Here is a 144179-nt window from a genome sequence, read left to right on the forward strand (position 1 = left end):
GGCTGAGCAGATCATTTCATTACTTTCAGCACATCAATACTTCTTACAAAGAGCAGCACTGATGCAGTCACTGTCACCCACCCAGAGCCAGCTCCCCTCTGGAATACACCTCTATATGTTTAACATCAGAAGCTTCCATTAAAGAACTGTCTATCCATGATATGGCAGATATGTTTTTTTCAATAACATGATGGTCAATATCAAAGGCTGCACTGAAATCTAACAGTACAGCTCCCACAATCTTGTTATTATCAATTTCTTTCAGACAATCATCAGTAATTTGTGTCAGTGCAGAACATGTTGTCCTTCCCTATAAAGTCAGTTATAATGCTATTTCTCTGAACAATTTATCTGGTAAAAAAAAAAATCCATAAGTTTGCTAAGAACTGGCAGCAAGCTGATTGGTCGGCTGTTAGAACCAGCAAAGGGAGCTTTACCATTTTTGGGTAGCAGAATGACTTTTGCTTCCCTGTGGAAAAACACTCTCCAGACTTAGATTATAGAAGTGGCAATATACAGTAGTCTGCTACCATCCTCTGTCGCTTTAATGTAGGTTGTCAATGTAGCCCCAGTTGTTTGGCAGCTCTGTTTGTCTGGTTCTGGCTACTTGTGTTCTGATGCGGTCCACCAGACACTGCTGACTGATACACACTGAGTCACTGAGGCTAGGTTGGAGTATAATAACATTATCAATCATATTCACTAGTGATTAATATTTGGCTTGGTGGACGATTGCCATAAAACAACTGTCTAAACTCAGTTTATTCACATCAACTCAAAGGGGTGAGCTGGAGGTTACCTGTGACAAATTAAACTAATGTGTTTTTTAAGCTATTTCAAAAAGGGACTATGTGCCCAAAATGACCTCTACACCCATTCCACACAGTCTTGGATGTCATCTAGAATCAGAGCTGAGCTTTTCTAACGTTCCCTTTACATTTAGGAGAGAGGAGACTGCACGCACGCACGCACGCACACACACACACACACAGGTAGAGTTGTTGTCTGGCAACAAGCAAGACAGCTTGACTGTTTCCTTAGTTTATACCCCTTCTACCACCATTCTCCCTCTCTTCTCTCGCGTCTTCCCTCTATCCTCATCATTAGTTTGTGATTAGCAAAAATGACAGGGGCTGAGGCCTCAGTTCAATGTGTCCTCATTCATATCTAACTGGGTCAGAGTCAAGGGAATCAAGGATGGATATGGTACCTTATTTTATGGCATAATTACTACTGTATTAACTACAGTAAAGATTGGACTTAGTCTTTCAGTATTAAGATTCTGTCCTATAGTCTTTCACTATTAAGATTCCTGTCACGTCCTGACCAAATAGGGATTTTTTGTTATTGTAGTTTGGTCAGGACGTGGCAGAGGGTATTTGTTTTATGTGGTTCGGGGGTTATGTGTATGTAGAGGGGTGTTGTATTTATGTGTTCCGGGGTTTTTGGTGTATGTTCTTGTTTTGGTATTCTAGGTTTTTCTAGTTTGTGTATTTCTTTGTTGGTCTGTGTGGCTCTCGATCAGGAACAGCTGTACATCGTTGTTCCTGATTGAGAGTCATATTTAGGGAGCTTGTTTTCACCTGGTTGATTGTAGGTAGTTGTATTTGCACTGCTGTTGTTTAGCCTGCAAATCTGTTAGCGGTCGTTCTTTGTTTATTGTTTTTTCCGTGTTCGCTATAATAAATATAATTATGAGCACGCAACCCGCTGCGCCTTGGTCCCCTTCTCTCTTCAACAACGGCCGTTACAATTCCATCCTATAGTCTTTCACTATTAAGATTCCATCCTATAGTCTTTCACTATTAAGATTCCATCCTATAGTCTTTCACTATTAAGATTCCATCCTATAGTCTTTCACTATTAAGATTCCATCCTATAGTCTTTCACTATTAAGATTCCATCCTATAGTCTTTCACTATTAAGATTCCATCCTATAGTCTTTCACTATTAAGATTCCATCCTATAGTCTTTCACTAAGATTCTGTCCTATAGAGTCTTTCACTATTAAGATTCCGTCCTATAGTTTTTCACTATTAAGATTCCATCTTATAGTTTTTCACTATTAAGATTCCATCTTATAGAGTCTTTCACCATTAAGATTCTGTCCTATAGAATTGTGCTCCAGAGCAATCAATATTTTGAGAGGAAACTAGTCAATGGAGAGCTAAATGCAATCTATTGAACAGATCAATGACTAGCTAATGAAATGTCATGGTAATATCATACGGCTGTAACTGGAACTCTGTGTGCCCTTGCATGTAAAATAGATACCCTATACCATGAAGACATTATAAGAATATGCCCATCCATCAGAATGGAAAAAGTCAAGGACACCAAGACTACCTGTTCTGTTATACAGCCTACATGTCAGAGACAAAATTGTGCCTGAAGCCAACCCTCCTGATCACAAGAGATCCCTCAGCCTGTCCTCCTGCCCCCCAAAAACACCCATCCAACCCCACTCCCACCGAGAACACTGAGGGGCATGCCAACAGAGCTGATCAATTCACAAGGACATGTGTCTCGTCATGACTGCGGCGAGGCACAGCAAGAAATGTTATGGCCTACAGGACTAGGGCCCTGTGTGGATTAGACGGTCGTCTGATCAATGAGCCAGTCAGCTCAGAGCAGACAGACAGCAGTGGAGCATTCAGAGGAGAAAATGAGATCTCTCATAATACAATCAAAATCACACCCTGCAGGCAAATTCATCTGTAGAGCTTTGAAATAAACCTGTGTCATCTCAGAGGATACTGTGACATTGATTCTAGTTGAGTTAATAAAGTTATTGTAATGAAACGTTAAGGTAAAGGTTATTATAAACTGGGTGGTTCGAGCACTGAATGCTGATTGGCTGACAGCCGTGGTATATCAGACCGTATACCACGGGTATGACAAAACATGTATTGCTCTAATTACATTGGCAACTAGTTTATAATAGCAATAAGGCACCTTGGGGGTTTGTGGTATATGGCCAATATACAATGTCTAAGGGCTGTGTCCAGGCACTCCACGATGCGTCGTGCGTAAGAACAGCCCTTAGCCGTGGTATATTGGCCATATACCACACCTCCTCGTGTCTTATTGCTTAATTATACCATACTGCTGACTGTAGTGTGATGAAGGAAATGGACAAAACTACAACACGTTTTAATTTCCCATCACAAAGGCCTTTATTGCCGTTGTTTTAATAAAATATAGGCTACATTACAAACTCACCATAAAAATAACAGGGGTACTTCCGCCGTGCATGCAAACAGCCAGAATACAGTGATAAACATTAGCTCCAAACAATACGTCAGACACCAAGACACATCAACACAGACAGATGATGGATTGCAGTAGTAAGGTTTGTATAGATTCAAAAGAAGAATACTGATAACCTTACAGGTCAAACCAAGGGAAATTCACTTCCTCCACTCCACATATGAGTAAAGTGAACTTGATTTTAACTATTTCAGATGTATAACATTTCACAGTGAGAGAGAAAGCTGTGTATGAAACATGGAGAACATCTTGGTTAGTAGCAATTCACAGGAATACGTGTAAAGTCGGAAGAGGCATACCAAACCAAACCATGCCTCTTTTCCTAGCTTTTCTACTTTCCTACTCAAAGTGCGCTATGAACTTTGAGTAGCTCAATATTACAATCATTAGTCTCTCCTTTCAGATGTTTCAGATACACAAAAGTGTATGTCGTCTTTAGTGGCATGCATGCAACTCTTTAGCCTAAAGACCCCCTCAGCTTAGCCCCAGTACATACTATCCAGTATGATTTGACTGCTCGAGACTATTATCACATGTTGATCAACCTACCATAACAGCCCTTCACAGTTTAGACCTCTTATGTGTTCATTTCAGTATGATCTCTAAACATAAGGCAATGGAACCATCTTTAGTTACACCTTATATAATAACCCTACCCTTCCTGGGACCCCGCCCACATTTTGGCATAAGGTTCAGAGGCGTAGCGCAGTTTTAAAGGACATTTCCTGAAATTCTATTTTGTTCAGATAGTTTTTAGATTTGATTGCTATTGTACATGTATATTTGGAGTTACTTTGTAGTTCTGAGTTGGGTATGCATCCACCGCTTGCAATCCTGTTTTTGAAATGCTATTACACTACATAATATGGTAGCAGAAAGACATTCAATATGCGACACATAAAAACAGATAAACATCAGCTAGTGATCATAAAATGTGGTTACATTGTGTTGACAAACCCTATACTGTCTGTTTCTGGAATCCTTTCATCCTTCCCCTATAAAACATCTTTACCTCCATGACATATTCACAAAGTGAAAGGTTATGATTGAAACAATTCATGAGTGAAATCATACTGTACTACATGTACACTTATTGAGATAATATTTACAGTCAACAGAAATCATAAGCAAAAGCTACAAGAGGAAAAATAACCATTATATTTCATCAGACTTAAGAACATAAAACAATCTCTGACAAGGCGTGACATCTTGTTACCCACAGTAGTCTTTGTGGAGATACAGCTGTCGTGTGTGGAACTCACTGACTGCACAGACTAGCATGCCTCTGAAGAGAGTGAGGCCAACCAGCTGTCAACCAATGGTCATGTCTCAACTCATGAGTGGCCTGCACAATTAATCTAATTCACATCAAAATCACATATTGACATGTGCAATATCAATATCGCAAGAGATCCATGTCATTTGCAATATTTTTGAAACTCATCTCAGCCTTGAGTAACTTTAGGTTTTACAGTTAACTCCGTTTTGTTCTCCTCTTGCGGCTGCTTCCCACACACATTAAGCCTCGCCCCCTGTCACTCAAGCAGCGCAGTTCCTCCCCCTCGCTGTTAGATGATTGACTATAAATGTGCACGTTGTTCCGTCAGGTCAATGCAGTCAACAAATTGTTCCAAACAAGAACGATGCTGCTTTCCACTTTGCTTCATAATATAATTCAATATATTTCTATAATTCCAACAGTTCACCCAAATATTTTGATCTCCATCGCACGTCAAATCGCAATAGGCATATTTGTTAAAAATAAAAATTGCTGTTAGATGTTTTTGCCCATATCGTGCAGCCCTAGAGGTCGATTAATGTCATGGTGGACGTGAGACCATGAGTGAGGTTATTTTGGTCCAACCAGGCTCTACGGATTTCCCATGGAGATATTAGAAAGAGCCAACCGATGGACTTTGGAAACCAAACAAATATGATAAGCCAAACAACTCTGCTAAATCGTTTGAGTCATTTGGACATGCTCAGTGGTCACATGAGTAGTCTATTTTCCATTTTCAATCTCAAGGATTGAATAGTCTGGCCAAGCTCCCTCCAAGTCCTGGATCATGTAAACACAGGCTTTTCTTACTGACCACCATAGCCAGACAACAGTAACTAACTATATTATATCATCTGTTAGTCTCAGAGATGCATTCCATTTTCTAAACAGATACATCTCCAAGTTGCTGATCTCTCAGAGGCGTCCTAATAAAATCTAAATATTGATTTATTCCAAGCATTCATGTCATAGAAAACTCCCATAAATTATAACAACCCAAATAAATACAAACTCGAATTTAAACATGGTGTACATCCAGTACACATGTAGACAAACCGTCTGTGTAATGTGGGCTGTTGAGTTACATAACCTAAGGTTAGTTTGCCATCCATCCATAATGAGGTCCCTCACCTCATGTCAGGGGTGTCAAAGACAACCAGGTGAGAGGAGTTCCTTATTAGTTATTGACCTTAATTCATCAATCAAGTACAAGGGGTGGAGCAAAAACCCGCCGACACTCGGCCCTCAGTGGAATGAGTTTGACACATGCATTGTGTAATGCCAATGTGCCAACAAATGAGTTCAGCTTGAAGCACCAGTGCAATAGCATCAACTGTACAATATGTAGTCCTACCAAACAAACACTGCTCTTTTCTATATCATCAGCCAAGTCTAACATTACAACTTTGAAATCAGTAAAAGTAGTTCAGATGCTGTCATCACCATAGTCGTACTGTAAAATACAACATTACACAGTGGAAGTTATTTACAAAATACTGACAATGAAATGCTACTGTTTTACTGGACTGGGTGTGTTTTAAAAATGGCATGACTTTGACTATTTTGGTTCTACTGTATTTCATAAAAAAATAATGTTTTGTTTTGTTCAACCTGAATAAAAGGAGAAAAACCTGGATTTTTTGGAAGATCGTCAGGTCCGCACTCTAGAAACGATCTGAGGTAAATTTATAATTTTCAACAGCAACAGTTGCATTTCAAGTCCAACAAGGAACAGAAACAAAAGTCCAACAGTATCTGTCTCTGTAAGTTATCATTGTGTAATAACAGTTATAAAATGGAGTAATATCCATGTGGATTTTGTCATTAAAGCTCAACCTTGAAGAAGGTAGAGATACTGTATGGGTGAGGCAGTGGTGACTGATTCTGCAGTGGACCTTAAGGTTAGAGCTATCCTCAACTACTGTTTACAACAATACACCTGGTGAATTATTGTGACTGGTTGAGATCAAGTGTCACAACAGGAATGTTGTAAAATATCACCTGTCAGACACATGCAGACTGACTGCACTGCAGAGAAAAATCTACTATAAGATCCTGAACAAAACGTTCTGTACAATAGTTTTTTAGTCAAATATACATGTCCTCTAGTTTAAAATAATGCATATAGCATATGCATTATTTGGCATTTGAGAGTGGTAAAGATCCACATATTATTATGTTACATGTTTGGGGTCATACCAGAGCATCCTAATAGGCTAGCCTACTGCTAGACTGTAGGGCTCCACTCTGACCCACACTCTACTCTCCTGCTACTGGTTACCATCCTCTGGAAAATCGTTTTCTGGTGCATTTATAACCAGCGAACAAGGCTCGTGGGATGATTTCCTTTTTCTAACATCATCTCGTTGAGCAGTGCTATAGAGAGGGTTTAATCATTTCCCCAACATTGAAATATTCATGCTCAAATAGTTATAAAACTGAATACACCCAATATTGATCAGGATAAAAGCGCAGCAGCGTTCCCCGTTAGTTCTAAGGGGTATTATAAGGCATATCCAAGAAGATGAAAAGATGAGGAATTGGTAAGACAAATTACAATTTGATATTTCCCTTGTTGGTCCAGTGCGAATATTGTTGTGACTGGGCCTCGGCCTGCCCCATACACTGGAGTTTTCAGATGAGAGAGAATCGGATTGAAATCCGGCACACGTACACAGGGGGATGCACGTGAGCACAGTCCCATGCTATCGGAAATAAACAGAGAGAAGACGTGCTGGAAACTGTCTTAGTATTTTTCATAACCATTTTCCTCCGTTTTTTTATAAGCAGTCGTTGACAGTTAAGACATCACACAAGATGTTTAATAAAATAGTCAAAGGTGGGGATTGAATCGAGCATCGCTGCGTTTTAGAGAGGGATAGTGATGCTTAAATGGGGTATATTCCTGGCACGTTTTCAACGGCACGTGTCATTACATAAGAGTATAGTTGTGCCACACCAAAGGGCACAGGACTACAAAGCTCCCAACACCAAGGCTAATTATCATACAGCAGATTTACCTCCCGCGCCGGATACGTAATGAAGGGCTTGTCTTTCAATCCTGTCAAATCTGTCAAACATAATGACATGAAACAAAACCATTGTGACGGTGGTGAGAAAAAAAACATAACCCAAACAATGTAAAAAATGACTGCGTGTACAGCTGGACACGGCGGTTGGATCATTAACACAATGTGTAGAGGCTATAGCCTATGGTAGCCCTATTTTTCATTACGGTAAAGCGGTGCCCGTGGAGAGATCGCTTGCTTTACACACACAGTGCGCCGGTGAGAACGCCAAGGGCGCATGCAGGTTAGATGAAGTGAATCCAGCCATCCTCCCACTCACGGGGTGGGGAAATCTTAAACCTGTGGCGTCGCACTTTGTAGTTGACCCCGTCATTATTGTCCCAATACTCATCTCCACCAACGCAGTATTTTATGGCAAACTGGAACGTGCCTCCACTCTCCAGAAACGTTGTTGGGGTGATTATCTTAAAGGAGAATTTGTCTGTCACACCGTCGCTTGATTCTGGGACATATGATGCCAGACTGTCCATGAAGGTTATCCAGTTGTTGATTGAGAACCTCAAATAGACACTTTTCTCGAAAGCCATGTTCAAAACCCGCACGACGCCGGACAGACTGAACTCGTCGGCTTCAGCACACTCCAACAACACTTTCACTTCTTTCACTTTCTCAGTAAAGCCTGGTAGGGTGCCGGGGTTCTTGAATTGCAGCTCCATAAAAATTGACTGGGTGGTCGGTGCCCTGGGGAATTTATCAAAGGGGTTCAGATGGAGGGCACCCCTGTCGAATCTGGCCATTATGCGCTCCGGCACATCGGGCATGTCTGTGTCATTGAAGTGCTTCACAGAGGTGAGCTCCAGACCCAGAGAGTCGGCGAAACGGACCTTTTTCTGGCTGCAGGGACTCCGGCTGCGGGAGATCTCAAGCTTCGCTCTCTCTATGGGGGTCGGCAGAGACTTGCACCTCCGGCGCAGGTTCGGACTCTGCGGGGGTTTGAGGAAGGATTCCCGGCCTCTAGGTCTCTCATCCACCACATGGTGCATCTCGATGGGCTCGCTTGTTCCGTTCAGCTCCATCCCCTCCACGTCTTCTACTCTCGGGTCTGCTGCCAAGCTCCCGAACAACCCAGCTATGCAGCTGTAGTTCCTCGGGAGGCAGTTCTTGGGAGGCAGCATAACCACAACAGAACGCACAGCCTCGGTTTCCATAAAGCGGGAGAGTCGCTGGTCTGTAGTCGAAGGGGTAGTGATCAGAGCCACTGAGAAAGGAACACGCCGTCAGGTGTCAGAGATAAACACACGGATAGGCGCCGTAGTACCACGTCAGACTGTGACACTGCGCATTTCTGAACGAATAAACCAAGCTTCTACAAGTGCAGCTAGAACAACGCATCACAAATACCAGACATACCTCCCTAACGTCACTTTAAATTTCATTCACAGGCATACAAATTCGTTCATTATGAAAGAATATGAAATATGGGATTCCCGTATCACTGTGGACATTTCCAGCAGCATGCCCCAGTCAATGTGTGTGTGGCTGAGCTTACAGTGCACATAAAACTTGGGGACCCAGTGAGAGACATGACATTACAGTCATAAGGTTTGTGCCTGGCTGGACCACGATGTTCCGAATAGCACGTCCCATTTCTTGCCTGACGACTCATCCTGAATTTAATTCCGCTGCTATGTCGATTGCTTCACGGAGAAGAAACGTTAGTGGGCGTGGCTTTGGCCGGAGCGATGTGGATGGGCAGCGAGGCAATCTCATTTCGGCCATGAGTCAAAAACGCATAACTTCCTTTCTCCTTTTTTTTTTCTCCGTTAAAAAAAAAAAACGAAACAGAGGTGGGTGGCCACTTTGTTATTGTTTCAATCAAGGACTCTAGCTTTGAGAGTATATTCTAGATACCTGTAAATAATTTATATCATGTAAATGAGTAGGCCTATGTAAAGGACGTCACACTGCTTGCGAGTACCACGGCCGTCAAGAAGCGTCAGAAGTCGGTGCCACGCGACAAGCTAACTATTCGCTGGCGCAAGTGGGGACAGTTCAGGTTGAGGAGTTTCACACATCCCCATGTGCTACAGCTACTGTAGCCATACTATGAAGCATTGGCCAATCTGAATCAGTGCTTGACTTGGGCAGGAGCTCACCGTAGCTCAGTACCAGCACCTCAAATGTTCTACTGCTTGAGCTCCTGTTCCTCTTATAGAATATTAGCTCAAAAGTATTGTGGAGCTCCTGCACCTAAATATAAACAGCACTGCCACCTAAAATGAATATCGGAACCTATTTCAATCAAGCACTGATCTGAATCAAATTCACTTAGGCCCATATCCACTATTTTATAGCCTTACGTTATACAATGTATATTACAATACTGTTATAATGGGCTATTTTGGATCATATTGTATAGGACAGTTTACTATAGATTACAGAAATGTTAGGGTTAGTCTTAATTATAGATATTGAATGAAATAGTCAGCAACATAGTGGACACCATGCTGTAAATCACGAATTGTAACAAGCAGCAAATCCAGGTCTAGAAAGTGTTACATTTTCTTAGATAACATGGAAATGAGCAATAACGTGTCAACTGTTTTTTTCCAACTTGTTTTTGTCACGCCCCCTCCCATTTCCCCTCTTCTTTTCCACCACGTCACTTCTGAGCGCCCTGTTGTAGTGGAGTTGTCATGGCAACGGCGTTCTATCTCTGCTCCGAACACTTCGTGGGCCTAGCACATCTTTGACTTTGTTTGAGGTCGTCTCCTGATAGCTGCAAAACTGTAATAAATATTTGATGACTATGTTACTGCCTATTAAGTTGAATGTAAAAACCTCAAGGAGCAAATGCTTGTATGGTATTGCTGAGGATAGTGTCGAAGTCGACCCCCTTTAATGGTAAGTTGTCTCTTTTACAGTCTTGTTTGTGGCTTCAGGTAACAGAACACGCTTCCTACTTAAGTTGCTAACGTTAGTTTACCTAACGTTAACGTTAGTAGCTACGCAGAAATGTGAGGTTCTCTTGCTAGCTAGCTAGAATGTTTATGAATCCATTTAATGGACAGGTTTTGTAAACAGGGTCAACACGTTTGTTAACACTTGAGTTAACATGTCATAAAGTTGACGTTAAAGGCTACATGTCTTCAGATATCTTACAAATAGTTTTGCTTACAATTAATTATAGGTTGCTTGCTGTTTGTGTACATTTATCTCCACTCTTACCAGCGAGCCTACAAGATGAGTGCCTAATTAGAGATGTTTTTTCACTCTCAACAGATTTCACCCTGAAAGGCTCATCTTAGAATGGACAAATTCAAGGAATGGGATCAGGCGCCCGTAGAAGTGGCTGAAGACAGAAGTGTGGCAGTTGAGTACACAGGATGGAACCAGAGCTGCCAACTACCCAACAGAGGCCATGTTGATGCCCTTTTGGATATCAGCGATGATACCTCATCCAAAGAGCAGGAGCCATTTGAGTTTCTCTGTCTCTCCGGATGGGAGGAAGCTGTAAGTAATCCCTGTGGTTAACCTTTTATTTTTTGGCTAGATTGTGAATGATATTCAGCCAGTGTCACGTTATTGCGTAGGCACCAGATACACACTTCAATTTCATGTGAGTTAAGAAAAAGCGAAACGGTGTCAGTATGTTTATTCACTGTTTATAACTACATTCAATCTCAGAAATCATCTTAAAAGGTAAAACCAAATTTTCTCTAAGTTGCTCGTGTTTGTTGTTGAGACAGATCCGGGGCTGGGACAGAACTACTCCACTTGGCTGCCTGGTTCAGACCCAGAGGAGAGGAAAGAGAGTCGTCAAGACTGGAGACACAGACCACCACTGCCACCTGTGTGTGGACCTCGTGAAGTTCTAGGATCCCCTTGACTCTGAGTCCAGCGTAACCCACTCCCCTGATTCCTCCCTGGACTCCTGATTCCCGGGACTCCTCTCTTCAGAGGAGTCCCCACCAGAGTCCTTCAGGGACCTTCAGAAAGCCACACAGCAACTGACACTCCGAGACAAGATGGTGGAGGACAAAGCTGAGGTGTGTGAGATCAGTGACTCACTGCTGGGCTCTGCCCCCTCACCACCACTCAGCCTCAGAGTGTCCCATGACGCTGATCATCAACAGCTTCGCCGTCCTACCACCCGTGAAGGCCCACCAGCCCAGACACCCTAGGGTCAGCAGCCAGCTCCGGAGGGAGGCCGGCCCGGGGCTCGGTGCCTCAGACGGGGAGACCGCAACAGCAGGGTCATGCGGTGTGATGCCTGCCTGGGAGAGCGGAGCTGGTGTGGAGAGCCAGCAGAGCCCCCACCTGTTGTCTGCTTTCAGCATCCCCATCCCCAAGAGATGTGACATGCCCCTCAGCACACTGTCAGATCCTCTACCCTACGCCACCTACCCTCTGGACAGACACCTCAGACAGGATCCCCGGACCAGCAGTGCTCACAGACTCTACTTTGGACTGAAGACCAATAACCTGAAGCGTGCAGAGCCCCAACTGCCCATTCTGTTTGGTACCAGGGTGCCCATCCCAGCCTCTGCACAGAGACTACTCTGAACAGAGACTGTTACTTTGCACTCCATACTCTCTCCCAACCCAAAAGCTCAGTCTTTGTGGGTTTGTGATTAAAAATAAGCTTTCTGTGAAATATCTTCGTATCTTTCAAATGACACTGATGATGAATTCAACTTGGTCGTTTTAAACTACATGGAACTGACATGAGTTTACAGATTGCTGTTAGTTCTATTTGATTTATAGGCTATACCACCTCAGCCTCATCGTATAACCAGTTTATTCATGCGTTACATGCGTATCAAAAAGTAGCATTTGGTCCATCATCACATATGCCATCAATCTAACATCAGCAATGCAAAGTAGTCCAGATTGCTAGAATACATTGTGCAAACATGTTATGGTAATTTGTTACCACTGATTATTCAGAGTGAAATCATTTAACTGTTACATGAGCCTTCCTTAATTACAAACCCTCCACGCACCTGGACATATGGAGTGAATCATTTTAAAAATGGAGTGATACATTCATTTGTGTGATTTCGGTTCTAGATTTTGTATGTGCTTTTATTGTGGTGCTCACACTTACCCAGCAACTGTGCTAGGTACTCTATGATGCTGAGCTCTAGGTCAGTTTCTTGGATTCCTGAATGTTAAACAGCAGACATTATTCTTATGTCAGAACCCCCCGGTGCTCCTCAGTATGGTAAAACATGATCTGAGCCATTGCCTAAGCATGCTAGTGCTATTGCACTCTAATGGAATGAGCAGTCAGTGATTGTAGTGTTCCAACCCATGTGAAGATGTCTGTGGTAGCCTATTGAATTACATGCTAGATGTGAACCACACTGTGATTGTGAAGGGCTGTGACAGCATAAGTGTGTGGGCGGGGGGGATTAGTATCATATTCCAAATTACTTACACAATTACAATACTGTATTCAAACGGACTGAGCATAATACACGTACATAGTAAACTAACTTGTACTGCCACACAACCCAGGTCAAAACTGACTGACATTTAACGAAAAATAGCACGTTGAGTGTGTACAATATTGATTATTGTGTTAAGTCAAAAGTAGTATGTGCTTTAACCAGTAATAAAATATACTGCTCAAAAAAATAAAGGGAACACTTAAACAACACATCCTAGATCTGAATGAAAGAAATAATCTTATTAAATACTTTTTTCTTTACATAGTTGAATGTGCTGACAACAAAATCACACAAAAATAATCAATGGAAATCCAATTTATCAACCCATGGAGGTCTGGATTTGGAGTCACACTCAAAATTAAAGTGGAAAACTACACTACAGGCTGATCCAACTTTGATGTAATGTCCTTAAAACAAGTCAAAATGAGGCTCAGTAGTGTGTGTGGCCTCCACGTGCCTGTATGACCTCCCTACAATGCCTGGGCATGCTCCTGATGAGGTGGCGGATGGTCTCCTGAGGGATCTCCCAGACCTGGACTAAAGCATCCGCCAACTGCTGGACAGTCTGTGGTGCAACGTGGCGTTGGTGGATGGTGCGAGACATGATGTCCCAGATGTGCTCAATTGGATTCAGGTCTGGGGAACGGGCGGGCCAGTCCATAGCATCAATGCCTTCCTCTTGCAGGAACTGCTGACACACTCCAGCCACATGAGGTCTAGCATTGTCTTGCATTAGGAGGAACCCAGGGCCAACCGCACCAGCACATGGTCTCACAAGGGGTCTGAGAATCTTATCTCGGTACCTAATGGCAGTCAGGCTACCTCTGGCGAGCACATGGAGGGCTGTGCGGCCCCCCAAAGAAATGCCACCCCACACCATGACTGACCCACCGCCAAACCGGTCATGCTGGAGGATGTTTGCGGCAGCAGAACGTTCTCCACGGCGTCTCCAGACTCTGTCACGTCTGCCACGTGCTCAGAGTTGAACCTGCTTTCATCTGTGAAGAGCACAGGGCGCCAGTGGCGAATTTGCCAATCTTGGTGTTCTCTGGCAAATGCCAAACGTCCTGCACGGTGTTGGGCTGTAAGCACAACCCCCACCTGTGGACGTCGGGCCCTCATACCACCCTCATGGAGTCTGTTTCGTGACCGTTTGAGGAGACACATGCACATTTGTGGCCTGCTGGAGGTCATTTTGCAGGGCTCTGGCAGTGCTTCTCCTGCTCCTCCTTGCACAAGGGCGGAGGTAGCGGTCCTGCTGCTGGGTTGTTGCCCTCCTACGGCCTCCTCCACGTCTCCTGATGTACTGGCCTGTCTCCTGGTAGCGCCTCCATGCTCTGGACACTACGCTCACAGACACAGCAAACCTTCTTTCAACAGCTCGCATTGGATGTGCCATCCTGGATGAGCTGCACTACCTGAGCCACTTGTGTGGGTTGTAGACTCTGGCTCATGCTACCACTAGAGTGAAAGCACCGCCAGCATTCAAAAGTGACCAAAACATCAGCCAGGAAGCATAGGAACTGAGAAGTTGTCTGTGGTCCCCACCTGCAGAACCACTCCTTTATTGGGGGTGTCTTGCTAATTGCCTATAATTTCCACCTGTTGTCTATTCCATTTGCATAACAGCATGTGAAATGTATTGTCAATCAGTGTTGCTTCCTAAGTGGACAGTTTGATTTCACAGAAGTGTGATTGACTTGGAGTTACATTGTGTTGTTTAAGTGTTCCCTTTATTTTTTTGAGCAGTGTATTTGATTTGGCTTTATACAGCACTGTATTCCTGTCCTTTGACAACCAGCTACTACATCAACTCAAACAATCAACCCTTTTTGAAGAGTTTATTATGAGCGTCTGCTGAATAGCACCAACAAAACAAACAGCGAGAGGCAACCTTTATCGACCCTCTACACATTCAGGCAACTGAAATACAAAAGATAAGGCTGCAAACAGAAATGCAACTTAAATAAATTACATTGGCACCAAAGACTGCATGCACTCCCTACTGAGAAAAACATGGTTAGGATCAATTCCATTTCAAATTCAAATTTTCTTCAAAATTAGGCAAATGTGGAATTGGCTTTACTTTCTCAATTGCCTGGAATTAAAATGAAATTGACTTCAACCCTGCCATGTAGTCTACTGTACATGTTTTTTTAAGCAAGGCAGTTTCTCCCCTCAGCGCTATTATAATAAAGTTCAAGAACGATAAATTAAAATAGAAGTAGTGTTTTCAGTACAGCACAAAACATTGTTACGAAATGTAATGGTTGAGTATGAAAGTCTGTTATAAACTGGAATGAAACAGTCCTGTTTCAATTACTTTAAGATGCAGTGCAAAAACTAAGCCATGTTGTGCAGTATGTGCAGTGTGACGTAGGCTACATTCTGCAGTTTCTGGGTACAATTCTATACATATTGATAGTGTACCACAGTAGGGCAAATGCTGCCTTGGAAAAAAATACTGCATTGCATTCTTAGAACCTAGATGTGTAACACAAAACAGGCATTCTAACATATTTTGCAACAAAATGTTTTTTAAAGTAGAGGTACAGAAAACATACTCAACATGCAAATTAAAAGATACTTGAGTATTTGAAGTATTCTTCCAATACACCCTCCACAAATAAATATAATGTAAATGTTATTTTGATCCTGAACTTCTTCCTACCTCTTAAAGCTGCTTAGTGCATCACTGACCAATGGAAACATTACAAAATACATCATGAAAAATACTTGGCTTAAGGCACCAACATAACAATATCCAACATGGAGAAATACTCAAAACTTGGAGAGCTCATGTAAAGTTCACATTCAATAAAAATGTCTCAACAAATGTCTGTTTCTTGAAATTTGAATGGGGTGCATGTGCAAATGAGGTAAAATATTGTAATGATACCAACAGCTAGCTTTGACCAATATGGTAGGCGTTAGAGTATAGTTCAAGAAAATGTTGATAGAAATTGTAATATTGTCAGTTTATGTTCAGTAACATTTAGTGGGGTTGTTATACAGTACAATCAGAAAGTATTCACACCCATTGCCTTTCCCCCCCCCCCCAAAAATGGTGTTACAGCCTGAATTTAAACTTGATTAAATTGAGACTTTTGTCACTGGCCTTATCACAATACCCTATAATGTCAAAGTGGAATTATGTTTTAGGAAATTTGTACAAATTAATATATGAAATGAAAAGCTGAAATATCTTGTGCCAGTAAGTATTCAACCCCTTTGTTATGGCAAGCCTAAATAAATTGAGTAAAACTGTGCTTAACAAGTCACATAAGTTGCATGGACTCACACTGTGTACAATAAGTGTTTAACATGATTTGTTTTTTAAATGACTACCTTATCTCTGTATCCTCCACACACAATTATCTGTAAGGTCCCTCAGTCAAGCAGTGAATTTCAAACACAGATTCAACCACAAAGACCAGGGAGGTTTTCCAGTGCCTCACAAAGAAGGGCACCTATTGGTAGACGGGTAAAAATAAAGAAATCAGACATTGAATATCCCTTTGTGCATGGTGAAGTTATTAATTACACTTTGGATGGTGTATTCCTAACTCAGTTGCAGGAGAGGAAGGAAACCGCACAGGTACTTCAACATGAGGCCAATGGTGACTTTAAAACAGTTAAGAGTTTAATGGCTGTGATAGGAGAAACAGAGAATGGCTCAACAACATTGTAGTTACTCCACAATACAAAAAATGTGGCAAAGCAATTCACTTTTTATTCTGAATACAAAGTGTTATGTTTGGGGTACCACTCTACATATTTTCAAGCATAGTGGTGGCTGCATCAAGTCATGGGTATGCTTGTAATCATTAAGGACTGGGGAGTTTTTGAGGATAAAAAAGAAACGTAATGGAGCTAAGCACAGGCAAAATCCTAGAGGAAAACCTGGTTCAATCTGCTTTCTACCAGATACTGGGAGATTAATTCACCTTTCAGCAGGACAAGAACCTACAACATGAGGCCAAATCTACACTGGAGTTGCTTACCAAGAAGACAGTGAATGTTCCCGAATGTCCGAGTTACAGTTTTGACTTAAATCTATTTGAAAAGCTATGGCAAGACCTAAAAAAGGTTGTCTAGTAATGATCAACAACTAATTTGACGGAGTTCGAAAAATTCAGAAAATAATAAATGGGCAAATGTTGCACAATCCAGGTATGGAAATCTCTTAACGACTTACCCAGAAAGACTCACAGTTGTAATCAAAAGGTGATTCTAACATGTATTTACGCAGGGGGTTGAATACTTATTTAATGAAGATATATTCGTTATATTTTCCATAAATGTTCCATTTTTTGTTCCACTTAATCCCACTGTAACAACAAAATGTGCAAAAAGTCAAGGGGTGTGAATACTTTCTGAAGGCACTGTATATGGTGGTGGTGGACATACACAATCACAATGTAATCACAGTGACTAGAGAGTAGCTAGATCCTCATAGTGTTTCTCTACAGTGTTGTATCACTTCAGCACACAGTGCTGCTATACACTTACAGCCAGCTAATGAATAAGTCAAAGACCATGACAGGCTAGTCTGCTAACGCGGTGACCCAACTTATAGGTGGGTGGCCCTGTAACAATAGGGCAATTCTACAAGACTGCACTTCACAATCACATGTCAACAATGAGAGTGCGGCAACTATTTTAGAGTTTCGCTAGTATATTTGTGCCACATCAAATCTGCCGGAAGCCATTCAATAGCAGTATGATTAAGGAAAGGCTCAACAGGCATTACATACTCTCTTACAGCAAACATTAGTGCTCAAACTTTTAAAACGCTGTAAACGGACTAAAAACTGGCTTTTCAGACAAAATATATATTTAAGTAGTAAGACGTGCAAATAAACATGTAAACAAGGATGGGAAATCATATCCATGAACTATAATAAAGTGCTTTTGAGCTAGCATGAGGGAGATGTCTGGACATGTTATCCTAGACATGCTACCCCCCTGTAGAATGTCCTAAGACTTCAAGAAGGCTCACTTCTACACCTAAACCTCCATTAGTAGAGGGACATAGACTGTAGAGGATGATGAGTAGGAACCCAGGACCTCCTGGACAGAAACCAGAAACCCATTGCGTGGACTGAGGAGGTGTGTGGGGGTGGTAATTCAGCTGTTGGGTTTCTCAGAGTGCTGAAAGAGAGCAAACAGCTCCTCACACGTCTGCGTCTCCACCGAGCTGAAGTGGGACTCCATGTTCCAGGCCATGTCAGCTGACAGGAAGTCATCCATGACTGTCTGGGTCTCGTTGCTGGTCAGGAAGAGGTTTCCGAGGCCCTCAGAAGACGCGTCGGTCACCGTCTGAGTCTCCGTACTGCTCAAGAGCCTGGCCTGGTCACCCTGGGACATGGAGAGAAGGGTGTTGGAGTTTGGTGTTGGTGTCAGCGGTTGGTGGAGGTCGGTCTGCGTCTCAGTGTCAGAGGACTCTGTGCTCATGGAGAAGCTGGACTGGCGCAGAATGTTGCCGAGGGGCATGTGGCCCAGTGGCATGTGGCCTCCAGCTTTCAGCAGGAAGTTGAGGTCCGTCTGGGTCTGGGTGTCAAACATCTCCAGTTCCAGGTCGCTGGCCTGGCTCCGGCCCGGCCCCTCACTGTTTCCCAGGCCCTCCAGGAGGAGGAAGTCTGTCTGGGTTTGGATGTCCAGGACCTCCAGGGGTGTGTCGGCCCCCAGACCGCTCAGCTCGCTCTCCTCCGTCTGGGTCTGTATGTGGGCAGCGTTCAGGAATTCCTCAAAGTCAAAGTCGATGCCCGTGTGCTGTTCCTGAACAGAGCCCAGACCTGACCCACAGCCTGTTGAAGAATCCATCTGCGTCTGGGGACCGGACAGAGAGTGACCTGACAAGATGTTCTCCAGGTCGTTGAACAGAGCCAAGGTGGTCTGGGTTTGGTTGTCCGCCACGCTGCCCGACTGGAGATCGTCTGTCTGCACGCCAAAGCACATGCCTCCTGCTGACTTGTCGTCGTCATAGAGACCGTTACCGGCGCTGGAAAGGGGGTCGTCTACACCGTGGGTTCTGAAGTGTCCGTCTGTCAGTGCCGTCTGTGTTGAGACGCTGAGGGAGTAACTGTCGAAGAGGTCTGAGCACATGATGGCCTGGTCTATCTGAGCCCTCTCTTCTGACCCAGCCAGGGCGAGTCTGGTCTGGGTCTGTTTGGTAATGTAGGGGGACTGGGATGGGGAGGAATAGGGGTAGGGTAGCTGGTTGAGGGTGTGGGTGTCTGTCTGAGCCCCGATGGTGGTGGTGGCTTTGGCCTTAGAGGGGAACGTCTGGGTCTCTACACTGACCGGCAGCAGGACCTGAGCACTCACACTAATATCTGTCTGAGAACACGATGAGACCGACAACTCACCAACGGGGCACACCTCAGTCCCCACCCCGACCCCCATAGGCATCCTGGACAAGTATGAGATGTCTGTCTGGATGTTGGTGGAGATATTGCTCCCCCTGGTTCCTCCTGAGTCATTGCCAGATCCCACTGACTCCAGACTTACCTGCACCCCCATGCTGACAGGCCCCAGACTGGGGCGGGAGACAGGCATGCTGCCCCTGAAGCCCAGGGTCTTAGGGTCCAGGTGAGGCACCACAGCCCCCATGGACTGGGGCATGAGGTGGAGGGTGCTGAAGGAGCCCTGGCTGTCCATGGCCAGCACCACAGACCTCAGAACACCGCTCTCTGTGGAGGGGAGGAGGACGGGGAGATGGGCCAGCTGCATCACAGGGAAATTCACCAGAGCCACTTTGGGCTTGGGTAGGAGGAGTTTCTGGAGGTGTTTAGGGGGGTTGTTGTGGCAGACCCTGTCTGAAGGGAGGGAGTCCTCTGAAAGTTCTCTGTCCGTTTTTATGATCTGACACATGAATTCACTGGGTTTGACTTTTCCTTCTCCACTTATCTGTCTCTCCATCTTCCGCTTTTTCACTGGTGGATACCTGCAAACACAGGGCAGAGGAGAAAATACGTCAAGCAGACAAAACAGCAGTAGGTAGTTATAAAGCTTTGACAAACACTAATAAAAGCAAGGTGCAGTGGCGGCATTCTCATTTAGTCGTTGTGCAGTCATATTCAGTCTGTTCTCAAGGCACATTGTGCATGCAGGTGTTTGTCCCAACATGAATGAATGTCATGTGTAGACTAATGCCTTTAGGAGCACCCACTGCCGATTCAATGGCACCACATGGAAGTGACTGCAATATGCAAGGAGGAAGGAATGCCTACCAAGTGGACATTGGCTCCTTGCACAATGCATGTCTCAATTTGTCCATCTGGCTTGTCAAAATCCTCTGTTTCAGCATCTATTTATTTGTCCACTTGTCTGTACCTCCACCCTTGGTACAGTAGCTAGTTAGTCAAGCATTTTGGAGCCAACTACTGAAACAGGCAGTAGATTAGAGGAAGAGTAGGGAAGCACGATTATTTCATCTCTTATATTCCTCCTTGGTGGACATTACCGTAAATTCTATTTTAGGGAGATTCATTTAGCATAAAATCATCATTCTCCCCTGAGTCATGTGCATGCAGCTGTGTGTGTCAGACTGGCATGTGAACATTTTGTGGGCCAGTTCCAGTTATACAATGCTAATCTGCTAGTGAGAGCATGAGCTCAAAACAGACAGGCAGGCAGTTAAACAGGCAAAGTAGAGAGATCATTGAAAGACGACGTGAACCAACCTCCATGCGTAGCTAATGTGATTTATGGAGGATTTTTCTGGACAATGTCTTGGCAATGCTTATATTTGTCGGCTTTTGTGTATTTTTTATTTTAATTGACCAAAACCCATCAACAACCGGTTAATGGAAACACTGCCCTCCAGTATGATATCCAGTACACACTGAGTGAACAAAACATTAAGAACACCTTACACCTTTGCCCTCAGAACAGCATCATTTCGCAGGACAAGGTGTCGAAAGCATTCCACAGGGATGTTGGCCCATGTTCACTACAATGCTACCCACATTTGTGTCACGTTGGCTGAATGTCCTTTGGGTGGTAAACCATTCTTGATACACACAGGAAACTGTTGAGCGTGAAAAACCCAGCAACATTGCAGTTCTTGGCACAAACCGGTGCCCTGTTCAAAACCACGTCAGTATTTTGTCTTGCCCATTCACCCTCTGAATGGCACACATACACAGTCCATGTCTCAATTGTCTCAAGGCTTAAAAATATACTTTTTAACCTGTCTCCCCCCCTTCATCTTCATTGATTGAAGCGGATTTAAAAAGTGACATCAATAAGGGATCATAGACTGACCAGGTGAAAGCTGTGTCATGGAAAGAGTACATGTTCCTAATGTTTTGTACACTCTGTGTCTACCTGTGTTCTGTGGGGACCTCATGGCCGGTCCTGTAGCTATGTGACAGTAGCGCTGCTCTGCTGGCGTAGGGGCAGCCACACGTGCAGCGGTAGGTCCTCCCACAGTCCTCTATGTGGCGCCTCAGGTCCCACTCTGTGCTGTAGCCGTTGTTGCACTTGGAACACTTGTGCTTCTTCTCTGCATGCATTTTCATAAAGTGCTGGATAGAGCAGAATATACATAGGGCTATGAGAGGAGGTTACTTGTTACATGAACTGGGAAAATGCAATAAAGGAATGTATTACTCCCTTCTTATTCACTAATTCCAATTTCCTAGTTATACTTCAAAAGCCTCTCTATTGAGACAATTATTAGACACACTTTCCAATCATTTACAATTCCCATCCACCATCAGGATCTCAAGGGAGATCCAAAGCAGGACTGGAAAGTGATTAGGGGAAAACCCAGAAGGAAATGTCTGTCTCAGTCTTTTCATTCATTAGACAATCCGCATGAGTCTGACTCAGGTGGTTTCAGCCAGGCTATCTCTGGCAATATACAGATCTTAGACTGACTGTAGGGATGTGGTACCTGTTTAACCAGGGAAAACTGGGAGAAGGGTCTGTTGGGGCCTCGTGGACAGCCCTCTATGGGACAACAGTAGACCTTCTGGGAGCCCTTCATGTCCTTCCTGATGGTGGGGTTGACAAGACCGTCCTATGGAGAGAGAGAGGATGAATGATTAGATTGTGATACTATAGGCTTAAGATTTAGTGTCATCTATCAGCAGTGAAATAATGTAGCCTAACCAACCACATTTAGAAAGGTAGGCCATCAGCACAACTCTTAAGACCGCTGAGCTAAAGGCTAGGCATTAGTTATACTTTAGTTAGAGAGAGACTAAAATCCTATCTCTCGAAAACATCCAGCCGATGGACACGGCAATTATCCTTTGTAGAAAACCATGCGAATGGCAAATAAACAGACAAAGGTGGTCCAGATGGAGGGTTCACATCTATGACTTTAAAGAGGTTCAGATGAAAGTTATTAGTTTAACAGCACATCGATTTTGTGCTTTCCAGTGTGCTACGTCACTCCACACTCCTGGCAGTCTCCAGATAGCCGTGCCGAAGCAGCTGTCAGCAGCACATTGTATTAACTCAATGAACAACAGCATGATGCTTATGTAAGAGTACAGCAGACACAGAGCTTGGTATGACTCACAGGCCACAGATAGACCTCAGCATCGACCCATGTGTACAGCCTAACCATCATTACTAGCACTGCAGTATTTCACTGGCAAAGGTCACTGGCCAAGGTCACCTAGCAGGCTACATCTACTGTGTCATTGGTACAGTACTAATAAAATAGACCTTTTGATATAAGTTAGGCTAATATACATAACATACTGCATAGTTCTAAAATGATCTGTCTTCACAGTAAACAGACAGTGTATCTTATATTATTGTAAAGGTTACGTCAGAGGCATACAGTTCTGCATAGGCTACTTGCAGCAGCAGATGGACTCACTGGTGTCTTGCAGCAGCAGATGAGCAGGTTAACATTCAGACGGTCTGTTCTAGGCCAGAGCACAGTCCCTGAGCTGCTCTCCATGACACTATTATGTCCCTTCCCAGCAGACAGACCAGGCACAGTGCATTGCCAGACGGTGATACAGGCAGGCAGGGCAGAGATAGTTTTGTTTCTGTCTGCTACAAGACAGCTTGGGTAGGGTCTGCTGAGCAGCATCGCAGCAAGGAAATGCAAACTGAAAATATGTCAGTATGCTACATCAAGGAGTCAGGTCATCAAAATGTTTAACATTCGAGTTAAACCTGCTAAGTGACTCACTGACACCTTCCATACAGCCATTTCACAGGAAGTGTCACTAGTCTAACACTACAGCCTGCCTAGTACAGTAGGCTATTATTTGAGTACGATTTGTGATGTTCGGAAGTGTGTGAAATTAAATTGATTGCCGTGTTACACACACATCCAGCAGTTGGCCAGCAAATGTGATATGGCAGTTCAGCCGAGCTAAGGCATAGTGAGTGTCCAGCAACAACCGTGTTATAACCCAAATCATCTCTCTTTCTGCATCAATGAATAAAACAGAACAAGCCTGGCCAGTGCGTAACAGCGGAGGCACAGTAAGCAGCCTGTGCTTTCCTGGCCTGATGACTCCGGTTGGGTAGCGTGAGCCCATAACTACCTTTAGTGTATATTTATGAAGGTATCGTCTGGCCGGGGGAGTTCTGTTAAGAGCTCTGATGCTAATTCTGAATGTTAATACACATTGCTTGCGATACGATTTTGGAAACATAAGTAACAGTTTCATATCAGATCATTTAAAAAAACGAAAAGGTTAAATTACTACACACCTGGTTAGTGTTCCCACGCGGGCATAGCCCCATGTTACAGCGCTTGAATACGGAAGACAGATGCGACCACCTGTGCTAACTAGCTATCTAGCCTGCTCAAACATCTGTGTGTAAGCGTAACTGAGGAGGAAGTGTAGTTTGTGGACGTATGGATCTGTGAAAACCTGCTACAGTAAATGCATTTTATTGAAAGTTTATTTCTAATTGAAATGAAAGATAAGTTCCATATGTTTTGAAAACCGTATCGCAAGCGATAACTGACGTTTCTAAACATTAAAACAGAGCGTTGGGATTGTAGTCACATGGTCCCACCGGTAAGCGGTGCTTATAGCGGGAACCTTTGTGATAAGGCAGAATGCCTTGGGTTCTCGAAAGCAAGGGTATAGTTGCCTCTACTGTCAGCCCTGTCACAGTCATACACATCTAAGACTATGCTCACTTGACACCATTTTGTTCAGATTGACATTATGTTTCCTTCATGAATTGCTGCACAATGTATTTTCTCCTCCATCTCTCATTCTCCTGCATTAGGCCCAGTTGAATTAGTTCAATATTGAGAACAGTTAGTACTTGAGGAGCATGAAGTGCTTTTCAGACCTTATTCAAATTCAAACATTCACCTTTTCTTTTTTTCCCAAAGAGCTCAGTCTGTAGCAAGACAAAAGACAGCTAGATCCCAGCAGAGAACAGCATTCATTTGGGGGAAACTGGAATCACTAAGACTCCCACAGGGCAGCAAGACCAGGCGGGGACACTGCATACATTTCAGTTAAAGAGGAGGACCATTGTCTCCAAGACCTTTACTGTAGCCTGTATTGATATTTAAGCTAAAGACAGTGTGACATTAGTCAGACTGATTTGGTTGCACATCTTGGGCTTAGCCCATCTTCTTCAGCCATATAAACATTCATTCACTGAGAGTTATTATAATTGCTCGAATTTCCATAAACTTCTAGAAAACCAAATGACTCTCAATAATATTACAAAGTTAGGCTATGTGGGCATCGAGACAAGTATATTTACATGCACACTAATAATTCGATATTAAACTGAGTATGGCATTAGTCATTTAAACACCTTACTCTGCTTATCTTAAATCGGCGTACGGTCATAATCGAAGTAAACCGATTAAAATACCTGGTTTTCGGAGCAACCTTCGAATTAAGGCACGTAAACAGTTTAATCGGCGGTCCAGCGGTGTATTTGATCTGCGCATATGCCAGCATCCGTGCGCAAGCCTCCCTCAAGCTAGAGTTCGGGAAAACTGAAAGTATGCATCTTTTCACATACAAACATTATATGTCCTAACTCAATATCAAATCGTATTCTCAAATATAACATGGTCACTGTGGTTGAACGTTTATTTTTATTGGCGATTTTATGCATTTATCAAAAGTCCCATCATTACCCTAACTTCAGATGTGTTTATGTGAACAGGATTATTACTGAAATCGTTGTTCTTGCAAAGCATGTAAACGTTTTAAACGAACTATTATATTAATCTGAATATCCACAATGTTCGTATTATTGTGCGGTTCTAACCGTGTGGGTTTGAACAGATAATACATTTGTATGGCTGACATGTAAAAGCAGTACAAGAAAGCTAGTTAACTTAACATTAGCCAGGATAATCAGTCTCATACAGCTATGACCCTAGCCTAGGATGATAGTTACAATGCTTTACGCAATGTTTCACAATAGTAACAAAATAACGTTATCGGCAGTATACAGTTGTAGCTAGCCAACTTCAAAGAACTGGCCTCAAACAGTGCACGATGACTTGCCGTTTTCCCAATAAGCATGCCTCTAACTAGCTAGCGTAACTAGTTAGCGATAGATACTAGCATCATGAATTGAAAAATAGAAAGATGTGTTGGAATATGTCAGTAGCCCCTTTGGTTAGCTTGCAGAGGCTAACAAACTAGCTACCTTTACTCTGTGGGACTTCACGAGATGCATGTTCAGGGCTGGCGTGTTCGGTAGAATCTTGCCACATCCTTCCACCGTACATAGGATATTGGTTCGCACTTCTTTGGTGAGCTCCATGATAGACGGTTTGATAATCTCCCGCGTCTGTGCGGGGGGCTCTTCGATGCATTTTTGACTTCCCATAGAAGCGTTATCGTTTCGATATGCTTTCCCCGACGCAGAGGCAGCCATGTTTCTGTTGACAAGTTACCAACCCAACCGCTCCTCAAGCAGCAGAAACAGTGCTGCAAACAAGCCAGGAAAATATGGTCCGGAAAATACGAGGACGCGTCCACTTCCGGGAGACCTTTCTTAGCAACAGACAGCCACTCCCACACAAGCGTCCTGGCAACATCAGAGGGATGGCAAGTGGCAATATTGTAGCTACTTCTATGATATATTACATATTTGCTGTACACTACTCAAGTAACACAAAGTAAAAAAAAAAATATCCATCCAATAACATTTATTAGAGTACAGATTGTAGTATATTGGAACCCTGACCTGTTCACCGGACGTGCTTGTTGCACCCTCGACAACTACTATGATTATTATTATTTGACCATGCTGGTCATTTATGAACATTTTAACATCTTGACCATGTTCTGTTATAATATCCACCCTGCACAGCCAGAAGAGGACTGGCCACCCCTCATAGCCTGGTTCCTCTCTAGGTTTCTTCCTAGGTTTTTGGCCTTTCTAGGGAGTTTTTCCTAGGAAGTTTTTCCTAGCCACCGTGCTTCTTTCACATGCTTTGCTTGCTGTTTGGGGTTTTAGGCTGGGTTTCTGTACAGCACTTTGAGAATATCAGCTGATGTACGAAGGGCTATATAAAAATAAATTTTATTTGATATATTAATTAATTGAGAAACAATAACAAAGATTATTCTTATCAACACTTGGGTTAAGGACTCAGCATACATCTGAAAAATGCACAACTGCACTAAATTCATCAACATAATTGCAGAAATGTTTATTTGTTCATACAAAATAAGTGAAACAAATTACATGAAATAAAACAAAACAGATTATATATGTCAATTTATTTATTCTGAAACAGAGTGAATGGGTAAACAATGTGTTCTAAAAAATATATGTTAAACCCCATAAAATTTTAACACATTCAATACAAATATACACTACTTGTTCTGGTAGATCTTATAGTTAAACTTGATTTAAACTCCTTTGTCTGTGATAACAAAATAGTTTCTCCCTTTCTGTGTGATAGATGAGAGAAGAGGGGTGACTGGAGTTGACGACATACCTGTAAAACACAAGCAATTACTGAGGGGATTCGTTTTTGCCCACCCTGTTCACGGGGTAGGCCGAGTTTACACAGGGTTAAAAGTGATTGCATTAGTTTTTTTAAAGAACTGGGCCGCTTATCTGGCATGAGCCGGGTGCCCTGCACGAAACAAAAGTGACATAACACATGGAGTAATGAGTTAGGATTTCATGTTCACCTGCACAAGTGTTTGCTCTTGATAAATCACTATCTACCATCCCAAAGAAAGCTAGTTTGAAAATTTGAACATACAACATGTCTTTTCCATAAAAGTGTATGTTTCTGAATGATCCATCATGCTGCCATGTTGACAATATGACCAGGTTGCGCATATTACTGTTCAATTTGAGCAGGGTACTCTGCCCTCACCGGTTTTAGCCGGTCATGTGACTGGCCATAGCCTGGTTCACCCCGGTTCAGTCTAATCAAATCCACTCACTCAATAGCAGACCCTCTGAAAAGCATCAAACAACTCAGCACATCTGTCTGGAGAATGAGATGGACACAATGAAAGTCTGTCATGGTTCCTCTGCCCCCTTGTGGCCATGGACAGAATTGAATAAAGAAGTGGAGCCATATATGAGCAGTTAAATAACTAAAACCACATCAAATAAAACGTTTTAATGCTGAGCATTCACCTGGAAGACTTGACTTCTCAACCTGAGGGTATGGAACAAAATGCAGCGAGAGAGAGCTATTGTTCATAATTTGGTGTCTCTGCAGCTCTAACAGGGCTCCCGAGTGGCTTAACGGTCTAAGGCACTGCATCTCAGTGCTAGAGGAGTCACTACAGACCCTGGTTCCATTCCAGGCTGTATCACAACCGGCTGTGATTGGGAGTCCCATAGGGAGGCGCACAATTGGCCCAGCGTCGTTAGGGTTTGGCTGGGGTAGGCCGTCATTGTAAATAAGACTTTGTTCTTAACTGACTTGCCTAGTTAAATAAAGGTAAAAAAAAAACCTAGAAGATGTGGCTCTTCCCATTGACAGAGATTAAAGGGGATATTAAACAAAGCCCAGCCCCAGACATATAGATAGTGTACCTGAGGACACACAGTGCCTGAGTGACTCTAGGAGGTTGGTGCTGGCAAACTCCACCACTCCTCTGAAGGGCTCTTCTCTGCCTGTCAACTTCTTGTTGGAGTCATCCCGGAACTTGGTCTCCAGCTGAGAAGAGAGCAAAATACATTGTCACACACAGCACAGCAGGCACATGAGAAAGCTTTTTGTAAACAATCATAGTTCAACTTCTTGCACCTTGTAGACAGCTTTTTGCAGTTGAGGTAGTGTCCCATCACCGAAGGCCTCACAGGCCATCTGAAGTCGGTTCTCTGTATTCTCAGCCTGTTCTTTCTCTATATTGGGGTCTAAAATGAGAAAATAGTTTGTGTTTCACTGACATTCTAAGTCAATATTCTATTGATATCTAATTTGTTGTGGTTGTCACCATGATTCTGTTCATGTATACATTACAATTGTATTTTATAAGCAGACAACAAAACATACTTCTAGGGACAGGATTCTTTTCCTGAAGAGGTTTTGGATGTTTGTTGGGGAACACCTATGAAAGAAGGAAAAGGTGCAGAACACAGAATCTCTATAGTTAGTTCTATAGGCTTTCTTTGTTAGCAGTAAGCAGTGGGATGGTCATGATAAAGGCTTTTATATGGCCCGTGTCCTGTCATTGGGGACAGGGCACAGGGCCAAGGCCTACCTGTTGGTACTGCCTCATCAGTAGGTCTCTGATGGCGGTGAGGTTCCGTCCACTGAGGTGAGCGTCCTTCATAGAGCCATATCTTGTGGCCAGAACCAAGGCCTGTATGACAGAACTCAGTCTGTTATACAGGCGATACAGACCATAGAAACAGAATTCAAAGCATTGCAATATGACGTTATGAATCCCCTCAGGGGCAATTTAGAAAGCATCCTTGCCTGGTTTAAAAGAGGCTTATGCTTTGAAGTCAAGCCGGTCACAAAGACATAAGGGGTCTGAAGATGGTGGACAACATATGTGGGTTTAAGGTGGTTAGGCTTTGTGAAGTTGTCCCCCCAGGCAATACGTATCCATATGGCCTCATCTGTATGTTTCTTTATTTTAATAGACACCTTGGAAGGAAAGACAAACACAGGCATTGACTGAGATGGCACATGCAAGCACAGCAATTGAGGGACATTACAAGCCATTTTAATGAATGTTAGTTCTGTCTTTTCTACCAAGCATATAAAAGCTGGAAGTCATACATACATGGCTGATGAGCTCTGTGAGGTTGGCCTTGAACTGTTCCTTGAACTGTGTCAGCTCAATAGATGGTGCATCCTCTGTGAAGAAAAATATAATTGAAATTAACAAAAATGCTGATTAGGCTACCTCTAATACCTTGGAACTCTAATATTGATTAGGGTCCATTTTCAAATGGGAAATGTGTGAGTGTCAGTGAAAGCACTTAGATAATAAATGTACAGCAAGGTATTAGAGACTTTCATTTACCCTCTGCATCAAGGAGCTGGAAGCCATGCCACATTCCCTGGTTCGGATTCTCAATGATATCTGGAAAGCATTGGTGAAATGTATTATCTATTACTGACAACTAAGTTGACCATTAGCTACTGAGGGGGAAATTAGTTAATTCACACGGTCAGTTAACACTTACAGATCATTTCGAGTTCTGTGATGTGTTTCACTCTCAAGCCATTCTCCTGGGAAAGATACAAGTAGAATATATCAGAAAGGGTTGATTGTATAACAACAAAAAATTTGGATTACACTTAGCCTATGATGAACTGTTAAAGTGAGCTAGATTAAATTAACAATTTAGCTAAAGAGAACATCACGAGAAAGCTAGTTAGATAGGTAACGTTAACTATATAGTTAAGCAGCTACATCTACCTCACAGAGAGCCAGTAGATGTTCCGTCAACACCCATTTTGGTTGTGTGAGGTCAAGCGAATGCAGGTCCTCTCTTGATAGATGAGCCCACTTGCCAAGCATTGTCTGGAGCATTTGATAAGGGATTCGTCGTATCAGACGTTGTAATATACGCTTTGTAGAGTCATCCATGCTTAAAATCGATGTTTTAACCAATTAAACTCTTAAAACGCATTAGAAAGCAAGGTAACAGCAGACACGCAAATCCAAAACAAACCGCCGAACGAGGGTCAACCAATCGGATTCATTTGGTGGGTCACACTTCCTGTTTCGTCATTTCCTCTTCAGATAACGTTTTCCACATATTCACACGCTTTAAAGGTCTTTACATGTTAGTAAATGTGGTTTAAGATTGTCCTAAATTAAACCAAAAACGTGTAAAAACCAAATAAATAGAAAACTGACATCTGGGATTTTGTTTCGTAAAAATGTATTCGTCTTTCCACTGCAATATGCGATGGCGCCGTCTGCTGGAGAGGCATAGATGCACAGTGCTTAGGATGAATTACATATGATGATATAGCTATAATGCATACATACTACAATCGTACATAAATATGTAATATAATGTGTTTTATGTAACAGTCGTGCAATGACTGGAGTTATTTGTTGTGTGCAATTGAGGGAATGCCCATCCACATATGATCGACAATTAATGTGATTGGACCACCATCCAACGGGAGCGGGTGTTGATTTGCTACTGTAATGTCAGTCAGAGTGTAGTCCTTTGCCTTTACGAAAGAGTGGGAGAAATGTAGATAGCTACCATCATGTCCTCTGTTATCAAATAAATAACTAGGTTTACAATCGAATGCTGTCTGAATTGTTAAACACATTTTTCAAGATTTGTACAGTAGCTAGCTAGATGTAAATACATCGACAGTAACCTGGCAGTAATAGGAGTTAAAACAAGGGGTTGAAAGAACGTTGCATTTGCCCATTAGTGGTATTTCTCGCTAATACTAGCCACTGGCGCTAGCGACATTTGGTCAACGATATATTATATTCCCGGAAGATAGATATCTCAATGATATCCCAACTGAACTGGTAATAACTTTATTCAGTTAGCTACCTTATTCTATTCACAGCTTTAAGGTAATTCCACATTCCAGTATATTTTGTTACAGTACTAGCTACCAGAGTGTGGGTAGTACTATAGCTGGAACAGTCTGTAACTAGCTAGCTATATAGCTAGTATCATTCAATTTAACAATTTTTGTTTCCTTGGCCCCTTTGCTGCATACACATTTGAGTCTATTTCAACTGGTCTCTGAATATGTAACAAGGTCCATCTCCATACAACCACAACTTTATGACTTAATAACAACGCTGCCACTGCTAGCCTACTTGTTACAGTAGAGGCGGAAGTCACTTTTCGGGCAACCACAGCTTTGAGATTAATCAGGATGAAAGAATGGGCTCTTATGACAATAGCCACTCATCATTGTGTCTGGTACTCTGTCCTTCATTAACCCATACAGGCAATACTATCCATGTCTTTACCTATACTTGTATTAGTTTTAACCTGCCCACCTGTGTTTTACACCTCTTTTTTCTCTCATTGCAGGTAAGTGTAAACAGAAAATGGATCATCCCCATGAGTTTGCAGGATGGAGAGGGACTGGGTGGATGGAGTATAATTTAGAGTAGACACTCATTACACAAACCCAAATAGTTAAATAGTAATTTTCAGTATACATTGTAGTCACAAACATGGTTGGTATTGTTTGTCTTTCCAGTATTGTTGGAGTGGTAAGCCCTTAACTCAGAATGCACTCTGATCTGTCGCCTCACCTGCACACGGACGAGTGCAACATACTGATAAACCTGCTGAAGCAGTGCCACACGGAGGTAAGATATTGTATACTTACCTGAGAACCATAGACTGGGTCATTCCATGTCATTTCAGCAAGCCTTTACACCCACCATCTCAGATTGTTCTGAAATCGTTTCTGTAGTAGAACCAGATAAGATTAGCATTCCTGAAATATTATTTTGTTGAAATGTATTTGATTTCTGAGAAATTAAGCAAATTGATTGCTCCTAAATAGGACCTTTTAATTGATAGGATTCACATAATATTCAACAAATATAGTACCCAACATCCAATTTGGATCAAACTTCTTCCTACCATTGCGTAAAGGCATAAGGAATCCAAGAAAATGGTCAAAGCCACCCACCGACCCACCACACCCCAGGCCAATCCCACCCCAACAACCAGTATACAGTATCAGTTTTCTCTGTCTCAGAAGAAGTATGGAGCTGTGGCTTGTAGTATTGCTTCTTCACCCTTTGTATTGTATTCCCTGGGAATCTGGTGATGGTTTTTCCCCGTTTAGAGAAGTTATCCATTGAAGTCTCTTGCATTATTTACCATAAATTAGTGTGAAAGTACGAGGTTTTGCACACTAGATGCCCCTGTTCCTGCTACTGCTACCACACACTTTTATCCATTTTGCTGGTCTCTTGTGGTTCTTATCAAAGGCCCAGTGCAGTCAAATACGTGATTTTCCTGTGTTTTATATATATTTACACACTAAGGGTTGGAATAATACTGTGAAATTGTCTACGTTTTTCCCTCCCCACTTAGACCACTTCCAGACAGTCCTAGCTAAATTCTTGCTTGAGAAATTGCTCTTTGCTAAGAAGCTATTTTAGTTTAATTTTGACAATTTTAATGGAAAACAACCATAGTAAGTTGCTTAATTGGTACCCAGAAGTGATTTGATATTGATATAAAAACATCTGCATTGGACCTTTAAATGGTTCACAACATTTTCTTTGAAACTTAGGGTTGAAAACCAATAGCTTTTGCTCATGGTGAAAATAAATATTGCGGTAAAGCCAGCCCTCCATGAAAGCAATTCAGTTTGTCCTTCTTTTAACAACCTAATACTTCAACCCAACTGTCCATGAATAGTCCAACAAATGGCAGCTTTCTGAGAGGGCTATCCGTATGTCGCAATTCTCTCATGAACACTTTTCCTACAAGCCCAAAACATGGGTTATTGACTAAAATGTTTTGACAACCCTAATAAAATAATACAATTATAAACCTTTGCATGGCAGTCATGTTTTTCAATACAATTATTAGAATACATCTCTGAATGTAGTGTGATTAGTGTAATTTACCATTAAACCCAACTATTACCAATGCAAAAACGCAATACAGTGTGTGTTTGGGACTTTTACCATTGAAGACCATAATATTTAAATAATTAGAACTGCTGTAGCCTAATGGTTTGCTTGTTTGCCAGTGTCGTGTCTTTGGGGTACCATTAAACTGAAGACATGTTTATCAATTAACTCCCTGTAATTATTATCACGCGATTAAACTGATTAATCGTTTAATTGTAATTAACTAGGAGATCGGGACACCAAGGAGAATATTCAGATTACAAAGCTATAATTTTCCTAATATAACTTTCCTGTACTATAATATAATATTCTATTATAGTATAGGCTGATTATCTTCTGGTTTAAATGGTGTATTTTACCTCGCGTTCAGTCTCATTCCAAACGTCGTAAATTGTTGTATCTGCACGAACCCAGTCTTTACTAAAATCATCCATACATCAATTGTCTTAAAATCATTTATTTACTACACTAAGTAATTAACAGAAAACATACAAACAGTAATTATCGTCACAAAGGATTGGTAGCGTAATGTGCCCTAATGGGCTAAACAGGCAGGTCGGCCTGTTGAACAATGGATCATAAAAGTCAGCTGAGGATGCACACCTACAGAGTTCATTAATATTAACAATTGACAATTGAAGGCTCACTCATTCGGGAACAATTGCAATCAATATATATTTACGCTCAGTGTGTCGTTCTGATTCTTGTTGGAGAGTTCTGTTCTGTTGGGGAGTTTTGTCCGCGTTCTCTCTCTCTCGGTTAGAATGGATCTTTCAGAGCGACATTCATTAATGTCGTTATAGAATGGATGTTTCGTTGGTCTTCGCGTTCGATGATATAATTTACTTAGCTGCAGACTAATAATTAATATCAAAGACTTGTTCTTATTCTGTCGGTCTCGATAGTCTAAAAGTTAACCACGTGGTGTAGTTCACTTTCAGTAGAGGAATTGGATGGTAAAACCTATTGGCCATGGAGTGGAGGCCTGGTCTAAAGAAATGTAAATCAGGGTGGGTTTTATAGTGACCCTTGAACAGGCTTGTCAAATGACGCCTGGTCCTGTATGTGTCCCTGGGGGCGTGCCTATGACTGAGTTAGACTTGGTTACAGAAATACAATTCTATCACATTACATCAGTACATAGCATCTCAATGTATTACAAAAGCTTTATCCTTATTAATACATTCTATACAACCATTATGATGCAAATCTCAAACTGAGGCTATTATATAAACAGTTTTATGGTAATATGGCTATATTGTCTCTTCTGAGTATCACAAAATTGTACCAAGCGGACCAGTTCGTAGCTGGATTCTTCACCAATCTTCCATACCTTCTCCAGAACACACATGTCGCTCGGTTCTCCAATTCTATGAGTTGGAAGAATTTCCTTTGTCTCTCTATGAAACATGTGGTAGGAGATTCTCCTCTTAGGGTTTTTACAACCCTTTCACACAGGGCCTGGGTTGGGGGGAAGGTAGGTTGGGGAATGGTACAAAGGGGAGGGGGTCAACTGTCCTTCCTGTACCCAAAGAGGCCAACGTCATGACACCAGGAATGGTCTAACTAACCCAGACCTTTTTTGAAGGGAATAAATCACACACACAGAGGGGCTGTTTCCTGGACACAAATTAAGCCTAAGAGAAGGACAAACGGAATTGCTTTCATGGAGGACTGGCTTTAAATGTTCATATAGTTTATTTTCATCATGAGCAAAAGATTTTGGTTTTCTACCCTAAGTTACAAAGAAAATATTGTGATCTATTTAATAAACACAAGAGACCAGCAACATGGATTAAAGGTTGTGGTGGCAGTATCAGGAACAGCGGCATCTAGTAGGCAAAACCTGGTACTTTCACATTAATTTATGGTAAATAATTCAAGCGACTTCAATGGCTAATTTCTCTGAACGGGGAAAAAAAAAATAACATCATAGGGAATACATTACAAAGGATGAAGAAGCAATACTCCAAGCAGCAGCTCCATACTACTTGTCAGACATAGAGAACTGATAATGTATACTGGTTGTTGGGTTGGGATTGGTGTGGAGGTCTGGGTGGCTTTTGATAGTATTATTGGATTTCTCATGCTAGGAAGAATTATGGTCCAAATCGGAAGTTAGGTACTATACTGAAAGAATATATAAACGCAACATTGCAAGCCATAGGCCCTCCCACTTGGGAGCCAGGCCCAGCCAATCAGAATTCGTTTTTCACCACAAAAGGGCTTTATTACAGACAGAAATACTCCTCAGTTTCATCAGCTGTCCGGGTGGCTGGTCTCAGACGATGCCGCAAGTGAAGAAGCCGGATGTGGAGGTCCTGGGCTGGCGTGGTTAAACGTGTTCTGCGGTTGTGAGGCCGGTTGGACGTACTGCCAAATTCTTATGGTAGAGAAATGAAATTGAATTCTCTGGCAACAGCTTTGGTGGACATTCCTGGACTTAGCATACCAATTGCACACACCCTCAACTTGACATCTGGCATTGTTGTGTGACAAAACTGCACATTTTAGAGTGGCCTTTTATTGTCCCCAGCACAAGGTACACCTGTGTAATGATCATTCTATTTAATCAGCTTCTTGATATGCAACACCTGTCAGGTGGATGGATTATCTTGCCTAAAGAGAAATCCTCACTAACAGGGATGTAAACAAATACTCTTTTTGTGCGTATGGAAAATGTCTGTGATCTTTTATTTCACCTCATGAAACATGGGACCAACACGTTGCGTTTATATTTTTGTTCAGTATATATTTATTGAAGATCATATGAATCCTACAAATTAAAATGGCCAATTAGGGTGCAATAAATTATCTTAATTTCTCAGAGATCAAATTATATTTAAACAAAGTAATGTTTCAGGAGTGTTAATCTCATACGTTTAACTACAGAAACGATTTCAGAACAATCTGAGATGGTAGGTGTCAAAATCCTATTTTTTGTGCTTTTTGAGGTGGAACGACTCAACAGCATCTAAGAACATCTCCCACGTAGACCTTCACCTGAAAGATCTACTGTATTGCTCTACAATGTAGCTGTTCTAAACTAATGTGTAGGAGCAGTCAAGTATAGCTACACTCTTACCTGTCAAAAACATGTAATTGTCTCATCCTCAGCACAATGTCAAGAAGTTCTTTGGCCATTGCAATGATATGGACCGTGCCATGAGGGCTTGTTTGAAGAACGAGGTGAGGACTACCAGCAATTTGGTTTTAATTCTAAAGGGATGCCTCACCAGATGCCTACTATTGTCATATCTCATTGATGGGAGCACTTTGGTATTTTCAACAATGTTTCTCTTTCTGATCAACAGCGAATTGCAAAGAGGGAGAAAAGCAAACTGCATGCTAAAGAGATGAGACAGAGGCTGAAAGACGGCCCTAAGGAAGAGTTCTGAATGGCAGTACTGGCTGAGCCGATGCTCCAGGAAGGGGCACAGGAACTGGGTATTGGAGGACTTGGGACTTACTGGGGCCTACCATGCGAAGCCTACCTTACTGCCTGGACATCTGGCCACAGGAAGTCTCTCATAATGTTGGTTTCAGTATGTGTGTTGGGTGTGATGGAATGTCATAGACAGTGGTGGATGATCATTTCGCTACTCAGTGATCAGAGCTCATATGGGGGGGGGGGGGGTTCTGTTTTGAGGACTGCTATCATGGTTGATTAAATATGTAAAGTACTTAACAAAATAATTGTTTTAAATTGTCTGAGTTTCTGACTGGGGAATGACAATGATGAATGAACACTGGATTTCTATTGAATAAAGTTTACCAAAACACAGAATTGCCTTGATGTTATTTTCATATGGGGAGTTAACCAATACTTTACTTATATGTGAAAGCTCCAAGCTCACATGACATTTCATTCATTTACAAATGTGTCAGTGTCATACTCACAGCCTTATTCACCCAAGTCCTCAACAGATGCTTAAGAGGGCTGTTCATATCCGCTCCCATTCAGCCTGAACAATCCACTGCATTTGTTATAAGGCCTTTTCAGAGCAGGACGTTTTGACTCACCTGAGGGCTATTCTCAGCTGTGGTTGATTGTTATTGGTCTGGCACTTCAGTCAAACGAATAGTCTGGCTCCCACCCAGTGTGTGTGTCAGAACACAGAGGGGAAGCATCTGGACATTCATAAGCTAAGTGGATCTTCCAGAGAAACAATACAATGACCATCTATACAGCAGTTAGCACTAGGAATACCATGCACTTTGTAAATGTTAAGTGATCATTAGATCTTAATTATGCAGAATGAAATGCTGCAGAGACACAGCCATGGTTGGTATTGCCTAAATCCTGAATGAATGCCACTAGGTAATTGTGTGGAACATTGTAATATTTCATTCAGAGCAAACTTCCCCCTCCTTTTCCTGTCCGGATGACTCACAGCGGTTTAGCATTAGGCCCCCAGTCATTTCTGGAAAGCAGTGACGGTGAAAAGAATGCTGAAGAGGGTTATAGTGAGAGTGCCATAGAGGAGCAACCCATTCATGTGTATTTGGTGTGGTGTGTTTCAATAGAGAGGAGCCCAAGGACAGATGGATGCTCTTTTAGTTTGGCCTACAATATATTTATCTGATCCAAATGATGTGTGCTTTTATCCAAACAAGGACATTGATACTATACAAATGCAGCAAACAAAAATAAAGTTTGTAGGAGTGATGACTAAGTAGGAACAAAACAGTTTTTAAACACACAACAAAAACACCATGTTCAAATTAATGTCATAGTTTATTCAAAGCAGCTCGACCCCCAAACTCTCACAATGTACGGATACAGCATCCTACAGACAAAAGATACAACTTCTAAGGCACCCCGAGGTGTGATTTTAGACTAGAGAAAGGAGTAGAAACTCAACATGCTATAGGTTTGTAAATGCTTGGAAGATGCATAGAAACATCATATGGAGATGATAGGAGTTTACAAACCAAACCTAAACACATGGCTTACAGGGCCAGTCATAATATTCAAGGGTAAGTCCTCAACAAATGAATTATACATGTTTTACTTCAAATTATTCAAATGCATCATTCAAACACAATGTTACTTTATTTGGGTCCTGGGAGAGCAGCCTGGTCTCAGACTATACGTAACAAAGTAAATGTAAACCAAGATACAAATTAGTATGATATTTTACGTTTTTTTATGGTTAGATAAGATAGATGGTTACTTAAGGCAAAAATTAGTTGGGTGGGGGTGGATGGGTTGGTGTATAACGTGAACGTCTAGCAACCTAAAGGTTGCGAGTTCGAATCTCATCACGACCAAGTTTAGCATTTTAGCTAATTAGTAACTATACTTACTACTTTTTAGCTAGTTTGCAACAACTTAGCATGTTAGCTAACCCATCCCTAACCTTAACCCTAACCCCAGCTAATGTTAACCACCTAGCTAGAATTCTGAAATATCATACGTTTAGCAAATCGTAATATATTGTAAATTTTGCAAATTCGTAACATATCATACGAAACGGTTGATGGACGTCCACAAATGAATACATACCATACGGAAGTAACATAACATACGGAAGTAACATATCATACTAAATGGAGTGTACGAATTTACGTACAGAATAATACAAAATTCTCTGAGACCAGGTTGGGGAGAGGTACAGGCAAAACTCAAATCTTGAATATATTAATATACATTTAATCTTACACTATACTTTAGCAATACACTGATCAACACGCAAATAATAAATTAGGGAAATTGTAATTCAAATATAATTGGGAATGGTAGAGCTTTGATAGAGCTTTGATTTGTCAGATCTGTTAATAGTAATGTTACTTTAAATGTTTCAAAGTTTGGCATAAAGTGGTTATCAACAGCCTTTAAAAATAATTATGCTGCATGTAACCATTTTTTTGTGTGTTTGTTGTGTCTACTATCACACAGGGCAGATCTAGGGAAAAAAGCAATTTACTGAGAATATCTGGAACAGAAGATAAAAGAGAAAGAGATGCCTCTGGGGACAGGGAAACATTATGGCACTAGAGCCCCAAGGGGAACTTGAGCACTAACTTTAAATAAATACAAATAATAATTGTGCAATATTTCTAACATTGCTTACTATGGCAATACAAAACATACCCTGAAATGTAAAGTATTTTGACAGGCAACACACGTATCTGCAATATTGTACATGCATATAGTTACACCATATAACACCTACATGGTTCATATATGTGTACAACTGCGAAAATCCACAATTTCCTGAATGATACAAAACAATTTCCACAAAACTACATTTCATTATTGAGTAAACCAAAAATAGATACCCATACATACAATATATGTAGATATATATTTCCCATTTCCTAAAGCCATCATCACATGCAGGTATTATCTGCTTCAGCTGCACTACTACTGCATCTTCACAACACAGACAGCCAACAGATGAAAAGTGCAGTGACTACTTTGGGACAAAACATAATCTTTCTGTGCTTTACAAAAATACACAATGTCTCACTAATAACCAATTGCAAGGTAATATCAAAATAATTATCTGTCCAAATATCATAGCTACACTCTTCACAATGTAATATACATGCCTTTATAATCAACGGGGTATCAAACCCTGGTTGTCTTCGCGATTTAAGACTGCAGTAGCCCACTGAGCTAAAGGCCGGGCATTAGCTCTGGGAGCCAAAAGAAGTCTTCAGGTCTCAGGCAAGGTTAGTCAACACAGAAGAGTAGTTAAGCAAACCACCCCCGCTACACCTTTGCACTGTAATACATGTCATATATGTACCTTGATGATAATGATGACGCTGCACATGTTGCTGCTGATATAATAACGATGACACATGTCTCACCCTCTTTCTCTCTCTTTCCTCCCTTTCCCAGGGAGAGGTCTCCTGTTGATCTATCAACAGTCTCCACATTCTAATGAAAAGAAGCAATCAGACAGCTCTGGTTCTCTAGGGGAGTGTTGGTCGTGGTCAAAGAGGGCCCTTCTATATATTCACATTCAGAGGTCAAACACACCCTTACTGACAAACCAAATACAAGCAATTGAATAAACACTTTCAAAAGAGCATCGCAAAACGGCCTATATAAATCCAGAGAGTTCACTGTCAACATTGCCCATTCACAGTGACTTCCCACTTATGGGTGTGTATCATTGGGCATTACCTACCTCTAACTCTTCCCCAGTGGCCCTCCTATTACACCACACCGAATTCAATGGACAGGTTTCACTTAAATTATTATTTACTTCTTTGGCCAGGGTTACTGCATTGTAAGGTGAGAATATATACGTTCCACTCTGACCTCAAGCATAGCTTTGATTTTCACTACACCTCAGAGCCCAGGATGACACCTCACCTCAAAACAGAAAGACTAAAGCAAGATACAAAAAAAAAAAAAAACAGCAGACTAATAGAAAATATATACACGTGGTATGCTTTTTTTGTATTTAGGATCAAATCTAAATACATTTTCAAATAAATAATTGAACAATGACATTAGCCATCAGATGAGCTCTTTTGCCTCCATGCACTCACACCACATTCTGCCGCTGTGCCTCCATTTTCCTGAAGAGCCTTGTTCACTGTCATGACTTCCTGTTCCAGGTCAATGCTTCCTCTGGAAGGGGTTAACTGAACTCCAAGCAGGCCAGTATGAATGCAGAATGAATCCTACAGATTAATCCTCTCCAGAAGTTGATGCTTTGCTCATCTTATAGGCAGGGAAGTTGAGGGATGACCAAAGTAAAAAACCCATTGATGGTGGTGCTCTGCAGGCCCAGATGTTGACGAGCGGAGATAAGGCCTCGGAGACTGGCAAACGGCTCTCTGCTGGTTGTTAAAGAAGACTGTTGGTAATTGAAGATCAAAGCCCTATATCTTTGGGGATGTGGCTCAGTAGGTAACTGAAGACCAGATCTCGTGGCCCATAGATAGTTCTGCAGGTGTGTGGAAGTGAAAGGTCAGAGGTCAGTTATCATACACCTTGCTCTGCAGGTAGCTGAAGAGCGCCTCCAGTCCCTTGGTGGAGCACCACAGCTGTTTGAGCATCTGACACTCTTTCTCATTCACCTCCTCCAGGACCGACTTCAGGATGCTCCGCACCAGGCATTTAGACTCTTCCAGAACCTTCCACACACAGGGACAAACAGAGAGTAATTTTCACACCCTTGATCTGGCAGCATTGTACTGTATTAGTTACAGAACCCGCGCACGCACGCACACACACACACACACACCAGTTCAAAAGTTTGGGGTCACTTAGAAATGTCTTTGTTTTTGAAAGGAAAGCAAAAATTTTGTCCGTTAAAATAACATAAAATTGATCAGAAATACAGTGTAGACATTGTTAATGTTGTAAATGATGATTTTAGCTTGAAACAGCTGATTTTTTATGGAATATCTACATAGGCGTACAGAGGCCCATTATCAGCAACCATCACTCTTGTGTTCCAATGCAACGTTGTGTTAGCTAATCCAAGTTTATCGTTTTAAAATGCTAATTGATCATTAGAAAACCCTTTTGCAATTATGTTAGTACAGCTGAAAACTGTTGTGCTGATTAAAGAAGAAATAAAACTGACCTTCTTTAGACTAGTTGAGTATTTGGAGCATCAGCATTTGTGGGTTCGATTACAGGCTCAAAATGTCTAGAAACAAAGATCTTTCTTCTGAAACTCGTCAGTCTATTCTTGTTCTGAGAAATGAAGGCGATTCCATATGAGAAATTGTCAAGAAACTGAAGATCTCGTAGAACGCTGTGTACTACTCCCTTCACAGAACAGCACAAACCTGCCTCTAACCAGAACAGAAAGAGGGGTGGGAGGCCCCGGTACACAACTGAGCAAGAGGACAAGTACATTAGAGTGTCTCGTTTGAGAAACAGACGCCTCACAAGTCCTCAACAGGCAGCTTCATTAAATAGTACTCGCAAAACACCAGTCTCAACGTCAACAGTGAAGAGGCAACTCCGGGATGCTGGCCTTCTAGGCAGAGTTGCAAAGAAAAAGCCATATCTCAAAACAGGCCAATAAAAAGAAAAGATTAAGATGGGCAAAATAACACAGACACTGGACAGAGGAACTCTGCCTAGAAGGCCAGCATCCCGGAGTCGCCTCTTCACTGTTGACATTGAGACTGGTGTTTTGCGGGTACCTGTGGATGTATTTCAAGGCCTACCTTCAAACTCATTGCCTCTTTTGCTTGACATTAGCCTCTTTAATGAAGCTACAATAGTAATTTACAACATTAACAATGTCTATACTGTATTTCTGATCAATTTGACGTTATGACCCCAAACCTTTGAACGGTGTATATACAGTTGAAGTCGGAAGTTTACATACACCATAGCCAAATACATTTAAACTCAGTTTTTCACAATTCCTGACATTTAATCCCTGTCTTAGGTCAGTTAGCATCACCACTTTATTTTAAGAATGTGGAATGTCAGAATAATAGTGGAGAGAATTATTTATTTCAGCTTTTATTTCTTTCATCACATAGCCAGTAGGTCAGAAGTTTACATACACTAACTTAGTATTTGGTAGCATTGCCTTTAAATTGTTAAACTTGGGTTAAACGTTTCGGGTAGCCTTCCACAAGCTTCCCATAATAAGTTGGGCGAATTTTGGCCCATTCCTCCTGACAGAGCTGGTGTAACTGAGTCAGGTTTGTAGGCCTCCTTGCTCGCACACACTTTTTCAGTTCTGCCCACAAATTTTCTGTGGGATTGAGGTCAAGGCTTTGTGATGACCACTCCAATACCTTGACTTTGTTGTCCTTAAGCCATTTTGCCACAACTTTGGAAGTATGCTTGGTCATTGTCCATTTTGAAGACCCATTTGCGACCAAGCTTTAACTTCCTGACTGATGTCTTGAGGTTTTGCTTCAATACATCCACATCATTTTCCTTCCTCATGACGCCATCTATTTTGTGAAGTGCACCAGTCCCTACTGCAGCAAAGCACCCCCAAAACATGATTCTGCCACCCCCGTGCTTCACGGTTGGGATGGTGTTCTTCGGCTTGCAAGCCTCCCCCTTGTTCCTCCAAACATAACTATCATCATTATGGCCAAACAGTTCTACTTTTGTTTCATCAGAACAGAGGACATTTCTCCAAAAAGTACGATCTTTGTCCCATGTGCAGTTGCAAACCGTAGTCTGGCTTTTCTATGGTGGTTTTGGAGCAGTGGCTTCTTACTTGCTGAGCGGCCTTTCAGGTTATGTCGATATAGGACTCATTTTACTGTGGATATAGATACTTTGTACCTGTTTCCTCCAGCATCTTCATAAGGTCCTTTGCTGTTGTTCTGGGAATGGTTTGCATTTTTTGCACCAAAGTACGTTCATCTGTAGGAGACAGAACGCGCCTCCTTCCTGAGCGGTATGACGGCTGCGTGGTCCCATGGTGTGTACTTGCGTACTATTGTTTGTACAGATGAACGTGGTACCTTCAGGCATTTGGAAATTGCACCCAAGGATGAACCAGACTTGTGGAGGTCTACAATTCTTTTGTAGACCTTGGCTGATTTGCTTGACATCATGGGGAAATCAGCCAAAGAGGCACTGAGTTTGAAGGTAGGCCTTGAAATACATCCACAGGTACACCTCCAATTGACTCAAATTATGTCAATTAGCCTATCAGAAGCTTCTAAAGCCATGAACAAATTTTCTGGAATTTCCCAAGCTGTTTAACCTCTATGGGCTAGGTGGGACGCTTGCGTCCCACCTACTCAACAGCCAGTTGAATCCTGTGGCGCGTTATTCAAATCCTTAGATATGCTATTACTTCAATTTAAAAAAAATATGACTATTTTAGCCAATAATTATATGCATATTCTAGTTACTGGGCAGGAGTAGTAACCAGATTAAATCGGGTACGTTTTTTATCTGGCCGTGTCAATACTGCCCCCCCGGACATATCGAGTGCATAGAGGAGTTCTGTATCTATAATTCTTAAAATAATTGTTATGCTTTTTGTTTAAGCAAAGCTTCTATTTTATTGAGATATTTCAAGTGTCTATTTCATGCATTTCTAAATCAAGTCTGTGTTTTATGAACTGATTCGTGAGTAATTTAGTAAATTCACCGGCAGTGTTCGGTGGGAATGCTAGTCACATGCTAGTCACATGCTAATGTAAAAAGCTGGTTTTTGATATAAATATGAACTTCATTGAACAAAACATGCATGTATTGTATAACATAATGTCCTAGGGTTGTCATCTGATGAAGATCATCAAAGGTTAGTGCTGCATTTAGCTGTGGTTTGGGTTTATGTGACATTATATGCTAGCTTGAAAAATGGGTGTCTGATTATTTCTGGCTGGGTACTCTGCTGACATAATCTAATGTTTTGCTTTCGTTGTAAAGCCTTTTTGAAATCGGACAGTGTGGTTAGATTAACGAGAGTCTTATCTTTAAAATGGTGTAAAATAGTCGTATGTTTGAAAAATTGAAATTATTGCATTTTTGAGGTTTTAGTATTTCGCGCCACACTGTTCCACTGGCTGTTGAATAGAGTGGGACGGTGACGTCCCACCTAGCCCATAGAGGTTAAAGGCACAGTCAACTTAATGTATGTAAACTTAGTGTACAGCCTTCCCTGTAGCTCAGTTGGTAGAGCATGGTGTTTGCAACGCCAGGGTTGTGGGTTCGATTCCCACGGGAGGCCAGCACAGAATTTTTTTTTAATGAAATGTATGAAATTGTATGAAATGTATGCATTCACTACTGTAAGTTGCTCTGGATAAGAGCGTCTGCTAAAATGTAAATGTAAACTTCTGACCCACTGGAATTGTGATCCAGTGAATTATAAGTGAAATAATCTGTTTGTAAACAATTGTTGGAAAAATTCCTTGTGTCATGCACAAAGTAGATGCCAAAACTATAGTTTGTTAACAAGAAATTTGTGGAGTGGTTGAAAAACGAGTTTTAATGACTCCAACCTAACTGTATGTAAACTTCTGACTTCAACTGTATATTGCACTTTTCACTTATTTGTGGTTTCTGTTTGTGGTTAGATAATATTATCTAAGAGTTTTATTCAAATTACAGACCAATGCTCCTGGCAGGCTCCTAACGCAAGTCCTGGGATATAGCATTTCAGCTCTACATGACTATCTCTGTCAGAAAAGCCTACCATAGCACTGCAGGTGGACATCTCCTTCACACGCAGCATCACTTCCTGGTTGAACGTGGTTGGCCAGAAAACCTGGGACACCAGGCCCCGGCTGCAGGCTTCCTGTGCCGTGAGCTTCCTCCCGCAGAACAGCATCTCATTGGTCTGTCAGGGTGAGAGGCGGGGACAGGGAAATATATTATTTTTAATTGTACAACAAGGTAATGTAGATGTAAAACATTTAATAACTAGTTGAATCGTGTTTTACTGCAGGGCTTGAACAAAAACCTGCACAGTGGACCAGGCAACCAGACTCACCAGAGCCACTCCCAGGATCTGGGGGAAGGTGTAGGAGGAGCAGCCGGAGGGGGTGAGGCGGAGAGCGGCACAGGGCGTTTGGAACCAGGCCCGCTCGCTGGCCCACACCACGTCACATAGGGGCAGGATAGCGGCCCCCAGGCCCAGGGCAGGCCCGTTGATGGCCACCACGATGGGCTTCTTAAAGTGGATAAACGCCAGCACAAAGTCCCTGGGAGAGGAGACACAAAACAGTGAGTATAAACTATACAGTACAATATTACTGTGTCTTTGTGCTTATTCGTGCTTATCCTGCTTTAGGCAAATCAGGGCAAGTAGATTTTCTTAGTTTAAAGTATGAAAAATGATCTGCCAGTGCACTAAGATAATTTGTCTTGGTAAGACATCTTATTAAGATCAAATATCTTGAAATAAGATAATTTCTTACCCCACTTGTATCAAGTCTTTTTATAGGTTAAAATAAGCTAAATTATCTTCCAGTGCGCTAAGATAATTTACCTTGGTAAGACGTCAAGTCAATGCACTCTAACGGTAAGAGATGTCTAGGTAAGTGTGTAGGTGTGTGTGCATGTGTGCTGTGTTCTCTGTTCCTGCTGTAGCCTTCTTTAGGTGGATAATGACAATTGTGTGTTATTTCTGTGTGTGTGTGTGGCTATAGCTTATGTTCCTCTCTTACCGTACAGCGTCAGCAATGCGGCTGCTCTCTTTCCTGCGGTCTGTGGAGAGGCGTCCTATCAGGTAGGACGGGTCCAGGCCACTACAGAAGATACTCCCCACAGCACTGAGCAGCAACAGCTTACTGTCATCAGCTGCTGCGTTCCCCAGAGCCCGACACACCTCCTTCATTATCTACACAGAGAGAGGGAGGAGAGAAAGTGAGAGAGGGAGTTAGGGTTGGGAGAGAGAGAGAGAGAGATAGAGGGGGAGGAAGAGAGAATTAAATCTTCTATCAGATCAGAGCCCTGCTGTACATTACCCCCATGATCTACAGACAAGATAAGAGTGTGTACACACAACAGCCACGCAAGCATTGCTGTAGGATACCTTCTTTATCTATAGACAGGTAAAACAGGTTATATCTAACTGAGCAATCAGATCAATATATAATGAACAAAAATATAAAGGCAACATGCAATCATTTCAAAGATTGTAACTCAGTACAGTTCATATAAGGAAATCAGTCATTTGAAATAAATTCATTAGGCCCTAATCTATGGATGTTACATGACTGGGTCACAGACACCTTAAAATAAAAGTAGGGGCGTTGATCAGAAAACCAGTCAGTATCTGGTGTGACCACCATTTGCATCATGTAACAGAGTTGATCAGGCTGTTGATTGTGGCCTGTGTAAAGTTGTCTCACTCCTCTTGAATTGCTTTGTGATGTTGCTGGATATTGGCGGGCACTGAAACATGTTGTCGTACACGTCAATCCAGAGCATCCCAGGAATTGTGTACAGATCCTTGCGACATGGGGCCATGAATTATCATGCTGAAACATGAGCTGATGGTGGCGGATGAATGGCACGACAATGGGTCTCAGGTTCTCATCACGTTAACTCAGTGCATTCAAATTGCCATCGATAAAATGTAATGGTGTTTGTTGTCCGTAGCTTATGCCTGCCCATACCATACCCCCACAATGGGACACTCTGTTCACAATGTCACATCAGAAAACTGCTCGCCCACAAGTCGCCGTGGTCTGCAGTTGAGGCCAGTTTCTCTAAAATGACGTTGGAGGTGGCTTATGGTAGATAAATGAACATTACATTCTCTGGCAACAGCTTTGGTGGACATTCCTGCAGTCAGCATGCCAATTGCACACACCCTCAAAACTTGACATCTGTGGTATTGTGTTGTGTGACAAAACGACACATTTTAGAGTGGCCTTTTATTGTCCCCAGCACAAGGTGCACCTGTGTAATGATCATGCTGTTTAATCAGCTTCTTGATATGCAACACCTGTCAGGTGGATTAATTATCTTGGCAAAGGAGACATGCTCATTAAAATGAATGTAAACAAATTTGTGCACAACATTTGAGAGAAATAAGCATTTTGTGCATTGGTTTCATGCATGTTAACATTAGAAGCCTCCTCCCTAAGTTTGTTTTATTCACACTCTGCCAAACCGGATGTCCTAGCCGTGTCTGAATCCTGGCTTTGGAAGGCCACAAAAAATCCTGCCATTTCCATCCCTAACTATAACATTTTCCGACAAGATAGAACTGCCAAAGGGGGCGGAGTTGCAATCTACTGCAGAGTTCTGTCTTACTATCCAGGTCTGTGCCCAAACAATTTGAGCTTCTACTTCTAAAAATCCACCTTTCCAGAAACAAGTCTCTCACTGTTGCCGCTTGCTATAAACCACCTTCAGCCCCCAGCTGTGCCCTGGACACCATATGTGAATTGATTGCCCCCCATCTATCTTCAGAGCTCGCACTGTTAGGTGACCTAAACTGGGACATGCTTAACACTCCGGCAGTCCTACAATCTAAGCTAGATGCCCTCAATCTCACACAAATTATCAATGAACCTACCTGGTACAACCCCAAATCTGTAAACCCGGGCACTCTCATAGATTTCATCCTGACCAACCTGCCCTCTAAATACACCTCTGCTGTCTTCAACCAGTATCTCAGCAATCACTGCCTCATTGCCTGCATCCGTAATGGGTCTGCGGTCAAACGACCACCCCACATCACTGTCAAATGCTCCCCAAAACACTTCAGCGAGCAGACCTTTCTAATCGACCTGGCCCGGGTATCCTGAAAGGATATTGACCTCATTCCGTCAGTAGAGGATGCCTGGTTATTCTTTAAAAGTGCTTTCCTCGCCATCTTAAATAAGCATGACCCATTCAAAAAATGTAGAACCAGGAACATATATAGCCCTTGGTTCACTCCAGACCTGACTGCCCTTGACCAGCACAAAAACATCCTGTGGCATATTGCATTAGCATCGAATAGCCCCCGCGATATGCAACTTTTCAGGGAAGTTAGGAACCAATATACACAGGCAGTTAGGAAAGCAAAGGCTAGCTTTTTCAAACAGAAATTTGCATCCTGTAGCACAAACTCCAAAAAGTTCTGGGACACTGTAAAGTCCATGGAAAATAAGAGCACCTCTTCCCAGCTGCCCACTGACTGTAGAACCTTCCTGTAGGACAACCATCTCTACAGCCCTCCACCAATCAGGCCTTTATGGTAGAGTGGCCAGACGAAAGCCATTCCTCAGTAAAAGGCACATGACAGCCCGCTTGGAGTTTGCCAAAAGGCATGTAAAGGACTCTCAGACCATGAGAAACAAGATTCTCTGATTCGATGAAACTAAGATTGAACTCTTTGGCCTGAATACCAAGCGTCACATCTGGAGGAAACCTGGCACAATCCCTACGGAGAAGCATGATGGCAGCATCATGCTGTGGGGATGTTTTTCAGCGGCATGGACTGGGAGACTAGTCAGGATCGAGGGAAAGCTGAATGGAGTACAGAGAGATCCTTGATGAAAACCTGCTCCAGAGCGCTCAGAACCTCAGACTGGGGCGAAGGGTCACCTTCCAACAGGACAACAACCCAAAGCACACAGCCAAAACCACGCATGAGTGGCATCGGGACAAGTCTCTGAATGTCCTTGCGTGGCCTAGCCAGAGCCCGGACTTAAACCCGATCGAACATCTCTGGAGAGACCTGAAAATAGCTGTGCAGCGACGCATCCAACCTGACAGAGCTGGAGAGGATCTGCAGAGAAGAATGGGAGAAACTCCACAAATACAGGTGTGCCAATCTTGTAGCGTCATACCCAAAAAGACTCAAGGCTGTAATCGCTGCCAAAGGTGCTTCAACAGAGTCAAGGGTCTGAATACCTATGTAAATGTGATATTTCCCCCAAAAATTTATACATTTGCAGAAATGTCTAAAAACCTGTTTTTTCTTTGTCATTAAGGGGTATTGTGTGTAGATTGATGGGGGACAAAACAATTTCATCAATTTTAGAATAAGGCTGTAAAATAACTAAATATGGAATAAGTCAAGCGGTCTGAATACTTTCTGAATGCACTGTATGTATCCTGATGATTCAACCCTATACGCAATCACTGCAACCATAAATAAAGATTTGCAGTCAGCTTTAGAATGGGTGGCCAGTAATAAACTATTCCTGAACATCTAGAACTAAGAGCATTGTATTTGGTATAAATCATTCCCTAAGTTGTAGACCTCAGCTGAATCTGACAAAGAATAATGGGGCTGCTGAGCGAGACTAAATTTCTTGGTTTTACCTTGGATTGTAAACGGTCATGGTCAAAACATTTTGGTTCAATGGTTGTAAAGATGCAGAGAGGTCTGTCAGTGATAATGCAATGCTCTGCTTTTTTGGACACCCCACTCCACAAAGCTAGCCCTGCCGGCTCTAGTTTTATCTTATCTTCATTATTGCTCAGCCATATGGTCAGGTGCTGCAAAGAATGACCTAGAAAAACTGCAGCTGCCCAGAACAGAGCGGCATGTCCTGTTCTTCACTGTAATCAGTGGACTAATATCAATACTATGCATGCCAGTCTCTCTTGGCTAAAAGTAGAGGAGCGACTGACTGCAACACTTATTTTTATAAGAAACACTGTGTTTAAAAATTCCAAATTGTTTGCATGGACAACCTACACACTGCTCTGACACACACACTTACCCCACCAGACATGCCACTAGGGGTCTTTTCACAGTCCCCAAATCCAGAACAAATGCAAGAAAACATACAGTATTATATAGAACCATGATTGCATGGAACTCCCTTCCATCTCAGATTGCTCAAGTGAACAGCAAACCTGGTATAAAAAGGCAACACTTCACGGCACAATGCCTCTCCCCTATTTGACCTAGATATTTAGTGTGTATGTACTGATATGTAGGCTGTGTGTGATGTTTTAAATGTATGTAATTCTGTCTATTAATGTCTTTATTATGCCATGTTTTGTTTGGACCCCAGGAAGAGTAGCTGCTGCTTTCGCAACAGCTAATGGGGATCCTAATAAAATACCAATTCAAATACCAAAGAAGTAGTTAGCTTGTATGAGGAGTTGAGGAAGGGCTGAAAGGGAGTTGTCACAAACAGAAATCATGAAAAAGACTGCTTTATTAGATGTCAAAGGGGTTTCCTTTGTAGCAGCTATAGTGAGTTCCCATTTCTAGTATTATTTCTTTCATAACTCCCTCAGAGGGATATAGGATTTAAGTTGTACTAGCAGGGGTGTTACCTGCCTTTAGCGTGCTAACACTGTTTCCCCTGGTGGGTAGCTCTCTGTGGAGGGATGCTTAGCCCGCTGACCTCAATCCACACAGACGCTGCATGGAGTGGAAAGACACACGGCCCAGAGGCCAAGCCTAGGGCAGCACGCACACACACAGCACGTGTGGCGCGAACACAAATTGCACACACAGACGTGCACACACACACACTGACACATGAACACAAGCACAGTGCGAACACACATGCACACAGCACACACAGGGACATGCATATATGCACACCCACCCGCAAAGGACGCACAAGCACACGCTGACAAATTAACACACACGTATTGCATACACATGCATTTTGCTTTTACAATATATATGCATGGTTCATCTTTACATTATTCATTCTACACTATACACACACTGTCTGTCCCTGATGCGGTGTAGCTTTCCTTCTCAGGGAGCTGACATGTAACATGGTTCTAGTCCAATTTGTTGTAGATGCCCCCCACTGCTTCCTGGAAATGGCTCCCAGGCAGGGCCTGTGTACAGGGCTAGCTTCTGAATGACACTGTTTGGCTGCAGTGTCTTCACCACCGCTACAGACAGCCTACCATGCCAGCCCCACCCCTTCCAGTTGTGTCAGTATCACTCTCCTGCCCTGTCTGTCTGTCCCCAGGTTTAATTGAGCCGGATAAATGGATCTGACATTGGCCACACACACACACACACACACACACACACACACACACACACACACACACACACACACACACACACACACACACACACACACACACACACACACACACACACACACACACACACACACACACACACACACACACACACACACACACACACACACACACGGCTGAAGTTCAGGAGGGATTATGCAGTGTGTAGGAGATGTTGAATTGAAATGACTGGGAGACTGGTTAATTTGGGTCAGGGGGTAATCAGTAGGGCCGGACTATACCAGTATCGCGATACTCGTTAGTGTCGTGGCAAGGAAACAAAACACGAAGCGGATTTCACTTCTTTAGGAAAACAGCCCTAATATTGGAAACAAACATTGTGTTGTCATCCAGAGCCACATGTATTTATTTTCCTAACTATGGCACACTATTTTACATACAGCAGATTTTTAAAGGACCAAAGACTTTGATCTGCCTCGTGTTTTCATTTTTGCCATGGGAAAAAAATATTGAGATACTGGTATTGTCCCTACCCTAGTAATCAGATGAAATGGGTTATGGTCAGTGAGTGGGGTGATGGCAGGGTTATGGAGGCTTCAGACGACCTCGGGATTCATGGAATAATGGTCTCACCCACTGGGGGTTCCACATAAATACTGAATATTTTTTTCCTCATCAATCCACACAGAATACCCCATAATGACAAAAAAATAAAACATGTTTAGACATTTTTACAAATTATGACAAATAAACTTAAATAAAACCATTACATAAGTATTCAGACCCTTTACTCAGTACATTGTTGAAGTTACTTTGGCAGCGTTTACAGCCTTGAGTCTTCTTGGGTATGACGCTACAACCGTGGCACACCTATATTCTCCCATTCTACTCTGCAGCTCCTCAAGCTCTGTCAGGTAGGATGCGTAGCGTCACTACACAGCTATTTTCAGGTCTCTCCAGAGATGTTCGATCGGGTTCAAGTCTGGGCTTTGGCTGGGCCACTCAAGGACATTCAGAGACTTGTCCCGAAGCCACTCCTGTGTTGTCTTGGCTGTGTACTCAGGATCGTTGTCCTGTTGTAAGGTGAACCTTCACCCCAGTCGGAGGTCCTAACCTGCTCCAGAGTGCTTTTCATCAAGGATCTCTCTGTACTTTGCTTTGTTCATCTTTCCATCGATCCTGACTAGTCTCCCAGTCCCTGCCTCTGAAAAACATCCCCACAGCATGATGCCGCCACCACCATGCTTCACCGTATGGATGGTGCCAGGTTTCCTCCAGACGTGATGCTTGGCATTCAGGCCAAAGAGTTCAATCTTGTTAACATCAGACCAGAGAATGTTGTTTCTCATCGTCAGAGTCATTTAGGTTCCTCTTGTTAAACTCCAAGCAGGCTGTAGTGCCTTTTACTGAGGAGAGGCTTCCGTCTGGCCACTCCACCTTAAAGTAATTGGCAACATCAAAAGGTTTTGTGAAAAACGAGGCATCTGATTCAATGAAAGATAGAGTTCAATTAGTCTTTCTGCCCATAATTTCATTAAAAATATTCAAAACCTTTTTCCATCATACTTTGTCATTTATCTTGGTTTCATAATACAATTTATTCTTATTTTTTGTTCAGTTTAGTCACATAAGTTTGCCAAATCAGATGTACAGCCAGACTAATTCAACATAATTCCAAAATGTACATTATGGGGTATTGTGTGTAGGCCAGTGACCAAAAAAATCTCTGTATAATCCATTTTAAATTCAGGCTGTAACAACAAAATGTGAAAAAAGTCAAAGGGTGTGATTATTTTCTGAAGGCACTGTATGAATGTTAACTGACTTTAGCAAGTTATTGATTTCATAAACCTTATTTCTAAGGCTAAATATATTAATATGGGCTATTTTTTGCCCTTTCCTGAGTAGCTAATCGGAAATAGACATATGAAGAAGAAAAAAAGACAAAGCATGAGTGATTCCCCAGACTGAAGGTTTTCACCCCCAATGATTCCTAATTTATCTGGCACAACTGGAGGAACATACGGCAGAGGGCAAATGTTCAATGAAAAATACTGGGTTGCATATAACCTTGTATAAGCTTACATTAAGCACACTCCAGAGCCAGTTAAATATGCATTTCCATATACAGAGTAATGGTCATCTACAGGCTTGGTAAAAGGAAAGAAAGTGTCCAAAAGGCGGGAAGAGGGTAAGAGAGTGATTGAGGGAGCGAGGACATTAACATGGAGAAGACGAGAGGTGGTAAGAGTGAGACTGCTGTCGTTAAGTAACATCTGCTCGCAATAACATCTGCATGTGATCAATAAAATTTGATTTGATTTACAATACAAACATATAATTATGTCATGGCCTACTGGGATGCACAGGGACGTGTCATAGACTCATACATGACAGCATACAACTGCTTGCCATTAATAGCTTGATGCCTGGGGAAATAAGCAATCAGCTGTCAGTCAAACACACACAAAGACAGATAGAAAATCTTCTCTTGGGAGATGTCTAAAGGAGGACCACTCAGCTCGGAAATCTATGGAATTATATCATAGAAGAGCAGTATGAAAATACAGCACTTGAGAGTGGATGAGTAAGCCTTATTCCACACTTAAGCAGAAGGATTTTGTGCAAGGGAATCTTGCATATCACAAGAGCTTCTCCGGTAGCTCGTGGCAGTTTTCTACAGTAACAGTCGCCAATGACATAAGCTCTTTTTTGAGGGTGTGAAAATGTAAATTGACGAACATTGGCCCTAGTTGTTGCAGCCATGTTGTGAGTTAGCCAGGACAAAGCCCCCAATACCATGGACAGTCAGAGAAGTAGAGGAACTAATTGGTCAATTAATACCAGCTTTTCAGCAGTGGTAATGATCAGTTAAGGACCCGCTGATAACTGGGCACCAGTGTCATTTAAGAGGCAGTGGGTTTTCTCCCGTATCGACTCTCAACATTTTTGTACCGCCGCTAACGGTACATAATGGATAGGCGTTTGAATCACCCAGTACAGTTGTTTGAAGTGAAGAAAGTACTGCGGAGAACCACTGTGAAGGCATACTTTGACAATAGTCATATTTTACACAAACACAATCCATTCCCAAACTCAGTGTGTAATACAAATAGAAAAAAAACTATTCTATGCTGAGTTTTATGTCAAGGCAATAAAAGGCTTTTGGCAGCAACATGTAACACTATCGGAGAGGTATTCATTTCTCTGTCAGAATCTTCCTATTGAGATATCCTTAGAAATCACATAACACAATAGTCTGTGATGGGCCGTAATTCAGTCGAGTCACATTGTTACTCATTTACAATGTGAGGCAATGCATAGTGACATATACATTATGTAGTGCTCCAGCACAACAGTACATACATGGGAAGAAAACACTAGGTACTGAATTATTCAAAAAGGCAATGCATAGCTTATGAGTCCTATTTCTGTGTGTCAAAGAATCTACCTCTGGTGTTAGTGCGTTGTTGTCAGACGTCTGGCTGGAGAGCAGCACATGCGTGAAGCCCTCCTCCTTCCTGACGACAATGTCACGGAATCGACAGTTGGTCTCGTTCTGCCGCACGTTGTACCTCAGCCGCTTGTCGAACACGTAGCCTTTGTCCTCTCCAAGCTTCCTCTTCACAGAGCTGTGCAGATTCATCTCACCGTTGGAGAGTGTGGAGCCTGTTGGAACATATGGAGCAGAGTGAGTGATGGGCAGAGTGCGTGATGGGCAGAGTGCATGATGAGCTGAGGATCCATCAGGAGTCAGAGCAGTGCACCCTAATTTAGAGAGACTTTCCTGGAAAATGACATGACGGACTATGATTTTTCAACGCCGATACCGATTATTGGAGGACCAAAAAAAGCCGCTACCGATTAATCGGCCAATTATTATATATATATATATTTATAATAATGACAATTACAACAATACTGAATGAACAATGAACACTTATTTTAACTTAATATAATACATCAATTGTAACGAGGGTCGTATAAAGGGGACCAAGGCGCAGCGTGTAGAGTGCTCATACTTAACTTTAATGAAAACACTTCAACAAAAACAACAAAACGACAGCCTACAGTTCCGTCAGGTAACTAACAAAACGAAAAACAACTACCCACACCAACACAGGAAAAACAGGCTGCCAAAGTATGGCTTCCAATCAGAGACAACAATAGACAGCTGCCTCTGATTGGAAACCATACCTGGCCAAAACATAGAAAACAAAAACATAGAATGCCCACCCACCTATCACACCCTGACCTAACTAAACAGAGAAAACACAGCTCTCCTAGGTCAGAGCGTGACAGCACTTTCCGCCCCCCCCCCATAGGTGCGGACACCCGGCCGCAAACCTGAACCTATTGGGGAGGGTTCGGGTGGGCATCCATATTTTGCGGCGGCTCTGGTTCCGGGCGTAGAACCCCCCCTGCCCACTGATCCCCCTGCTTCTGTGTGTCCGGAGGAACCAGACCGTGGATCATCGCCAGATGCTCTGAAACGCCAACCGCCACTGAAGACTCCGAGCTGAAGGCCGCCATTGAAGACTCCGGGCTGCAGACCGCCGTTGAAGACTCCGGACTGGGGAGCGTCGCCGGGGGCTCCGGACTGGGGAGCGTCGCCAGAGGCTCCGGACGGAGGAGCGTCGCAGGAGGCTTCGGACTGGGAAGCGTCATTATAGGTTCCGGACTACTGACCATTGCTGCTGGCTCCATGCCATGGATCATCTCTACAGGTTCCGCGCCATGGATCATCACTGGAGGCTTCGTACCATGGATAATCTCTACAGGTGCAGGGCCATGGATTATCCCTACAGGCTCCGGACCATTTATAATCCCTACAGGCTTTTTGCCAAGGATTATCTCTACAGGCTCCAGGCCATGGATCATCACTAGAGGCTTCGTGCCATGGATCATCTTTACAGGCTTCGGACCATCGATTATCACTGGAGGCTTTATTTGTGGAGCTGGAACAGGTCTCACCGAACTGGGGAGACGCACTGAGGACCGAGTGCTCAAAGTAGGCACCGGCCGTACTGGGCTATGGAGGCGAACTGGAGGGAGAGTACGAGGAGCAGGCACAGGACGTACTGGATTATGGAGGCGCACTGGAGGGAGAGCGCGAGGAGCAGGCACAGGACGTACTGGGCTATGGAGGCGCACTGGAGAGAGAGTGTGAGAGGCAGGCACATGCTCACCACAATAAGCACGGGGAGTTGGCTCAGGTCTCACCCCTGGCCCAGCCAAACTACCCGTGTGCCCCCCCAAAAAATATTTTGGGGGCTGCCTCTCGTTCCTCCCCGGTAGGCTCCGATATCTCTCTATTACCTGGCCCCAAGTCCAGTTTCTCCTTTCCGTCCACTCCTTATGTGACCAGGTGTCCATTTCTGCCTGGGCACGCCGCTTGATCCAATCATGGTGGGTAGTTCTGTAACGAGGGTCGTATAAAGGGGACCAAGGCGCAGTGTGTAGACTGCTCATACTTTACTTTAATGAAAACACTTCAACAAAAACAACAGCCAACAGTTCCGTCAGGTAACTAACAAAACGAAAAACAACTACCCACACCAACACAGGAAAAACAGGCTGCCTAAGTATGGCTTCCAATCAGAGACAACGATAGACAGCTGCCTCTGATTGGAAACCATACCTGGCCAAAACATAGAAAACAAAAACATAGAATGCCCACCCACCTATCACACCCTGACCTAACAGAGAAAACACAGCTCTCCTAGGTCAGAGCGTGACATCAATAAAATCGATTTCGTCTCAAATAAATAATGAAACGTTCAATTTGGTTTAAATAATGCAAAAACAAAGTGTTAGAGAAGAAAGTAAAAGTGCAATATGTGCCATGTAAAAAAGCTAATGTTTAAGTTCCTTGCTCAGAACATGAGAACATATGAAAGCTGGTGGTTCCTTTTAACATGAGTCTTCAATATTCCCAGGTAAGAAGTTTTAGGTTGTAGTTATTATAGGACTATTTCTCTCTATACCATTTGTATTTCATATACCTTTGACTATTGGATGCTCTAATAGGCACTTTAGTATTGCCAGCCTAATCTCGGGAGTTGATAGACTTGAAGTCATAAACAGCATTGCGAAGAGCTGCTGGCAAACGCAGTAAAGTGCTGTTTGAATGAATGCTTACGAGCCTGCTGCTGCCTACCATCGCTCAGTCAGACTGCTCTATCAAATCATAGACTAATTATAATATAATAACACACACAAATACGAGCCTTGGGTCATTAATCTGGTCAAATCTGGAAACTATCATTTCGAAAACAAAACGTTTATTCTTTCAGTGAAATACGGAACCATTCCGTATTTTATCGAACGGGTGGCATCCATAAGTCTAAATATTGCTGTTAGATTGCACAACCTTCAATGTTATGTCATAATTATGTAAAATTCTGGCAAATTAGTTCGCAAAGAGCCAGGCGGCCCAAACTGCTGTATATACCCTGACTCTGTTGCACAGAACGCAAGAGAAGTGACACAATTTCCCTAGTTAAAAGAAATTCATGTTAGCAGGCAATATTAACTAAATATGCAGGTTTAAAAATATATACTTGTGTATTGATTTTAAGAAAGGAGTTGATGTTTATGGTTAGGTACACATTGGTGAAACGACAGTGCTTTTTTTGCGAATGCGCTTGTTAACCTCTTGGCGTTCCCCTAGGATAGGGGGCGCTAAAGCGATTTTTGAAAAAAAATTGTGCCCATTTTAAACGGCCTCCTACTCAAACTCAGAAGCTAGGATATGCATATAATTAATACTTGTGGATAGAAAACACCCTAAAGTTTCTAAAACTGTTTGAATGGTGTCTGTGAGTATAACAGAACTCATATGGCAGTCAAAACCCCGAGACCGATCATAACAGGATGTGGAATTCTGAATTGTGGACTCAACTTCACATCTTTGCCTATTAATCACACCGTGAGCTATGGTTCATTGAGCACTTCCTATTGCTTCCACTAGATGTCCCCAGTCTTTACAAAGTGGTTTGCGTCTCCTACTGTTAAAACTGAATGAGACGCTGTTGAAATTGGTCACATGAGGAGGGCCATCACCATTATGACGCCGGCGGCCCTGTCTACCCTCCCCTTTCGAAACGTTTTGAAACACAATGCAATCGTCCCCCTCGAATCTTATTGGCTCTCTTGTTGAAACAGGCCCTGAAGATTTATGTTATACAACGTTTGACATGTTTGAACGAACCTAAATGAAAAAAAAATGCCTTTTCTCGAAATAGCTGTCCCGTGGCCGACGGAAGTTTTGGAGCAGCCTTCAGATGCGCTAACAAGAACAAGCTCTTGGAACATAAAGGAGTAATTTTTTCGAACGAAAATACATTTGTTGTGGACCTGGGATTCCTGGAAGTGCTTTCTGATGAAGACAACCAAAGGTAAGGGATTATTGACAATAGTATACAAGACTAGTTGTGATATGCGATTGTTCCAAGATGGCGCAGACCTATATTTACTAGGTAATTTTCTGAGTATCGCATCCCCTTTTATCGCAAAGTGTGATTACCCAGTAAAGTTATTTTTAAATCTGGTATTACAGGTGCTTTCAAGAGATATTCATCTATAAATCTTAGAATGACAATATTACATTTTAAAAATGTTTTCGAATAGTAATTTACTAAATTGTAGCACTGTTTCACTGGATGCATTTGAGGGAAAATAGTTAGTCAACGTTACGCACCGATGTAAAATGCTGTTTTTATATATAAATATGAACTTTATCGAACAAAAGAATGCATGTATTGTGTAACATGATGTCCTAGGTGTGTCATCTGATGAAGATTGTCAAAGGTTAGTGCTGCATTTAGCTGTTTTTTGGTTATTTGTGATGCATGTGGTTGGTCGGAAAATGGCTATGTGGCTACTTTTACAATATACTCCTCTAACATAATCTAATGTTTTGCTTTTGCTGTAAAGCCTTTTTGAAATCGGACAACGTGGTTCGATTCAGGAGAGGAGTATCTATAAAACAATATAATTAGAATTTTAAATTTTTTAAAATTTTTATTACATTTTGTTATGCTAATGACGATATGATTTTTCGCTGGATGTCCGTCCGCCGCACAGGGGTTAAATCACCCATTTGGCGAAGTAGGCTATGATTCAATGATAAATTAACAGGCACCGCATCGATTATATGCAACGCAGGACAAGCTAGATAAACTAGTAATATCATCAACCATGTGTAGTTAACTAGTGACTACGTTAAGATTGATAGTTTTTTTTATAAGATACGTTTAATGCTAGCTAGCACCTTACTTTGGCTCCTTTCTGCACTCGCATAACAGGTAGTCAGCATGCGATGCAGTCTCCTCGTGGAGTGCAATGTAATCGGCCATGATCGGTGTCCAAAAATGCCGATTTCCGATTGTTATGAAAACTTGAAATCAGCCCTAATTAATCGGCCATTCCGATTAATCGGTCGACCTCTAATCTCAAGGGGTGTACTTGAGCCTCTTCACTGGAAGACTTGTTCAGAGACAGCTTTTGTGCACACAGTAGTACTGTAAGTGCCAGCTCAGCTAGTGACCCAGTAGACATGCAAATGTTATTTAACTTCTGTAGAGCTGGGATGTGCATTACTGATATCGAAGAAAAAAACTTGGTCATCTATATTGCATGTCTATTCAGACTCTTTCTTAAAATACTCCCTTGAAAGAGTGAGAAGGCTATATCAATTCTCTTTGTCATCAGGAAACATCCTCATTTTGCATGCTGCTCTCCTGTCAACGTATCATAACTATTGAATCAGACCCCATCTCGATTCTATTAGTCTCTAAGACAATGAAAGAGGCATGACTGCAAATGAGCAAAGAGATGGACTCACACCAAGGCCCCAGTCTGGGGTAAACTATGGCTGTGACAACATTCAAATGCAAGACCATGATCCTCAGAGAGAGACAATGTGACTCATTTTGTTTACAGGTCAACAGAGAACAATTACTGAGCACTGCTGAGCACTGAAGACCAAACAGGGACCAACATTCAGTTACTGACCAAGGCAAACATAACTTGACCCATTGAGACATTACCAACTACAATGATCATTTCTTCTATTCCTACAGATATATTTTATCACAACAAATGTTTCAGCACAAGTATTCTATGATCTGATTTGACCATGGGAAAAAGAGCTAGAGTGTAAATGCTGGCAAACCGTGTCCAAACCTTGGTTTGATCCCTCAGGGGTAGGTAGGCCTTTCAGAGTCCCCAGACCCCAGCCAGATGTTAGAATCCAAGGCTTGCTGTAAGCGTGACAGACATTTCTCCTCAGCCATCTTGTGACATTAGACATCATAGGTCACAATGTTATCACCCAACCAATAAACTATTACACTTGTTGCGATGGGACCATATTGAGGCAAATGTTTCTATGAAGGCAAAGTGACACTAATGGATCCGTATAGTGGATGTATATAGATTGATGACATTAAAACCTCAACCCTGTCCTGCTTTCATGATAGACAGAGATAGAGACGATAATGCGAAGCATAAGGGACTGTAGGTAATTTGTGACCGACCACCTCGATTCGGTCTCAAAATTTGAAATTGTGTTTTTTACGTTGGACAAAAGTAGTGATTCAAAGCTACAAAATGGTATATCCAACACTGCAGTTGAGGAACAATGGGAAAGTAATTCTGCTTTGAATGTTAAACTTGTAACCCCACTTTTGAGGAAATGTCCCTTGAATGTTTTGGTACACTTACTGCAGAGCTCTTCTTTGTCTACACCTATTCATCATCGTTCACACCCTCTTAACCTTTAGCCCCACCCATGTCTTTAGGGATTCACAAGCGAGGCCATGTGCTAAACAGAGTGAGTAAGGTATTGTAGTAAAGAACCAAAGATTTCAAGAATAAAAGTGGTGAATGTAGTAGCCTACAATAAGGAAAAACTCCAGGTAACAATACATTATCTAGTCCTTTGCCTATATACTAATCTGACTTTGGTGCAGGTAATGTTGTTGTTCACATTACCGTCTCTGGTAAACACACAATATCAAACACAAAGGTGTAATCGGTACAGTGAAATGGTTACTTGTATATTTGCATAGTAGCAATATCAAAATAGAAAGTGTTCATAAAAATGTTGTATAAATATTTTATAATTATTAGATGATGCTTACCGAGACACACTTGTCTAAATTGATGGGTCATGTGAAAGAAATGCTATAACCTCCCCACAGCCACATCTAGCTAAGTGGATGGTTCACTACTGTTAGGATTGAACTGGCTATTTGTTTGCATAACTTATATAATATAACAGAGAAGCTATGCTACAATATTAAGTATATAAACTATAGATAAGTCAACTGCTAAAGACAATAACTACACCCGGCAACAGGAAGTGCGTCACGAGGCTGGGACCAGCCTGCACGCCAACGATAGGATGAGTAAGTTTAAACCATGCTCATCCTCCCTCGGACAGGCCAGCAGTGAGCGGGAACTCTCTCTGTCAGAGTATTTAAGGAAGAACAAAGGATGTGTCATTCTCTTCTCTGTCTGCCCTGCGTGGTGTTACAGTGAGACCGTATATACGAACATCATATTTACCATTCAAGTGTTTGCATTAATTAAAGTACAAAGGAATCAGAAGTTACTCTGTGCTAACTATTTTGTTCTGATGCCAGATTTGAATTGACGCGACCCGACACTATTGTCTAGACATGTACACATTTATGAAATACAATAGATGGCCGTATTCACCCCCAGACACACTTGGTTAACTTGATGGGTCATGTAATCTGGCGAAGTGGAGTCTTTTGTTTACACATGTAGCTAGCTAGGTAAACAATTAATCATAATCCCAACCATACTACTAGCAATACAAACTGATTGTCATAGCTAGCCACCATACATGAAATGCTGTAGTATGTTTCTGCAGGTAACTAAAGCTAACCAACTAACGGTGCCAAACTCATTCCGTACAAATTTGCGCAACCGCGACATTCAAACGAGGTTGCAATGAAAACTAATGGGACTGTAGCAACGGTGTTGACATCAAATTCTGGGGTGTGAACTATGTTTCTATTCAAGTGTTGATTGACATGGTAATAGATCTATAGTAGTGGAGAGTTGAAAAAAACGGACCCCTCCGACGCTGTACGTTAAATTGTGATGAGTCATGACATAACATACAGCACACATAAAGCAACTAATTCTGTCTTACACCCTCTATCCACCAGGTGTAGCACTTCCCTCACCGTTTAAAAACAAGAAAGGGACAGGGTAAGGGGGATACCTAGTCATTTTTTGCGTCATCACTGCAAGCTATCATGACTCTCAAAAGCCGCTGTTTACCTCTGAAGATCACTTTAGCACCGCCCTAAAAACCCGATTCAAATTCAACACAAACCTTCAAAAAGGTATGTCATGACACATTATATAAACTCTTCATAGTGTTTTATTTACATTTTAGAGGTGATAAGGTGATAAGTTGGACAGATCAAGTGAAAAAAGCTGTTTCCCCACACGACATCTCACCTTCTCACTATCACGCAGCAGGTTTCGCTTCACCACCCGCCATTTTTAAAAAGACCCGACGGAGCTCATTGCCTTCTTGAATCATGCAGTGTTACGGGTGTGTACGGAGGCGAAGTCAGGTGCAGGAGATCAGAGTGTAGTAAACAGGCGTACTTTAGTTCCGGTCAAAAAACGACAGCACATCAAAACATAAACGTGCCCAAAACACGGAACATAACAAAAGTATAGCGCCTGAACAATATCCACATAACAATAAACAATTACACACAAAGACATGGAGGGGAAACAGAGGACTAAATACATGCAGTTGATTATGGAATGAAAACCAGGTGTGTATGGAACAAGAGAAAACAAATGGATATATCAAAAATGGAGCGGCAATGGCTAGAAAGCCGGTGACGTCGATCGCCACCCAAACAAGGAGAGGAGCCGACTTCGGCGGAAGTCGTGACAGTGCTCCCCCTTGACGCGCGGCTCCAGCGGTACGCCGACAACGGCCTCGGGGACGACCCGGAGGGCGAGGCGCAGGGCGATCCGGCCGGCGACGGTGAAACTCCCGCAGCAGTTCGGGGTCCAAAACGTCCGCAACCAGGACCCAGCACCTCTCCTCCGGACCACACCACTCCACACTCCCCCCTGCCCGACGGCTCGAATCCAGGATGGAACGGACGGATGGAGTACGCCAGGGCACTCTCGATGTCCAGAGGGGGCGGAGGGACCTCCCACACCTCAGATTCCTGGAGCGGACCAGCCACCACCGGCCTGAGGAGAGACACATGGAACGAGGGGTTAATACGGTAATCAGAGGGAAGCTGTAATCTGTAACACACCTCGTTCACCCTCCTCAGGACTTTGAATGGCCCCACAAACCGTGGACCCAGCTTCCGGCAGGGCAGGCAGGGGGGCAGGTTTCGGGTCGAGAGCCAGACCCGGTCCCCCGGTGCGAACACCGGGGTCTCACTGCAGTGACGGTTCGCGCTGGTCTTTTGGCGAAGCGTGGCTCGCTGGAGTTGAACATGGGCGGCCTTCCATGTCTCCTCCACGCGCCTGAACCAGTCGTCCACCGCAGGAGCCTCGGTCTGACCCTGATGCCACGGCGCCAGAACCGGCTGGTACACCAATACGCACTGAAAAGGGTAGAGGTTAGTGGAGGAGTGGTGAAGCGAGTTCTGTGCCATCTCGGCCCAGGGCACGAACGCCGCCCACTCCCCTGGCCGGTCCTGGCAATAGGACCACAGAAACCTGCCCACATCCTGGTTGACTCTCTCTACATGCCCGTTACTCTCGGGGTGAAAACCTGAGGTAAGGCTGATCGAGACCCCCAGATGTTCCATGACCAAGGTCTTTGTGGAACGGGTAAGGGGTGTAGCTTACCTCTGGGCAGGTGTCTTGGAGCCTTACACTGGGCACACACCGAGCAGGAGGAAACAAACCCTCACGTCCTTTGCCAATGTGGGCCACCAGTACTTCCCAGTCAGACAGCGCACTGTCCGACCAATACCTGGATGACCAGAGGAGGGTGACGTGTGGGCCCAATAGATCAACTGGTCACGGACAGCAGACGGAACGTACATATGCCCGACAGGACACTGGCGGGGCGCGGGCTCTGTACGCAACACCTGCTCAATGTCCGCGTCCAGCTCCCACATGACCGGCGCTACCAGGCAAGAGGCTGGGAGTATGGGAGTCGCTCCTCTGTGTCATACAGCCGGGACAGTGCGTCTGCCTTCATATTCTGGGAACCTGGTCTGTAGGATAGGGTAAACACAAAACGGGTAAAAAACATGGCCCACCTTGCCTGACGAGGATTCAGTCTCCTCGCTGCCCGGATGTACTCCAGGTTGCCGTGGTCAGTCCAGATGAGGAAAGGGTGTTTAGCCCCCTCAAGCCAATGTCTCCATGCCTTCAACGCCTTAACCACAGCCAACAGCTCCAGCTCCCGGTCCCCCACATCATAGTTACGCTCCGCTGGGCTGAGCTTCTTTGAGAAGAAAGCACAGGGGCGGAGTTTTGGTGGCGTACCCGAGTGTTGTGAGATCACGGCTCCTATCCCAGCCTCGGACGCGTCCACCTCCACTATGAACGCCAAAGAGGGATCCGGATGGGCCAGCACGGGAGCCGAAGTAAACAGAGCTCTTAGCTTCCCAAAAGCCCTGTCCGCCTCAGCCAACCACTGCAACCGTACAGGACCCCCCTTCGGCAGTGAGGTAATGGGAGCAGCCACCTGGCCAAATCCTCAGATAAATCTCCAGTAGTAATTGGCAAACCATAAAAATCACTGCACCACCTTTACCGTAGTGGGAGTCGGCCAATTACGCACGGCTGCAATGCGGTCACTCTCCATCTCCACCCCTAATGTGGAAATGCAATACCCTAGGAAGGAGACGACCTGCTGAAAGAACAGGCATTTCTCGGCCTTGACGTACAGGTCATGCTCCAACAGTCGTCCAAGGACACATGCTCGGCGCGTGTAGCGGAGTATATCAGAATGTCATCGATATACACCACTACACCCTGCCCATGCAGGTCCCTGAAAATCTCGTCTGCAAAGGATTGGAAAACTGATGGAGCATTCATCAACCCGTACGGCATGACTAAGTACTCATAATGCCCTGAGGTGGTACTAAACGCTGTCTTCCACTCGTCTCCCTCCCGGATACACACCAGGTTATACACACTCCTGAGATTCAGTTTCGTGAAGAAGAACGCTCCATGCATTGACTCAATCGCCGTGGCGATAAGAGGTAGCGGGTAAGTGTACCTCACCGTGATTTGATTGAGACCTCTATAGTCAATGCACGGGCGTAGACCTCCATCCTTCTTCTTCACAAAAAAGAAACTCGAGGAGGCGGGTGAAGTGGAGGACCTAATGTACCCCTCACGCAGAGATTCAGAGACATATGTCTCCATAGCCAACGTCTCCGCTTGCGACAGGGGATACACGTGACTCCTGGGAAGCGCAGCGTCTGCCAAGAGATTTATCGCACAGTCCCCCCGTCGATGAGGTGGTAATTGAGTCGCCTTCTTTTTACAGAAGGCGAGAGCCAAATCGGCATATTCTGGGGGTATGCGCATGGTGGAGACCTGGTCTGGACTTTCCACCGTGGTAGCACCAATGGAAACCCCTACACACCTCCCCGAGCACTATCGCGGCCACCCCGTGAGAACCCTCTGTTGCCAGGAAATAGTGGGGTTATGATGAGCTAACCAGGGAAGGCCTAGTACCAAGGGAAACGCAGGACAGTCAATGAGGAAGAGACTGATTTTCAACTCATGACCCCCCTGCGTCTCCATGGCCAGGGAGATGGTGGCTTCCCTGATTAGCCCGGAACCTAATGGTCAACTATCCAGAGTGTGAACCGGGAAAGGTCTAACAACAGGAACAATGGGGATCCCTAAACTAAGGGCTAACGCTCTGTCGATAAAATTCCCAGCTGCGCCTGAATTGACGAGCGCCTTATGCTGGGAATGCGGGGGGAAAGAAATCAGGGAAACAAACCGATACAAACAGGTGGTCAACAGAGGACTCTGGATGAGTCTGGTGCAGACTCACCTGGGGTGACGCCAGAGTGCCCTGCCTGTTGCCTCGACTCCCAGAGGAACTGACACGGCACCGACCGGCAGTGTGCCCTCTGCGGCCACAGATAGTGCACATGATGGCTCCTCCTCCAGTCTCCCTACGCGCAGCCCCTCCCAATTCCATGGACACCGGAGCGGGGGTACTGGAAGATGGCACCGACAGAGCCCACTCTGGACGTCCGCGGGTGACCAGCAGGTTATCCAACCGGATGGACAAATCCACCAGTTGGTCAAAGGAGATGGTGGCATCCCTGCAGGACATATCACGTTGGACATCCTCGCGCAGGCTGCACCGATAGTGGTCGATGAGGGCCCTGTCGTTCCAGCCTGCTCCGGCGGCCAAGGTCCGGAATTCCAGGGCGAATTCCTGGGCGCTCCTCGTCCCCTGCCTCAAATGGAAGAGCCGTTCCCCCACCGCTCTACCTTCAGGCGGATGGTCGAAGACGGCCCGGCAGCGACGGGTGAACTCCTCGAAGTGGTCCAACGCCGCGTCTCCTTCTCCCCACACGGCGTTTGCCCACTCCAAAGCTCTACCCGAGAGGCATGAGATGAGGGCAGACACTCTCTCCCTTCCCGAGGGAGCTGGATGCACAGTGGCCAGGTAGAGGTCCAGTTGTAACAGGAATCCCTGGCGCTGTGCTGCTGTCCCATCATACTCCCTGGGAAGGGAGAGACGCATCCTATCGGGACTGCCTCCGGACGGGACGGGTTGAGGTAACCCCGGTTGTGCTGGTCGAGGCACTGGGGAGACTTCCTGTCTCTCCCAGCAGTCCATTGTCTGGACAATGCGATCCATCATGGCACCAAGATGATGTAACATAGCAGAATGTTCCTGGACACGCTCCTCGACTCCGCTCACGGGGGTACCTGTTCCTGCTGACTCCATGGTTCTGGTGTGTAATTCTGTTAGGGGTGTGTACGGAGGCAAAGTCAGGTGCAGGAGATCAGAGTGTAGTAAACAGGCGTACTTTAATTCCGGTCAAAAAATGACAGCACATAAAAACAAACGTGCCCAAAACACGGAACATAAAAGTATAGTGCCTGAACAATATCCACATAACAATAAACAATTACACACATGGAGGGAAAATAGAGGACTAAATACATGCAGTTGATTATAGAATGAAAACCAGGTGTGTATGGAACAAGACAAAACAAATGGATATATCAAAAATGGAGTGGCGATGGCTAGAAAGCCGGTGACCTCGATCGCCGAACGCCACCCGAACAAGGAGAGGAGCCGACTTCGGCGGAAGTCGTGACATGCAGAGATGGGCATCATGAAGGTCTCGTCATTGATTTTGTTGGAAAGGGGAGAAGTTGTGCTTTACAATGGTATTGATATTACGGTTGATCTGGAAGTATTACGTTTTTTGGGATAAATAAGGTAAATTGTACGGACCAGTGGGATGTACAAAAGTGAGTTCACGTCAGGTTCATTGTTAGCTATTTAGCTAACATTAAGCTACTAGCAATGCAAAACTAGCAATGCAAAAGGCTTTCTGAGATACAAATAATATTACTACACAGATCATACACGCAACATTAGCTTGCGAGCCAGCAAGCTAACGTTCGCTAGCTAACAGTACACTTTAACTTGCAATGAAAACAACTTTTTTGACAAAATTAGAAACGTATAATATCTGAAAATGTAGCTAGACTCTTACCCGTAAACATGGATGAATGCGTCAAAGCATTCTGGAACCCCTTTAGCTGACTAAATAAGACGTCCTGTGTTTCTGTTTTGTTTGTACAACTTGTTTGGCCCGCGTTGTGTCAAGTCACTCCAGTTCACACTGACCGTGTGCAGACAGTAGTCCATCACAACTTTTCCCCACTGATCTTTGTCGATAAATTCAGGGCAGAAATGTTGTTTTGAGCAGTAGCAACTGGAGGTCGACCAATTATGATTTTTCAACGCCGATACCGATTATTGGAGGACCAAAAAAGCTGCTACCGATTAATCGGCAGATTTTTACACACACACATTTACATATATACATACACATTTGTAATAATGACAATTACAACAATACTGAATGAACACTTATTTTAACTTAATATAATACATCAATAAAATCTATTTAGTCTCAAATAAATAATGAAACGTTCAATTTGGTTTAAATAATGCAAAAACAAAGTGTTAGAGAAGAAAGTAAAAGTGCAATATGTGCCATGTAAAAAAGCTAATGTTTAAGTTCCTTGCTCAGAACATGAGAACATATGAAAGCTGGTGGTTCCTTTTAACATGAGTCTTCAATATTCCCAGGTAAGAAGTTTTAGGTTGTAGTTATTATAGGACTATTTCTCTCTATTCCATTTGTATTTCATATACCTTTGACTATTGAATGTTCTAATAGGTACTTTAGTATTGCCAGCCTAATCTCGGGAGTTGATAGGTTTGAAGTCATAAACAGCACAATGCTTGAAGCTCAGCGAAGAGCTGCTGGCAAATGCAGGAAAGTGCTGTTTGAATGAATGCTTATGAGCCTGCTGCTGCCTACCACTGTTCAGTCAGAATGCTCTATCAAATCATAGTCTAATTATAATATAATAACACACAGAAATACGAGCCTTTGGTCATTAATATGGTCAAATCCGGAAACTATAATTTCGAAAACAAAACGTTTATTCTTTCAGTGAAATACGGAACCATTCTGTATTTTATCTAACGGGTGGCATCCCTAAGTCTAAATATTGCTGTTACATTGCACAACCTTCAATGTTATGTCATAATTATGTACAATTCTGGCAAATTAATTACGGTCTTTATTAGGAAGAAATGGTCTTCACACATTTCGCAACTAGCCAGGCAGCCCAAACTGCTGCATATACCCTGACTCTGCTTACACTGAACGCAAGAGAAGTGACACAATTTCCCTAGTTAAAATAAATTCATGTTAGCAGCCAATATTAACTAAATATGCAGGTTTAAAAATATATACTTGTGTATTGATTTTAAGAACGGCATTGATGTTTATGGTTAGTGTCACGTCCTGACCAGTATAAGGGTTATTTGTTATGGTAGTTTGGTCAGGACGTGGCAGAGGGTATTTTGTTTATGTGGTTCGGGGTGGTGTTTTATGTAGTAGGGTGTTTGAGTTATTATTTCCGGGTTTATGTTCTAGGTGGTCTCTAGTCTTTTGTATTTCTATGTCTAGTTTATTGGGGTTGGACTCTCAATTGGAGGCAGGTTGCCTCTGATTGAGAGTCCTATATATGGGTATGTGTTTGGTTAAGTGTTTGTGGGAGATTGTTTCTTGTTTTGCCTGTTTTGCCTGTGTGAGCCTGACAAGACTGTTTTGTTGTTTTGGTGTTCTCTTTATTTAAAATAAATATCAAGATGAGCATCCACATTCCTGCTGCGTTTTGGTCCTCTATTCCCGACGACAACCGTTACAGTTAGGTACACATTGGTGCAACGACAATGCTTTTTTCGCGAATGCGCTTGTTAAAGCACCCGTTTGGCGAAGTAGGCTGTGATTCAATGATAAATTAACAGGCACCGCATAGATTATATGCAACGCAAGACAAGCTAGTTAAACTAGTAATATCATCAACCATGTGTAGTTAACTAGTGATTATGCTAAGATTGATTGTTTTTTATAAGATAAGTTTAATGCTAGCTAGCAACTTACCTTGGCTACTTGCTGCACTCACGTAACCGGTGGTCAGCCTGCAACGCAGTCTCCTTGTGGATTGCAATGTAATCGCCATAATCGGCGTCCAAAAATGACGATTACCGATTGTTATGAAAACTTGAAATCGGCCCTAATGAATAGGTTGACCTCTAGTAGCAACACTTTTTCAGTTCTCCATGGCTAACGTTAAATCTTTCAAAAAATCTGTGGTAGGAAGGATTATCTTCACATACTGAGCAGCTCATGTTATAGACAGAAGCATGCTACATGGCAGAGCAATCCAAACTCATCTCTCGGCATGTCCAGCCCAGCCATTATCTCAGCCAATCATGGCTAGCGGGAAGGTTCCTGTCTTTTTCCGTGGCTAAACCAACAAGGCTCGTAATTTAACTATTGTATTTCTATTTACACATGGCACACAAGTTTGTTATTAAGACACATGAAAGTTCACATAATCCAGAAGGCATTTCTGCCAAAAAACACATTTGTATAAAAATAAAACGATTACATTCAAATGCCTCTCATGTGAAGTAGTGACGTACGACAAAAGCCTAGCTTCCTGAAACAGGTCACATTTTTGAGCCCATTGCTGTGTCTTTCAGCTGGAGTCTAAGTGACTCTGGATTGGAAAACAATAATCATCTGTGGAAACACACAAAGTGTTTCTGTGGAAACACACAGATTCTTTATGCTTTTTACAACGGTTTCAGACAAATATGTGCCCTGCAAAAATCACTGTTCAAGTGTAATACAAGCATGCCTGCTTTTGGCTTTTCTTCGCATGTTTGACGCAAATAAATGCAGTGACTTTCCATGTCTTGTTCTAGTCAGATAACCAAACATTGTTCAACATCTTCACAGCTCTACCGTGGCCTAGGGCTCCAGCTTATCCTGAGTGCTAATAGAGAACTAACAGTAACAATAAAATGCTTTACAGAACATGATTCACACCTAACATAAATATGAGGTGTACAATAGTACTGTGTTGTAAAGTGTAACACACTGTGGTGATGTGGCCATTAACTGCCTTCAGTATATCATCAGTATGCTGTAATGTGTTACATTTGCCACATGGCACTGATTTTCTTGGGTATGAGATTGGACTAAAACAAAATCATAGAATACTACCACTGACAAACATCCAGTCTATCCAGACAAATGTAGAAGAATCTAACTATCGATGTGATGACAAACAGCCCTCACACATTGTGATTTGACCCTGGCAGAGGTGGAAAGGACTTTATAAATATAACCTTTAATTCAATGAGGCTAGTCTTGGACTGTGACCCGGGACTGAAATTCACTGTCCTTATCACCGCTCTCAGTAGTACAATACTGAACCATAAGGACCTCACAGAACATGTATTCAACTATAGGTCACGGAGGCATCCTCTGGCTATCTCATCTACATCTGCTACAATGCAGAGATACAACCTGGTTTACCAAATCCACTATGGCATGTAGCTAACTGTTCAGAATACAATGGATTTCCATTTCAAATGAATATTCCCATCCCGCTGGAATCACTGTAATTCAATAGAGAACAAAACTACATTGAATTGGAATTGAGTGAAAATGAAAATGACAACCACAATATAACAATGTCATTTCCACTGGGCTATTATGTAAGCTAACTGGCTGGCATATTGGCAAGATAGCAAGCTGACTGAACAAACCAGCATCACCTCAAGCTGTGATGTAAATGTTCCGTCTATCCCTCTGTCTATCAATCCTACTACAAATCCTAGAGTTCACTGCACATGTTCATTCAATCAATAGCTAGGGGCCTGAATGTTTTCTGGCCAGGTCACTTGGCCAGGACAAACTCATGACCCAACTATCTATAATAAGGTGTATATACCATTCAGAGCACGTCACTTACCTAGTTCGTTGACCAGTGGTGTCCCGGGGGTCTCCACGCCCCCCATCACCCTCTCTACCGTGTCATGGGTCAGTCTGTGTGTCCTGGCTGTTGCCCTGTACAGGACAGGGTCCATCTCTCCGTTCTGTAGTCCGTTATGGGGGCTCCTTACTGGGGGCACAAACTGTAGTCCCCCCGGAGAAGCCTTGTATGGCATAGCTTTGGTCATCCTGTGTGGAGAGACATGCTTCCCCCCCCCTCCTCCTCCAGCTCCTCCTCCACTCACCTTCTTCTGCTTCAGAGAAGCTCCAGTACCAACCCCCAAACCCATGCCCTCCCTTACCCCTGCCCCAGGATTAACCCCGGCCCCTGGACTAACACTAGTCCTTTTCTTCTTACGTGCCTCTGCTCGTGCTCTCGGGGTGTCTGGGGCTGGAGGAAGGGCGGATAGGAGGTGTGGTCCAACACCCCCTAGTGGCCCTCCTGGCCTCCCTAGTCCCCCAGCCGTCCCGGGGGGCAGCTTGGGGGGTTTGGGTTGTTTGTGTTGGGTGTGCAGATGCAGGCCGTCGATGAACTCCTCACAGTGCAGCAGGTGGTGCTCGGGCTCCCAGGTGTCCTCCTTGCTGCCATAACCCTTCCACCGGATCAGGTACTCCCACTTGCCCTTCTTGTTGCGCCGCTTGTCCATGATCCGCTCCACCTAGAGGGAGAAAATCAAGAAAGAGTCAGTATTTCAAATGACATGATCACAATTCAATGACATTATCCTTGCCTAATAAATACCTATATCAGTTCCTTGGTGATTCATTCAGAAATGTGCACATGATACCATTTGTAATGATTTCAAATCAGATTGAAAAAGTACCACCTGTCACCATGTCATTCTCTAGTAAGCATGTGTAATAGGGATGTAAATAAAGTCTGACTAGGTTAAAGCTCTACTTTGAATCTCTCCTCTTTAATGTTAGCATAACCAGCCTATCAGTAATTCTGTTCTGGAATTGCTGTGCTGATAGGCAAGCTCTCATCATGCGTTAGAGAGAGCTGTTATAGGAGATGTAGGAGAGGAACAATGGGAGCAGCACTGTGATCACACAATTACAGATTAAACGTGGAGCTGACAGACTGAGCATTTTGGCCTAAGAGTAGTTCTATATGAATTCAATCACTTTCTGACTGCCCCCCTTTTGATTTGAACGAAACCTTCCATGCATGTTTGCCCATGGTACAAGTGGTCAGAAAGTGACTTGCTTGACCTAATTGCCAAAACATTCAGGAGATAAAAGGTGCTCAAAGTTGACCCCTTTTGCATACCCACCCTACCATGAGACATCCATGTTTTCATCACTGAAAAAAGATAAACAGTTGGGTTTGATATCATTTGAAAGCTTACAAACAGGGTTGTCAAACTATTTAATCATCACTTATAGAGGTGAAAGCCATGTCGTGCCTATAAACAAGTGAGAAGCGTGACTCCAAACTGCTTTCTGAAAGCAATGGGCACTTTCTCATTCACTCGAGAGATTTCATTGTTTTAGAAACATGACAAGAAATTGCCGATTATAATGCCTACACTAGAGTCTAGTTTGTCCATTGTGTAACAGACAGGGTGTTCTTGACATATTCTCAAATGCACAATAATTAGACTCAGGAGAGGTGGTAATGATGGAGACAATGTTTGGCAGCACTGAACAAGTCCATTACCAACGAGGAAGCGTTCAATGTTCAGCGACTATATCTGGAATACTCAAATCACAAACCTTAAAAGTATAGACTGACACAGACAGACTCAATAAGAACAGCACACACACAAACTGAAAGACCAACAATAGAAGCAATTCCATCCTGGCTCCAACACAGAAGGACTGGCACAGAAACGCAAATGTACTGATAAAGAGTAGATGTCAGTGGAATAGTACACCACACACACACACACACACACACACACACACACACACACACACACACACACACACACACACACACACACACACACACACACACACACACACACACACACACACACACACACACACACACACACACACACACACACACTTCCCTGACTAAACAGAAGGATCTCTGAAGGGGAAGAATCTGTTTCAAAGCTGACCAAATCATTTGGTTTTGCCATATAGACACTTACAGTATAAGCTACAAAGATATCCACAAAGCACTTCTTCCTCAACTCAATATTAACACTACTCAAGCAGGCCAATAGTACCAACTCCAGAGAGCTGGGAACGTCAGGGCAGCATATCCCATCTCCATTCCAAAATAGAGTAAAACTTAACATCTCAGACTATTCTAGCACAGATAAAGACACACTGTATATTCGAACTTCATGAATAACTTAGACATTATGTGCAAATGTTGTGGACACCTCTTCAAATTAGTGGATTTGGCTATTTCAGCAACCCCTGTTCCTGACAGGTGTATAAAACCTAGCACACAGCCATGCAATCTCCATAGACAAACATTGCACAGCCATGCAATCCATAGACTAACATTGGCAGAAGAATGGCCTTGCTGTAGAGCTCAGTGACTTTCAATGTGGCACCGTCATAGGATACCACCTTTCCCAACAAGTCAGTTCGTCAAATTTCTGCCCTCTAGAGCTGCCCCGGTCAACTGTAAGTGCTGTTATTGTGAAGTGAAAACGTTTAAGAGCAACAACGGCTCAGACGTAAAGTGGTAGGCCACACAAGCTCACAGAATAGGACTGGCGAGTGCTGGAGCGCACAGCGCGCAAAAATCGTCTGTCCTCAGTTGCAACACTCACTACCGAGTTCCAAACTGCCTCTGGAACCAATGTCAGCACAAGAACTGTTCGTCGGGAGCTTCATGAAATGGGTTTCCATGGCCGAGCAGCCCACACAAGCCTAAGATCACCACCGCAATGCCAAGTGTCGGCTGGAGTGGTGTAAAGCTCGCCGCCATTGGACTCTGGGGCAGTGCAAACGCGTTCTCTGGAGTGATAAATCACGCTTCACCATCTGGCAGTCCTGATGGACGAATCTGGGTTTGCTGATGCCAGGAGAACGCTACCTGCCCCAATGCATAGTGCCAACTGTAAAGTTTGGTGGAGGAGGAATAATGGTCTGGGGCTGTTTTTCATGGTTTGGGCTAGGCCCCTTAGTTCCAGTGAAGGGAAATCTTAACGCTACAGCATACAATGACATTCTAGACAATTTGTTTGGAGAAGGCCTTTTCCTGTTTCAGCATGACAATGCCCACGTGCACAAAGCGAGGTCCATACAGAAATGATTACTCGAGATCAGTGTGGAAGAACTTGACTGGCCTGCACAGAGCACTGGCCTCAATCCCATCAAACACCTTTGGGATGAATTGAAATCTGACTGCGAGTCAGGCCTAATCGCCCAACATCAGTGTCCGACCTCACTAATGCTCGTGGCTGAATGGAAGCAAGTCCCCGCAGCAATGTTCCAACATCTAGTGGAAAGCCTTCCCAGAAGAGTTGAGGCTGTTATAGCAGCAAAAGAAGGGACCAACTCCATATTAATGCCCATGATTCTGGAATGAGATGTCCAAGGAGCAGGTGTCCACATACTTTTGGTCATGTAGTGTATGTCTCTCGGCTTCCGAGGATAATTGATTATTAAAAGTACATTTGTAACGTCTTGCTGGTGGGAGATACAGTAGGACCCAGTCCACTGTGGGAAGGAGATAAGAACCCATAGGCTGACATGTAGGCTGCACACACACACACACACACACACACACACACACACACACACACACACACACACACACACACACACACACACATTGAGCATGACATTTGACAGAGCCATTATGAATGACCACAGAATACAAATAGTCAAGGGGGAGCTTTCTCCATTCTACACACAGACACCCGGATGCATAATAAAGGTTATGTTCTCTGGGTCGTGACCCTTTCAGTGGTCTATATTATTCTGTATAACATTCTGTTTTCGGAGTATGTTCGCGTGTGTGTGTAGATGTGCGTGTGGTACATGTGTTCTTCTGTTTGCCTGTTGCATGTCCACCCCCAGAGACCAAGCAAACAGAAACAAGCCTAATTGGTTGGTAGCAGCTCTCTCACGCCCTCCACCACATCATCTCAGGAGGGACCTTCCCCCTTGATCTCCTGTTCTCATGGAGGCAGTTGACAATGGCACTGGAGAAACTAGCAGGAGACCTTGATGCTTCAGGGACCTCACTGAGGTTCTCTGTAGACATTCATGCTTTCTTCCAATAACCATCATTACATGCTGCAGAAAAGCAATAATAGGCTCATTCAATCTTTATTATCACATTTAGGAAGCCACACACTGTAGAACTCAAGTGTGTTAACAGACATAACTCTATCTATGGTGTCCTCTTCAATAATCTGTGATGGCCTCTTTGTTTGCAAATGAATATGAATATACAGCTATTAACGTGAACTGTTGACCTAGGTTGTTCTCTGACAGTACAACATTAAAGATAGAAACCAAATTAGTATTGGAAACGGGGCGTTTTATTGAGAACAGAGTCTGTTTTATACTGTAATCCATTTCTTGATCCAGACCTCCATTCATCACACAACCTCACATCTTGCCAAGAGTTGTTTTTGTTCAGCAGTTAACCTTGTACCAGATGGAAGTGCCCTGACATTTAGCCCCAGCATTTCCTTGGTGTTTAGTGGTCTCATACACAATGCTGCGGATGACAAGCTATGGGAAGACAAGCAGACTCCCACACTAAGGAGCATGCAGACATCAGTCTGGCTACTATACTTTACCCTCCCCACTAGCTATGTAGCTGCCTGCCTCCAGTTCAAATGCTTTTCTCCTTTCCTTTAGAAAACATCCTCCCACCCACATGACTTCAATGGAGCTTGACTTAGACCTCGCATCGAAGCTGGGAGGGGCAGTGTGTGTGTGTGTGTGTGTGTGTGTGTACAGAGGAGAGTTTAATGAAATGCCTTTTTAAAAGAAAAAAGGAGTAACAAAAAGTAGTGATTTGCTCCCACACAGGAGAGAGCGAGCAGCGCAGAGCTCCACACACCTCTGTGTAACACACGCACACACACACACACACACACACACACACACAGCAAGCCGGAAGGGTCGTCTGCCTCCCAGCAAGCCCATTAACACATAGTAGGACACTGAGCCCAAATGGCCATCTGCCCATTACCAGACAGTGATGGGATGAGCAACAAGGACATAAATACAGAGCCGCTCCACATTGATACTATGCTGGCCTGTGTATAAAAATATGTATATGTGTATAGAAAGTATTCAGACCCCTTCACTTTTCCACAATTTGTTACATTACAGCCTTATTCTAAAATATTTTAGAACATTTCACTCCCCCTCAATCTACACACAATACCCCATAATGACGAAGAAAACGTTTTTTTGAAATGTTTGCAAATGTATTAAAAATAAAAAACAGAAATATGACATTGACATAAGTATTCAGACCCTTTACTCAGTACTTTGTTGAAGCACCTTTGGCAGCGATTACAGCCTCGATTCTTGGGTATGATGCTACAAGCCTGGCACACCTGTATTTGGGAAGTTTCTCCCATTCTTCTATGCAGATCTTCTCAAGCTCTGCAGAACTATTTTCAGGTCTCTCCAGAGATGTTCGATCAGGTTCAAGTCTGGGCTCTGGCTGGGTCACTCAAGGACATTCAGAGACTTGCCACTCCTGCATTGTCTTGGCTGTGTGCTTTTGGTTGTTGTCCTGTTGGAAGGTGAACCGTCGACCCAGTCTGAGGTCCTGAGCGCTCTGGAGCAGGTTTTCATCAAGGATCTCTGTACTTTGCGCAGTTCATCTTTCCCTCGATCCTGACTAGTCTCCCAGTCCCTGCCGCTGAAAAACATCCCCACAGCATGATGCTGCCACCACCATGCTTCACCGTAGGGATGGTATTGGCCAGGTGATGAGCGGTGCCTGGTTTCCTCCAGATGTGACGCTTGGCATTCAGGCCAAAGAGTTCAATCTTGGTTTCATCAGACCAGAGAATCTTGTTTCTCATGGTCATAAAGTCCTTTAGGTGGCTTTTGGCAAACTCCAAGCGGACTGTCATTTGCCTTTTACTGAGGAGTGCCACTCTACCATAAAGGCCTGATTGGTGGAGAGCTGCACAGATGGTTGTCCTTCTGGAAGGCTCTCCCATCTCCAGGAGCTCTGGACACAATTCTGTCTCTGAGATCTACGGACAATTCCTTCGACCTCATGGCTTGTTTTTCTGCTCTGACATGCACTGTCAACTGTGGGACCTTTACATAGACAGGTGTGTGCCTTTCCAAATCATGTCCAATCAATTGAATTTACCACAGATGGACTCCAATCAAGTTGTAGAAACATCTCAAGGATGATCAATGGAAACAGGATGCACCTGAGCTCAATTTCGAGTCTTATAGCAAAGGATCTGAATGCTTATGTAAATAAGGTATGCGGTTTTTATTTTTAATACATTTGCAAAAATGTCTAAAAACCTGTTTTCGCTTTGTCATTCTGGGAATTTGTGTATCGATTGATGAGGATTTTTTTATATTTATTCCATTTTAGAATAATAAAAAGTCAAGGGTTCTGAATACTTTCCACTGTATCATACTGAGCCTGAATGGTGTGTGTCCAGCTTGCTCATTACCAGAGAGAGGAGATATATTAAAGAGACTTGTGCTGTGGAGAGTGTTCACCTCATTCCCTGGAGCCAGCTGCTTCTTACAGCGCCATGGTGGCCCTGGCCAGTCTGCTCCTTCTGACAATGACCACCTCCAAGGGGGACAATCAGCAGGGGGCAGACGTTCAATCTCAGTAGCTCACACACACACACACACACACACACACACACACACACACACACACACACACACACACACACACACACACACACACACACACACACACACACACACACACACACACACACACACACACACACACACACACACAGTTGGGCTGGTGTGATGAGACCGTAACATCCTCTTTCTCACTCTGACATAAGGTCCATTGTTAGTGGCCGGACCTGACATGTCACCCTGCTGGGTTCTTACTTCCAAATGGATTATTTCTGTATGCCTGTTCACCAACTATTCAATAGGAGTCACAAGCCAAGAAACACTGATTACGTGCACATTTGCAGACTAGTGGACATAAACACTAGAAACAAAAAAGAAACAGACAACTTCTATTTCCTTTGCATTCCAACTAGGCTATCGGGAGAATGTTTCATGTTAAAGGCTTTAGGTGTGGATGTGGAGCTGTTGAGCTCCAGCAATGAGGAATGCTCCTGCCACCCGAGGTGCTGTGCACATTAGTATGACTTAACAACCTAAGATGGGCGAGCAGCAGGGGTGTCATGAAGAGACGATTATGATGCTTACCGCCCTGCGCACTGTCACACTAACCAGATCAAAGCCGACTTCAGAGAGAGAAAACACTCTCCTTCCTCAGGTTAGTAAAACAGACAAGGGGAGTGGGTTGGAGAGGGGTTCAACAACACACACAATACATGACTATGAGCTGGCAGGGAATCAGTGGAGGTGGAGATGCCTATCCTGAGCATCCAGTTCACAGTACCCAGAGCCTGGGTATAGCAGGAACACACGGAGATCTGCCAGGGCTGAGTACTGCAGTTTAAACGCTGTCAAAGGGGTTCATTTAGTCCTTCTAAATTAAAATTGACATTTCTGTTTGTTGGTATTGAACACAGAATTCATGAAAGAAGTCAAATCTTAATTCAAGCAATGGTCAAAGAACACATTGTGAGTATACTGTCTCAGACAGCTTCAGTGTATTTGGCGACCCATTAAGTGCTGTGTATCTCCCATGCAGTGCATAGTTTATTGCCCTCATGGCCCACATGATTCCCCCCCTGCGAGGTCAACCCATTTCCTCCAGTCTCTCTCTACCGCTCCCAATGGCCAGTTACAACTACTTTTGTTTTGAACAAGAACTTGTGGTCGTGTGTTGGGCCTTTCAATTGTGCTGATAAAGGCTGCATGTTGATGGTTAACAACTTGATTACTTTATGAATTTTGAATGAATAGAATAATGAACTGATGATTATTTCAGCTGCATCTTGACAGCTCATCATGGACCGCAAGGCTCTCCAGAGGGTGGTGCGGTCTGCACAACGCGTCACTGGGGGAAAACTACCTGCCCTCCATGACACCTACACCACCCGATGTCACGGGAAGGTCAAAAAGATCATCAAGGACAACAACCACCCGAGCTACTGCCTGTTCACCCCGCTATCATCCAGAAGGCAAGGTCAGTACAGGTGCATCAAAGCTGGGACCGAGAGATAGAAGTTGTTTTTCAATCTCAAGGCCATCAGACTGCTAAACAGCAATCACTAACTCAGAGAGGATGCTGCCTACATTGAGACCCAATCACTGGCCACATTAATAAATGGATCATCAGTCATTTTAAACAATGCCACTTTAATATTGCTTACATATCTTACATTACTCATATCACATGTATATACTGTATCCTACTGCACCTTGCCTATGCCGCTTGGCCCTCGCTCATTCATATATTTATATGTGCATATTCTCAGTCACCCCTTTAGATGTGTGTGCATTAGATAGTTGTTGGGGAATTGTTAGATTACTTGTTAGATGTGTGTGTATTAGGGAATTGTTAGAATACTTAGATATTACTGCACTGTCGGAATTAGAAGCACAAGCATTTCGCTACACTCGCATTAACATCTGCTAACCATGTGTATGTGACCAATAAAATTTGATCTTGAGCAATATTTAAATCACTTGTTGACTAATCAAAAGGTTCTAATTTAGCTCACTCCATGACCACTTTCATGACATTTTCTGGAGGCGTACAAATGTGATTTATTTCTATAACAGAATATTCATATTTCCCTACATCATATCATGCATTTCTTGAAAACATAACACAAACTCCTAAATATAGCCTATCCATTGCTAATCCATAGGATTACTGCTGCTCAGTCACACAACAGAGGGTTTATCAGAACTGCAGGTGTTCTGAGACATTGGAGCTTGGGGCATCTAGTGTAGGTGGCCACTTGACTAGACCAGACCATCTCAATCAATATGAGATAAGGAGAGGGAGAACATAAAATGAGTGTGTGTGTGTGAGTGAGTGAGAGAGAAAGAGAGTGTGTGTGGGGGGGCAGAGAGAAGCAGAAAGAGAAGCAGGGAAAGAGAGATGCAAAGAGAGATTAATGGTTGAGTGATGGTGCATAAGAAAGTAGCATAATTGTACAATCATAGGCCTATCATATTTCAAAGATATCCCTCTGAAAATGTCACAAAGTTAAGTTGAGACATGATCTTGAAATATCAATAATTCTGAGCTCTTCAATGTTCCACATTTGATTCAGATAATTTTGATTCAACTTGCATGTCATTTAACTGGGTGTATAGGCCTAGATGTTGCAGTTCCTAATTGGAAAGTAAAAACTATAGTTCAAATTCCTCCTCTGCAAATCATAGCTTCTTAATTCTTCTAAACTAAGTGTATCATAGTCCTACAGTTTGTTAGGTAGCCTAAACACACCTTCACATGTAACACACTTACAGGCCCACATTTCCTGAATACACTTCAGGAGTCATACAGAAGGACACTATTTATAGTGAAGTCTTCCTCTCGCACTTGTATTACCATGTGCTTGAACCAGTTCAGCCCACCTCACTTACTGGAATACACAGATCTATGTGAAAAAAAGGCATGTCCAGAAAGAACATGTGCTAACTGGCAATTTCAATAAGTGATTGTCATCGTTTTGACCATCAGAAATTGCATTTACGTTGTAGCCAATTAATACGCCATATGAAATGTGACCTGGGCTTGTTAGGTTATATAGAGCAACAGACCTCCCATCATTTAAGTGCATTTGTCATTACTAAATCTTTTTTTTAAGGTCAACCTTTTACGGTGCAACGATTAAAATGATTGAATATGGATTCAAACACCTGAAGAGGTGTATTTGGTGGAAAGTGGACAGGCACATTTCCAACTATGTCAGCAAACACAGGAAATGTAGGCTTTATGACAATGTTATTCCTAATGACTAAAAATGACTTGTTAATACTAATGGTTCAGTTGGTAGAGCATGGCGGTTGCTACGCCAGGGTTGTGGGTTCGATTCCCAAGGGGGGCCAGTATGAAAATGTATGCACTCACTCCTGTAAGTCGCTCTGGATAAGAGCGTCTGCTAAATGACTCAAATGTAAATGTAATGAATAAGAATTCTAAATCAATCACTACAGCCTAAGGAAAACAGTCAGACAGGGATCATTTCAGAAGCCATTTAAACTGACTGAACCATTTCTCAAAGCAATAGTGAAACAATGTAACAGAGAATTCCTAGCCAATAAATCAGAGGAAAGCACACATTTTAGTTATGACAACAAACAGCAGGAAATAGCTCACAGCTGAGAACAAGCACTAATGTCATCCTGCTCAACAGTTGATGGTGACATGCCACACAATAGGTCAAGTGCAAGGCAACTTATTTACCTATCTAGTGATGATCAGGCAATCCAACTAGTTTGTGACCTTGTAGTGCAACTGGTATAGGCCACCAGTGAAAAGAAACCAAAACATTGTAGCATGGCATCACTCCTCCAATAAAGAAGAATTGGAGTCAGCAACATTGTCAACAATAGGCCTACAATAAGCACAAGACAAGCATGGAAGACTGACCAAGTTCTTGGCAGCAATAAATCCAATCCATCACCATAAAAGTCATGCCATCCCATTGGGCCAAAACTTGTTGAATCAACGTTGTTTCCACATCATTTCAACCCTCAAAAAGCAATGTGATGACGTTGAATCAACGTGGAAAATTGATTGGATTTGCAAAAAGTCATCAACTTAAGGGCATCGTTTTTTAGCACAAATTTTAACCTAAATCCAACAAAAAAAGGCACCATGTCATTGATTTCCCGTTGAATTCACGTTAGTTGAAAACTCAACCAAATGTTGGCCTAAATCAAAACTAGACGTTGAACTGACGTGTGTGCCCAGTGGGATGTGCGCGTAATCATCGAGACCTTCTAGGCTATTCCATCCATCCATCCATCCATCCATCACCCAACATTTGGCAAACTTTTCGCCCCGGAATTGTTTAGGCGCACATTCTGGCACGCCAAATGCATCATGTAGTTAAACCACAATAACTCAATCGAAGCTTCTCCACTACATTGTTGTCACCTCCACTAAATGTTTGCTCGGCTAATAATACATAGTCTATCCTCTGGCATGCGCACCTTCCTAACCATCACCCGTCTGGGGCAATTTAACGTGTCCGTTTATTGCTCCTGTCACTTTATCATGACTTTCAACTAGCGCGACCGACAGGGAGTTTATATTTTATGATCTTATCGCGAACTCGAACACTCACAACTCTATACAATTCACCCGATACAAAAGTCGCCGAGGCACATCGAAAAAAGACGAGCCTCATCTTCTCGAGAGGGTTGGTTAGTTTCGCCTGTCAAATGGTTTAGGACTTCGTTTTTTCTCCATTAACGAGGACCTCCCCTTACTTCCTAATTCCAGTATTCGTCAATATTACAGAGTATTTCGCTTAGACATGGTTTCACAGTACCTCGTAAAGGTCTCCCGAAGCCATCCTGTGGTGCGGACTTCGGCGGCGCGGCGTTCTTGCTTGCCTTGTTGTCTTTTTTGGATCCTATTCGCTCGGTGTTTTGACGAAAGCCCTGATAGACGGGTATTAGCGAACAGCCTTGTTATTCTGAGCCAGCCGCAGTAGCAGATCATCAGACAGTGTCAATCGAGCCCGGCGCTCTGCGATGGATCGCTCTTCACTTAAAACAAACAACCAAGGGGAGATTGGGGCGGTGCTGTTTATTCAGTGCGGAGTGGATGACTGAAATTAGTCAACGTATGAACGTAATCATGTGTGAAATGCGCTCCAGTCCCCTGCGCTGTAGAGGTATCCCAATCTCCATGAACCAAATGGATGATGAATATACGTCTTCCGTTGAGGGACACCAAATGATGAGTCCAATTTGCTTTCCTTTCCTGTCTGTCCAGTTGAATTGAGACGATCATTTGAAGAACTAATTGGTTTTATAATCTATTTCACCTAGCACATTTGTTATTGTGAGTAATGCGATGTAGTACATTTGATTAGAGAACTGTCATTGCTCATTATAGTAGACATATTGCCCTCTTCCATTTTACTGCAATTTTTCACATTCAATGTTAAAATGCCACGATGACCCTGACACTCACTGTAATGAATGTTCTCCATGTAATAACATAGTTGTTAACATTTATTTACCCTAAATGAGATAGGCCTACTTTTCCAATAATGAATGGGTTACATTTACTCATTAGGTGTAAATGAAATGCAGAATAAAATAGGCCTGCTCCTCTGAATACCTTCGTGTTTAAATGAAATGCTTAATAAAATAGGCCTGCTCCTCTGAATACCTTCGTGTTTTAGTTGGTGGCTAAACTCAACTGGTTATTCATTTAATTAAGAATACGATTAGCACTGCTTTTTTAATACTGACATAGTGTGGACTCACATTTTTTAAATGTATTTTTAAACATTATCCTGCAGAACCTGTTGCATTCCACATCCAGGGTTGCCCAGCCTTGACTTGATAAATGGGCAATAGCCACAATGCAGTGCAAAGAAGACTGAAGACAGTGATAAGCAACAGTATGGTACTTTCAACAGTTGTGTATGTCACATCAGACAATTATTGACAGTTTACAGTTTAGTGGAAAGTGTATGAGGGAAATAGATAGATCATTTTGATATTATTGCTCTATATTGATTGTAATCCGAGAGCCCTTTAGGTACTCCTTACATACTTGGTGTCCTGTGATACCCATTTACTTGGCTGTGGTTTGCTTTCATATTAAACTCTTATTAAACGCTCAACACACATTTACCCCCTACTCACCAGATATTTAGAGATACTTGGTTTCTCTCCACAGAGACATACAGTAGGGGTTATTTGTGTTCCAGTAAGGCTGTGTGTGTGTGTGTGTGTGTGTGTGTGTGTGTGTGTGTGTGTGTGTGTGTGTGTGTGTGTGTGTGTGTGTGTGTGTGTGTGTGTGTGTGTGTGTGTGTGTGTGTGTGTGTGGCTAACCACAAACCACACCCTTCAACCCCACCCCCAACAACGGCCTCTAAGCCAACAGAGCAGCACGGGTGATGTGAAATTAGGGCTTGTGGAACTTCCTGTGACCCCATTTACTGTCCCCTGTCTGCGTCTCTCTCTCGTACTGCAGTTCATACAGCCTCATTCTGAATCATGGGTTTTCCCTGGCCATTTAATGACAGGCAAAATAAACCCTGGAGTTTCCTCAATGTTGTCAGAGGTTGACACCATTTATAACAGTATAACAAACCCTCTCTTGGAGTATGAAACAGGTGCTGAACATTTGTGAGAATGATTTGTAGGGATGTTGCTGGCATGTTAAAACATTGACCTCAGACACGTTTTGCCTTTAAAATCAGGGACATCTCTGGCAGTAAGGGAATGAGGAAATGACAGAGGAGGAGGTGTAGTCTGAGTAGATTCCAGTTTGCTGTATGAGATCCCTTTTCCATTTGCTGAAAACCAAACCGTTTGGACTGTTTAGCCGGAGGTGCACCAACACCAAGTCTATCATATACTTCCAGCGGCTCTGCATTTCATTGTATTTGGCAAAACTAAGAGAGGGAGAGAGAAGAATAAGAAATTACATCCCTTAAAAAGTTGAATTCTCTGTATTTCTAGTTGTGAAACCACTATACATTATTGGTATGATGGACACAAACGTCTCCCATCTACAAAACTGCTGTAGGCCTGTCATGTCCAGTACTACTAAGATATAGTGGGGTTATAACTTATAAGTGCTCCTGATGAGTGCTACAATGCCTTATGACTGCATAATAACCCATCGTAGCTGTTGACCTTAAGTAACATGTTACTGCTGCTTTGGCAAACGCCCATGTTTAGCCATGACTATTTACAGACCATGACAACACAATTATCAGGCACAACAGAAGGTGTGCCCTTTTGAACACATGATGTCATCTCTCTGTTTGCACTTTCACCTCATACCTTACTCCCAAATCATTTATCACAGAGAGCAAAAAGGAGGAAGGGACAGAACTGAAATGACTCCACTCTACTTTGGATATACAGCAGTGAATGTAAGCCTCTGTGTCCTACCTCCTATATGTTACCAGACAAACCCAGCAGGAAAGTAGTGGGTGTGTGTGTGGTTTGTGATCATTTCTAAATGTCATACATGCAAGTGTTTGTCTAATAAAAAATCAACCAGTGTGAATCCCACAGCAATGGTCATTTTCCATAGTCTATTTAGATTTTAAAAACCCATTTACACTTAATCTATTCTAGAGAATCTGTACTTGTATGTTTTGCCATCAAGCCTTTAAAGTCAGGGTGCTTATGTGGCTTGCTTCTTTGACAGAGCGAGGTTTTAACTATGTCTTTTGCCTCTGAGGTGTTCATACAATCGAAACATCTGCTAAAAAAGCCTCTATCTATCTCAATTAATACCCCTGTAGTTTACACATCAAGGTTCAGCCTGTCTTTTACAGTCCTTGAAGCCATTATAAACCAATAGTATTTTGTGTTTGAGCCACAGAGTCCTCACAGACATATTTTACCTCGTATCAGTTGGGAGTGATTACTCATTATTTGGCGATATTTAAGAGATTGTCTTTCTCAAACTATCTGTCCTCACAACAGACTTCACTCAGGTAATTGTTTGATCTGTCTTTTATCAACAATGTCAGGCAGTTTCTGAAGTCCACTGTTGTTCCATTGCATCAGAAAGATGGTGTCACCTCTACTCAACACATTTATCAGAACTATCATATATTGTTGTGGATCACAATTCCAGTGGGTCAGAAGTTTACATACACTAAGTTGACTGTGCCTTTAAACAGCTTGGAAAATTCCAGAAAATTTGGTCATGGCTTTAGAAGCTTCTGATAGGCTAATTTACATCGTTTGAGTCAATTGGAGATGTACCTGTGGATGTATTTCAAGGCCTACCTTCAAACTCAGTGCCTCTTTGCTTGACATCATGGGAAAATCAAAAGAAACAAGTCTGGTTGATCCTTGGGAGCAATTTCCAAATGCCTGAAGGTGCCACGTTCATCTGTAAAAACAATAGTATGCAAGTATAAACACCATGGGACCACACAGCCGTCATACCGCTCATGAAGGAGACGCGTTCTGTCTCCTAGAGATTAATGTACTTTGGTGCGAAAAGTGCAAATAAATCCCAGAACAACAGCAAAGGACCTTGTGAAGATGCTGGAGGAAACAGGTACAAAAGTATCTATATCCACAGTAAAACGAGTCCTATATCGACATAACCTGAAAGGCCGCTCAGCAAGGAAGAAGCCACTGCTCCAAAACCACCATAGAAAAGCCAGACTACGGTTTGCAACTGCACATGGGGACAAAGATCATACTTTTTGGAGAAATGTCCTCTGGTCTGATGAAACAAAAATAGAATTGTTTGGCCAAAATGACTATCGATATGTTTGGTGGAAAAAGGGGAGGCTTGCAAGCCGAAAAACACCATCCCAACCGTGAGGCACGGGGGTGGCAGCATCATGTTGTGGGGGTGCTTTGCTGCTGGAGGGACTGGTTCACTTCACAAAATAGATGGCATCATAAGGAGGAAAATGATGTGGATGTATTGAAGCAATATCTCAAGACATCAGTCAGGACGTTAAAGCTTGGTCGCAAATGGGTCTTCCAAATGGACAACGACCAAAAGCATACTCCAAAGTTGTGGCAAAATGGCTGAAGGACATCAAAGTCAAGGTATTTGAGTGGCCATCACAAAGCACTGACCTCAATCCCATAGAAAATTTGTGGGCAGAACTGAAAAAGCATGTGCGAGCAAGGAGGCCTACAAACCTGACTCAGTTACACCAGCTCTGTCAGGAGGAATGGGCCAAAATTCACCCAACTTATTGTGGGAAGCTTGTGGAAGGCTACCCAAAACGTTTGACCCAAGTTAAACAATTTAAAGGCAATGCTACCAAATACTAACTGAGTGTATGTAAACTTCTGACCCACTGGGAATGTGATGAAATGTGAAACATTCTGACATTTCACATTCTTAAAATAAAGTGATGATCCTAACTGACCTAAGACAGGGATTTTTTACTAGGATTAAATGTCAGGAATTGTGAAAAACTGAGTTTAAATGTATTTGGCTAAGGTGTATGTAAACTTCCGACTTCAACTGTACATATCTCAGAATAATCTGAAGTCACTCAGAGGCTCAACTGTGTAATGGCACACCTGTTATCCTGTGACACAGTACCTGAGGTGTTTGAGAAAGGTACACCGCATAGAACCTTGAGAGGGTTTGGAGGGCTTATTGGGATAGTGTGTGTGTGTGTGTGTGTGTGTGTGTGTGTGTGTGTGTGTGTGTGTGTGTGTGTGTGTGTGTGTGTGTGTGTGTGTGTGTGCGCGTGTGTGTGCGTGCGTGCGTGAGAAGGCATCAACAATGAACAGCGTATGATATCCTATCAACCCTATAGGCCAGAAGATGATAGGGCAGAATCGCACCATTGACCTCCAATCACACGAACTAGGAGAATGTCCCCTCTACTTTTATTACACCCAGTTCCAGGCTCTTCAACCAAGGCAGAGAGGCAGGGGGTATGCACCATTTCATCCCTGATACCTCAGTTCTGAAGCAGGGGACAGGGCTGGCCCTAGCCTTTTGGGGGTCCTAAGCAAAGTTTAGTTTGGGGCCCCCCACTGACAGCTGTTCTGAACATGCACACGTTTGCGACAAGAAGTTGCCCCCATCCCTCCCGGTAATTATCTGAGTGAGGGAAATTCTGTAAATTAAGAGGACTCAATGTATTTTGAAGGATGAGACGTTGACGATTAAAGTAAATTCCACTTTAATGTCATACAAGCAAGCCAAATGTGCACTCCACATTTTGTCACCATTAAACTCATGTCATATACAGTCATAAAACTCATTTCAAACGTTTATAATCACTATGTTTGATGTACAGTTACAAGATGACGTAGCGTCATACCCTGGGTTGTTCTGAACAGAATGAGCCTATGTTTGTCTATTGTGAAGAAAACACAAACAAAGCACCCATAACTCCTTTCTATACACACCAACATTACAATCTTTCTCTAAATTGCCTTGTGAAAGCCTAACATTGCAAGATCGTATTTGATAACTTAGCTAGTCATGTTGGCAATAGAAGAAGCTTTCAAATGATGCCCACCTGACCCAGATTGTGATTTATAATGGACCATTTGCGTAAACAACAGTAATTGTGTGTTGGCGGGGATGCTGGGCTGTGTTCCAAACAAAACAACTACAAGTGTGCTTGCTCTAGTTGCTCAACGGCACAGCTAGGAGAGCTCAAAAAAGAACCTTATAGTTACAGACTCTTCTTTGAGTCATAAAGTGCATTGAAATGACTTTGGAGAGGTGTGTGACTACTTGGAGACACCAGTTTCCTCTCACTCAAACCCTTATCACTTTTGTTGTCTTATGTTGCACCTACCCCACATTTTTCATCTTTCAAATTCTTATCATGTTACTGAATGTATTCAGAGTATTTTCACATTTCATTATCATACAAATGTGGCAAATGTGTACAGTAAATGTAAAATGCATAGCGTAATCAACAGTGTAATGTTTGGAATCGATCTTGTGTTAGGTGAACTGTTGTGTCCTCAACTGGTCTAATAATATTCCCATAATCTCCAAACTGTTCCCTTTCAATTGCTACCATGTTTATGCATTAAAAGCAAGTTAAAAGCAAGTTTGCTGCAATTCTACACATTTTTCCATGAGGCGGAGAGAAGATATTCCAGTTTTATAGCTAATTTCCTGCAATTCTATAGATCTTTCCAAGACTTATGCCATATCTGAGTGAGAGTGACTAACAAAATCAATGGGGGCCCCCTGGAGGTCAGGGCCCCTGACCCTGATTACTACAAGTTTAGACAGCTGGGTAGACTAACTTACCAATACCAAAATAAATAACTGACAAGGGATAATTGAGTGACTCTCATTTTTTTATTTTTTTTATTTTTTTTATTTCACCTTTATTTAACCAGGTAGGGTAGTTGAGAACAAGTTCTCATTTACAATTGCGACCTGGCCAAGATAAAGCATAGCAGTTTGACACATACAACAACACAGAGTTACACATGGAGTAAAACAAACATACAGTCAATAATACAGTAGAAAAATAAGTCTATATACAATGTGAGCAAATGAGGTGAGATAAGGGAGGTAAAGTTATGTCTTGTTATTTCAGTGACTGACATAACAAGAGAAACACTTCTGATGCACAGCCACATTTTGAAATGGCACCTTGTGTATTCTACTATTCTAATTCTCAATGGTAAGTTGAGACCCAGACTGAGTTCCTAAAAAAGGATGTGTTTTTTGGGGTCGGGCGCTTGCCTAGCGGCCACGGGGCCCTAAGCGGTTGCTAATGTCTAGGGACGGCCCTGACATGGGGTAATGTGTTTCAGCTCTAACAGGGTTAAAGCATAATCATGTGGCAGGTAGCCAGGAGAGAGGAGCAGGGAACACTGCATATGAATAAATAAAGCCTTCTAGAGAGAGAGGAAGAATGTGAGTTAGTGAGGAAGAGAAACAAGAGAGATAGTGAGGACAAGAGAAAGAGAGACAGAGAGAGTAAGCAATAGAGACAATGACAGATAGTTAGGGAGAAATAGCAAGAGATAGATGGAGAAAGACAGAAAGAGTGAGAGTGAGACAAATTATTAAAGGACAAATGAAAAATGGCTGCCACGAGTAGTGTTCCAGAATTGGGGTTAAACAACATCCTGATGCTGAGTCGATATCATCAATTGTGTGAGAAATGGAACATGCACCACACCAAATGCTTTTTAGAGAGCTGAATATTCCTTTTTGCACCACAGAACAGGCAGTGTGGTTACACAGTAACAGTTTGAATCCTTAACCAATGAAAGAGGAACCATTCCAGTCTATCACAGCAGTCATTCATTCCTCCTCTCATAGCTTATTAATTTCTCTTAGGTGGCCCGTAAGGATTCAGTCAAAAACAGTCATGAGGCATCAGACAAAAGTAATACATAACTTCAGGCTTTATTGCCTTGTGTGAGACTCCCCAGAACTTTGATTTATTTTGCTCCTCAAGTGGCTGTTCGTTCTGGAGCAGCCTATGCTGAGGAATTACTTTTATTCATCATTGCCAATGTCTGGGGTAGGGATGTTCTCATTGCAGAAGAGCAGAATTAGTTTTCTTTCTAAAGCAATGCATTGGGCGGGGGCAAAATAAAATCATAGAGCTGTCCCATTTCAATGCATTAGGAGAAAAAGGAAACTGGATTGGGTGAGCCAAGCTCGCATAATGATCACCCTTGTTTGAGACCTGCAGACTTGCTTTAGCAAATGCCCAGACTTTAGCTAGCATGCTAACACAGTCATATGGCAAATATACAACATAGTTTCAAACCTGATTGTTCACATACATTTTTGTTAGCATCGCCAAATATGCTCTGTGTGTTTGACAGCAGCCCTACAGCACCATGTAAACACAGTTGGATAAACTAGCCCCTAACACTGATCTTAGGCCAGTGTTTGTATTTTCCCCTTTCCTCAAAGGTTATGATTCAAAGAGTGTAAGCTGACCTAGATCCTACATCAGATCCTAAGGGCAACATCTAGTTGGAGTTATGTAAACACTACCAGGAAATGCCAAGTTCCTCAATGAGTGCAGGAGTGTGTGCTGTGTACACACAGTCTCTGAACAGTATAGGTGCTATGTCACAAAGCAGCATCAATGAATTAGCCAGCTTTAACAACTTTATATTTCTGATTATCTATATTCTCTAAATGTCCCATATTCAAATATTTGTATCCAACCTTTTATTCAACATTAATCTGGGAATTAAAATCCAGTTTCATGGACCCTGATGAAGCCAACTCCTGGACCAAAAAAATCTGCCTTTGTGGAGAGTCTCTATTCAAAGTTTATAAAAGTTAGATGGCTAAAGTATTGATCCTATTGTGCAACATAGAAATACAACCCCTTTGGTCCCCTTGGTGCAGAAATACAATCTTTGTCACAGCCCAGAGCACAACACACACAGCACTGCACACTGGAGCTGATGTTGTGATCTTTAGCCAGGGGAGGATAATGTGCAGGAACAGAAAGAGACCACAAGAGCATCTAGTTGGATCAGAGGAAAATTGACAATTAGGAAAAAATGATATCAGTTCAGAGCAACTCCAGAGTCTTTTTGAAGTTTGTATAGATGTTTGGTAGGAAATATGTACCTACTTGTACACTGGATAGGTCCTGAAAACACAGGACTGGACATAATACAGGACTGTACATATGTACATATTTTACTATATTAATTTTACTATGTGAATTCAAATCCCAGGTGAAGAGATGTTGAATACTAATTACTGTATAATGGAACATGCACAATGTAATCATGTACGTATGTCAAATATGTACGTTTAAAACATTGTATGTTAAAAGCACTGTGTGTGTGTGTAACTAGTTCCACAGCATTTCTTTTTAGGTAAGATGCAAAAATAATAATTTCTAGTTGAATTAACATATGAGACAAATTGAGCAAACACATCATTTTAAGTTTACAGTTTTTCTCATGTTGGACCAACTAAAAATGTCAAGTTCAGGTGACACTGACTAAAGAGTAAAGTTGAGTAAAGAAAAAAAAGGCTGTGGAACCAGTTACTTAACTACCTCGACTAACCGGTGCACCTGAACATTGACTCTGTACCGGTACCCCCTGTATAGAGCCTTGCTATTGTTATTTTACTGCTGCTCTTTAATTATTTGTTCCTTTTATTTCTTATTTTTGTAGGTATTTTTCTTAAAACTGCATTGTTGGTTAAGGGCTTGTAAGTAAGCATTTCCCTGTAAGGTCTACACCTGTTCTACTCGGCGTGTGTGACAAATCAAATTTGATTTGATTTGATTTATTAAGTTGAAACCACTAGATTTTTTTTAAAGGTGTGGTCACGCAGCACTATCCAGTATGAGGACATTTATAACAGTGAGGATAGGAAAATATTGCCTGGCTACCCAGACTCCTTTCTCCCACAAAACTCTACGCCACGCCTACAGATGTTACTTTCTTCTCCACAATGAGTCTGGATCTGAGTACCTCCCTGACCCTGACTGAATGCGAACACATTTGGGATGGTCTGATTTGTCCAGAAATCCGTGGGTTGGGCCAGAGCCAGAACACACATGGGTAAAGCGGCATTGGCTTTGATATGCTGATTGGTTAGTGACGATCTAATCACTGATTACTTTGTTTTATACAACTCCCCTCATCACCACAAACGACTATAATGACGGCAGTCTCAGACTAACGTACAGTGCATTCGAAAAATATTCAGACCCCTTGACTTTTTGAACATTTTGTTACATTACAGCCTTATTCTAAAATTGTTTAAATTATTTATTTTTCTCACCAAGTTACACACAATACCCCATAACGACAAAGCAAAAACATATATATTTTTTTTACATAAGAATTCAGACCCTTTGCTATGAGACCCGAAATTGAGCTCAGGTGCATCCTGTTTCCATTGATCATCCTTGAGATAATTCTACAACTTGGAGTCCACCTGTGGTAAATTCAATTGATTGGATATGATTTGGAAAGGCACACACCTGTCTATATCAAATCCCAACGTTGATAGTGAATGTCAGAGCAAAACCAAGCCATGAGGTCAAAGGAATTGTTGAAGGAGAAGGTCTTTGGTCAGGGAGGTGAAAAACCCCCAGATGGTCACTCTGACAGAGCTCTAGAGTTCCTCTGTGGAGATGGGAGAACCTTCCAGAAGGACAACCATCTCTGCAGCACTCCACCAATCAGGCCTTTATGGTAGAGTGGCCAGACAGAAGCCACTCCTCAGTAAAAGGCCCTTGACAGCCACTTGGAGTTTGCCAAAAGGCACATAAAGACTCTCAGACCATGAGAAACAAGATTCTCTGGTCTGATGAAACCAAGATTGAATGCCTGAATGCCAAGTGCCACATCTGGAGGAAACCTGGCCCCATCCCTACGGTGAAGCATGGTGGTGGCAGCATCATGATGTGGGGATGTTTTTCAGCAGCAGGGACTGAGAGACTAGTCAGAATCGGGGGAAAGATGAACAGAGCAAAGTACAGAGATATCCTTTATGAAAACCTGCTCCAGAGCGCTCAGGACCTCAGACTGTGGTGAAGGTTCACCTTCCAACTGAACAACGACGCTAAGCACACAGCCAAGACAATGCAGGAGTGGCTTCGGGACAAGTCTCTGAATGGGGGTATTGTGTGGAAATTGATGTGGGAAAAAACTATTTAATCAATTTTAGAACAAGGCTGTAACCTAACAAAATGTGGAAAAAGTCAAGGGGTCTGAATACTTTCTGAAGTGTTTAAATCATGCTTAAAGCATGACCTATAGTGGGGTACAGGGCCGTGTAGACCTTTCAGGGTGCATATGCTCAAAATATAAATAATACTTTCATAAATCATATCTCAAAATTCATAACATAATACATTTTTGTTGTTGTTGCATAGGCCTATTTATTTCTGCAACAACACACTCACTCATCATCACAAATTGTATGCAAGCTAGTAAGAGTGCCACCTAAAGACATCAGGACTATCAGCTGATTATGGATGAGGATATTTGATGTAAATCTGCTAGTTAGCTAGCTCTATTGATTTTACTGATTGTGTTTGAGGCCTGCCTCTATCTCTTTCTGCCTCTCTCTGCTGTGTATCAGCCAACCAGACCAGATATTGATGATGGTGTAGGCTAAATAAAGTGTAATAAAGTGTTAATGAAGTGTAATGCTGCTGTGGCAGTATTGTTGATATTTAAACTAGTTAGCTAGCTAGCTACACACACTCGACCGGTAACCACATCTCTCAAGCCATGTTTGTTTGGATACCAGGCGAATGTTTTCCAGACTGGGAAAAAAGGCGCAACTGGGCGCACACGAGCTCTGTAGGGCTCTTTTTTTTATTATACTAATTATACCATCACCCAAAAGCCACCCAAAAGGACACTTTGGAGACTGGAAGGGCGAAGGGCAAAGGGGCATGTGCTCTGCACAGGTAGAGTCCTATCTTTGCATCTGCCTGCGACACAATACACCATCCCCTAGGGTTAGAGACAAGGCCTAGCATCACCCAAACCATGTGATAATTGGCGTTTTGGAACAATGCTGAATGCAGCTCTGTTTGATTCACTTACCCGCAAGCAAGACAGAAATAAATTCCCAAAATGTCACCTCTTCAGCTGGAAAGAATGCAGATAGGCCTAAATTCTAAACACGATCTCTCGCGATATCATTACCTCAAAACATGTGCACTTGTTAGTGATTACATGTAAATTAACAAAAGGCATGATAAGACAAATTAACCTAGCGGAGCAACAAACAAATGCTTGGCGCCAAAACCAATTGAATGACTGTCTCAGAGTACAAATTTAGAAAATATTGTTTTTTTATTTCGAGTTTTCTGACATTGGCCTAGATACTGTCATCGGCAGCTAGCTGTTCAATTGTTTGGCCACAATGAGACACAAATAGAGACTTGACATGTCTGCCCTTGAACAAACATAGTGGTTTGCTGAATACAAAATATAACTTATATTCTCCCTTTAACTGAATAAATATGAAATCAATAATTCATCTCTATTGATTTATTTTATTGCTTGTGTCTGCACCTTGACTTGTAAGCAGACTAGCTTCATGACATCTGTATAGTTGCTCTGCTGTAGTTAAGGTTGCTCTGGAGAACCCAAGGCCATACAACCACATGTTCTCATTTGAACAACTGACCACAGCTGGGTCAATGTGTACAGCTGTCCCGACCCTCCGTCTAACTGTAAATAATCGTTGCCAGGCCCGGCCTTACGGCCGTGATTAACTACACAGCAATACTTTGCCTAGCCATGCTAGTTTCGCCCATCATGTGGGTGCTAGCAAGCCGACAGCATTGTACGTAGTGCTAGGTATCAACAGCCAATCCAGTAGGGTCTGGAAGCTATGGTGAGCTTCGATTGGTCAATTGTGCCACGATATAGCTGAGCATTTGCACAAAGTTCAGCTTTCCCCAACTTCAGTCCCGCCCTGTTCACGCTCTCTTGACCTTACTCCCATCGCCCAACGCTCCCCTGCCCACTCAGCGTCTCATCGCTTTCCCTCCATTGAAATGAATGGCTACTGATGTTTCATCGTGTGACGTCGTCCCTAGTCAATATGGGATATTGGACTCTTATATGTGAATGATAAAGGACTCTTCTTTGTATATGTCCCATTATGGCATCTGTGAGTGCACAGGCAGCGTCATTGAGGCCATCTAAAAAAAATGTGTGTTCTTCTTCTACTACTTCTATGATTGGTAAACAAACTGAAAGGAGGCATACTGCCACCAGGAGTGTGTTTCTGAACAGGTATAAAGCCAAGGTTGGTGATTTAATGCCACCTGCAGTTATTGAATGTTTTCTAACGAGCATAATTCATTGGCTGATCCCTCCTGATGACCCAGATTTAATTATTTGAGCCTTCCTTAACCCATAGGAAGTCCCACCTAGTTTACTACTTCAAAATTGTGAAAGTCCCAAATGGCACTGCCCATGATAAAACAGCCTTTTAAATCCTCTATCTAGCCGCTAGCCACTAAGCGACATAAGCGACTGTTTAGGGTCCCGTGGTTGCTAACGGCCCCCGACCCCAATTAAAAAAATAAATATGTATGTCTTAACTTACTGTTGAGAGTTAGAATACTAAAATACACAAGGTGCTATTTAAACATGTGGTTGTGCATCAGAACTCTTTCTCTTGTTATGACATGTAAACATGTTATATATATTTTTCTGATTGGTAAGTTAGTCTAGCCAGCTATCTAAACTTGTAGTTATCATGGTCGAATTACCGGCCTGGCACGCAGAGCACTTGCCCAGGGGTCCTGACTTCCAGGGGGCCCACATAGATTTCATTAGTCACTCATATCATATTAACATGGCTTAAGTCATGACAAAATGTGTAGAATTGCAGAAACCTTGCTTTAAAACTGCAAAAGAAAATCTACGCCCAATGGCCAAAAATATAGAATTGCAGGAAGAATTCTTCTCCACCATCAACTTGGGGCCACTAAAACGTTTAGCCCGGGAGGTGGGGGGGACCCCCCAACAAAATGTTGCTTAGGGCCCCCCAAAGGCTAAGCTGGCCCTGATCACTGCATACAACATTGTTTTGGAAACCTCAGAAACTCAACTTTCATATCACCCCCAAATAATTTTATAAATACAAAAGATGCGCTTATTGTGCGCTGTTTTAACACAGATTCCTACTGAGGTGTTTTACATTGTAAAAAATACCTTGTCTCAAAGCTGTTACCAAAAAAACGGTGTAAAAAACTGCCAAAAATGAGTGTGTATTTTGTATTTGTACATTTATTTTTGGATACAAATTAAGTTGAGTGTTCAAGGTTTCCAATCGCAATCAAAGAACAATTGTTTCTAGATATGCGTTTCACAGTTGACCAAATCACCTCAGCTAAGGGATGTGGAATGACTCATGAGAAGGCCTATAGTTAGGGCTAATGTTAGCAGAGGCAATTGTAAGACAGGGCTTGTCCTGCAGTCTTGGTCAAATGCAGGCCATATCACTTTTAGACATGCTGCAATCAAAGTCCCCCCCCCCGTGTTCTATCTTTAGACAATCTAAAATATTTAAGCAATACTGATAATAGTGAACATTCATTTTACCCCAAGGATACTACTTGCTGAATAGGATGTGACTTTAGGCAGACAATGTCCTTCAGCTCAAATGTGTGCCTGATTTGCATTTAATTGTGTAAACATTTGCATGGCTGATTAAACTCCTAATCTAATTTTGCTGTTCATGTCCTGCAAAATATCACACATCACTTTAGCTAACAACATCTATGCCGTGGGAAATTTCACTGGGTGTTTTCTTCAGGAGGGGCTTTTAAAACCTCCTTATATTGGAGGTATTTAAAGAGGGCCTGTGGCAATAGATGAGATGAGAGGATAGATATGGACATACAGATGGAGAGGAGAGGGGAGGACACCTAGACGAGATGAGAGGATCCTAGAGCATAGATGGAACTAGCCTGACAACACTAAGGAAGAGGATAGTTTGAGAGAAGAGAGAGAGGATAAGGAAGTAAGGAGGAAGAGAGGACACAAAAGAGGAGGAGAGGAGGGGAGGAAACCTTAGAAGTCATGAAACATTCAGGCTTTTACGGCTGTTTGTCTTCATCTCTAGTTCATCTCGAATGCAATTAATGGCCAGTACATAATGCATGAATTCACTCTGAGTCCTCATCTAGCACTTCAAATAAAAGGACTATACAGACTCCATTGACCAGTAAATAAAACAGATATGCCACACTGTACCAGTACTCACCTAACTTTTCACAAGCTTGTCATTGTAGGAGAGATCTTACAAGACCCCGGTGCTGTGACGCACATAACCCAATGAATTAATTAAAATTGTGTCATTATGATAATAATGCATATTTTAATAGTGAATCCACTGTTAAATGGTCTGTACTATTCATATAAAAAGGTTTCGCCCAAAAAGCTTATAAAACGGTTAGCCCGGTCGTGCAATCTGATGGGCCGAGAGGTGTCCTTAGGCCTGCAGGGTTTTTGTTCAGGTACTAAATCAGCCAGCACTCAAATAATAGAAGGCAACAAATGGATTGAGCATCTATTTCAATCAGAACCAAACAGTATAAACCGAACAGTATATTCCCAATCAAACTTTAATCACCTGCTGATCCAGGCAGCACGTTTCTGCCAAAATACATTTTGTATGTAAATGTCACCGGACGTCTGCCGAAAGCTGCAGGTCAGTAAAAGTTGGGAGGCTGGGAGGGTAATTAACTGAAGGGCAATAATGTTTTTCATATATTCTGTAGTGCCGCGGTCCTGCCAGCCAGGTCCATATCTTATTCATCTCCAGTATTGAGGCTGAGAAATTGAACCCCCATCAACACATCACCTCAAACACTTGGTGTTTGGTGTAAAGCTTGCGGTGTAAAGCTGGTGTAAAGTGGTGTAAAGCTTGCGGTGTAAAGCTGGTGTAAAGTGGTGTAAAGCTTGCCGCTATTGTACACTGGAGCAGTGGAAATGCGTTCTCTGGAGTGATGAATCACGGTTTACCATCTGCCAGTCTGACTGCCGAATCTGGGTTTGGTGGATACGTTACCTGCACCAATGCATAGTGCCAACTGTAAAGTTTGGTGGAGGAGGAATAATGGTTGATTTGCGGCCCCTTAGTTCCAATAAAGGGAAATCTTAACGCATACAATGACATTCTAGGTGATTCTGTTCTTCCAACCTTGTGGAAGTCCCTTTCCTGTTTCAGCATGACAATGCCCCCGTGCACAAAGCGAGAAGCATACAGAAATGGTTTGTCGAGATCGGTGTGGAAGAACTTGACCGGCCTGCACAGAGCCCTGACCTCAGTCCCATTGAACACCTTTGGGATGAATTGGAATGCCGACTGCGAGCCAGGCCTAACCGCCCAACATCAGTGTCCGAGCTCACAAATTTTCTTGTGGCTGAATGGAAGGAAGTCCCCGCAGCAATGTTCCAACATCTACTGGAAAACCTTCCCAGAAGTGTTGATGGAGGTGGTTATAGCATCAAAGGAGGGACCAACTCCATAGTAATGCCCATGATGTTGTAATGAGATGTTCGACGAGCAGGTGTTCACATACTTTTGGCCACTTAGTGTATCTCTACTTTAACTCAAGTATGACAATTGGGTACTTTTTCTAACACTGTTCTTGGCTGAATTTTCATCCTCTTTGCTGTAAAGTCTAACACTATGCAAACATACCCATCCCACAACAGGACTTGAGACTTGAGGTAAATGAGAGGAGGACATCAAGGACCCTCCTGAATACATCAAGGTGAAGAACAGTATCAACGCTAATTGTAACCAGTCGCTGGTCTTAATGTAGTCTACGCTACACAATCAGTTTACTTAAGGACATGTTGACTGAAACGGGACATCACGGGACTGTTCAGTTGATCACTCACTAGATGGCGTTGTTGTATTCTAGAAAAAACCTTTGCTACACTGCTACCTCTCCTACAGACCACCACATTGGGTACTACAGCCGCGTTATTGTTTAGTCATTTTCTTGTGTTACTTTTAGACTATTATATTTTCCACTTCAGTTAATTTATGAAATATTTTCTTAACTCTATTTCTTGAACTGCATTGTTGGTTAAGTGCTTGTAAGTGAGCATTTCACGGTAAGGTCTAAACCTGTTTAATTTGGTGCATTTGACAAATAAAATGAGATTTTATTTGAGACAGATGCATCCCCTCCTCCACATCTGATTGAATGACTGGCAGTGTCATGTCCTAATTGTAACTCACATTGCATCTTATCTGCAGTTGGGTGAATTAGCTTGTAGATAGGAGAAATTAGACCTAAAGAGTGGTGTAAGTTTTTCCAGTAACTCCTCTCACAAGCCACTCTAATCTGTTTCATGAAGATGAAACTCCTTTTTCAGTTTGTAATTAAACATGTAGCTAAACTTGTAATGCAATGACATCTAGATATTAGAATATAACTCATTATTTTCTATTTCATAACGTAGTAAAATATGAGGTGTTTGGTGGCCCCATCATCATAGGAGTTTGGTGAATGAGATGACTGTGTCTCTTCTCACCCTGCAGAGGGCAGACAAGTCCTTCACAAAGAATTTATGGAGCCAAATTAGTCACTATACCTACATCCGTGCTAACGTACTGTACACACACTGTTTCCATCTAAGGAATTTAGTACAACGTGACTGGTGAATTTGTTTACGAGCACGGGACTATTTTAATAATTTGAACACATTCTGTATTTGTTGGTCATCTGTATTCAGCAGCAACAGCCTCCTGATTTAAATTTGGATAATGTCTCACCTCCTTAACCATGAACTATGACCTGAACTGAAATGGGGAACAGTAAAATAATACAATAAAACAATATTATGATTCTATTTCCAATTAGCGACTGGCGGCACTGCTGTTGCACCAGGGTTCAGGGCTGCTGTAGCCACCTCACCTTTCCTGGCCCCTCCTCTCCACAACACTAAATATTAATTATTCAGCTACAATTAGCAAGATGTCAATAGTAATTGCCACCAGTGCACTGCTCCTCTGACATTCAAACGGCATAATTGTGAAACCGTGTTTATGCCTCGCACATGCTAATCTCACCTGGTTTTAATCAAGGCAAGCTACTGAGTACACAGACACAAAGAAACTTGTATGCATGAGCAAGCGCTCACACATACTTGTTTTTCTATCCTCGTGGGGACCTAAAATTGATTTCCATACAAAATCCTATTTTCCCTCACGCCTAACCCTTACCCTTACCTTAACCCCTAATCATAACCCTTGTCTCCTAACCCCTAAACTTGTGACGTGGAAAATGTCCCCACAAGGGAGAATTTTCTTTGTTTTACTATCCTTGTGGGGACTTTTGGGGATCTGCACACACACACACGCACACGCACACGCGCCACACACACACACACACACACACACACACACACACACACACACACACACACACACACACACACACACACACACACACACACACACACACACACACACACACACACACACACACACACAGAGACAGACAGACACACAACGCACGCCCACACTGCATTTATGAGAGAACAAGTAGATCTACAGTATTAGATGAAAGATAGAACAAATGGAACATTATCTAACAGGGAAATAATCCAAGGAAGCATTTCCTGCTGCATTATTTCTTCTGTGGTATTTACTGGCAGTTCCATCCCTACCCACTTCTTCTGCAGTTTACTGGCAGATCCAGCCCTTTCTCTCTCTCTCTCTCTCTCTCTCACTCCCTCTCCCTCTCTCTGGCTGATGTCTACCATTCATCCCCATTAGTGATCCTGTGTCTTCTCCTCACCCTTAATTCCTTTACATTGGCCTAAGTGACTGTTACTTACCTGCCTCTGTCGTCCCTTCGTCCATAATTCCCTTCCATTGGCCTAACTGTTATTTACTGAGCTGGAAGCCTGGGCCTGCTCTGTGGTTTTCCTCATAATGTTCTGAATGATAAGGATGGGTGTAGTGTCTGCTACTGAGAGACATTGGTTTGATAAGACTATGGAACTATGTACTTGAATTATGCCTTTTGTACACAGACTTTAGACTTACACTTACACAGTTGTGTTTGAGTTTCCACTGAATGTGCCTCTGTGTGTGCAACACAGCCAACAGTATGATGTATGATGACCTCTGCGTATTTACATGTGACTATTCTATTTCTTGGTAAGCCTGTGTGTATTTATAAACCAGCTCTATTTATCTCCTCATCTCAATCGATCTCTGTCTGTTAAGGTAGTCCAGAATAGGAGCTCATTTGTTGTACTTTGTCCCTCTGTCATGAACAACAGCCTCATCTCCTGTGGTTTGATGCCTCAGCAGGCAACATACTGGTGCCTCCATGCTCCTGGCAGATAACCATCAACAACATTATAGTGAAAACATTTCCACACTTTTTTCCCACTTCGGTCACATGTTTTAGAAGTGTTTGAAATAGACAAGAATTAAAATATCAATAATAAAAGGTTTACTTTGACAATATAAATTGATATTGAACATCTTTGTAAACAATTTTGAAACGATGTTCATAGACTCAGCACAGAGACCCAGTATACAATATTGCCTGTGAACATCTCTGTTACTCTGAGTGATTTGCTAGGTGGTGTGCTGGTTTGATTTATTTAAGATTTAATTTGAATTTTTTCAGGACACCCCTCATCCCCTCGTACCCCTCCTCCATCCCTCATTGGCCCACTCCCCTTTGGCCGACACCTGGAAATGTCCCACACTCCAAAAACATGATCTGCATTCAATATGGGTTTTGTATTTGGTTGAAAACTCTGTGGCTGGACTTGGAAAGACTAACCTTGGACTAAGAGGAAGGAAATGGCAGATGGATTTGTGGTGAAGTTATTAAATGGCTAGAGGAGAGACGTGTGCTTATAAAGTGTTCGCTTTTACATGTGTGTGAAACATGTGATTTACACACATACTACAGTGAGGGAAAAAAAGTATTTGATCCCCTGCTGATTTTGTACGTTTGCCCACTGACAAAGAAATAATCAGTCTATCATTTTAATGGTAGGTTTATTTGAACAGTGAGAGACAGAATAACAACAAAAAAATCCAAAAAACGCATGTCAAAAATCTTATAAATTGATTTGCATTTTAATGAGGGAAATAAGTACTTGACCCCTTTGCAAAACATGACTTAGTACTTGGTGGCAAAACCCTTGTTGGCAATCACAGAGGTCAGACGTTTCTTGTAGTTGGCCACCAGGTTTGCACACATCTCAGGAGGGATTTTGTCCCACTCCTCTTTGCAGATCTTCTCCAAGTCATTAAGGTTTTGAGGCTGACGTTTGGCAACTCGAACCTTCAGCTCCCTCCACAGATTTTCTATGGGATTAAGGTCTGGAGACTGGCTAGGCCACTCCAGGACCTTAATGTGCTTCTTCTTGAGCCACTCCTTTGTTGCCTTGGCCGTGTGTTTTGGGTCATTGTCATGCTGGAATACCGATCCACGACCCATTTTCAATGCCCTGGCTGAGGGAAGGAGGTTCTCACCCAAGATTTGATGGTACATGGCCCCGTCCATTGTCCCTTTGATGTGGTGAAGTTGTCCTGTCCCCTTAGCAGAAAAACACCCCAAAAGCATAATGTTTCCACCTCCATGTTTGACGGTGGGGATGGTATTCTTGGGGTCATAGGCAGCATTCCTCCTCCTCCAAACACGGCGAGTTGAGTTGATGCCAAACGAGCTCCATTTTGGTCTCATCTGACCACAACACTTTCACCCAGTTGTCCTCTGAATCATTCAGATGTTCATTGGCAAACTTCAGACGGACATGTATATGTGCTTTCTTGAGCAGGGGGACCTTGCGGGCGCTGCAGGATTTCAGTCCTTCACGGCGTAGTGTGCTACCAATTGTTTTCTTGTTGACTATGGTCCCAGCTGCCTTGAGATCATTGACAAGATCCTCCCGTGTAGTTCTGGGCTGATTCCTCACCGTTCTCATGATCATTGCAACTCCACGAGGTGAGATCTTGCATGGAGCCCCAGGCCGAGGGAGATTGACAGTTATTTTGTGTTTCTTCCATTTGCGAATAATCACACCAACTGTTGTCACCTTCTCACCAAGCTGCTTGGTGATGGTCTTGTAGCCCATTCCAGCCTTGTGTAGGTCTACAATCTTGTCCCTGACATCCTTGGAGAGCTCTTTGGTCTTGGCCATGGTGGAGAGTTTGGAATCTCATTGATTGATTGATTGCTTCTGTGGACAGGTGTCTTTTATACAGGTAACAATACAGGAGCACTCCCTTTAAGAGTGTGCTCCTAATCTCAGCTCGTTACCTGTATAAAAGACACCTGGGAGCCAGAAATCTTTCTGATTGAGAGGGGGTCAAATACTTATTTCCCTCATTAAAATGCAAATCAATTTATAACATTTCTGACATGCGTTTTTTGGATTTTTTTGTTGTTATTCTGTCTCTCACTGTTCAAATAAACCTATTAAAATTATAGACTGATCATTTCTTTGTCAGTGGGCAAACGTACAAAATCAGCAGGGGATCAAATACTTTTTTCCCTCACTGTATATGAGAGGAGGCCTTCCCTGTGGCTCAGTTGGTAGAGCATGGTGTTTGCAATGCCAGGGTTGTGGGTTTGATTCCCATGGGGGCCAGTACAAAAAAAAAATGCATGAAATGAAATGGATGCATTCACTACTGTAAGTCGCTCTGGATAAGAGCGTCTGCTAAATGACTTAAATGTAAATGTAGGAGCGGTATTGGAAATTATGGAACACATTTTTTTTCTTTGTGGTTTCTTCTCTCATCTCTTCTTCTTGTGATTCCCTGTCATTATTCCTGTCCCTGTCTTGTCTGTGAAAGTTAACAGTTGGAGTTGGAGAAATGGAGTTGGATTTCTTGATGATGTCTATTTAATCTCTTTTTGATTAATTTGTTTATCAGGCCTGTAACAAAACCTCCACATTCTTGGTTAGTGAAATTATCGAACCTGCGTTCCGCAGAGGACAACACTGAGCAGCCAACCTGCATTAACATGCAAGAAAATTACATCCAAGCACAGCGATCAATACTGATTATCTTCTCTGTATAACTGAAGTGGTGACGATGTGGGATAGAGAATACATAAACTACAAGCTGGATTGTAACATATGCTGTATTTACACAATTCTAAATAACGCTTTAGGGCTTTGTCCAACGCTCATACGGCATAAAACACACACGCATGCACGCACGCGCACACACACCCACACACACACACACACACACACACACACCACACACACACACACACACACACACACACACACACACACACACACACACACACACACACACACTGGGTGGTGGAGGAGTATTGATGGTGGTGATAAAGAGATGTAATAATGTCATAAAGAGAGAGAAGACAAGGTGCTGTAAGTGGAAATAGGCTAGACAGTGTTACCAGTAATCAGAGCAGTGGGGTGAAAAACTACATGGGATGGCAGGTGTGTGTGAGTGAGAGACAGAGAGGACGTGGTGGATAAAGGGTGGAGGTTGTGAAGCCTAAGGAGGAGAGGAGTGGGACTAGAGGTCACCTCTGAAGGGGACAGGGCCTTTGTAGACTGATTACAAGCCGTATGTCTCAATTTCTCACAACAGCACCATGAACTTTAATTCAGCTGGGGTATCTTCAGTGTCATGGGATGGAATATAAAGCTCCCATGTTAGTGTTGTCTCCCTAAAAATATATAATGTAGAGAACAAAATGTTGAGGCCGAATAAAAACGTACCACGATGTACTGATGCTTCCCTTACATACAGTGGAACTCTCAATAGCTCCTTCTCTTCATCTCCTCCATCTCTCTATCACTCCTTCTCTCCATCCTGTGCTGTGATAGGTTGGGTTTCAGCTCATTGTGTTGTGGAGAGTCTGACTTTGGACCTGTTCTGCTGCGGCCATTCAGTATTTTTTTGGTAAAGTTCCATTTCCTCCCTGAGATCCAAGAGTGTCAAGACCCTGGCACAGGAGAGACATCTTTTTAAAGACACATTATATAAGAACATTATCCACTTGTCCATTATGGCTTCATGGAAGAGGGTTTGGCCTTAACATAACCGGCTCACGTAACCTGCTATAATGCTCTTTATTTCATATTGAATGCAAGACAAATAGTTTTAAAGGTTGAGAGTTTGAGGTGGACATAACGCATTACCACATTTTAAATGTGAACTAATGAGAAACATAATCATTAGAGGTGTAACGGTTCACCAAACCCACAGTTCGGTACTTATTGCGGTTTTGGGGTCACGGTTCGGTTTCAGTACAGTGGGAAAATGAAATGCCAACATTTACTGTAGTTAGTTTTGGTTTATTTAAGAAAATAGAAGGTGTTGGTATTCCTGATTCCATAAGATCATGAGTAATATAATCCCTGATGAGAGCCCGACCACAAATAACAACACTGTATTTTCTTCAATGAAAACACAGTTACTCATCAACAACACTAAGATAAAGTGCAATATGCATGTGCAATCAATATGTAACATGGCTCAGACCTGTATAGTCCTAGTCTATCATGCTTTCTTACCAAGAGAACAATATGCACACGTGTGTGACTCTCATAAAGGGGGCGTGTCTGTAGCACTGTACTTCTAATTTCCCCCTCCAGGGTAATGTGATGGACTGTCACTGTTAAGTAGCTCTCTGTAGCCCTGCTGGTCCATCCATCTGCAGTAAGCGCAACTCACGGTGCATTGGCCAATTCATTGACATCTTCGGCTTTAGCTTGCTTATATAGAGCCAGTACTACGTGTTTGCTGGAATGGGTACTCGAGGGTGAAGTTCGTAACGTGGCTCGAGCACGTTCACGAGGTGCTGACACCCACTATTCTTCTCAACCACTGAGAATGGGTGCCTATCCACGGCAGAAAATATACCTATCACTCTTGTAATTTCTTTGGTCCAGTCAGAATCAGCTGCAAAGGACTGCTTGAATGCAGAAGGGAGAAGAAGTCTTGTTGTTTTTTTGCGTTTCCGTCTTGTTCCGGTGGCAGGAATACTGGGATGATGTCTGCGTAAATGTTTCAAAATGTTTGAGGTGTTGGCTGCTGCGTAGGCTATTCTCGTTAAACAGTGGCGATATACCCTCTCTGTCCATCACCGTTAATCTACTGGGCAGCCAAAATGTTCTCAAACTGGAGATTTAAACAATGATGGAGAATCCTATTGGTTTATTGACCCCACCAATCGCTGTGCACAGAACTAGTCTCCTGGCTGCGCCTCACAAAAGGACACTTTGAAATGCGCCAATTAAGATTTGAACTCTGATTACAACGTGTGTGTGCTGTAGTTGTTTTAATGGACATGCCTGAAATGTTTTACTCAACAGGCATACAAAGCATAGAAAGCAGCTTGTTTTTAGTTGTTCTATATTTATTTGATGTATTCATTCAGGTTCACAGTGCGGACCGAACTGAGGTCTCCGTATGAATGGTTCAGTATGAATACCTGTACCATTACACCCCTAATACACACTCATCATATTTTGCACTCACTCCTCTTCTGGGAGTTCATAATCAGAAAAGTAACCCTTGGAAAACAACTTCAGTCAAAGGCTTGGCCATGTGTGCTGTTCTAGAGAACCCAGCTCTCCTCTAAATGGACAGATGCCTTTTCCACTGAGAGACACAGAGAGGAGCAACAACAGGGGAAGAGGGGCATTGGGGCTCATTCATGCGTGCATTAGCAGAGGGCAGAGAAGAGGATAGGAAGGGACCGAACAGAAGGGATACTCAGAAATGAAGTGTTCTTCTGAAACAGACAGCAAAAGCTCCATGAGGAAAACCCAACCCCAAACACGTTGTGCAGAAAGGATGTGTACGTTCATGTTCAGATGAGAGGAAAGAAAAGAGCAGATATGAGTCGGAAGAGTAGAAGATATGAGTGTTACATAAGTGAAGAGAAGATAGTTAGCTGGGTAGAAGATAAAAGGGGGTGGGGAAGAGGAGAGAGGGGTGGAATGGACCAGGAATAATGGAGAAGAGGAACAGAGTGGTTTAAAAACAGAGAAGATGAGAGAGGAGAAGAGAGAAGGGTAGGATGGGGGAGGGCCCGCACCTCAGCCCAGCTCCTGGAGTTTGGCTTGGCGCCTTCTCCGCTGGTGGCTTCCAACATCAGCAGTCTCTCTCTCTCTCTCCTTCTCTCCTTCTTCCCACTGGGAGGGGCAGTGGCCAGGATGTGGTATATAGCGTGAGGGGAGAGTGAGAGCCCCCCTCAGAAAGACCAGAACCAGTTTCTGGGGTGGAGAGTGTGAAGTCTCACCATGCTGGGCTTGAATAGTCCTGAACACTGGATTAAGTTCTACACACGCACATACGCACACACACACACCACACACCACCCACAGACATGCACACACACACACCACACACCACCCACAGACATGCACGCACACACACCACCCACAGACACGCACGCACGCACGCACGCACACACACACACCACACACCACCCACAGACACGCACGCACGCACACACACCACACACCACCCACAGACGCGCACACACACACACACACACACACACACACACACACACACACACACACACACACACACACACACACACACACACACACACACACACACACACACACAGTCTGGCTGTTTGCCCTGTGTTTTGAGGAGATTTAGGAAAATCTCTTGCTGGGTTCACAACTCCTCATTACAGTGATAATGCTGAAATCTCATGTGCTCCCCTCTTCTTACATGTTCCATGAGCTGGTAGGACTTTTATTTGTGTGTGTGTGTCTGTGTGTGTTCAATGCATTACTGTTGTATAGTTAATGTGTGTGCATTGGCATTCTACATCTCAGAAAGTGTCAGTGTTAGTTTGTTTCATGTTCCATGTTCATCATTAGAACATGCAGGAGATCAGATGTCATCACCTGTAGCCGGACTGCCTGCAGTCTATCTGGATGGTCTTACAGAACACCACAAGGTTACTGTCTTTCCCATCTGTGCGTTAGCATGATGCTCTGAGGACCACACCTTTTCTTTAAACTGTGCTGAGGACAACATTTCAGTCTGGTGTTAATACCTAATGGTCAGAGATACATCCAGAGCATTATATAGTCACATTGCACAAGGCGTAAGCCCTAATCACCAGGCGCCAGATTTCTATGACAGTGGTGGGAAATCCTGTGTGGTTCAATGACCGTACTGATGAACATGGGAGAAGAGGGAAAGCCCAGGGTCGTCCCGTCATGACTTCGGCATGTCTTGCTTATGTAAGGGAACCGCCACAGAGTAGCCAATGGGCGTAATGTGGGCACTGTCGGCATTAACAGTAAGCAGATGTGCATGGTGGAAAAACACTGTTGTGTCAGTTAAAGTCAGGAAATCATTTGATGCTTAGGCATGACTGTCAAATCATCTTGCTTATAGTCACATGTTGAGTCCGCGAAGTGAGCATGGCTATTTGTCATTTCATCGTTGAAGATTCCTGGCCTCACTCTTGTCAACTACTCATAGAAGTCGCAGACTGTGGTAGCTCTATCCAGGACCATTCCCTCTCAGTCTTAAGTGTACAACAGGGTTACGTTAGGAGTGTCCTCACTGGTGAAACATGAAACAACTCTAAAACAAGTGGGATGGACAACATTGGTCAGTGACCTGTCCTCCATACAGAAGCCAAGGTGGGTTAAGTCAAGTAGGTAAAGGAGTGGATCATCCAGTGGATGAGAGGTGCTAGCCTGTGTGACTGGAGAGTTAATGGAAACCAGATGTCAGCCATAGCTGAAGGCCCTAATATCTCCCCCTCTGAGATCAGGCAAACATTAACACCTCATCATGCAGTGTTAATGTGGCCCAAATAGAATTACTAACACGGAGACAGGCAGGCTAACAGCAGCCATGGTACTCAGGCCTGGGTTAGTGTACTGTGTATAGGGACAGGAGTTGGTCCTGGTCATATGACTAAGGCCCAGAGTTATTTCTGGTCAACTCACATTGTCAGTAAAAACCTGGAACTAGCTGTTTTTCCCTTTTCAGGATGTTCAACAAGTAAATATAGGCCTTGCACTCTATACAACAGAGTAAGATTCTCTTGACCTTTCTTGACCTAAGTTGAACTACTGACCGCATTCACTTAATGTTAGTATTGCCACTGACAGGCTTACCATAACATGTCATAACAGCTATTAGAAATAAATAGATTATGAATGGGAATCAATTCCATAATACTGTATCTAATATAACCAAGGCGACCACAATATATCTCTTTGAGGTAAGGTTTATTTTATTAAGGAAAGTAAGTTTTATGACTGCAGACTACTCTGGCCAATGCCTGTGAGCATACACACACACGGATAATTCTCAAGGGATGTGTCATGAGCAGCTTAACAGCTGACCTCTGATCCCTTCAATCACAACCAGTTAGGACTGAGAGAAAGAGAGAGGGTCATTGATAAGGCAACACTGAATCAGTTTCCTCTAGAATCAACACATGCCCAGATCCCTTAGCCACAATCACTGCATCAGATTGGGAAATGTGTCAAAGAAACAGAGAGCCAGTTCCAAGGTCAAAGGTTGAGTCTAGAGAAGAAGAGGACTATTTATTAGTGAAATAATCATTGTCTCTGTCGGCTACACCCCTTACAGGTCTTATTTGAAAAGGAGATTGTTGTCAATAACCCAACAGGGAAAGTAAAGTCATACACTGTACATTAGTCATACGTGTTTTATATACGTAGGATTGTTTGTAGCAGTGTGGTTATAAATGACCGGTTCTTAGCGTACATTTGAGCACACACCCATTCATAACCAGCATGACGAATAGATATTTGCTCATATTTCACCCAACAGGGAGACATAGAGAACAGCTCACGCTATCCCTGTAATAGCAAATGTGAATGATGGTGTTGAAATGTTGCCTGTTGGCTAGAGAATATGAGTTATGAAGGCCTGGAAGTCTCTCCTCACTCCAGGGAAGTGGAGGGATTCAGGAATACTTTGACATCCATGAAATTGGCCGCTGTAACAGTCATTTCAATGGATGAATGAGGGGAGGAAGATGTTGAATAAGAGTTTCTGTTCTGTGGGCCTGTGAAGACCGCGTGTTGCTGCAATTGCTTGTACGAGAGCATGTCGAGAGTTGAGATGTTTTAACATAGGCATACAGCATGCTTGTAACACAGGTCCGTGTTTACCCAGCTGTGCAATATTTTGTGCCACAGTTCTCAGGCAAAGTCTTGACTAGAACAATTGTCCTGTACAATGTAGTTTGCTCAATTTGCTTTGTTATAGGAGTACGGCCGTTTCATTATCTACCTTCAAAATGTACTTGGTCACAGAATGATATTATGACAATATCTGTCTATGATGTGGTTGGTTACAGTTACAGATTCTGTGACATTATCTACCTGTATAGGGTGAGAGTGTGATGTTATCTAATGTAATGTGTTCCAGAAAGAGACAGTGAGATTCCTGAGGCTTGTCACCTGCTGGTGCAATGTGTTGTGTGACTGTCTTAGACAGGGACAGGAAGAAGATATCATCTCCCTATCTCACTGCGGGGTGCCGTTTCTGTCTTAACACCCATGGAGAGAAGATCCCTCTTAGTGTTACAGTGCACCCTAGATGCCATGACTAACAGTGAATACACTGCTTTCTAAAACACCTGTAAGCTGTCGGAGGGAGGCAGGGACAGAGAGAGGCAGGGAGGGAGAGAGGGAGGGAGGAGGGAGAGGGAGGGAGGGGGAGGAGTGGGAGGGAGAGCTTTGACCTTTTGCAAGTCAGATTACTTTCTATATGTACGTATACAGTAATGTCGTTATTCTAGAATGTTCCCAACACATTTACAAATATTAGTCTTTATCATAGGGAGCGGTACTGTTGGCTTTGGTAGAGAAACTTGTTTTAAGCCCTTGACAAACAAAATCATTTCACTGTGCCTGTTTTTATTTGGATATGACTTGAGTTTTTCTAAAACAAATTTGAGTTAATCATATATGTTTCAGTCTCATGAAATGGCTGACTTTCAAATTTGCTTGGCAAGAGCTTTTTATTTTATTACCACAAGGTCTTTGAAAAACTACATACGAACTCAGATTTATTTGATAATGAATTCATGGTGGGGGAACATTGCCAATAAGTTAATTAAATCAACAAAACAAACTACTACAAAAACTGTTTCAAATGTGTATGCTATTTTGCTGTGAAAGTGGTACTGTGTCACACCCTGATCTATTTCACCTATCTTTGTGATTGTCTCCACCCTCCTTCAGGTGTTGCCCATCTTCCCCATTATCCCCTATGTAGTTATACCTGTGATCTCTGTTTGTCTGTTGCCAGTTCGTCTTGTTTGTCAAGTCAACCAGCATCTTTGTGTCTCAGCTCCTGCTTTCCCCAGTCTCTCTTTTTCTCGCCCTCGAGGTTTTGACCCATGCCTGCCCTGACTCTGAGCCCGCCTGCCTGACCACTCTGCCTGCCCCTGACTCTGAGCCCGCCTGCCTGACCACTCTGCCTGCCCCTGACTCTGAGCCTGCTTGTCTGACCACTCTGCCTGCCCCTGACCCTGAGACTGCCTGTCTGACCACTCTGCCTGCCCCTGACCCTGAGCCTGCCTGCCAACCTGTACCTTTGCCCCACCTCTGGATTATTGACCTCTGCCTACCCTGACCCTGAGCCTGCCTGCCGTCCGGTACCGTTGCCCCAGCTCTGGTTTACTGACCCCTGCCTGCCTTGACCTGTCCCTGTTGGATTATTAAACCATTGTTAATTCAATGTTGTCTGCATCTGGGTCTTACCTTCACATCTGATACTACTGTACAATCCTCTATTTTGGCGGGTCAAAAGTGCATTCATCCTTTGTTAGCTGTTAAACAGAATGCATAATAGTGCATGGCTACGTAATAATATTTGGAGAATGTGTTTACATTTCAGTAAACATTTAAACAAATATCATTAATACACAATCCAAACATACTGAAGTGTGTTCATCACGTTCACATTCAATAAAGCATCTCTCTGGTGAGAGGACATGTAGAGAACTTGTAGAGTGTACAGTTTTTAAGACAGCAGAGTCTTTGATGTAGCCCACCTGGACCTCTGTGTTTGACTGTTGCTTAGGGTCAGGTGTTTGTCAGCTGGACTTCCTCAGGAAACGACCATTGGTCTCAGGGGAGAGTACCCAGGGCATCAGGAAGTACAGCATGAACCACAAAAACCTCCCGAGAACATTCGCGCACACACACACACACACACACACACACACACACACACACACACACACACACACACACACACACACACACACACACACACACACACACACACACACACACACACACACACACACACACACACACACACACACACACACACGAATCCCCAGTGTTCTGGATTACTTGGCCAGTATAGTGAGAGGTACAAGAGAGGGTGGGCTGCAGACTGACAGGTTTTGGCAGGGCTGGCTGTGTTTCTGGCATGGCCGTAGCCCAAAGGTACAGTATAGTTCAGTACAGGCCCAGGGCATGGCGAGTAGAGGAGAGGGAGTCAGACCTCTGTTTACACAGCTGAACTCTGGAGCTTTGGACACTTGGACAGCACATCAAGGGCCACGGTGCTCAGGTGTGTGTGTGTGTGTGTGTGTGTGTGTGTGTGTGTGTGTGTGTGTGTGTGTGTGTGTGTGTGTGTGTGTGTGTGTGTGTGTGTGTGTGTGTGTATGTGTTAGGGATGTGGAAAATTGACAATTTTTCATTTTTTTTTGACAGAATTTATTTGAATCAGTTTTCCATTAACCTGTCTGGGCGAGGGGGCAGTATTTTCACGGCCGGATGAAAAACGTACCCAATTTAAACAGGTTACTGGCCCAGAAACTAGAATATGCATATTATTAGTAGATTTGGATAGAAAGCACTCTGAAGTTTCTAAAACTGTTTGAATGGTGTCTGTGAGTATAACAGAACTCATATGGCAGGCAAATACCTGGGAAAAATCCAAGCAGGAAGTGGAAAGTCTGAGAATTGTAATTCTTCTTTTGATTCTCTATCGAAGCTACAGTGTCTGTGTGGTGACGTTGCACTTCCTAAGGCTTCCATTGGCTGTCTAAAGCCTTCAGAAAGTGGTTTGAGCATTCTCCTGTCACTGGGCAGGTAATAGGAGCTCAGTTACTGAGTGGTCTGCCTGGCAACAAAGGGATTGGATATGCGCGCTCACGCGAGCAAGCCGTTCCTGCTTTTTCTTCTTGAATGAATATGCTATTGTCCGGTTGGAATATTATCGCAATTTTATGTTGAAAATACCATAAAGATTGATTTTAAACAGCGTTTGACATGCTTCTAAGTACGGTAATGGAACATTTTGACTTTTCGTCTCTCGTTCTGCGCTCGCGCATTATGCTTTTGGATAAGTGATCTGAACACACGAACAAAACGGAGGTATTCGTACATAAATATGGATTATTTCGAACAAAAACAACATTTCTTGTGGAAGTAGCAGTCCTGGGAGTGCATTCTGACGAAGATCAGCAAAGGTAAGAGAATATTTCTAATACTAATTCTGAGTTTAGGTTGCCCCGAACTTGGCGGGTGTCTGAATAGCTCACCGTGATGGCTGAGCTATGTACTCAGAATATTGAAAAATGTACTTTCTCCGTAAAGCTATTTTAAAATCTGACACAGCGGTTGCATCCAGGGGTAGTCTATCTATAATTCTTTAACCTGTTGGGGGTAGGGGGCAGTATTTACACGGCCGGATAAAAAACGTACCCGATTTAATCTGGTTATTACTACTGCCCAGAAACTAGAATATGCATATAATTATTGGCTTTGGATAGAAAACACCCTAAAGTTTCTAAAACGGTTTGAATGGTGTCTGTGAGTATAACAGAACTCATATGGCAGGCAAAAACCTTAGAAGATTCTGTACAGGAAGTGCCCTCTCTCTGACCATTCCTTGAGCTTCTTGACTCTGTTTATTGAAGACTGAGGATCTTTGCTGTAACGTGACACTTCCTACGGCTCCCATAGGCTCTCAGAAGGCGGGAAAAAGCTGAATGATGTAATTCCAGCCACTGGCTGAAAAACATTAGCGCTTTTGGCAAGTGCTCTATCAGAGGACAATGGGCTGAGGCGCGTGCACGAGTCGACCCCATGTTTTTATTTTCTTTCGTCTTTGAACCTAAACACAGATTCCCGGTCGGAATATTATCGCTTTTTTATGAGAAAAATGGCATAAAAATTGATTTTAAACAGCGGTTGACATGCTTCGAAGTACGGTAATGGAATATTTCGATTTTTTTTGTCACGAAATGCGTCGTGCGCGTCACCCTTCTTTACCATTCGGATAGTGTCTTGAACGCACGAACAAAACAAAGGATATTTGAACATAACTATGGATTATTTTTAACCAAACCAACATTTGTTATTGAAGTAGAAGTCCTGGGAGTGCATTCTGACGAAGAACAGCAAAGGTAATAACATTTTTCTTATAGTAAATCTGATTTTGGTGAGTGCTAAACTTGGTGGGTGTCTAAATAGCTAGCCCTGTGATGCCGGGCTATCTACTGAGAATATTGCAAAATGTGCTTTCACCGAAAAGCTCTTTTAAAATCGGACATAGCGAGTGCATAGAGGAGTTCTGTATCTATAATTCATAAAATAATTGTTATGTTTTTTGTGAACGTTTATCGTGAGTAATTTAGTAAATTCACCGGAAGTTTGCGGGGGGTATGCTAGTTGCTAGTTCTGAACATCACATGCTACTGACATAATCTAATGTTTTGCTTTCGCTGTAAAGCCTTTTTGAAATCGGACTGTGGTTAGATAAATGAGAGTCTTGTCTTTAAAATGCTGTAAAATAGTCATATGTTTGAAAAATTGAAGTTTTTGTATTTTTGAGGAATTTGTAATTCGCGCCACGCCTATCATTGGATATTGGAGCAGGTGTTCCGCTAGCGGAATGTCTAGATGTAAGAGGTTAACGAGAGTCTTATCTTTCAAATGGTGTAAAATAGTCCTATGTTTGAGAACTTTGAATTATGACATTTTGTGGTTTTAAATTTGGCGCTCTGATGGCTGTTGAATAGTGCGGGACGATTTCGTCCCACCTACCCTAGAGAGGTTAAAATACATTTTTATGAGATTTTTCTCATACAATAATGATAATATTCCAACCGCGCGATGTTGTATTCGTTCAAACACTGAAAGAAAAAAATTGAGTCATCTCGTGCACGCGCGCACCAGTGTCATTGTTCCCAGAAGGACCAATCACAAAAACCCCTGCTGTTTTTCTCCCAGAGACTGGAGAGCTGTCATTCAACTTTCTGGCGCCTTCTGAGAGCCAATGAAAGCCTTAGAAAATGTCACGTTACAGCAGAGATGCTGTATTTTTGATAGAGATGCCCTAGAAGTAGAACAAATTGTCAGACAGGGCACTTCCTGTATAGAATCTTCTCAGGTTTTGGCCTGCCATATGAGTTTTGTTATAAACTTAAATAAAGATTTTTTTCTCTAATGGTATAATATGACCTGCATGTCTTCACATTTCTGTCTCGCTCTCAAAATAACATCAAAAAGTATTTTGGCTAGCAGTACAGCCATTTTTGTGCCTTTTGTTGGTGTTGGATGGAGACAGAGTGGACTTTAATTTCTTTATTTGGATATGATTTAAGTAAGTCATATTAGATCAGTGTCTAACACAAACTATGAGACAGGTATACTTTTAGCCTTGACCAAAAATAACCTTATTTTGATCGATTTTACACCCGTTTTGGGGGCTTTAGAACAAATCCTGGGGGGAGTATGCCCAGATCCCCCTAAAAGAAGCTTAGTCCCCCCATCCATGAATCTCTAGTGACGTCCCTGGGCTGGGATATTCTACACTCAACAGACCGAAGACTCCATTAGAGAAGAGAAAGAGCAAGGATGTAACCATTAGTCCAAACAGTTTTCAACTAAGTTTCTATTGGACAAATTCAGGTAGGTCCCTCCCCATTTCGTTCCGTTTGCTTCGGTTTGGAAACATTTTACAACAGAATTGGCATAATGAATATGCCCCAGGCGAGAGGCGGATGTACGTAGAAAGAACCGTGATGTGCATATGTTTTGGATCTCACAATGTCTTGCATGCCTTGCAAATTCACCAAAGTAGTCTGAAGTTCACTTCTTCCTCTCTGGTTTTATTTCAATTACACAGCTTTCCCCAGGCCTGTATAGCTTATCATCTAATTAAGCCAAAAAATGTAAAATAATATGTTTTCTGATAACTGCACTAGGATTTTCATTTTGTGTTTTTGGTTAGTGATTTTTCTTTAAGTTAAGGATCCCAATCTCTTTTAAACGTTTTAAAGTTGAAACATTCACCGCCCTAGTGTGTGTCTGGGTCAAACTAGCATAGAGTAGAATCATCCGCTCGTATTAGAGACTGATTAAAATCAGTTTATCAACAGGGTCATTTAGGTATGACTCCAATCCATCTGTAAAGTAGCTCTGATGTACTGCGCTGCATTCCAACCACATATCTACAGTATGCATGACTTGGCAGAGAGGCCCATGTACCCAGGGGACCCTCAGTGAGCCCCTCAGGCAATAGGCAGATACGGCTACAGGCTTCCCACCTCTTAAACCTGGCAGGGTGCCAGACCTGCAGGAATTTATCCCTCCCTCCTTCGATCCCTCCCTTCATATTTCACGTCTGTTTCCGTTCTCTATATCTGATAGCTTGATCACTGCCGTGGGTCAGATGCTGACACCAACATAAGGGGCGCTTAAATCACTCTAAACAACATCTATCATGGACCTTATAAAACCGGCTTCATGGCACAATACCCAACCTGGCCTCGTGCTGGAGAAACGCTCATCTATCATACGCCCGTTTGACACCAGGAAGCACTTTTTTGATGACGTGCACAAGACGGAGAGAGATGAGATGAGAGAGGGGGTACTCTGACTATGGAGTAATAATACTGTATCAGTAAGAAGGCAGAAGACAAAGGAGGTGGAACCAGCTTGGGATAAAAGCTGGTGTTGGTGAGACCCAGAGAGATAGAGAACGAGAGAAAGGCAGAGCTTGAGAGAGGGAGAGTGACCGAGAGAGAAAGGGAGAAAGAGAAAGAAAAAAGACAGAGAGGTCCTTAATAGCTGTTTTGTTTTCAATAGCAGTGAGAGTGGTTTTGAGGGGTGGAGGAAGGGAGGGAGGGACAGAGGAGGGGAGGTGGGAGAATGAGGACGATAATTGACTTTGATTATTGGCTTAATATTATGGCACGCTGACAGGTCGCCCAGATTTACGGCTGGGGGAAACAGAAACAAATGAAATGCAGGTGCTTGAGCGGAGAGAGAGGACGCTGTTATGCCCCTTAAATCACAACACTCCCCTTGGCCGCCGCCGCCACGGCAACCATTTGATTAATTGACGGATGCTAATAGATTACAGCAAATTGTTAGCTCTCTAAAGTCAAACAAAGAGAGAAAAAAAACAAGCATTCAAAGAAAAAAACCTATATGACGTGACTAATTTGCCCTCGCGACAATATTGGTGTGTTTAACAAATGTTCTGGTGACTGCGAGGAGCTTTATAGGGACTGGAGTGGGCTGTTTGAAATAATGAAATAATGAGATTTCAGATCCCATGACAGCTGCTTGTTTCTGCTTCCTGCTTCTGGAAAGGAGGCATAATCCAGACATTCGTATATTTCTCCTGCAATTATAGTCATTTAAGCTCTTTAAAGTGGGGTAGGTAACAGCCACTTACAATCCATCACTCTAAAGCAAAATACACAAGCCTGCGATAGCTGGGGACGGAGAAAATGGATGCCATGCTTGCCATGTCTACTGGTACACTAACCAGCCCCAAATTAAAGCTTTTTCACAAACACAGAAAACACATCATGGAGCTTTTGAAGGGGTAAAGTGGCTCCATCCATGCAAAAAATATCTGATGTGGCTGTATTCCAACCTCATCGTTCAATTATACTGTACAACTCCAAAAAACTACAGAATGCCACCAATTTGGATACATGTGGATCAGTGCCCTACTGCTAGAATGAACAAACGGGATCTGTATTTGTTGCATTGTTTTAGCACGTCTCAGTATATGACAGGGAAAGTAACATAGACAGGGAAAAGTCTGAAGGCCCTATCCTATCACTGCTGATCCAAACCAGTAATACCTGGGATCTGTGAATAAATGATTGTTGTCTTGTATGTTGAGTTGAATATGTAATTGAAAACATTCATTATTCAGCATAGCCTAAAACAAAGGCAGTTTTTGATCTTCCCGTCCGGGTTGGTGCCCCCCCTTGGGTTGTGCCATGGCGGAGATCTTTGTGGGCTATACTCGGCCTTGTCTCAGGATGGTAAGTTGGTTGTTGAAGGTATCCCTCTAGTGGTGTGGGGTCTGTGCTTTGGCAAAGTGGGTGGGGGGATATCCTGCCTGTTTGGCCCTGTCCGGGGGTATCGTTGGACGGGGGCCACAGTGTCTCCCGACCCCTCTTGTCTCAGCCTCCAATATTTATGCTGCAGTAGTTTTTGTGTCGGGGGCTTGGGTCAATCTGTTATATCTGGAATATTTCTCCTGTCTTATCCTGTGTCCTGTGTGAATTTAAGTATGCTCTCTCTAATTCTTTCTCTTTCTCTCTTTTCTTTCTTTCTTGCTCTGTTTCTTTCTTTCTTTCTCTCTCTCTCGGAGGACCTGAGCCCTAGGATCATGCCTCAGGACTACCGGGCCTGATGACTCCTTGCTCTCCCCAGTCCACCTGGCCGTGCTGCTGCTCCAGTTTCAACTGTTCTGCCTGTGGCTATGGAACCCTGACCTGTTCACCGGACGTGCTACCTGTCCCAGACCTGCTGTTTTCAACTCTCTAGAGACAGCAGGAGCGGTAGAGATACTCTGAATGATCGGCTATGAAAAGCCAACTGACATTTACTCCTGAGGTGCTGAACTGTTGCACCCTCGACAACCACTGTGATTATTATTATTTGACCCTGCTGGTCATCTATGAACATTTGAACATCTTGGCCATGTTCTGTTATAATCTCCACCCGGCACAGCCAGAAGAAGATTGGCCACCCCTCATAACCTGGTTCCTCTCTAGGTTTCTTCCTAGGTTCTGGCCTTTCTAGGGAGTTTTTCTACACCTGCATTGCTTGCTGTTCGGGGTTTTAGGCTGGGTTTCTGTACAGCACTTTATGACATCAGCTGATGTAAGAAGGGCTTTATAAATAAATTCAATTGATTGATTTTTGACTTATCCCGGAAACCCAGCCATTGATTTTGATTTTATCGGGCCCTGGTTAAATAGTACTTATCCCTGAATTGCCACTCACCTTGTCTGGATGAGGACTTGCCCAAGCTTGTGCTCTAGAGGGTAGTGTTCTCCCTCCTACCACACATGGGGAGTTCATTTAGACAGCCTCTGATTTTAACATGGCATGGCTTGATCATGGCAAATAACCTCTCATATGGAATATAATCATTCTCATTATCGATAACAATAAGTGGACCATGAGTGTAACAAGCTAATCTTAAAACAAATTATTATTTTAATGCTGCCACTGTAGTAGATTATTCACTAAATAACCCAAATGGTTCAATTTAACTCATTAATGAATCCCTACTAATGTAATAACAACGTTAAGACTTTGAAAGTGAAGGGGAAGTGATGGAGGTAAAAGTTGTCCACTGTTGATGAAATATCAGTGCAACTCTTTTGACAGCTCCAAACCTCTCCCTCCACTCTGTGGCTTGAATATGGATTTATAGTAATCGAGAAGGAAGCATCGAACACAAGTCTCCAGCCGAAGAGAGAAATGGGTCTGAGGGAGCCAAAAAGAAGAAAGATCAATGACCGGGAAAAGAGGAATGATTGTCCAAGCCCATCACATAATTGCCTTAAAAGCCTATTGAAAATGCAGGGTCGTCCAATGTCCACCCAGTGAAGTTAACACTCCCGATATGCCATACAATTTAATTATCACGACATGATTCCCTCATCGAGTGGTCACCGATTAAATGGCTCCGTTAATGGCAGAACGTATTCTTCCCAGCTCAAGAATCCTCCTTTTGGTCAGTAATCATTGAACTGTATAAATGTAATTTAGATACTTGATTGAAAAGGGGGGGCTTTGCTAATTAAGAGTTTTTGTCGAGTCCATAATCATTTTGGCTTGCTATTCATCAGGAACATTGTGGTTATTAGACCTTGCAGCATTTTGGACTGGTGTTTTCCTGAATATTGGAAACCTAAACAGAAAATCAACATAAACATCATAAAGGATTATAATCCATAGAAAAGGTGCTATTGTATACTAGAAGTCCTCACGGGCCAGTGAAAGAATTTCAAGTCAGTTTATTTGTCATAATATACACATAATATACAGTGCATTCAGAAAGTATTCATACCCCTGACTTATTCCACATTTGATGTTACAGCCTGAATTCAAAATAGATTAAATATTTGTTTTCCTCACCCATCTACACATAAGTATTCACACCCCTGAGTCAATACCTTGTAGAAGCACCTTTGGCAGTGATTACAGCTGCGAGTCTTTCTGGGTATGACACAAATTTTCTTGGCACTCCTGTATTTGGGGAGTTTCTCCCATTCTTCTCCACAGATCCTCTCAAGCTCTGTCAGGTTGGACGGGGAGCGTCGCTGCACAGCTATTTTCAGGTCTCTTCAGAGATGTGCGATCGGGTTCAAGTACAGGCTCTGGCTGGGACACTCAAGGACATTCAGAGACTTGTCCCAAAGCCACTCCTGCGTTGTCTTTGCTGTGTGCTTTGGGTCGTTGTCCTGTTGGAAGGTGAACCTTCACCCCCCAGTCTGAGGTCCTGAGCGCTCTGGAGCAGGTTTTCATCAAGGATCTCTCTGTACTTGGCTCCGTTCATCTTTCCCTTGTTCTTTACTAGTCTCTCAGTCCCTGCTGCTGAAAAACATCTCCACCGCATGATGCTGCCACCACCATGCTTCCCCGTAGGGATGGTGCCAGGTTTTCTCCAGACGTAAAACTTGGCATTTAGGCCAAAGAGTTCAATCTTTGTTTCATCAGAGTAGAGAATCTTGTTTCTCATGGTCTGAGTCCTTTAGGGCTTTCCACACCTGGATTGTGCAACATTTGCCCATTCTTATTTTCTAAATTCTTCAAGCTCTGTCAAATTCGTTGTTGATCATTTCTAGACAACCATTTTCAGGTCTTGCCATAGATTTTCAAGTAGATTTAAGTCACAACTATAACTAGGTTACTCAGGGGCATTCACTGTCTTCTTTCTAAGCAACTCCAGTGTAGATTTGGCCTTCAGTTTTAGGTTATTGTCCTGCTGAAAGGTGAATTCATCTCCAGGTATCTGGTGGAAATCAGACTGAACCAGGTTTTTCTTTAGGATTTTGCCTGTTTTTAGCTCTTCTTTTATCCTGAATAACTCCGCAGTCCTTAATGATTACAAGAAAATGTGGAAAGTGGTACTCAGTAATGTGTTGTATTGGATTTGCCCCAAACTTAACACATTGTATTCAGGACAAAAAGTGTTTTTTTCTTTTCTTTAGTGCCTTGTTGCAAACAGGATGCATGTATTGGAATATTTTTCCTTCCTTCTTTTCACTCTGTCAATTAGGTTAGTATTGTGGAGTAACTAAAATGTTGTTGATCCATCCTCAGTTTTCTTCTATCACAGCTATTACTAAACTCTGTAACTGTTTTAAAGACACCATTGGCCTCATGGTCAAATCCCTAAGTGGTTTGCTTTCTCTCTGGCAACTGAGTTAGGAAGGACACTTGCGTCTAGGTAGTGACTGGGTGTATTGATACACCATCCAAAGTGTAATTCATAACTTCACCACACTCAAAGGGATATTTATTTTACCCATCTACCAATAGTTGCCCTTCTTTGCGAGGCATTGGAAAACCTCCCTGGTCTTTGTGGTTGAATCTGTGTTTGAAATTCACTGCTCGACTGAGTGACGTTACAGATAATTGTATTTGTGGGGTACAGAGATGAAGTAGTCATTCAAAAATCTATGTTAAACACTATTATTACACACAGAGTGAGTCCATGCAACTTATTATGTGACTTGTTAAGCACATTTTTGCTCCTGAACTTATTTAGGCTTGCCCTTACAAAGAGGTTGAATACTTATTTACTCAAGACATTTTAGTTTTTCATTTTTAATACATTTGTAAAAATGACGTTATGGGGTATTGTATGTAGGCCTTAAAAAAAATATTGTGTAATAATATATAGCCATTGGGCAGTCACGGAGTGTGTGTGGGTGTGTGCGAGTGTGTTAGTGTGTGTGTTTGAGCCCATGAGTGTGTGGTAAAGTACAGGGGGAGGTGCAGAGTCAGTGCATTAGACTGTTTGTGTACTGGTGGTCAGTCCCGGTTCAAGAGTTCAGTAGTCTGATGGCTTGTGGAAAAAAACTGTCTCGGAGCCTGTTGGTCCGAGACCTGACGCTCCGATACAGTCTGCCAGATGACAATGGAGTGAATAGTCCGTGGCTGGGTGGTATGTGGGATCCTTGATGATGCTGGGAGCCTTCCTCAGCCCTTGCTTGGAGTAGATGTCCTGTATGGGTGGGAGCACGGCTCCAGTGATGTACAGGGCCGTCTTCACCACCCGCTGGAGGGCCTCTCGGTCGAAAGCAGAGCAGTTTCCTTACCATGCTGTGATGCAGCCGTGAAACATCATCATTCAAGGTATCAACTCAATGAAAAGGAGTTACAGTTGTAGGCAGACTGTCTCATGTTCTGCCAGGATTTCTCTTGGTGTGGTGATGTTAAAAATAAACATCTCTCCAAACATCCATCCATCCAGGGTAGGAGAAGCCAGGAGAAGTTAGAGAAACCCATAGGACAGGAGACACCCACCCTGTACTGTAACGTACCACCCTGTCTGGCCCGGGCCTAGGACTCTGATCCTCATTCAGATTCCCTTTCATGGGTCAATATTTAAAGAATCAACAGTGCTGCTCAGGACCCCACAGTGATATTAGCTTGGATAATATGGCAGTTTGTTTTTTATTTTCTCAGTTTGTGTTTTCCTTCCACAGTAGAGCCTCCAGTTTAAATAGGCCCAACGTAAACCAAACGTGTGGTAAATGCAAAGTCGAGTCTTTCACGCTTCGGCACGTCCTGTACAGGGCTAGAAACAGGCCATATTTTCTATGCTTCTGACAGAGCAGAGACAGAGCTGTGCCAAAATGAATGTGGGAGGATTTGGACGTGCTGATCACTTCCATATGGAAGACACACTGAACAAATGGAGAATGTTGTAAAAATGGATTTTCACTCTGTTATGACTTATGAAATCCTCACTGAAGAAGCATTGAGTGCTATTCAACGGGGCACTTTGTGCAACAAGAAGTACTCTTCTAAGAACCCTTTTTTGACCTGTTGTCTCGCTTATAACAGTACAGATTCACATTAACTTTGACCTTCCAGCATTATCAGGTTCTACTATGGGAGCCTTTTGGAGCCGTCGATAAGTTTTAACCACCCGGCCACTTGGCTAGAGGTCTATCCCATAATCAGACACCCAGAAAGGGCTGCAGAACACTTGTTGGTCCACTGCCTGCCTCGAAGCGACTCTGGGCCCTAGTGCTGGAGTTGGAACAGGCTCTGGGAGTGGAACGGAGAGAGCGTTGGAGTGAGAGAGGTAGAGAGAAAGAGGCAGAGAGGGAAAGAGAATAAAAGAGGGAGAGAGAGGAGGGTGTCTTGGCAACAGAGCTCTGATTCTATTTACGGCTTTTAACAGAAATCTGATTAACGGAGGCATTTTAATCGGAGTGACCTGGAGGAGTGAGGAATGGGAGAGCGAGCGAGAGGGAAGCCAGGAGAAGCAGACGCTTTCATTAAATCAGCAATCGCACCACGAATAAAGGAATAAACTAAAATGAAATAAAGGAGTCATTCCCCACGTTTATCTATGACAGCTTTGGAGCTGCACGTTTTTTTTGGAAGGATTCAACAATATACCCATAAAACATTTTGTCTTTTATTTCTGCATGATTCTCTATAACATTGTATGTTTGCAGAGCGAAGACTGCACATCGCGTTTGAGATTAATAGTGTCGATATTAAATTTGATGTGCATTCTTGTCATTGAGAAAGCTTTGTTTCTAGAAATCACACTCATGGCTGATGAAAAGTCTTCAGACTCTGTGTTGTCACTACAAGGGGTATCAAACACTTGCCCCTAACTCCTCTCTCTATCTCCACTCTTGAAACATTTTAATTGCATTTTACCGGGCGGGATAGTAACCATTAAAAACACCCTTAATCACACAGCTCAGTGATCAAAACACAGCATTTAAATGCTGAAATTATGAAACACTTAATGATTTCCTGAGAAATAAACCTGAGGCGATTGGCCTGAGGGTCTGATAAGCAGGCTGCCTCTCCCCAGCTGATAGAGCCATTTCACCCAGCATTATGGCTCTAATTAGATATGGCCGCCGCTCAGAATGATACGTCTTCCTCCAAATGATCACTTATTAGGCCTGGAGTGAAACCGGGGAGACCCATAGAATCTCCATAATAGGCCATACCAGACCCCATTATAGGATGCCTGGCAAAACAAACATCTAGGCAGCAGAGTAACAAGGTACATCTATTTTAAGAGCAAGCAGTTGTGTTGGAGATGGTCGTTAGGATTACTCAAGGGTGAAGGTTGGTAGAGAGATCTCATTGGCCAGCTGGACATTTCAGTAGAAAGGCAGGAAGTAATACTCACTTAATTAACCTTCTTCAGCAGTTTGCTGTGGATATGCAGGTTGTAATGCTGCTGATTAAAACAACTAAGTCAGAGTCCCAAACAGTGCTTATAATGTATCACAATGAAGCTTTTGTCCATTTCGATATTTCTCATTGTGCTAATTTCCTTCATAACCATGCCAGATTATATGATATGTATTCAACACAAAGGGTTGAGAAATAATCCCAGAAGTCCAAATACAGCTAGTTAAAGAAAAATAGTCCAAATCTAACTAGTTATGCTAAGAGTTAAACTTCGAATCATGATACCTTGAACACTATTCGCCCATCATAGAAGCGACAGAAAGAGAGAGGAGCTCAACAAATACTTGAGCTGAGCCCAATCCTCCTACCCCTGTGACTAAGGGCATCTTAACGCAGACAGATCGCCCCTGGAGAGAGGGAGTGTGGCGTTGATGATCAGTCTCCTAGTTTGTGTGTACGTTGGGAAACTCACTGTGCCACAGGGGAGCAACCTCACAGATGCAACCAAGCAGCAGGAATCGCTCTCCACGCTTCTCCGCGCCCCGACAGGGATTTAACTGGGAGCTCCACACATGACGGATCGAGCGTGGAAATTGCCACGGCGGAGCAGAGGTGCACAGAAAAGAAGGACGGGGGCAAGGGAACCACCTGTGGTTGGCGTTTAGCAAACATGACAGTGTTTTGAGAATGGATGTGTGATTTTTGATGGTCCGTTCGATACCAGGGGAAAACCCAGGGACTTTCCCTGTGTGAAGGAAGAACGGTCATGTGTGGTCGTGGTGTGGTTGTAATGTGGTTGATGAGTCCTCTTCTGACTTTACTGTACACCATTGCTGTAATGCCCTACTACACAACAATAACAACAACGTGTCAAAGTTAGGATACTTCTCGAGTTGCAACTTCAACCAAAGCACACTTAAAGACAAGCACAAGCATCTGCGCTAATGTAGTGTCCAATCTCTGTATATTAATTTGTCCTCTTGGCCAGCTGGAGATGCCATTTTTTGGCTTACTTCAGCCATAATGTTCTCTCTCCCTGATTCCCTAAATAAGATTTCCTTTGTGTTGGTCCATTGCAGTGCTGTGGATGAATGGGTGAATGGAGCGGAGGTAGGCGGTGGGATGACAGGACGCGGGGCCTGCACACTGATAAATAGCCTGTGTTTATTTAGCTTCATCTGCATAAGAGAGACTAGCCACTCTTTTCCTTTCATCTTAAGGGTCCCAGGGAGATTGTTATCCCCGGGAAGGTGTGCCGGCTACACAGTTCTCCTCTTTGGGTAAGCACCTCTCCTCCAGCCACACGCCTAATGATCGCAGCCAGCATCTGGCACAGCTGGCCCCAGTGATTATTCATCCTGGAGATGGATTGACAACCGGGGAAAGGGCCTTCTCTTTTTTCTACCCTCTCACTCTCTCACTTTCTTTCAAGCTTTCTCTTTGTCTGTCTCTCTTTCTTTCTCTCTTTCTTTCTCCCTGTTAACGTTCTCCTCTCTCTCCGACTTTCTTTCTCTCCCCACCCCTCACTCGCTCTTTTTCTCCGTCTTTCTCTCACTTTCTTTCACTCTCTTTTTAATTTCTTCTCCTCCTCTCATCTTCCTTTGACTTTCCCTCCTCTCCCCATCTTTCCCTCCTCTCCCCATCTTTCCCTCCTCTCTCCATCTTTCCCTCCTCTCTCTCCCTCAGCACCACATCCTAGACACATGTGGTGAGTTTTGTCAGCTTCATTATGTGAGTTTAGAGTCAAGAGAGGAGAAATATTTATGTTACGAGGGCCTTTTACAATACGAGCGCTGTTCCTCTTGTTTGGATGGTTCTGCAGGTGCAGCTCTAATGGCTCAGCGCTGAGACCTCCATAAACCACAGTGGAGCGTTAAAACAGCAGATGTGCTCCTCAGAGACCAGCATTAGCCATCCAACTAACACCCCATGCCAGGGACTGGGACTTGGACTGGAAAGACAGGAGAGAAGAGGGAGGGGGACGCTTCTTACGTTTCACCAGCCTACCTGCCTGTCTTTAGTGCAGCGTTAAGAGGGTAATGGTTCTATCCCCTCTTCCAAGACAAACAGAGAGGGAGATCCCATAGGGTGGATCCCTCAGAGATGGAACAGTACAGACAGACAGACGGACAAACAGAGAGGGAGATCCCATAGGGTGGATCCCTTAGAGATGGAACAGTACAGACAGACAGACGGACAAACAGAGAGGGAGATCCCATAGGGTGGATCCCTTAGAGATGGAACAGTCGCGCGCGCGACAGACAGACAGACAGACAGACAGACAGACAGACAGACAGACAGACAGACAGACAGACAGACAGACAGACAGACAGACAGACAGACAGACAGACAGACAGACAGACAGACAGACAGACAGACAGACAGACAGACAGACAGACAGACAGACAGACAGACAGACAGAGAAACAAACACATAAGAAATCTGGCTTTGTATGGCCCATAATGCCTTATTCCTCAAGGCAAATAGCAGCTCCAGTGCAGTAGAGCATCTCCACAACACTGGAACCGCCAGGAACAAAACTGAGTGATGCCTTCATCACAAACATTTTGCCAATCATTCATCCAATCATACCTACCGAAAAACACTCACACCCGACAGACACAGGCAATGTGTGATCACACTGCAGCTGCCTCCCGTGTATCCTCTCCTCTCATGAAAATGTCTTGCGTCTGTGTTGCCTTTATATGGCTCTTATTTATTTTAATGGAAATCTCCCCACGTGTGTGGAGAAACGAGCTGAAGAATACGCTCCATTCATGTGTGGAATGTTCTTGTGTTACATCTTGGAAGGGCTCCCTGACTTCGGGGAACAACACCCAGGGCCTTGTGGTTCCACTTTGCCTGGCAGCCGGTTTGTTGTACCTCTCGAATTAGGGAACAGCTGTGAGCTTTTAGTGTGCAGTATGAGAGGTGTAATACTAACATAACCACTACAATAGGCCTGTATCAGACTCAGGTCTGGAACTCTGTTGGTTTGTGTTATGAAAAGTAAATTAACCCTAAAGTCCTTGAGAAATCAACCTTGTTGATAATTGATGGAATTTTAATATGCCAAATTTCTCTCTGTCACGTAGTACATGGCATAAGTTGTCATACTGGAGTTATAAGGAAATGGTAGGGGCCTCTATGGTGCTGCCCATCACTCCTCTGTCCAATGCCCTAAGGAAGGTGCTGTAGTTATTCTAATGGCGGGTTAAGCTGATGGTTAAGACATGGTTAAGACATGGTTAAGACACACAGCGGTAGAGTAAGGTCTGTGCTTATCTTTTTTACTACCTGTAAGGTCTGTGCTTATCTTTTCATTCCCTTTCCCTAGAGACAGAGACATAGAAGGAGGGGTAGATGGCAGAAAAGGGGGAAGAAAGGGATGGATGGAAAATTAAAGAGAGAAGAGAGGAACCCCCAAAAGAGCTCAATTAACAATTGGAGCGTCCTCCAAGGTTTCTCTGCTCTCCTGACTAAAATATAACATCCATGTTGCCTTTTAACGAACCCCCGCCCCCCCGCCCCCCTAATCCCCATCTAAAACCCCCCTCTCTCTCACACCCCACCCGCTGCTTAGTTTGATATGCGTAAAGGATGCAAATGAGCCACTTAGTAACCACATCAATTACCCACCTGGCCTTCTATCAGCTGCTCTGTGTTGTTGGCAAAACATTTGTTATGGTCGTGCAGTGATGAACACGAGTGGTCGCCGACGGAGACCGCAGACTTATGGTTCGCTCTGGACCCAATTAGGACTCAATGCCTACCTTTCTTCAGAGACCACTAAAACCAGAGCGAGAGCCGATGCTTAGAACAATTACATTAAGTCAGGACACTCCTGTGCGGTGTGTGTGTTCTTGTTATAATGACTGTATAGAGCCCCTGTTCTATTGAGTTTGGGCCTGCTTCATGTAAATGCACAGACAACACAGTCAAATGAGTGTCCAGGCATTAGGTTTGGTACTGGTTCAAGGGGACCCCTATCTGAGAGAGAGACCCTGCTAAGAGAGGGGTAGGAAGAGAGAGGTAGATATAGATTGCAGAACAGAAGCCATATTTCATATTTATTTTTAGTCGCCGGTAATCTACTCTCTCCCTCTCCCCAGCGTCCCCTGTTCTCGATAAGGTGACGTAGACAGGAGAGAGTCTTTTTCCGGCGCTCTATTTCTGCTGGGATGCGACAGGCCTCGTATGATCCAGATGCACAGCCAGATAGGCCTGGATAGAGGGCCACTGTGTCTCGGAAAGGCAGGAGAGAGAGGGATGGAGGGATGGAGGCGGAAGGGTAAATGAGTCTGAAACCGATCTGTCTCTGACTTTTTCAGATAGACTCAGGAAACATCTCAGACTCATATCCAGCTCTTAGTGGGTAGATTTGGTGCTAAATTTACAGTTCCGCCTGCTGGCGACCTCGACAGTTGCCCCTATGAAACCAAATAATTACGGCAGGAATTGTGAGACACGTGGATGTGTATGTACACAGTGTGTGTGTGTATAAATATGTGTGTGTATGGGCATACAGTAGACAGTCCAGGGTCATACAATATGCTGCAGGGGCTGTTTCTAACTTCTGAAGAGGGAGCATATTTGGTGGACCCTCCTGGGGTTTGTATTAACCTCCGGTGTCACCTAACCAAAGCGCTCGGAACGTGCAACTGTTCTTATGACCGTGGTGACCGTAGGCCCATGGAGGGCAAGAGAGGGTGAGGGATTGTGAGGGAGGGTGAGGGAGAGTGTAAGTGTGGTATGAGGTTGGTGCCATCTCTGAATTGCTGACCCTACCTCCGTATGGTGCTACGACCTTATAGTAAAGGATGATGAAACTCTCAGGAGAAAACAGAACCCATCAGAATGAAATATTTCACCACAAAAACATTTTCCTTGGTCAACTGTTTTCCTGGGTCAACTCAACTGTTTGGCCTTTTTATGTGAAAGAGATACAGAAAATAGTCATACATTTTTACCTGTAGTTTATTTCAAAGTTGTGTTAGTTGTGAGAGAAAGAATAAAAAACATGAGCTGGAGCACAAGGAAAAATGTGTTTGTGTGGAGGTGCTGACTAACGGCGAATAAACAATAAACTAATAAAATAAAGAGAGTCGCACACTCCATATATAAACTCCCAGTCATTTATTGGGTATTTACCAACGTTTCGGCATCACTGTGCCTTCTTCAGGGCGAGAGAAAGAACAGTTACGATTCACACTGTAAGTTCACACTAACTTACTTTAATAAATAAATATTTCATTTCATTCTTTTTTTAAACTATGACTCCCAGAGTCATAATGTGTAGTTGGGGTTATCCATTCTTGACCTCACATAGTTATGCATAACCTTGTGGCCTATGACAGTCTAGTTACGTGTCTGAATCAACGTCATTGCAGACAGACGGGTGTACAGTACAGTACATCCGGGCCTGTTCAGATAGTAAAAGGCTCCATGCTGAGCCTACATAACACACCCAGGGAGGGATATACTGCCACTTAATGCATAGCCTGATCTGTACATGCCAGGCCACAAAGCCCCCAATTGGACTCTAATATTTAACCTGCTGGATACCATCGCTCCTCCTCAGAAATAGCCAATACATTATTAATGTGCTCTCTGTCCCCTGGACTGGATGGACCTGTGCTCATTCTTTGATTTGAGAAACTGACTGCAGCAGTAGAAATAAAAGAGCCCTTTGCCGTTCCTTGGCTTGTTACAGTAAAAAGTAAAAGTGTTGACCTGCTACTGTACGTCTCCATTTTCCTGCTAGTTCATTAGCCGCACCTGTGCATTGGAAGTCACACTACATTCAGCTTGCTTTCTCTTTTCCGCTTATGCTTCAAATAAAGAGCTGTTTCAAAGCACCCGGCACCATATGTGTATTTTCCACACTTTGGAATATGTAATATATTTAGGTTGGTGGTAATCACTCACACATTTCGACAACAGAGGGAAAGAAGTGAGGGAGCAGAGAGAGGAGGAGAAGAGAGTCGCTGTTTTAAAACATGTATGCATGATTAATTACCTGGACCAGCTGGGGGAAAATAGTAGATTTTAAAGAACACAGAGAGAGCCACCGCAAAACCAGTGTGTTTCCCATCCTCCATCAGAATAATTGAAATGTGATTAAAAGGGAAGCAGAAGCCTTCTTTTGCCTGGGTCAGCAGAATATAACACGGAGGAGTGAAAAGCTAAAGTCTCTCTCCTCTTTCCATCCTCAAGATGGTGAAGTGTCCGTGAGTTCTACCGTGCGGGGTCATTCACCAAAGGACATGAAGGGAGGTCATTACCCACATTCTCCCGCCTTTTACCTGTCACCTCCAACGAATGCATATTACATTGAGTGACGTGCAGTCAAGCAATTAGGACTGTACAATTACAATCGATCAACAAGGCAGTCAGAGGGAGAGCTCCCCAGGCTGAAGGGGGTAATGATGGGAACACAGTTCAAACAGCTGGGAGAGGCCTTTTAAGTCCCCTATCTGGTGTGTGTGCGTGCACATGTGTGTATGTGCGCGCACAAGTTTGAGTGTGTGCGCGGGTGCGTGTGTGTGGGTGCGTGCGTGTATGTGTGTGTGCATGCTTGGCTCTCTCGTTGCAGTCCATGCCAGAAAGGTTCATGTGCATCTCTCTAATGAAAGAGAGGTCTGAGGGACTGCTGACTGGCAGATACAGTGCTAGCTCTCTGTAGTGTAAAGTAAATGGTGACCCATGCTCTCACCTGTTCTCCCTCTTCCCTGTGTTTGAGTCCTCAGATAGAGTACAGTAGCTGTTGGCTTCATACCCACTGAAGCCAAGTGGTGGGTACCTTTCTGACATCAGAGGTTGTGAACTTTGAACTTCCACCCAGTGCTGGCCAAAAGTGATTATGTAATCTAATTGTTCTCACCTTTTAGACCACATGTCAAATTCATTCCACGGAGGGCCGAGAGTCTGCGGGTTTTCGCTCCAACCTTGTACTTGATTGATGAATTAAGGTCAGTAATTAGTAAGACACTCCCCTCACCTGGTTGTCTAGGTCTTAATTGAAAGGAAAAACCCAAAACCTGCAGACCCTCGGCCCTCCGTGGAATGAGATTGACACCCCTGTTCTAGACTGTAAAGGTCACTAACTTTAAACCACATTGGCTGTTCAGATAGCCGACAATGGAGCTAGTCTGCCTTCTCTGAGGCGATGGTTGATTATTCACTTTCATCATTTATACTTTATTCATGTGAATAAGAATGTCTCATTGATATTGCATCATTTTTTTCTTAGACGAAGTATACGGGCCTGCAGTGTTAGTCCTAACCTCTACCTAGCTGGTTTGTGGATATGGCATTACAGTATATGTGTTCCTGGGGTGGAGACAGGCTTTCCAGACTTTGTTGTAATAACAGCAACCCACCCTTCCATGGCATGCCATAACATGGGACCATTCGACGACAAAATCTTGATTTCCTGTCCCTCCCCCTGCCCCTGTGGCACATATCAAAACATTGGGACGACTCGACTCGCCACCAAAGTGTACCGCCCCACCCCTACCCCCTAGTCAAAATACAAGAAACTACCATAAATTCCCAAACTGTCATTCCCAAATTCCAATGGCCCGGGAATAAGTGCCTGTGTGGGGGAGGCGAAAAGGCAACAGCAAACCTGGGACTGGTTTGGTTGGGAATCAGAATGCTTCCAAGTCTGTATTCCTGTGTGACTTGGAATATTGATGTGACAGTCTGAAGGGGGGATCTGGTTTCAGCAGGATTATTAGGCTGGAGAGTGAACCTGTTCAGGGTCTAGTTCCAACCCTGCACACATGTCCCTCATCACAGGGACGACATATTATGTACAGTATGCATGTAAGTGTCCAACATGCAGCTCCACCTAAGGATTGTAGGGTGCGGTTGTCACGTATACTCCCACTCCGGCCTCTAGGTCATCAGGCTGCTGATTATCCCTCACACCTGTCACCATCGTCTCGCACACCTGCGCCTCATGACACTCACCTGGACTCCATCACCTCCTTGATTATCTTCCCTATATCTGTCACTTCCCTTGGTTCTTTCCTCAGGTGTTATTGACTCTGTTTCATGACGGTGTTTATGTTTTGTGTTCTTTGTTTCTTTTATTTATTAAAACACTCACTGCCTGGACTTGATTCCCGACTCAGCGCACTCGTTACAGCGGTCAGACTGCAGTCAGACCGCAAAAAGGGGTTCTTGGTATCAAGGTGCACTCCAAAGAGTTTTATTAGGTTTCCTGACCTAAAATCAATGCCAGGAGTGTGCAAAGCTGTCATCAAGGTAAAGGGTGGCTACTTTGAAGAATCTAAAATCTAAAATATATTTTGATTTGTTTAACACCTGTTTGGTTACTACATGATTCTATATGTGTTATTTCATAGTTTTGATGTCTTCACTATTATTCTACAATGTAGAAAATAGTCAAAAAATGGACTGGTACTGAATATGTTCATTGTTTATATCTGTGTCCATATTGTCCATTAGTTTCTAGTCGATAGACCATATGGTCCAAGAGAAAATAGCCTAATTAATGAAAAATCATCTAATCAACAATGGCATTATGTTCAATTACTTCTGCAACCCTATTGACTTTTTACACAACTGCCACCAGTTTGATGCCAAAACACTGACTACAAATACATAGTGACATTGTAAAATAATTGAAAGTGCATCAAAAAATATATAATTAATGTTGAAACCCTCATGTTAACACCAATTGTATTCACTCAGTCGAGGGTTTATATTTAGGAAAGTGCTTAACAGCTTCGTCATTCTTATTTATTGAATTATTTCATATACTGTATACTGTATACACGTGATAAGTCCAGAGAGAGGGACATAGATAATTCCACACACCTACCAAAAAACAGCCTCTAGATGCCTTGTGATAGATTTCATAAAATGTTTGCAACCCTAGGCCTGGCAATCAACACACTCACCAGTCCTCCAGCCATCACACCCCTGGCCGCAATTGGACATCATCTGAAGTCTTAAAACAGGCTGAATAATTGAGGAAATGTATTTATAAAAACAAGTGTTGAGTGAATATGCCTTACAGACATATCCTGTTTTAGGCAAAGTCGTCACTGTGTGCGCTTGACGTTTGTGTGTGTTCCCTTCCTCAATAATATGAGCCGAGGTGTTTTTTAACGACTTCATGAGCTAGCGTATTAGCATAAATATTTACTGTAATAGTCGGAAGGAGACGCCATAAGAACCAGTAAAAAACTCCACATATCACCCAGCTCACAGGTTAATCCACATGTTATTATCGCTGGAGTCGGCGAGGGGTAGATTAATTAAAAACAACATGTTTTTGAGCAGGTTCAGGAATCAACTATATTAAAAGGGAGATTAGTTTGCCTTAGAGATTAACGGTCAATTCACCACAATATCATTGGGAGGTTTACAAAATGCACAAAGGAGTGCAGTACAGTACTGCACAGTACACAGCACTCTCCCTCACACAAACACCTATTCTTCATCTACCTCATGCCCGTACTGCGTACTCCATTGTCTGTGGACTTCTGCAAGCACTGGTTTACAAGCATTCAGCTAAAGCACATAGTTCTTTATTTGACTGCTGTGTGAGCTCCCAGTACAGGGTTAAATAAATAGCGTTTGGCCTGCTCTCAGAGAGGAGAACTATCATCATTTCACTCTCTGGATGACATGGTTCTATCAACACTACTTTGGGCTGGGAGACCACCCCCTTTCCTAAGCAACAAGTGGCTTGTGTTTGGAGGGTTATGATGAACAGGGTTGAGACACATCACACTAAGGTCTAGAAAGTATTCAGAATACTATAGGCACTCAATTCATTACGAGTCAAAATGTAAGTGATACTCGACAAGAGACATACTGTCCAGTACTCTGCTGGACAGCAGGCATCTTATCAGATCAGAGCACTGTGAGAGTAACAGGTTTGAGACAGCTCTATGGAGCTGGAGGAACACACTCCATCTTGACTTCCCTTCCCCCTGTGGTGACTGGCACTAACGCCTGCACGACTGAGTTAAAAGTCTGTATTTGGAATTTATTTTATAAACTGTTGGTTGAAGCCTCCGGCGTGTGTGTGTGTGTGTGTGTGTGTGTGTGTGTGTGTGTGTGTGTGTGTGTGTGTGTGTGTGTGTGTGTGTGGTGTGTGTGTGTGTGTGTGTGCAGGCTGTTTGGTGTTTAAACAGTCTCTGTGTAACAGGCCTGAAATAACATCAGGCCTCACACTTTCATCCCTGGTACTGCTGCTTTAGGAGATGGGCCAAGATGATAACAATCCTACCCTACACAGAGAAATCACCGGCACTACTCCTTGTCCCTCTGTGTGTTTAAGAGAAACTCACTGTTTGTTGTTCTTGAAAAACCTTAAAGGATGTCTTGTTGAGATATCTCTTCCTATGGTATGAAGTGCTCAGCATATCTCTGAAATAACTCAGAAATTCCCAAACTATTGTGTTCTGTTCCTTCTAGACTTGGTCTTGCATGTTTTGTTAAACCCTATTCGGCATGAATATCCACAAATGTACACACACACACACACACACACACACACACACACACACACACACACACACACACACACACACACACACACACACACACACACACACACACACACACGCACATACACACCCACCGACCCCACTCGTTCACACAAACCCTACTATAAAACCTCTCTGGGGGACCAGTCAGTTGGAAGCGTATAGACCACACACACACACACACACACACACACACACACACACACACACACACACACACACACACACACACACACACACACACACACACACACACGCACACGCACACCCTAATTGAATATCCATAACATAACCTTGAAGGATAAAATGCAGGACTCATTTAAATGCTAATTTGTTTGTTAACATCAAGATTCCACGTGGGACAGGTTACAGAACTACCCTGACACTTGATATGTATATTTTATTCTACTTTGTTATTTTTATTGGTACTTTGATTATGATAATACAAAACACTAAATAAAACATGAATATAAACAGGAAGGACTGTATTCAGGTATTTATTATCAAGGAGGAAATGGTAACATCATGGATCCAGACAGACGGAGATGGAGAGAGGAAGAGCAGGTGGCAGGAGAAAGAAAAAGGTAGAAACGGAGAGAGAGATGGTGAGAGATGAGTACTCTGTATGTACATGTCAGTATTGGAAGCGACAGACCACAACATCATCTTCATTTGTTTGTGAGTTGATATTCACACATTTCAACCTCTGAGCCCCTGATCAGCCTGACAGGTTTATCAATCCACTTTAGAGTTTGAGCTGGGAGAGGAAAGAGAGATTGGGGTACAGTAGGCTTATATCTGGGTCTGGGGTGGTGTAGTGTGTGTGAGTGAGTGTAACCATGTGTATTATTGATATGCATGGTGTAGTTTAGGTGCAGGTCAATAGTGACTGATGGTGGTGGAGAGACATCAGTGAAAGATCAAAGCATTTGGCACGCGTGCCTCTGTGTGTGATCATAACAGTGACCCGCCCGCCCTCCCATCTGTCTGTCTGTCTGTCTGTCTGTCTGTCTGTCTGTCTGTCTGTCTGTCTGTCTGTCTGTCTGTCTGTCTGTCTGTCTGTCTGTCTGTCTGTCTGTCTGTCTGTCTGTCTGTCTGTCTGTCTGTCTGTCTGTCTGTCTGTCTGTCTGTCTGTCTGTCTGTCTGTCTGTCTGTCTGTCTGTCTGTGTCTGGAACATAGCGGTGACACAAAGCGGACGGCCTTCGTCGGAGGCAGCTAGCATAAACTTCAGAACCCCCTCCAACAGCAATGATACGGCTGTTGTGGAGCATGAATGTTAACAGGAAGAACACTTTAGCGTAGGAGAGGAGAGGGGAGAGGAGAGGAGGAGTAGAGGAGGAGAGGGGTTCTGGCTGGCAGTAGCCTCATTACCAGTCTCTGCCTTTAGAAATGAGATCTGTTTATTTGGGTTGAGCTCCCCTGAGGGTATAGGCCTGGCAGGGCAGCATGGAACTAGCGTATAGCACTACACTGCTAGCTAGCGCTAGGCACACTGTGATTATTATATCACTTAACACAGCTCATCAAATAGACGTCACTTCTGAGAGCATTTAGCCAGCGCACCCAGCCATGGAAAATGTTGAGGATTGTCTGGTCTCTCTCTGTTGCTGAAAAGGGATATGGCAACATTGAAGCCCTGTGTGTTTTGGCCTGTGCCAGCCGGTGTGTGTCTAAGTGTGTATGTGTGTTTAAGTGTGTGTATACCGGTATGTGTGTGCTTGTGTACGTGTGTGGTCTAAGAAAGACCTATTAAGCCAACTCTGATGGTCCCTGTACAGATTAGTTTAATAACACACACACGCACGCGTGCACACACACAGACACACACAGACACACCACACACACACACACACACACACACACACACACACACACACACACACACACACACACACACACACACACACACACACACTCTCCTCCTATGTTCCTTTGTAACAGAGCTAGCCTCACTGTGGGAGATCCTACCAGCAGTGGGGAGAGCTCTCCTGTCTCTGATTAACTATAGAGTAAGTGGTTTGGACGAGCCTCTTCTCGATTTGAGTCCCGCTCCAGCTCCACGCGCAATATGTCAATGTCGGCTGCAATTCACCGAACCATATGTTGGCTCATGGGCCTCTTACACTGAAGCAAAGATGTTACCTTGTCAAAGACGTTACCGTGGCAGAACATTTTCATCATTATGCATTAGGTGTCATCACAGACAATGGGAGAAGGTTGTTATTCTCTCTCCAGGTGATCTTTACCCCTCTCTGTTCTAATCTGGTGGTGGAGCTGCCGTAGTGTTGATGGCACCAGGAAGGCTGGCTAGTCTGGCTGGCTGTAGTTACTGAGAGCTAATGTATTCTATCCTGTAGTGATACTTGATGGCTCCTTGATTGTAGCTACATTATTAACATGGCCGAGCATAAATATTCAGAGTGTAGCTACGTCAAGATCTTTCAACTCCACAGCTTGTGTAAATAGACCTGAAAAAAGCAAAGGGTAGGAGAGGAATGGAGGGGAGGGGGAGGGGGATGGTGTACCCAGCCCACCCCCTCAGCCCTTTGATGAAGTTGAACTATGTATGCACAATCACACCCAGAAATGGAGGGAGTGTGTGGGCAGACCCACATTTACATCCACATTATGGCCTTTGCTTCAAACAAACACGCACGCACGCATGCACGCACGCACACACACACACACACACACACAGACACACACACACAAACACACACACAGACACACACACAGACACACACACAGACATTTTTAATGGGGCAAATAGGCCAGGGGAGTAATGGTAAGTGGCAGGAGTGGGGTAAGGTTCCCCGTAGGTCCTGTTGCACCGCGGTTGAGCGGTGGTTTTGGAAACGGGTTGAGGGCCGTGGGAGGAGTGTGTGTGTGTGATTGAGTGTATGTGTGTGAGCTTAGGTTGTTTTCATAGTTGGAGGGAGTAGGAACCACCCTGTGCCTGGAACAGAAGGCTGATTGTGAGGCAGTTAGAGGAGAGGAGAGGAGAGGAGAGGTTGTCTCTCTGTGGAGGTGCAGCACTGAACATTTTCCCTCCAAAGCCACACTATGACAGGTGGAAGAGGGAGAGGTGTCACATTAAATCCCTTCCTGCCACTCAACCTGAAACCATTTTGGATGGAACTGAAATAAACAACATTCTTAACTTTTTGCATCTCTCTGCATGTGAAATACTGTGGACTGAGACGGTTCTCTGAAAAAATATTGTGTTCAATAAATAGAGCGCAAGTAATAATTTCTGGTATTTTCTTCTTGTGCAGGCAGAGACATCTCTAGGACATCTGATCTTTAGTTTCACAACCAAGACTTCAGTTGAACATCAGAGTATCTCTCTCTCTCTCTCTATGTGTCTACTTCTATCTCTTTCTGTCTTTCTCTCTCAGCCCTGTCCAGCCCAATTCTAATTTCCCAGCATTAAATTCAGAAGTGCTACCAGGGGACGCGCCGTGTAGATTACTAGGTTACGGCCTCATTTTGTCTCTGGGCTCGGCAAAAAAATTAAAAACAACTAACTTCTCAGTGACCTGTGATCATCTGTGGTCCCTGGTAGGGCCCAGAGCTAGGCCCCATAATGTCCAGAGCTGTCAGACTCAAACCCTTATTTTCCCAGAGGTGTCTGAACCACCTCCACTCGTTTCAAACATTCATTGAGCTGTAAGCCTACTGGGGATGGTCCAGAGATATTGTTGAATTCTTGTGAACAGAGAGTTGGATTGACATAGAACAGCTAGACACAGCCAAAAGCCACAACTCTGATCATACAGGTCTATCAAATCAAGTCAAAGTTTATTTGTCATGTGCGCCGAATACAACAGTGAAATGCTTACTTACAGGCTCTAACCAATAGTGCGAAAAAAAGGTGTGTGTGTGTGTGCGTGTGCGTGTGCGTGTGTGTGTAGGTAAGTAAAGAAATAAAACAACAGTAAAAAGACATTGAAAATAACAGTAGCAAGGCTATATACAGACACTGGTTGGTCGGGCCAATTGAGGTAGTATGAACACGAATGTATAGTTAAAATGACTATGCATATAAGATAAACAGAGAGTAGCATCAGCGTAAAACAGGGGTTGGGGGGGAGGGCACACAATGCAAATAGTCCAGGCAACCATTTGGTTACCTGTTCAGGAGTCTTATGGCTTTGGGGTAAAAACTGTTGAGTAGCCTTTTTACCCTAGACTTGGCACTCCGGTACCGCTTGCCATGCGGTAGTAGAGAGAACAGTCTATGACTGGGGTGGCTGGGGTCTTTGACAATTTTTAGGGTCTTCCTCTGACACCGCCTGGTGTAGAGGTCCTGAATGGCAGGCAGCTTTGCCCCAGTGATGTACTGGGCCGTACGCACTACCCTCTGAAGTGCCTTGTGGTCAGAGGCCAAGCAATTGCCGTACCAGGCAGTGATGCAACCGGTCAGGATGCTCTCAATGTTGCAGCTGTAGAACCTTTTGAGGATCTCAGGACCCATGCCAAATCTTTTCAGTTTCCTTAGGGGGAATAGGCTTTGTCGTGCTCTCTTCACGACTGTCTTGGTGTGTTTGGACCATTCTAGTTTGTTGTTGATGTGGACACCAAGGAACTTGAAGCTCTCAACCTGCTCCACTACAGCCCCGTCGATGAGAATGGGGGCGTGCTCAGTGTCCTTTTCCTGTAGTCCACAATCATCTCCTTAGTCTTGATCACATTGAGGGATAGGTTGTTATTCTGGCACCACACGGCCAGGTCTCTGACCTCCTCCCTATAGGCTGTCTCGTCGTTGTCGATGATCAGGCCTACCACTGTTGTGTCGTCTGCAAACGGAGGGGACTGAGCACGCACCCCTGGGGAGCTCCAGTGTTGAGGATCAGCGTGGCAGATGTGTTGCTACCTACCCTCACCACCCGGGGGCGGCCCGTCAGGAAGTCCAGGATCCATTTGCAGAGGGAGGTGTTTAGTCCCAGGTTCCTTAGATTAGTGATGAGCTTTGAGGGTACTATGGTGTTGAACGCTGAGCTGTAGTAAAACGAATGCATTCTCAGAGCCAAGACTAACTTGTGTGTGTCTGTGCGTGTGTGTGTGTGTGTGCGTGCGTGCGTGTGTGTGTCTGTGTGTGTTCATGAACTAAGTCAACACAGATGAGCCAGCACACAATGATCAACAATTATTTCACTTGTTTGTCTTGAATAGTATAAAATAGTGGGCCTTTCCTTTCATGCTATTCAAGTCCGGTTAACCTCTTGGGGCTAGGTGGGACGCTAGCGTGCCACCTGTGGTGCACTCCATCAACAGCAGGTGCATTTCAAGAGCGGCAAATTTGAATCCAAATAAATGTCAAAATTCAAATTTTTCAAAAATACAACTATGTTACACCATTTGAAAGATAAACATCTCCTTAATCTAACCACGTTTTACGATTTCAAAAAGGTTTTACGGCGAAAGCATAAATTTAGAGTATGTTAGGACAGTACATTTACAAGAGTTGTGTGTAATGTTTTGTCAAGTCAAAGACAGGGTCACCAAAACCATAAAACCAGCTAAAATGATACACTAACCTTTTACAATCTCCATCAGATGACACTCCTAGGACATTATGTTAGACAATGCATGCATTTTTAGTTCTATCAAGTTCATATTTATATACAAAAACAGCGTTTTACTATGGCATTGATGTTGAGGAAATCGTTTCCCTCCAATAACCGGCAGTCAAGTCAGCGTCACAAATTAAATAATTAAAATTAGAAAACATTGGTAAAATATTATATTGTCATTTAAAGAATTATAGATTTACATCTTTTGAACGCAATCAACTTGCCAGATTTAAAAATAACCTTACTGGGAAATCACACTTTGCAATAATCTGAGCACTGTGCCCAGAAAAATACGCGTTGCGATACAGACTAGACGTCATGTTGGGGAGATCTAAAATCGAAAATACTATGTAAATAATCCATTACCTTTGATTCTCTTCATCAGATGTCACTTCCAGGTATCACAGGTCCATAACGAATGTAGTTTTGTTCAAAAAAGCTCATCATTTATGTCCAAAAATCTCCGTCTCGTTAGCACATGATGTAAGCCAGCCGGACTTCTCGTCATGAACGAGGGGAAAAAATATATTTCCGTTCGTTCAAACATGTCAAACGTTGTATAGCATAAATCATTAGGGCCTTTTTTAACCAGAACATGAATAATATTCAAGGTGGACGAATGCATAGCCTTTTATAACGTATTGGAACGAGGGTACCCAACATGAAGTAGCGCGCCAGGTGTCTAATGGGACATCACCGTTCCATGGCTCTTGTTCGGTCAGATCTCCCTCCAGAAGACTCAAAACACTTTGTAAAGGCTGGTGACATCTAGTGGAAGCAATAGGAAGTGCCAAAATATTCCTAAACCCCTGTGTTTTTCAATGGGAGAGGTTTAAAGTCAATACAACACATCAGGTATCCACTTCCTGTCAGAAAATGTCTCAGGGTTTTGCCTGCCAAATGAGTTCTGTTATACTCACAGACACCATTCAAACAGTTTTGGAAACTTTAGAGTGTTTTCTATCCATATATAATAAGTATATGCATATTCTAGTTACTGGGTAGGATTAGTAACCAGATTAAATCGGGTACATTTTTTTTATCCAGACGTGCAAATGCTGCCCCCTAGACCCAACAGGTTAAGTCAACTTATTATTGCAGTTTTGGTTTCTATGAAGATTACTTTTCTCGGTTTGTGGTCACTAAGCGGATCAACGCTCTGCACCAAATATCAGAACCAGATACACAGACCATATCAGACCATATCAGACCACATCAGACCACATCAGGGGTCTATAACAGAATGGGCTTATAATGTATCTGTTTTGGAGATCTATGGGACTTTGCCAATGGCGCCAAACACACCCTGTAAAAAGTGAATGTCGTTTTTGATGAAGCAGGATATTACAAAACCATTTTCTCGGTGTTGTTTGTTGGACATTGAAGTAAATCTGCAAGTATAATATGCATGATTCTGTCTGCCTGTGAATGTTGTCTGTTTTGGGGGAAATACATTAGTTCTATTTGATATTTGTCGCCATCACAATGTGATTCTACTGATTATGAACAAGGGTGAAGACACACGTTTGTCTGTTTTGCACAGTTTGCCTTAGAAATACAACATCTTTACATGTGATTGTGTTTCCTAGTTGTTGTTTTTGTTCAGGCCGAATCAAATGTAGGTCCTGTTTCCCCTAAACATTAGTAGCATTACTTTCATGAATAGAAGCCTCGTAAGGTGCGTTGTTCACTTAACTCACAAATGAGCGAAATTAATGTGAAATGATTCCTGGGAAATGTGAATTACAAATGAGATTTAGAGCCATTCCACGTTAACTGTGTTGTGTTAGGAGTTAAGGGGAAAAGTGTTACTGACAGCAGGACATTACCCACCAATTCCCCTGCTCTCTCCCTCTGCTCTCCCCTGCATTCATAAATATCCCCTCTCCTGCTCGCCCCTAATTACCTTGTCTGAGCATAGCTATTTCCACTTCCCCTTGCACATAATAGAAACTGTTTTTTAATAACCAGGTGTCATAAAATGTCATGCTGACTTAACAGACATGAGGAGCAGGAGGAGCATTAACAGAGAGAGGGAGAAACAGCTCTGGTGGGGATGTATCGGCCAAATAGATGGATGAAGGACGGAGGAGTGGGGTGGCGGTGAGTAGGCCGGGGAGTGATGGAGAGAAGTATTGGGCTGTTTGCAGTAGAGAGGGATGGGTAGTGTATGCTTTAAGGATGATGAGGATGGAAAA

At 43.1% G+C, this 144179-nt stretch overlaps 6 protein-coding genes across 7 annotated transcripts; 2 read left to right on the forward strand and 4 right to left on the reverse strand.

The window, feature by feature from the left end:
* Nucleotides 1-7862: 7862 nt before the first annotated feature.
* Nucleotides 7863-8786, reverse strand: LOC106562302 (protein phosphatase 1 regulatory subunit 3E-like). Its single transcript, XM_014127094.1, has one exon. It carries the CDS (start codon nt 8784-8786, stop codon nt 7863-7865), a length of 924 nt encoding a protein of 307 aa, XP_013982569.1.
* Nucleotides 8787-9267: 481 nt separating this feature from the next.
* Nucleotides 9268-14715, forward strand: LOC145859067 (uncharacterized). The gene is made up of 3 exons (XM_082957821.1): nt 9268-10482; nt 10861-11091; nt 11328-14715. Exon 3 carries the CDS (start codon nt 11695-11697, stop codon nt 12142-12144), a length of 450 nt encoding a protein of 149 aa, XP_082813947.1. The 5' UTR covers nt 9268-10482; nt 10861-11091; nt 11328-11694; the 3' UTR covers nt 12145-14715.
* A 146-nt stretch (nt 14716-14861) lies between these two features.
* LOC106562295 (ATM interactor) lies at nt 14862-25981 on the reverse strand. Its single transcript, XM_014127077.3, has 4 exons — nt 25659-25981; nt 21940-22065; nt 21369-21568; nt 14862-19983 (listed from the first exon to the last, which is right to left on the reverse strand). Exons 1-4 carry the CDS (start codon nt 25887-25889, stop codon nt 18165-18167), a joined length of 2376 nt encoding a protein of 791 aa, XP_013982552.1. The 5' UTR covers nt 25890-25981; the 3' UTR covers nt 14862-18164.
* Nucleotides 25982-26645: 664 nt separating this feature from the next.
* On the reverse strand, nt 26646-30151 carry LOC106562296 (centromere protein N-B). Its single transcript, XM_014127078.3, has 10 exons — nt 29870-30151; nt 29634-29679; nt 29471-29530; nt 29228-29301; nt 28915-29088; nt 28697-28798; nt 28489-28543; nt 28240-28349; nt 28026-28149; nt 26646-26961 (listed from the first exon to the last, which is right to left on the reverse strand). The coding sequence occupies exons 1-10, from the start codon at nt 30038-30040 to the stop codon at nt 26873-26875; spliced, it is 1005 nt and encodes a 334-aa protein (XP_013982553.1). The 5' UTR covers nt 30041-30151; the 3' UTR covers nt 26646-26872.
* A 478-nt stretch (nt 30152-30629) lies between these two features.
* LOC106562297 (COX assembly mitochondrial protein 2 homolog) lies at nt 30630-36683 on the forward strand. Of its 2 annotated transcripts, none has more exons than XM_014127081.3 (4): nt 30630-30955; nt 31648-31759; nt 36164-36235; nt 36361-36683. In XM_014127081.3, exons 2-4 carry the CDS (start codon nt 31679-31681, stop codon nt 36442-36444), a joined length of 237 nt encoding a protein of 78 aa, XP_013982556.1. In that variant the 5' UTR covers nt 30630-30955; nt 31648-31678; the 3' UTR covers nt 36445-36683. The 2 variants fall into 2 exon arrangements, with proteins under 2 accessions (XP_013982556.1, XP_045545144.1); XM_045689188.2 differs by lacking the exon at nt 30630-30955 and adding an exon at nt 30983-31003.
* Nucleotides 36684-37765: 1082 nt separating this feature from the next.
* On the reverse strand, nt 37766-83885 carry LOC106562298 (chromodomain Y-like protein 2). The gene is made up of 7 exons (XM_014127082.3): nt 83557-83885; nt 71988-72666; nt 54832-55049; nt 46133-46305; nt 45457-45667; nt 45160-45303; nt 37766-41149 (listed from the first exon to the last, which is right to left on the reverse strand). Exons 1-7 carry the CDS (start codon nt 83578-83580, stop codon nt 40991-40993), a joined length of 1608 nt encoding a protein of 535 aa, XP_013982557.1. The 5' UTR covers nt 83581-83885; the 3' UTR covers nt 37766-40990.
* Between the last annotated feature and the right edge of the window lie 60294 nt (nt 83886-144179).

Source organism: Salmo salar, chromosome 11, assembly GCF_965601325.2.
Source record: "Salmo salar chromosome 11, fSalSal1, whole genome shotgun sequence".
NCBI lineage: Eukaryota > Metazoa > Chordata > Actinopteri > Salmoniformes > Salmonidae > Salmo > Salmo salar.

Excerpts from the sequence above, each read along its gene's own strand:
- LOC106562302 (XM_014127094.1), bottom strand. The coding sequence starts at position 8,786 with ATGGAAACCGAGGCTGTGCGTTCTGTTGTGGTTATGCTGCCTCCCAAG.
- LOC145859067 (XM_082957821.1), top strand. The coding sequence starts at position 11,695 with ATGACGCTGATCATCAACAGCTTCGCCGTCCTACCACCCGTGAAGGCC.
- LOC106562295 (XM_014127077.3), bottom strand. The coding sequence starts at position 25,889 with ATGGCTGCCTCTGCGTCGGGGAAAGCATATCGAAACGATAACGCTTCT. Across the intron at positions 21,569-21,939 it reads AGTTTTCCCTGGTTAAACAG|CACTTTATGAAAATGCATGC; the intron begins GTACCACATCCC and ends TGCTCTATCCAG. Across the intron at positions 19,984-21,368 it reads GAGGTCCCCACAGAACACAG|GTATCCACCAGTGAAAAAGC; the intron begins GTAGACACAGAG and ends CTGTGTTTGCAG.
- LOC106562296 (XM_014127078.3), bottom strand. The coding sequence starts at position 30,040 with ATGGATGACTCTACAAAGCGTATATTACAACGTCTGATACGACGAATC. Across the intron at positions 29,302-29,470 it reads CCAGCTCCTTGATGCAGAGG|AGGATGCACCATCTATTGAG; the intron begins GTAAATGAAAGT and ends TTTTCTTCACAG. Across the intron at positions 28,350-28,488 it reads AAAGAATCCTGTCCCTAGAA|ACCCCAATATAGAGAAAGAA; the intron begins GTATGTTTTGTT and ends TTCTCATTTTAG.
- LOC106562297 (XM_014127081.3), top strand. The coding sequence starts at position 31,679 with ATGCACTCTGATCTGTCGCCTCACCTGCACACGGACGAGTGCAACATA. Across the intron at positions 31,760-36,163 it reads TGAAGCAGTGCCACACGGAG|CACAATGTCAAGAAGTTCTT; the intron begins GTAAGATATTGT and ends TCTCATCCTCAG. Across the intron at positions 36,236-36,360 it reads GGGCTTGTTTGAAGAACGAG|CGAATTGCAAAGAGGGAGAA; the intron begins GTGAGGACTACC and ends TCTGATCAACAG.
- LOC106562298 (XM_014127082.3), bottom strand. The coding sequence starts at position 83,580 with ATGGCTTCGGGAGACCTTTACGAG. Across the intron at positions 72,667-83,556 it reads CTTCGGGAGACCTTTACGAG|GTGGAGCGGATCATGGACAA; the intron begins GTACTGTGAAAC and ends TTCTCCCTCTAG. Across the intron at positions 41,150-45,159 it reads TGTCCACCTGCAGTGCTATG|GTTCTGGAAGAGTCTAAATG; the intron begins GTAGGCTTTTCT and ends TGTGTGTGGAAG.